Below are 144,179 nucleotides of genomic sequence, written 5' to 3'. Positions count from 1 at the left end.
CTTCTCAGCCTTTGAGTTTGTTTCAACATCTGCCCTCTGTCGATGGACCATGGCCTCCAGGAAACCTCAGCTTGCCTCTCATAGTCTGTAGCTGACTTTGAGCTGACAACGTTCACATTGAGCATAGTCTCCTTTGGAGCCAGTCGATTGTGTATGTCAATCACAGCAACATCTGGACTAGAGTTTGGCCAGACAACAGGGCACCACAGTACATGAGCCCCATACACTCGGATGAAACAGTGACTTCAAGCTGAGCTGAAAGGTTCTCTGTGTGTGTTGTTGGCGAACCCTGCACATCCACCCTGCGAAATATACTTGACCAGCCACCACTGATGTTTCTCCATCACCACTGCTGTCGGATTCCAACCTTTAAAATGTTTCTGTACCATTCACATTTGTTTTAGTTCTTTCATGACATTTCTCGTTCTTTCTGTGTTTTCCAGGGCCTACAGAGACATTTGTAGATCAGTTCTCCATTGTGCGCATGCAGCAAACGAGTGAAGGTACATGGCAGTAGTCTATACTTGCCATTTTTTATTGGAATCAACTAAGGCTTTCCAGGGTTCTGGGATTGGCGAGTAGTCACATAGCTGGAAAACAGAGGGACAGGACTGGTCTTTGGAATTCCACTTCAGTGCTGCGCATCAACTTTACCCTCTCTCGGAGAACGGCACTCAGGTAGTCTGTACAATTGTTTTCCAGGACAGTTTGGGTTTTGTCAAGCAGCCAGCGAACCCCTAGATCAGCAGTTCTTCACTGTGGTCCCTGGACCAGCAGTACCAGCACACATCCTGGGAACAGTTGGGCAATGCCGGTTCTCAGGCCCCACCCCAGACCTACTGAATCAGACCCTCGGGGGTGAGTGCAGTCTGTGTTCTGACAGGCCCTCCAGGTGACTCGGCTAGAGGCTCACACTCGGAAACCACTGGCTTCAGCAACAATGAGACCTGCTCCTTGCTGTTCTTCACTCCCTCTGACACATGTCGGGAAAGCAGGGGCACACATGACCACCTACGGCGAGGCTCTCTCGTGCAGCTAAATGGTAGCAAGCAAGGTCAGTTCGCCCAGGTGTTGCAACTTCACGTGCTGTACCTTGAATTAAGGTAATGAAACCTGTCTTTCAACATAGCATCAAAGACAGGAATGCCTTCTTATGTTCACCTTGAATTTCCCCCAATTAAATAGCCTTTACCTTCCCACAGGAAAATAGAGATTAGCTAGGATTTCATAATAGGCTTTTCTCACAGAGGACATGAATGAATGAATGAATCCATTTACACACCATCTATGCAGTGTTTAAAGAATTCCGGTGATGCTGTGGATTTGGCATTGGGCCGCTCATCACAAGGTTGGCGGTTCAGACCCCCCAATCTGATTCTCAGGAGAAAGATGAGGCTGTCTGCCCGGTAAAGATTTATAGTCTTGAAAAGCCTATGTAGAGTCCCAGCTGACTCGATGGCAGTGGGTTTGGATGTAGTGTCGACCACTGGCCCGGCACTGAAGTTGGGTTATAATAATGTAATACAGACAGGTAGAAATATTTTTATAAATAATGTGATGGTGACAATGAGAGAATTAAGCACATGATATGAGTGATATGGAGAAGGTAGAATTGTGTGTGTTGTTTAGGGAGAGCTGACAGCAATGCTGGAGAAGGGCCGGGATTGTCTTCCTAAGACGTTTGCGCTCAATTCCAGTGGCTAGTGTTTCCCCAAATGTACAAACCACAGAACTCTGGTAAAAGGGACATGGATAGATTTTTCCCTTTAAACAAGCAAACAAACAAAAGATTTCTCTAATCAAATAAATGTGGAAAAGCACTGAATGCATTTAACTGGGTTCCTTTTCTATGCGGAGCACTCTGGGCTGATGCATGTTGAGACTTTCCAAGGTAGAATTCATGGGGAACATTCTGATGAGCGCCTTCAGCATCTACACTCTCTCAGGAATGGACTTTGGACGGTGGCATTGTACACAAAGAGGCAAGGTTATGTCGTTCTCTTCCTCTGAAGTCAAACCCCATGTCCTAAAGCCTCTCAACCTTCCTCATGTCACAACCTTTTCATACAGTTCCTCAGGTGGTGGTGACCCCCAACCACAAAATTATTTCCATTGCTACTTCATCACTGTCATTTTGTGACTGTCATGAACCAGGAGACCCCTGTGAAAGGGTCATTTGACCCCCAAAGGGGTGGCAACCCCAGGTTGAGAACTGCTGCTCCAAGGCTTTCCACATCCACTGTGCCTGCCTTTCTGACCTTGCCTCCAATCACCTCTTTTTGGGTCCCAGGTGAGATAGTTTATTGTGCCAAACTGGCCAATACACACATGTGCGGTTAATTTAAGGGCGGAGGGATAAATGGCTCAGTGAGCCTCGCCTTTCTAGTTCTTGGGTCTCCTGCTTTTTGATGGTCAGACCAGAGTGCAGCTGCTTTAGCCAATTCCATGCTTCAGCTGGCAAGGTTCACTTCCTGCAAGACATCCCTGAGGAGAAGCTGCATGGACGTACCCCGATGCAGCTCTGGGTGCTGGAGCAGCTGTGTGGAGATCCCTGCCAGTGCTGAGATGCTTACACATTCATTGATTTGGCTTTCCTCCTGCAGTCGGCATCATTGCATGTGTTTTGTGAGATGGAGGAGAACTTTGTGGATTGGTGTCAGACAACATTAGCTAGGCTAATGTTGGACTTGTCACCTTGGGCAGCACTGGGTTGGGATGTTTTCTTGATGTGCACTTACCCTTTATATAAAACTCTCTCTTATACATGAGTTTCTGCGGAGTTGTTTCTCTAAAGTACCTAGACTAACACACCAGGCACACTCCTTCATTTACATGCTCTCAATGGCTGCCCTCAGACTACACTGGCAGAGTGGATTGGTTGCCAAAGAGAAGAGTATGTTCTGTAAAAGTAGATTTACTATATGATCCTTTCATAAAAAAGTCTCTCCAACCCTGCTTTGTGAGATTGCCAGTGTTTGCTAGTCTGTCTGCCCTTAGATGTAATGGTCCTAGATACAGGGCTTGTGCCTGGTCAATTTGACCCATTGATCTTCACATCTCCAGTATCCAGCACAGGAGACAGCCAACGGATGTTTAATGAACGATTGGATGGAATCATCCTTGTATAGGTAATAACAGGCATCTATATAGGGCTTTACAGAGTCTTGGGGGTTGTGGACATTGTGCCTTGGGCTGTTACCTGAAAGGTCAGCACCAGTTCTAAATCCCCAACTGTTCCAAGAGAGAAAGACAGGGCTTTCTACTCCTGTACGGAGTGAAAGTCTCAGAAACCCACAGGGGCAGTTCTACCCTGCCCTATCGCGTTACTATGAATTGGAATCGACTCAGTGGCAGTGAGTATATTTGTTTGTTTTTGCTTACACAGGACTTTGTTTCACATATACAATCTTATTTAGTCATCATTCTGACCCTCTGGGATAGAATGCCATGTCCTTGTTTTATGTAGGAGGAAGCAGAAACTCAGAGAAGCTAAGCAATTCTTCCAAATCAACACAGCCCAGAGCGAGGGTTAGGAATGGGTCTTCTGCAGCCAAATCCCATCTCTGTCCCACTGCCTGCAACTGTCTTCCACCACCGCTCTTGCTACCAGATGCCTGCGTCAGCGTGACTCATTTGTCCTTTGAGGGAGTCTCCCTGCCGAGGGTCTTTCTTATGTCACCTCCTCTTCCTGTTCCAGCTGCCTTCCTCACTCCCATTCTAGTCTCTTGTGTTTTCCTCCTCGCTCACTGCTGTCCCCAGGACAATTTGTGGTTCCATCACCGAGGGTACCTGTTTTCCAGGGAGCCAGGGCCCCGTGACTACACTAATGCTTAGTCATCCGTATTTGGGCGAGTTATTTTGCACAAACAGAAGAGGCTGAAGGTGCAGGAGAAGAGAGCTACCCTTTAGGCCACTTGCGAGCCACCAGGATGCACAGGCTCCTCCGTCAACAGACAGGGCTGAATGCCAGGAGACTGGGGCTCCTCAGACCCCCTCATAGCGCAGCGTAGCACGTGAGGCCCGCAGAGCAAGGCATGCTGGTCTCTCACCTGGGACTCTCGAGAGCTGGCTTAAGGCTACTATTTACAGGAAGAGTTATGCTGAGCATCCCGGAGAGAAAATGAAGTCATTGCTTGCTTGCAAGTGATTTATTCTTTCATTAATAACATATTTGCTATCTTTTCCAATGATAAATTAGGTCCTCATGGCAAATGCTTTTGTTAACCTGCTCAGAGGGGAGGCCCATGCTCCATGAGTGAGCTGTCAGTTTTCCTAGCACTCATGTTTGGTCAACTGACACATTCTCGCAAACTCATCACTAACTGAACTATCTTTGAACCTGATTTCTGGGCTGTCTAATTGTCATATGAAATGAGGCAAGCCTCCAGAAGGGGTTGTTTATAACTAGAAATTTGGCTTTTGAACGTGGTACAATATGCAAAAGAAATTTCGCGTGAGAAAAAAAATCCAACACCTTCTTTATTGAAGTTACTATACAAGGTCCAGATATGAGTCTTGTAGAATAAAATCTGAGGTCAGAAACAGACTTGCACATGTGGAGTTTTGCCTGTGGCTGATACTCTAAAATGTAGCACACTATATTGAAGCAAGGAAAAGGACCTTTATTAACTATCTACTGTTTGTTGTTGTTCCCCACTTTATCTTATTAACAAGAACCTTGTGACACAAGGTCATGGTCATCATCCGTTTACATGGTAATTAACTTGACTAAAGTTAGGGCTCCAATCCCCATTTTCTGCCGCAGCATCCAATCAGTTTCTGACTGCACATTACTTCCATTCTGAGACTAGAATAAATATATATTAAGAAAAATGATCAAGAACATCAAATTTACCAAAAATATAAAACCACTTAGAAAGAATACTTGGGACCTAGGCAAGATTCTGGGTCCTCAAAGGTCACCAGAACACAATGCCTTGCCCAGTGGAGTGAGCCGGGAAGGGGATCGGAAGCTGGAAGTGAGGAGGATGCTCTGCATCTAGCTGCCTCCTCTCAGTGAGGTCTTGACTCCTGCTTTGTTCACAGCTTTACAATAGCCATTCTTATTTCTGTGTTGAAAAGTGAAGAATCAGGATTTTTTTTGTCTTGCCATTTAGCTTAGAGAGGCAAGTTTTAAAAACCAGTTATTATTTGAAACCAAGAAACCATTTTCTTCTTCTTTTTAGATAAGCTCTTTATATTTCTGCCCATACCCAACTGTCAACTGCCTCGTTGGGGTACCCTGCTTCTTGAGCTCAGTGAGCTGTGACCCTTCCTGTTTCCAGTCAACAGATTGTCAGTGATGCTGGTGGTCTGGCCCTTTGCACGGTGTCTTTGTGACTCTCTAGCTTCCTACCCCCGTGTTTGGGCGGAGCTTTTGATTGGTCTGGCCAATGGGCAAGGGGTAGAAGTGATTATGTGTTGCTTCTGTTCTGGGGCATTCAGAAAAAATCATTTTATTGGTGGCTTGTACAACTCTTATCACAAACCATACATCCATCCATTGTGTCAAGCACATTTGTACATTTATTGCCATCGTCATTCTCAAAACATTTGCTTTCTACTTGAGTCCTTGATATCAGCTCTTCATTTCCCCCCTCCCTTCCTCCCTACAAACCCTTGATAATTTATAAATTATTATTATTTTTCCATGTCTTGCACTGTCCGATGTCTCCCTTTACCCCCTTATCTGTTGTCCATCCCCCTGGGTGGGGGGTTATGGGTAGGTGATTGTGATCAGTTCCCCCTCTCTCCCCCACCTTCCCCTTCCCCTCCTGGTACGGCTCATTATTGGTCCCCAATCCTACCTGACACATCTGGCTAGACCAGTGCATGTACATGGGTACGGATCAGAGCTGGAAACACAGGGAATCCAGGACAGAGAAACTCCCCGGGACCTCTATTGAGAGTATTGCAGGGCATTTAATGGTGAGTGTGAGACTTTAGAGCAACAGCTGCCAGTGTCCCAAGGGAAGCAGATTGCTTACCCTGCCTCTTTGAGCAGCGGTGGCAAACAGAGAGCATCCTGGGTAGCCTAGGACCCACTTGCATTGTAAGCCAGAAGGAAACACTTGTTGTTCGAAGACACCAAGATCATGGGAATTTTTTTCTGTTTTGTTATTACAATATAATTTAGACTATCCCGACAGACACTGTAAGATTTTATCCAATGGGTAAATCTGAGTTAGCTTCTAGTCTCATACTGGCTTCTAAGATCTAAATCCCAATAAAAGCTGCTTAGTTCCTATGCCTTTGTACCCTGCCTTTGACTCACTTACTCTTAAGTCCCGAATATACATTTCTCCCCCATCTTTTTAAGAAGCAAATTAATTTGCTTATGTGCTTTTAACTGTATTTCATATTTATAGTAGTAAACATTATGTAGGTGAAAGAATATTGGACTGTTAGTCAGGCTTGGGTTCCAGTCCTGACTGTACTGCGTTATAACAATTTGAGTAGCTTGCTGAAAATAATCTTCCTGGTCAGTGGGAATTTACCATTTGCCTATCTGTTTGTCATTCTGTAGTAGCTTGTGTGTTTCTGTGATGTTGGAAGCTATACTATTGGTATTTCAGATACCAGCAGGGTTAGCTATGGTGGCCAGGTTTCAGTAGAACTTCTAGAGTATGACGTACTAGGAAAAAGGATATGATATTCTATTCTTAATAAAGCAGCCAGTGAAAATCTTAGGAATAGCAGTGGGATATTGTTTAATAAGCATAGGAAGGTTGGAAGACACTCAGAAATATAACGGTTGAAGAGCTACATCCTCAAAATGCAGTCAACTTTAATGACAGGATGGAGCAAAGGTTGGGGGCCTTCATTTGCTGATGTGGCAAGTAAAGAAAAAGCAGCTATAAGTGTCCATTAAAAATAGTAATGTCCAATATATGAGGTAAGAATCTAGGAAAATTAGAAAGGAGTCAAAAAGCAAATGAAATACTTGAAGATAGACAGGCTAGACATTAGGGAAGTGAAATGGGTTGGTTTTGACTATTTTGAGTGAGAAAATCATCTAAATATGGTCCTAATATAAGGAACCCTGATGGTGGAGTGGGTTGCACATTGGGCTGTTCACGGTAAGGTCAGCAGTTCAAACCCACCAAGTGCTTTGAGGGAGAAAGATGAGGCTTTTTGCTCTCATAAAGATTTACAGACTCGGAAACCCAAAGGAGCAGTCCTCCTTTGTCCTATATGGTTGCTATGAATTGGGATTGACTTGATGGCCGTGAATTAAAAAAAAAAAAGTCTATGTTGAGAATGACAGACTGAAGAGGAATGACACCGCATTAATAATTATTAAGAACTTTTAAATATCTAGCCTGCAGTTCAATGCTAGAAAGACCAAGACCAGATCCCTGTACCCCACTCCCCCCAAATAAGAAAGACTAGTTAAGTTTATTTATAAACCACTAATATTAATGGTGAAGAAATTGAGTATTTTTACTAATTTCTGCAGTCTGAAACTGATAAGCCTGCAATAGAGATGCATTGACAATTACCGGCGATTAGAATTGAAAAGTTGTAAATAAAAAAGAAGGATCAGTAATTTGAAAATATGGCGTTGGTGGGAGCAATGACACTGGAAATCGCATGATAGAATTTTCTAAGGCTAAAAACCTAAGCCTTAGAAATACCTTTTGGGAATACCTTTTCTTCTCCCCCCCGCGAGCCCCCCCCCCTATAAATGGCTACTGTACATGAGTACCTCACCAGATAGAATCCACAGGCATCAAGTTGACTACATCTATGTAAAAAGACATGGGCCCATTGCCATTGATTCAATTCTGACACAAAGCAACTCTACAGGACAGAGTAGAACTGCCCTCTTGGTTTTGAGGCTGTGTATCTTTAGGGGGGCAGAAAGTCTCCTCTTCCTCAGGGAGTGACTGGTAGATTCCAACTTGTGACCTCATGGTAGAAGTCCAATGGGGAACCATACTACACCACCAGGGGTCCACAGAGAGGCTGAAGTTCAATATTATCAATCAGAACAAGAACAGGACTGACTGGAGAACAGACTGTGGATTGTTCATATGAAAGTTCAAGTTGAAGCAGAAGAAAATCAAAAGTAGTTCACGAGAGTCAGTTTGTTCTTGAGTACATTCCACTAGAATTTAGAGTGTAGACTTAACGTTGAATATTAATATCCAGATGAATTAGCAGACCACATCAAGGATATTGTACATGAAGAAACCAAGATCATTAATAAGACAGACAAGGGAGTAGGGGAAAGACCAAAGAGGATATTAGAGTAGACGCTGAGACTTGCTCTTGAATGTAGAGTAGCTAAAAGAAAAGGAAGAAAAGATGGAGTGAGAGACAGAAGGTGCCAAAGATTGGATCAAGAAGACCTGGAGAACCGGCATGAAGCAGGGAACCAGTAGAGGGGTCTGAGGGACTGGCCCCAATCCCAACTACATGGACAACCCCTCCTCCCCGCAGAAGAATTCACTTCAGAGGACAACACTGAAGCTACAGCTCAGAAGGACATGTCTGAGCAGAGTACACAGGAGCAAATATAGGGGGAGGAAGAGAGAGTGAAACACATACTAGCCCACCAAGCCTTGAGGATGATATCCCTGCTCAGAGCAGCCAATGTACAGAGAGGACCATAGTGCCAAACCCACTATGAGACACGGCGTCCCTCACTGACCCATAGAGCTACGTGGGACAACACTGGAGATGCCTGATCTGACCCCACCACACCAAGGCAAAACACTAAGGGCATGCAACAGAACAGCAAGGGGAGCAGAGCAACGAAGTCCCCAGGGAGTACCAAAAATAGACTTTGGGGGCCAGGGCATGGCACCCCATCAGACTCGACCAGAAAACACTCTTAAAGGTCAACAAACAGACCTTGAACTATTTACAGGCTTTTCTTTGTTGTTGCTTTTTTTTTTTGTTTCTTTTGTTGCTTTGCCATGTTTTGTGTGTGCATATTATTATCTCTGCAGGTCTATCTAGATAAGATAGGCAGGATAAACAATCTGGAGGAGAAAACACCAGGACTGAAGGTTCCAGGGGGACTCTCAATGCAAGACACATGGAATCCAGGACAGACAAACCCCTCAGGAACAGTTATGGGAGTAGCAATACCATGAGGGGGAAGATGTGGGGAGAAGGGGGAGAAAAGAGGAACCATCGCAATGATCTTGATATATTAATCCACTCCCCCTCCCCAGGGGGATGAATAACAGAAATGTGGGTGAAGAGAGATTGCGAATGGTGTAAGATATGAAAATAATAATAATTTATAATTAATCAAGAATTCACGAGGGTGGGAGGGTTGGGCAAGGAGGGTCAAAAGAGCTGATGCCAAGTGCTCAACTAGAAAGAGAATGTTTTGTAAATGACGTTGCTTGATACAATTGATGCATGGTTGTTATAAGAGCTGTCAAAGCCCCCAGTAAAATGATTAAAAAATTAAAGCAGACCCCTCTAACTAAGGCAGTTAGGTCAAGACCATGCAGACCCTAGTACCCCAAGTCCTATTTAGGGCACACTTAGGCAAGTCCCTAAGGACTAGGTGATCCCTTCCTGGGCTGGCTTGGAGGGTGGTAACAATCCACTCCCCCACGCACTCTGCCTGCCTGAAGACAAAGCGTTGGCTTTCCAAAGCTATTGTACTGCAAGTTGATGGCCGAAAAGAGTTTACCGAAGGCTGACTCTGTGTGGAGACGCAAAAGGCGATTTAGAGTTTTCACCACAGCCTACCGCAAACCTAGTACTCAGAATGTCAGTTCTAATAGAGAAGAGCAGAGGTCTGCCGGTGGACGCATCTCAGCCTGCCACATAGACCTACGGAAAATTTGCCCAAGGCCATTGGGGGAAATCCTCAGGTCAAAGTGATCCACAGTGGGAGAGAAGTCCTCGTCCAGGAGCTCTCCCAGGCTCAGTTTTCAGCTGCGAGCAGCCCATGGGACGCGTGGCTCTGTCACGCAAGGATCTGAGAGCAGCCCATGGGACGCATGTTCACCCTCTACAGTCAGAGCAGCACAGCCTCCTGGCCACCACAGTGGTTGTGTGGAGAGTGGTGTAAAACCTTTCCAACTAGAACTTTTCTAAAATATCTCAGCTGACTGGTCCGCAGCTTCTTGTCTAAACATAAATAACTTAACATCCAGCCTGTCACAAAAGACAAGGACTCAGCATGGAACCGGTCAGGCCTCCTACATGTGACAAAATTCTACTCTTACTAGAATACGGACTTCAGATAATAGCAGAGACCTGTAGGGAGTGGGGCTGTCCATTCTTGTCCTAACAAGCCAAATGAACCAGTTATGATTCCGGGGCACCTGAACAATCAGTTCATTGGATAAACTGCAAAAGGTCATTTACAGTGGACATACCCCATCACCTGGTGTTCACACCTGGGTGTGAGCAGAACCTGTCCCAGATTTCTACCAACAGAACATGGCAAAGGGGTGGTATGCCATTCTGCAAGTGTCTTATGTGACATGACTCTACGTCACGCTCCTGCAGACCACGAGGAAGTCAGCTGGTGTGCGTGTAACCTGCCCACAGCGAACCCCACCCTGAGACCAAGGTCCTCTGATCCCATGCGCCACAAGCAGATAATTTCTGTCAATATCCTGATGAGCATGGAAGCAAATTCTTTCCCAGCCAACCCTCCAGCTGAGGCTGCAACCCAGCAGGCAGCTGGCTGGGCTGTTAGTTTGGGAGACCCTGATCCGAGTCCTTAAGTCGGACCCTAACAACTGCCCACAGCAAGTGTGATGGGTTGTATGTGTATATTTTAAGCTCCAGGTTTTTCTAAGGTGCTGCATAATAGAATACAGCCAGTACAGTCATGCATATGCTTTCTGCTGGGCACTGTCCTGGGCACGGCTGTCATATTCGCTTGGTGAGGCCATGGGTCCATGCCCTGGACTTACAACTCCATGGCCAGGTCCATACAGCGGAAGAAGCAGTTATTTGTACCCCAGGGAGTTGAGGAACGTGTCACAGCCCCCACCAGGTGAACCCGGAATGTTTGAGCTCAAACGGCATGAGCTCACTTCACATTCCCAGCAATATCTACACGGTGCATTCAAATGAGAGCACCCTGCATATGAATAGCATTCACGTTTGAAATGTTCATTTAAAAATCTCATCAAGGAAAAAAATAGTTGCACCATCGCGGAAGAACGCCATATTAGGAATATTTTGACAAGGGATTTTCGGCTCAGCTTCCTCATCTTAGTGAAAGACACACCTGCGCTTCCCTCCCACGCAGGGTGGGAAAGAACTGCTTGCGTGCAAGAGCCCAGAGGAATTAAACAGCTGTTGGCAACGTCACCGAGGAGGGGTTCCCTCACCTAACTGCCAGTCTCCATGGTGACTGCCAGCCTCGGCCTACAAACAGTTACCTCGACTGCATTACACAGCCCTGCGGAACTCCCACGGAGGGAATCCTTGTTGATGCCTGGTTGCCATGGTTTCTCCTCCGTCACGATCCACTCGGTCATTGGCTCAGTGTGGGGTATGCAGGCATGCCCGTCTATGAACGTGTGCGCTGGTGCTGAGGACATGCTACCCTTTGTTCATGGGGGTAGCAAACCCCCCCCAAAACCAAAACAAAACAAGGGGAAACTGGTGGAGCCATTGTGATGAGAATAATATAGTAACCCCTTCCCCAGGGAAGGGTTTGTGGGTGCTCGCTGGTTCCTGATGGATGGGTGGGAAACGCACAGTGTGACGAGTCTCCGCAGAGAAGAGCACATCAGCAGACACGACGATGTAGAATTTTAAACGGGCTTGATAGAAAAGAGCTCAATGGTTGGGTCCGTTTTGCTCACTTTCCAAAGCCAGGCACCTTTGGACGGGAAAGTAGTGCATTTTCATAACAATTGCTCCAAAATGAATCGCTTCCACAGCCCCGAGGGTGTAGCCGTCTCATCCAGAATGTCAGGGGCATGGAACTTTGCGTTGGCGTCCATGTTGCTTCTCAAAGTTCTAGCTGTGTTTTTATTACAAACTGGCAGTGGTGTGATTTGGAAGCCTTAAGCTCCTCACACTCCAAAGTGAATGCACATCGTCCTGCAGACCTTGTGAAAACACAGATTCTGATTCTGAGGATGAGGTTGGAGTTCCATACGTGTAAAATCCCACCCCAACCCCAACCCCAACCCCAACCCCAACCCCAACCCCAACCCCAACCCCAACCCCAACCCCATCCCCATCCCCATCCCCATCTCCCTCCCAGCCAGGTGATGCAGATGCTGACGGTACTAAGCAGTATGTGAGCTCTAAGGGGTCCTCCCTAGACTATTGAAGCATGTGGAGAAGACGGAAGGTTTTCAGTAGTGACTGCATGGATGCACAATAAGACGCTCCTTGCATGGACCAGGGACTCGATAAATCGTGACTTCCTCCTCGGCAGTGTTTCCATCTTCATTCGTTCATGAAATGGTCACAATAAGCTCACAAGGTAGTTAGGGTAGAAACAGGACGTGATTCCTGTTTCAAAGCTAAGACGGCTAAAGTTTAAAAGGGTGAATACTTGCCCGACTCCTAGAGCTAATGGACACAAAGGCAGGAATGGGAACGTTCTTTCTACCACACCACGCTGCGAGCCTTTATGTCCACGTTCGGAACGTCACTTAATTGCTTCAAGATGAAAACCATCCCGTCTTACTTTAGAAAGGGGTGGGGTGGGGGGGGGGGGGAGGAGAGGATTGAAATAACCTGGCACAGATATTCCTCTTAAAAAAAACCCAAAAAAAGCTCTATAGGCCAATCTCCCAAAGGTAGATGCAAAAACCCTAAATAAAATATACGATATTATTAAATCAAATCCAGGCATGTATTTGAAGAATAATACAGAATGACTAAGTAGAGTTTATTCCAGGAATGTAGGATAGTTTAAAGAAATCTATTAGCATAATTCATCACATCAATAGGTCAAAGGAGAAAAACCATATGATCATTGCAGAAATGACAAAAAGACATTTGATAAAATTCAAGAGTCATTCAAGGTTTAAAAAAAAATGTTGGGAAGTGAAAGCCATATCTTCTAATGGGAGGAAGGATAACAAGAGTCTGTCCGCTACTTCATGAGGGAACATGAGGGATAAGACACAACTGCCAACCCACATTCCTGTTATTAACCTGGTTATAGAAATGTTAATGGATGCAATAAGATAGGAAAAATAAATCAGATAGAAATGGCCGAAAGGGGGAAATCATACTATAATTACTTTCAGCTGCTAAAATTTTCTTTAAAAAAATCCAAAGGACTTATTTTAGAATTAATACACAGATTCAATTGTAGCAATGACCAATCCTACAATCTGATTTTAAAAACTCATTCAGATTGTGTGACCAAAATGATGTAAATATCTACTGGTCAATTTAATAAAAAGCATTCACTCAACTCCACACTTTTACAGGACCAAAAAGTCACTGCTGGTTGACCCTAAGCAGCGCAGAACTGCCTACTGTGAGTTTCTGAGACTGTCGATCATGACGAGAACAGAAAGCCCCATCTTTCACCTTCAGAGAAGACTGGCGGAGTCACACTGCTGACCTGTGGTTCGCAGCTCTTCACATCACCCACTTGGAATAGGTGGAGAGAGATGCCATGCTCTTGTGTCTCAGTCAGACTCTATTAAGATGGAAGCCTCCCCCTATTTTACAGACTGAATACCTTTTCAAAACTTCACTGGTAATCTTGGAACTAGAGAAAATCATTCCTAAGTCCAGCTAGAAAAATAAATGCATGAGAAGATCAGGAAAAGATTGACAAAGAAGAATAATGTGGATCAACAGGCTCCACCAGACTTTTAAATGTGCTGTAAACTTACAAGAAGTAAAATACTGCTGTTCCGGTCCTAGGAGAGGGAGGTAGGGCAAAGAGGCAGAATAGAGAGCTCAGAAATGGCCCTAAGTGTATCTAAGTGTGTATATTTAAGAATTCACTAAGTGGCAAAGGCCATTTATTTTCTAAGAGAAATAGTGGTAAACTAACAGGTTAATTATGCAAAACCAATTAAGCTGAATTTCTGCTTTATGTTATAGACAACGGTTGTGTTCAAGAGTTAATGCTTCTAAAAAATTTTAATCGGAAATATATATGAGAAATCAGAAAATGCTAATACCTTAAACTAACTGAAAATAAACCATTCTTGTACTGAAAGAAGAGCGAACAAACTGGAAAATACATTAAAAACATATGATAGGCCAGGAATCAATATTTTAATACAGCAAAGAGATTTTATAATGCAATTAGAAAAAGATTAACTCAACATTATTTTTAAAAAGGAGGCCCAGTGACGAAGTTGGTTATGATTTGTCCCGCTATATTCAAGATCAGTAGTTCAAACTCACCATCTGCTATTTGCGAGAAAGAAGAGGCTTCCTGCTCTTGTAAAGATTTACAGCCTCGGAAACTCAGGGCTGGTTCTACCCTGATCTGTCGAGTTGCTGTGGGTTGAAGGTGACTTGGTGGCAGTGAGTTTGTGTGAGACATTATAAAAGTGGAAAACCAATGTGAAGTTTCTAAAACCAAATAGTAGATCAATGAACTCAAAGGTATATAAACATGTTCAGCTTTACGATTAATCAGAAGTTCTCAAATATGGGATATATATAGAGCGCATGAAGTTGGCAAATGCTCTAACTCCATTAGGCTGTTTGGGAAGTGACACTCTTGTATGCTAGTAGAAACACAGACTGGTCAAAGTTTTTGAAAAGTAACTGCCGATATATACCAGAAGTCTTAAAATATGATTTTTCTTCAGCCAAGAAGGAGCCATCTGTGTGCTGTGGGTTAGGTATTGTCTGCCAATCACAGGTCAGCTGTTTCAACCCACCAGCTGCTCCTCAGAAGACAGGTGAAGCTTTCTTCCGTAACAAATTACAGTCTCAGCAAGACCTGTTTAGGGTTGCTAGCCCTCACAACCCACTGATGGGTTTGAATCGGCTGTTTTGATGTTATTTGTTTGTTTGTTTGTTTTTGGTCTTTAACAGAGTAATTTCACCTCTACAGATGATTCCAGAATAAGTAAATAAATCACATAAAAATGTTCACAAGAAATATGCCATATATACATATGAATGTGTTTCATAGTGTTATTTATAATAGAAAATAATCAATATTCTTTCATAGGAAATTAAATAAATCAATTATGGTAAATCTATTTAATCATCTACCATGAGGCCACCTTGACACTTTTGCTATTTTGGTCCATAAAGCATGGAGAGCTTTTCATAACAACCCCAAACTGAGGTGCGTTGTCTTTTAAAGAGGCAGGTGAGAGTCAGCGTTTCATTCTTAGGAGTGGAGTGATACAGATGAAGTGAGGCTTCGGGGAAAGTTTTTCACCGCTGAGAGTGGGCTGGCCCAAACGAGCGCGGATTTGAAGAGAGGGAGGATCACATCGGAATCTGTGTAAGATTTCTAGGGCATGTTCTGGAGATGGTTTGGCAAAAGCACGTGAGGGCTGGCAAACCGGTCCAAGATGAATCATCAGGAAGAAGGGGTGGAGAAATCAAGAGAATGCCAGCCTTTCCGTATAGGGTGAGCCTTAGAGACAAAGGACTGATGATGCAAACCAGTCACAAAAAAGTGGATGAGCGCAGTTGTCAAGGTGAATCATCTTAATGAGCACATAACCACACAAGGTGAATCTTGAATGTTAGGGATATCAGTAGAGAAGCGAGGCTGGGATGGAGGCTTGAGTTTCCATTAACCATCTCCTAACCAGGTACCAGTCATTGTATCTGCTTCTCACGGTGATCAGTTGAAATAGACATGGTAGGCATCATTCCAACCCTGTTGGTTGATGCCAGTGAGTCAATTCCAACTCACACGGACACTAGGAAATGTTGCCCAGTCTTAGGGCATCTTTACATTCCTTGTCATATTTCAGCCCATTTTGGCAGTCACTGTTTCAACCCATCCCTCTGAGGGTCTTCCTTTTTCATTAAGGATGGTGTCATTCTCTAGGGACTGGTCCCTCTTGATAGGATGTCCATCTTCGCTTCCAAGGATTTGAGTCATATTCTGGCTGTACTTCTCTCCAAGACAGATTTTTTTTTTCATTTTTCTGGTAGTCCATGACATAGTATTCTTGACCAGCACCACAATTAAAATGCATCATTTCTTCTACAATCTTCCTTACCCACTGTCCAGCTCCCACATGTATGTAAGGAGACTGAAGATGCTCTTGCTTGCCTCAGGCACATCTTAGTCCTAAAAGTAACACGATTGCTTTCTAACACTTGGAACACGTCTTCTGCAGCATTTTTGCCCTATGCAGTACTTCATTTAATATCCTGACCTACTTCCATGGGCACTATGGATCCAAGGAAACTGAAATCTTTTATAACTTCACTATTTTTTGCTTTTATCATGATACTCCTTATTGGTCAATTTGTGAAGATTTTCATTTTCTTTTTGTGGGGCGTAATTCTTGCAGAAGGGTGTATTAGTAAAGTGAAAGGATTCAACCCTGACACATGTATTCCCTGATTGTAAACCATGCAGTATCTCTTTGTTCAGTACCAACAACTGTCTCTTGGTCTATGTACAGGTTCTGCATGTGCACAAATGAGGGTCGGAAATTCTCTTCCTTTGTATTCGCCACAATTTCTTGTTATCCACACAATATCTTTTTGTAGTCAATAAAACATTGGTAGACAGCTTTCAGGTAGTCTCTGTTTTCTGCCTCAATCCACCTGACATCAGCAGTAATATCTTTTATTCCACACCCCTTTTGAATCTGACTTGATTTCCTGGCAGTTTTATTGATGTAGTGTTTTAACCGTTTTAAAAATTATCTTCATAAATGTTTGACTTGTGTATGATTATTAATGATCTTCAGTAGGTTATGCATTCGGTTGTTTCACCTTTCTTTGGGATAGCCATGGATATGGATCTCTTCCAGTCACTTGGCCAGGTAGCTGTCTTCCCAATGTGTTAACACACACAAACAACTGCCTCCAACGTAACATCCCTTTGTTGAAACATCGCAGTGGGTGTTCCATCCAGTTTAGGAGCCTTTTGCTTTTTTCCCACCAAAACCAGTTTCAAACTAAGTGGTGGAAATTCTCACTGCAGTTTGGACTTCTGCCTTTAGGAGCATAGAGTCTTGATTATATGCTACCTCCTAAAAGTCTGCGCACAGACCAATTCTTTTCGGCACGGTGACTATGTATTCCTTGATCTTCTTTCGATTCTTCTTTGTTGTAAAATATATCGACGTTGTTGTGGTAAAGTGCCCTCCAGTCAGTTCCTACTCATAGCAACCCTATCTTTCAACAGTGTAACTTGAGGTTTCTTTCGTTCTTTCAGCTTGAGGAAAGTCGAGTATGTTCTTCCCTTTGATTGACTAACTCTAAGTCGTCTTCTTCTTCTTTAAATCATCTTATTGGGGGCTGGTACAACTCATCACAATCCATCCATCCATCCGTCCATCCATCCATCCATCCATCATGTCAAGCACATTTGTACATTTGTTGCCACCATCATTCTCAAAACATTTTCCTTCTACTTGAGTCCTTGATATCAGCTCCTCATTTTTCCCTTCCTCCCTCCTTCACGAGCTCTTGATAATTTATAAATTATTATTTTTTTTCATGTCTTACACTGTTCGATGTCTCCCTTTACCCACTCTTCTGTTGTCTTTCCCCCAGGGAGGGGGTTATATGTAGATCATTCTGATCGGTTCCCCCTCTTCCCCACCACCTGTCCCTTATCCTCCTGGTATTGCTACTCCTATTATTGGTCCTAAGGGGTTTGTCTGTCCTGAATTCCCTGTATTTCCAGTTCTTATCTGTACCAATGTACATGCTCTGGGCTAGCCAGATTTGTAAGGTAAAACTGGGGTCATGATAGTGGGGGGGGGAGGGGAATCATTAAAGAACTCAAGGAATGTTGTGTGCTTTGTTGGTGCTCTATGGCACATTGACTGACTTGTCCCTTCCTTGTGACCCTTCTGTGAGGGGATGTCCAATTTTCTACAGATGGATGTTGGGTCTTCACTCCAACCCCCGTTGATCACATCGATATAATTGTTTGTTTTGGGTATTCTGATGCCTGATACCAAATCCTGTTGATACCTCATGATCACACAGGCTGGTGTGCTTCTCCCATGTGGACATTGTTTCCCTGCTAGATGGCCACTTGTTTAAATTCAAGTCTTTAAGATCCCAGATGCTGTATCTTTTATTGTCTGACCACCATCAGCTTTCTTTACCACATTTGCTTATGCACGCGTTTTTTCTTTAGCGATTATGTCAGGGAGGTGAGCATCACTGAATACCAGGTTATTAGAGTAAAGTGTTCTTGCATTGAAGGAGGACTTGAGTAGAGGTCCAATGTCTTTCTACTACCTTAATACATAACATTTAAATATATGTACATAGACCTATATCCCTATGGTTATATATTAATATATTTACATGTGTACATGCCTGTATTTATACTTCTGTAATTGTCTTTTGCCTCCTAGTTCTTTCCTCTATTTTCTTTTACTTTCTCCCTGTCCCATTATCATATTTGACCATAATCCACTAAGGGCCCTGCTTTTATATCTGTAATAATGTATGTATCTGAATCATGGTCCCTTCCCTGCTTCTGTAATCCCACCTACAACTGTGGTGTATTGATCTGTGACTGACTGAATTCGTGACAGTTTTCTCTGCGCTCAGTAACTTATTTAAGTGGCCAAGTTTCTGTGAATCTTCAGACACTGTTATGACCCTGTGCTGATGGTCTCTCTTATGTGGATGCTGTGTTATTGTCCTGTTTGAGACTTAACAAACTTGTCTCCATAAGTTATATATGAATTTAGGGTTTCTTCTCTCATCTAGAATACATCCTCCCAGTGGTGGGATTCAAATAATTTAACAACTGGCTCGCTACCCTAATGACTGCTTTATATATAAAAAATGATATATGGGAAGGTAATTTCTCATTTCATAAGGTAACACTGAAGAACAATAAAAGAGATATAGACTACTAGACTATATTATAAGGAAACATTTTAAAATAGTAAAACAAATAATACTTGACAAAAACAATAAAACTTATTTAAGAAAATTCCATATTGCTTCTTGATTCACTTTCATCTGAGGGTCATCAACTGTCTGATTCATCCTTAACCATCTTTTCACGGCAGGAGTAGGATCCCATGCTTTTAGAGGTAGACCAATAGGACAATAGTCACTGTGTGCGACATATTAGCAACTGGTGAATTCTCTTTCCCGAATGTTCTTCTTTGAAAAACCCCTTTCTGCTTCTGCTGGATGTACGGGAATTGTTTTGACAATATTTTAACTCTTTGAACACTTTCAGGAATTACATAATTCACTCATAATATCTCATGGGAATTTGGGGTGTAACACAAAGCTGAAACACATGACAGCGGGCCGCCCCCTTGTTGTTAGGAACTTTTTCTCTTTATGTGATATGTTTGTTTACTGAAGTCATGAATGCAAGGGAATATCATTTCATCAGAAGTATAACAAGGTTTAAGAAATAAATAAATATCACAAGCATAATTCCGTTGATACCTTTTTATGCCTATGAATGGAATGAACATTAGTCTGAGTGTTCACACTACACTGTTGGGTAGATGAATGTTCAAGAAGAATAAGGATTATAAATTTGTGGTTTTCACATTTGGTGGCTGCATAGCTGCCCATTTTAGAGAGAACCCTGGTTATAAGGTCCATTTTAACAATGGGCTCGCTGAACTCAACAAAAAATTTGGTATTGATTTAGCTGAATCCCCATGAACGGGCTGAGTCCCACCACTGTTTCCCTCTCGCCTCAAGATCAGACCACTGACTCCCTTTCTATTCTTAAATCCCAGCTGTTTCCCTGATATGTTTATTGTTCATTTAATCCTCTCTTGAGATCTTGTTTTCAGATGACCAGAGTAACATACTCATGAATTCTCATGTACAAGTGTGTAACATTATTTACTGCTATGGATATGAATAAGCATCCTTCCTCTCAGATGACTGCAGGGATGACCCGGGTGGGAGACCAGGGAAGAACAAGAATGTCTTACTTGGATGGCTTGCAGTATATTACCTGGCTAACCTGGATGGCCTCCTGTAGGCAAGTCAGCTAATCTCTCTGAGGTTCATATGCGGCATCGGTGTTGTTGGTCCTTCATAATGAGTCCGTGCACAAAAGAACGAGACGTTTTCCAATCTGGCCCCATTCTCACAATCATTTCTCTGTTGAAGTGCTTGCCTGCGGCCACTGTGTGAATCCATTTTGTGGAGGGTTTTCTTCTTTCTTGTTGACTCTCCACTCTACCAAGCATGATGTCCTTCTCCAGGGACTGGTCCGCTAGATAACACGTGCAAGATATGAGTCAGAATAAAATTATACATTAAGCATAATTCCTGAAACAGAGTAGGTATTAAAGCACTATATTGTTTTTTATGTGAAGCATAGTAAAACAACGATCCTTTTATGATTTAAAAGGGTGCATGCCTATGAGAGGAACCGTGGTGGTGTACTGGTTACGAGTTAGGCTGCTAATTGCAAGGTCAGCGGTTTGAAACCACAAGCCACTCCATGGGAGACAGACGAGGCTCTCTACTCCTATAAAGAGTTATGGTATTGAAAACCCACAGGGGCAGTTCTACTCTGTCCTAGAGGGTCACCGTGAATCACAATCGACTTGACAACTGTGAATATTCTCATGAGATGTGACTTTCCATGAACTGATCATCGGAAGGGCAGGGTAGATAGCTCGCACAGGATGCTTTCCAGAGAGATCTCTCTGGAAGAGCATATTACGGAAAACCAACTAAGCTAACATCCACTCCTGACACATGCCCACAGGAAGACTGAGCAGGGAGGCAGTGGGCTTCGATATCGGATCTGTGCTCAGGCTGGGGCGGGCGAGCGGGGTCTTGCGAAGGCGAGAGGGGTAGGACCTGCTGGCCTCCCACTGTTTGCTCCCTCTGTTTGGAAACCACCATGAGCTGGGGTGGGGACTGGGTGGGCGGTGCTATCTCTGGGACCTTCACCTCCGTCCCTTTCTCACCTGGTTTAGCTTCTATTTCAGCTTCTAGTGGCATTAATGAGTCTAGTGAGAGCTTTGTTGTTTTCTTCATTAAATCTCCACTCTCCCTATGCATCAAGACCACCGCTGCCAGGGCACAATGGCCTTTGCGGCTAAAAGTTAGGATGCCCTTGGGGGGAAGCATGCACCTCTCTGGGTGTGTAACTAGTGGGCATACCCACATTGCAACGGAAAGCTTAGGTTTTCCACTCAAACAGATCTGGTTTCCAATTCTTTGATTCACTTTCTAAGTTCGTGACCCCGGACAAGTCCCTTCACTTTTTTGAGCCTGGGTTTCATCATATGCATCAGGGTCTCTCTGAGTCAGAATTGACTGGAGGGCAGCGAGTAAAACGGGATCATGTTCTTTATGCTTTGAAGACCATTGATCCTTCATAAGGGATGGGCTATCCCCCTTTCGTTCCTGGTATACAGCATATCACGCACAGCAATTTTGGTTCCTGATCATGAGGATTTAAAAATGCACATGGCTTTTATGCCGGGGCTACTGAGTTTTGGCAAGTGAGAGGTGTGGATGATCCTCTATCTGACAGTAAGTGTAAATGGCTCTGGGCCCATTTACAGTGTCAGGAGAAGCACACTACTCAAAAAAAACCAAGTGGGAAGCCAAAAAGCTTTCATATGTCTGTTCCGGCCCTCCTGGGATCGCAGGTGGGGAAGCTCTTTTCAGTGATGCCAGGAGGGAAAGATGGAAGGGGAGGAACACACAGAAACCTTTGGGCTGGAGCCGTGCCAGTTCGTTCTGTTTCTTACTTTTCCAGGCAAGGGGACAAAGTGTGAGCTTGTGCGGGATCCCTGACCTCAAAAAAGGATGACACCGGAAGCACAACGAGGGCAGATGTCTTTACACTCTGACCCTCTGGAGTATACCAGAGGCACAGTAGGGAAATGGCAGCTCTGGAATCTAAAAGCCTATGCTCCCACCTGTAATCCTTTACTTCTTGTCAAGCCTTGTGACTTGGGGTGGGTCACTTCACCTCTCTGATCTCCAGTCTCATTGTCTGTAAAATGGGAGCGACAAAAATAAATCATGTCACTGGGCTGCTAAGAGGCTCAAATGATATCACAAATGGTGGTGGGATGGTGCTGGTGTTTGTCACCTTGTGTTTAACCACAGTTCCACCACGGCTCTTTAATGCATGTACAAGGAAAGGTTAAGTTTGTGCAGCTGTTAAGAGCTCTGGTGATTTCGTGGGTCATGCACTGAGTTGCTAACTGCCAGGTCAATTGTTTGAATCCACCAGTTGCTTTTCAGGAGCAAGATGTGCTCCAGGAAAGATGATTGACTTGTGAAGGGAGAGGTTCTGCTTTGTTCAACAGGGTCTCCAAGTGGTGGAATTGACCCCATGACAATGGGCTGGTTTGTTTGTGTCTGGAGATGTTAGGTAGTTAGCATAATGCTATCCCTCCCTTCCCCTGGTTATCATTAAGGAGCCCTGTGGTACAGTGTGGTCTGCACTGTGCTGCTGACTGAGCAGTTCGAACCCACCGGACACTCTGATAGAGAAGGATGAGACTGTCTGTTCCTGTAAAGATTTATCATCTCGGAAATCCTTGGGATCGGGTCCACTCTGCCCTCTAGGGCCTCTCTGAGTTAGAAATGACTGTACCAATGGCTATGGTTAATATCGAAAGATGACACACAGGCATTCCGAGTAACTGGGTCCTCACACAGAGTGCATGGCAGTGAAAATGTCAATGTTTGCATGGTCCAAAGTGCTGACAGTTTTATTGGAGAGACTGCGGAGACTAATTTGGCTGGAGGCGATGTGAAGAGATTTATCTGGAAACTGAATTTATGCCTCCCATGTGCTGTTATTAACGAATGTTTGCTTAGGGCATCTGGGGAAATGCTGGTGAAGATAAAGCAGTGAGATCTGGGCTTGAAGACTCATACCAGGTTTTAAAAAGGAATTTGAGGCCCTTGTCTCCCTCCAGGCTGCCCTCACTCCCGTTCCAATCCCCAAGGAAATAGAAGTTTGGAGGTGCTCACAGCAGACCCAGCTTGATTGCCGTGAAACAGTAGTTGTGGTCGGGTTCTCAGGAACCCTGGTTGCTCAGCGGTTAAGCCATCAGTGGCCAACTGAAAAGTTGGTGGTTCGAACCCAATAGCTTCTCTTGGAGAGATCTATACGGCAATATGAACTTCCTATAGGGAAATTCTGTCCAACAGGGTCACTATGAGCCAGAATCAACTCCTCAGCCACAGGTTTGGTTTTGTGTTTGACCAAAACCAAAAAAGCAAACTCACTATCATTGAGTCAATTCCAACTGTCTGACAGAACAAGGTAGAACTGCCCCTGTGGGTTTCCAAGGCTGCAAATCTTTACGGGAGTAGACAGCCTCATCTTTCTCTTGTGGGGTGGCTGGTAGGCTCAAACTGCTGACCATGTGGTTAGCAGCCCATGAAGACATAAATCATCACTTCTGCTGCGTTTAAACAAAGGAGGCAACTGAAATCCCGAGAAGGTAATGATGTGGTGCAATGTCAAAATGCTTAGAAACAATAAGCTCTAAAACCAAACTCATTGTCATTGACTTGATGCCGACTCATAGCGGCCCTATAGAACAGTGGTTCTCAACCTGCGGGTCGTGACCCCTTTGGGAGTCGAAGGACCCTTTCACAGGGGTCACCCGATTCATAACAGTAGCAAAATGACAGTGATGAAGTAGCAATTGTGGTTGGAGTCACCACAACATGAGGAACGGTATGAAAGGGTCACGGCACCAGGAAGGTTTAGAACCACTGCTCTAGAAGATGGGAGAACTGGCCTGTGAATTTCTGAGTCTGTAATTCTTTATGGGGTAGAAAGCCTTGTCTTTCTCCTGTAGAGTGCCTGCTGCTTTTGAACTTCTGACTTTTCAGCAAGAAGTCCACTCAACCACTACACAACCCAGGCTCCTTAGAAACAATCGGAGGGCCTGGAATTGAGATCTCCCCCTCAGCCCCACCCCCCTTTCCAGAGCAGGGCCTGGTCCACCCTCAGCTGCCGCAGGACAGATCTCTAGCTCTGTCTCCTCCCTTCTTTCTTTAGGAAAGAAAAATATTAAAATAAAAGTCAAGCCATGGCTGACGGGCTCACAAGAGTTGAGGAAGCACACTTGTGCGGCAATCATGAGATTGCTTTCAGAGGACCATATGATGCTCGTAACAAAAGGATTACCGAAATGAATTTCTTTGAATGCTCTTCAACCTACTAGACCCCGATGCTGCTAAACTGTTCCTGACATTGCTGGTACCCTCTCCTTTAAAGCCCCAAGTAAAGCATAATGAAATAAGCTATAGACATTTGGGGCCATTTAACTCTCTGAAGTGCTCTAGGATGCAATTTGTAGGCAAGATGTTGGAAAATTAACACACACACACACACACACACACACACACACACACACACACCCGAGCCCAACCAGGCTGGTGCGCAGCCACACTACCAATTTCTCCACGGCCCTGCTGCCTGTCAGGGATGCATATGGTCCACACATTTTTCAAAAGCATACCCCCAGGTGTCAGGGCCTGTTCTTTAGAGCATATCAACTAAATGTAGAGAGACGGGTGTGCTGAGGAAATGAAAAATAAAACCCCAGCTGCTCCTCAGAACACGGCTGTAATTTGGAGGCATGGCCAAGCGGCAATGTTCTTGTCTAGAGCCCTGGAAATACAGCCCCTACAAGGGGCTCCCCTCCAGGGCAGGGCTGAGTGGATGGACTCTTTGTCCCTCGAGCCTAGCATGGAGCCTGGACAGGCTCTAAAAACTCAAGGTGAATAAACCAATTGTGATGAACCATGCTAGCCACTGAATGGGTACAATGAGAGAGGGAGGGAGGGAGGGAGAGAGAGAGAGAGAGAGAGAGAGAGAGAGAGAGAGAGAGAGAGAGAGAGAGAGAGAGAGAGAAACTGACTCTTGGGTAAAGCTAATGGAAAAAAAACCATTATCTGCCACCCACCCAATCTCTGCGTAATCCTCACCCTCTATTGTAAAGGCTCCCGATGTGAGGAGATTAGGAATAAGCAAGGGGTTTAGGAGGACTTGGGTCTGTGACCAGCAGCACTGCATTTAGGGTCCTTTCCTTTCTCCATGAGACGGGGTAGAGCACGTTGAGCCATGCTTGGCCCACGATACCATGCATTTCACTCAAGAGCTCACCCCCCCACCGTTCAGTACTCTGTCCAGACCTGATGCCAAGGCCAGTGGTGGAGAAGAAACCTTTCTCAGCAGCTCCCAATGGAGAGGGAAGGGAGAACGTCACGGTCACTATTGAATTCTCTACATGTCCCCTTGGAGGCAGAGATGCTTCTTTCTCTGCCCTTGGCAATAAGGAAACCGAGCTTCGTTCACCGGTGTTCAGTGCCCTGCCCTCAGTCCCCAGCTGAAGTGGAACTCAGCCTCCAAAGCTACCAACGGGTGGTTCCTGGCTCAGCTCTGCCTTAACCCATGTTGTGTTCTGTCTGCCTGTTGCTCATGGAGAGAGACACGGTGGGACTGCAAGGCATGGGCCTCCTGCTTGTCAGACTCCCTACACTCCCCGAGGTCTAGCCCTTGCTCTGGTTTGCACTTTTCCTTGAGGGGCCAAGCCTGTGGCCCCTGGGCTTGTAAGCCCAGGTCAGGTTTATGGTTTCTGCATCGAGTACTCATCCCAGTGGGCTCTAGGGAACATCTTCTGGCCTAAAGTGGCATTGCTGATGGCTGCCAGCCTCTCTGCTAAAAGCTGCGCCTCCAGGCTAATGGCCGCCATAGCACATTCCGTTTGTTGAACCCATGGGCTAGCCACCAGCTTTAGAGGGGGGAGATCCAACACCCCTGGCACACACGCACGCGCGCACACACACACACTCACACGCACACACACTCACACTCACACTCACACACACACACAGTCACATTCACACACTCACACTCGAGTAGACTTCCTGAACATTTTCAGGGTGGGGATATTGGCAGCGGTGCCCGTTTGGTTGTTCTGTAGCACCGATTTGACACTTACAAGAGACATTAAAAGAAATGGATTCGTGGTTGTTGGGTGATGGCAAGCTGGTTCTGAGGGGCCCTGGATACAACAGCCTGGCATACTGACCCATGTCTGAAGTTAGCCTTTTCCAAACACGCCAATTAAAATGTTAAAGAAATATGTTTCCCCCTTCCTTTTAATGCCAGAAGCACTCCTCAGGCCATATTCAGTTTCCCTTGCTGAGTTCTGTCACGGAAAGGGCGGGCAGCTGGTATTACATCCCCGAAAATGTTTCCATGCTGAAGTCATCACTGCTACTTAATGTAATGTGTGGAGCTTTGGGGTCTCCATCAATCACTGGGATGTGAGTTGGAGAAAATGCAAATCTTCCAGCACACAATCACACTGGCCCCCAGGTGCTCCTCTGGCCAGGCCTGACGTGGGCTTCCTCGGATGTGGGCAGGCACAGACTCTGGTCCAGGAAAGCCCTCGGAGCATGTAGGACCTCCCCGGGCGAATGTAGGGATGCTCATTGAGCGTAGCAGAGCTTACCAACCCCAAACCAACTCTGGTGATTTAAGAAGAAGCTGAATGACTTGCCGCCCCCTGCCCAGAGCACATTTAATATGCTCCATGGGCCTCTTTTTATCACATTGAAACACAAGTGCCTGGGGCTTAGGATGAAAATTCTGTCTTCACCTTTCCTGTTTGACTTGGGACAGGTTCATGCCCCTGTATCTCGGTTCCTATACTGGTAAAACAGGTATAAAATTATCTACCACATCGAGTAGTTCTGGGGATTGAATTAACTATTATATGGGGATAACTTAGAACAATACCTAGCACCAAATAAAAAAAGATCTAATTCTAACAGTTCTTCAAAATTCCTCCAATCTTACTCCTGGATTATTTGTGCTGCAAAAAGCAACTGATTTTTGCTGACCCAGGTGGGATGTAATTCTTCAGTCTATAGTGGTTGATGCAAGAATGTCGTCGTTGTTAGCTGCTCTTGACTTAGCCCCAGACTTATGATGACTCCAGACAAAATGGTCTGAAGCATTGTGCAGTAGGCACCATCACCATCACTGGTTTGTTGTGATCCATTTGGTTTCCATCGGCTGATTTTCATAAATAGGTCACCAGACCTTTCTTCCTGGTTTATTTTAGTCTGCAAACTCTGCTGAGACCCAATATGCATAGTAATGTGCATGCCTCCAGGCACAGACAAGTGGTGGCCGTGCTTGAAGTTCATTGACCAGGAATGGAACCTGAGCCTCTGGCACGTAAGGGCTAGAACTCGACCACGGAGCCACCAAAATACATTTGTTCCTAAATGGTAGTGAATACGACCTTGTGATTTCTGCAGTGAATTCTCAGAACAATACTGGTCTCTGTTCATGGATATGTTTGCTTTCTGTTGATAAACAAACAAGCAAACAACAAAAATGCTGCTCCTGTGTTTTCTTTTCTGCCTTACCTGCCAAGGAATTCAGAATATTATCTGCTGTTTATCTTGAGTCGTTACAAGCATCTATTTTTTCCCTTTCCCTCAAATGCAACATATATTCTAGGTCAGTGCTTATATACGTATCCCGCCTTCCTCCTCTTCCCACCCACCCCCACTCCTATGCCATGGAGCCACTGCACCTAGCAAAGTAGTGCCCGTATCTCAGGGAGTTTGAAGGGTGTAGTCTTAAGAATTCATAAGACCATGTTCTATATCCTACTTTAGTGGATAGTGACTGGGATCTTTTAAAAAAATTTAATCATTATATTTGGGGTTCTTACAACTCTTATTACAATCCATACATCCATCCATTGTGTCAAGCACATTTGTACATTTGTTGCCACCATCATTCTCAAAACATTTGCTTTCTACTTGAGCCCTTGATATCAGCTCCTCATTTTTTCCTCTCCTTCCCTGCTCCCCCTTCCCTTATGAACACTTCATAATTTATAAATTATTATTATTTGGTCATCTCTTACACTGTCCAAAGTTTCCCCTCACCCACTTTTCTGTTGTCCATCCCCCAGGGAGGAGGTTATATGCAGATACTTGTAATTGGTTCTCGTTTTCCAGTCCCCCCTCCAGGTATCACCACTCTCAGCACTGGTCCTGAAGGGATCATTTGTCCAGGATTCCCTGTGTTTCCAGTTTCTATCTGTACCAGTATATATCCTCTGGTCTAGCCAGATTTGTAAGGTAGAATTGGGATCATGATAGTGGTGGTGGGTGGTGGGAGGGCAGAGGAAGCATTTAGGAACTAGAGGAAAATTGTATGTTTCATTATTGCTACACTGCACCCTGGTTGGCTCGTCTCCTCCCCAAGACCCTTCTGTAAGGGGATTCCAGTTGCCTACAGATGGTTCTTTGGTCCCCAATGTGTATTCCCTCTCAGTCACAATGATTTGAGTTTTTGTTCTTTGGTGCCTGATACCGGATCCCTTTGACACCTTGTGATCACACGGGCTGGTGTGCTTCTTCCATGTGGGCTTTGTTGCTTCTGAGCTAGATGGCCGCTTGTTTATCTTCAAGCCTTTAAGACCCCAGACGCTATCTCTTTTGGTAGTCGGGCTAGTGACTGGGATCTTAAAAGCTCATGAACGGCCATCTAAAGTACAACTGTTGGTCTCTTCTTGTCCAGAGGAAAGAAGATCGATGAACATTGGAGGTGTATGAAGACCATTAGTCTCCATGACCCTGAAACCAGAAGAACTAGAAAGTGCCCAGGTTTCACTACCAACCACCCGGAAAGAGACCACATTAGGAAATCATGGAAAGGGTGGTAAAAATGTGGACCAGAACTCAAAATTATAAAAAAGGGCAGGCTTACTGGCTAGATAGAGACTGATGGAACCTCTGAGACCAAGACCCTTAGTTACTCTTTGAGACTGGAAATGATCTCACCCCCCCCCTCCTGCTTCAGTGTTCAGCCCCATAACACACAGATCCATAAGGGGAACAATACCATTAGCGAGGTGTGCACACCTTAGAATAATCAGCTATTTGAGATCCGTAAGGAATCATTTGCCCAAGGGCAAAGTTCAGAACAGGTAGGAAAGAAGGAGGAGCGCGGGACACACAGAGAGGAAATGGCCTTCGTGATGGGACACTGAGGGGATGAATGAGGGACAACCACATGTGTTCGAATGACTGAGTAGAAAATGAGTCTGTTCTACAAATTTCACCCACTTCACAATAAGAACTTTAGGGAAAAAAATCAGCCTAAAATGCCATCAAAATCTGAAAATGTATACATCATTTGTCATCCCGACCGTCACACCTTGGTGTTGATGGTGATATTATGCTTTGAATGATTTACCTTCACGTATAGGCACTCTGAGGTGCTTTTGGGTCAGCACTGACCTGCTGGCAGCAAGGTTGGTGATTCAAATGTACCTTTCCTTCAATGGAGAAACCCGAGGCTCTCTGCTCTGGTAAAAATTTACAGCTTTGAAACCCTGTACAGCAGAGGTTCTCAACCTGTGGGTCGTGGCCCCCTTGGGGGTCGCTCTGTGGAAACCTGGTCACCATGGCTGACCATGATGATTTGAGAAATATTGTTGGCTTAGCTTCTAGCATTATAGCAAGAGGCAAATTACCAAAGTGCCCAAATATGGCCTTCAGCATATCCCACCTCAATTGAGAGACATCTCAAGCATAGCTTTGATTTCCACCATTGCCATCAAGTTGATGATGCCCCAAAGAAACCCTACAAGACAGAGTAGAACTGCTCTGTGGGTTTCTATGTGGTAACTCTTTTGTTTATTTTAAATTTTTATCATTTTGGGGTCTCTTACAAGCTCTTATCACAATCCATACATATATCTGGTATGTCAAACACATCTGTACATATGTTGCCATCACCTTTTTCAAGACATTTTCTTTCTACTTGAGCCCTTGGTATCAGCTTCTCTTTTACCCCTTCCCTTCCCACCCTCCCTCTCCCATGAACCCTTGATAATTTAGAAATTATTCATTTGTGTGTGTGTGTGTGTGTGTGTCTTACACTGACTGCTGTCTCCCTTCACCCATATTTCTTTTGTCCATCCCACTGGATGGGGGGCCATACATTAATTATTGTGATCAGTTCCCCTTTGTTCCACCCCCCACCTTTTACCCTCCTAGTATCACTACTCCCCTTATTGGTCCTGAGGGGTCCGTCTGTCCTGGATTCCTTGTGTCGCGAGCTCTTATCTGTACCAGTATACATGTTCTGGTCTAGCCAGTTAGAATTGGGGGTCATGATATTGGGAGGGGGTAGGGAAGAAGCATTAAAGAACTAGAGCAGCAGTTCCCAACCTGTGAGTCACGATCCCGTTGGGGGTTGAACGACCTTTTCACAGGGATCACCTGATTCATAACAGTAGCAAACTTACAGTTATGAAGTAGCAATTAAAATAATTTTATGGTTTTTGGGGGTCACCACAACTTGAGGAACTGTATTAAAGGGTCGTGGCATTAGGGAGGTTGAGAACCACTGAACTAGAGGAAGGTTGTGTGTTTCATCAGTGCTATATGCACTCTGACTAGCTCGTCTCCTCCTTGTATCTCTTCTGACAGGGGGTGTCCAATTGACCACTGATGGGCTTTGGATCTCCACTCTGCCCTCCCCTTTGTTCGTGTTTTTGTTTTGTGTCTTTGATGCCTGATACCTGATTCCATTGACACCCATGATCACACAGGCTGGTGTGTTTCTTCCATGTGGGCTTTGGTGCTTCTCAGCTAGATGGACGCTTGTTAATCTTCAAGCCTTGAAGACCCTAGAGGCTATAACTTTTGATAGCCGGGCACCATCAGCTTTCTTCACCACATTTGCCTATGTACCCATTTTGTCTTCAGTGATCCTGTCAGGGAAGGTGAGCATCACAGAATGCCGTGTTAGTAGAACAAACGTTGAGAGAGTACTTGAGTGGAAACGCGATGTTCATGTGGTAACTCTTGATGGGAGAGGAAAGCCTCCTGCGTCTCCCATAGAGCAGCTGGTGCTTTTGAGCTGCTGACCTTGCAGCTACCAGCCCCAAACATAACCCATGGCATCACCAGTGTGCCTTGGACATTAATGACTGAAGAAGAGAGGAGTTTTGGGATGACATTAAGAAAAAGACAGGAAAGAAAAGATCAAAATAGTAGTCAAAAGAGATTCTGAAACTTGCTCTTGAATGTAGAGAAATTAAATTGACAGGAAGGAAATATGAAATAAAAGAACTGAATAGAAAATGCAAAAATTCAAAAAGAGAAAATTCAGCTTGAGAAAATAAAAGGAAACATGCTCAGAATTTCTCAAGCTGAAAAACTGAAGAAACATTAAAGCTTTGAGCTGAAGCACTGAAGGATTCCATGGGTAAAATATGGAATGATTCAGGAAGCACCAAAAGAAAATGGGAGGAATACACAAAGCCAATGTACCCCCAAATAATTGCTTATCATGAAAGCATTTAAAGAAGTAGCACTTGATCAAGAACTGACGGTACTTCAGGAAGAAATCCAAACTCCACTGGGGTCATTAGCAAAGAACAGGGCTTCAGGAATTGATGTAATACCAATTTGTAGCTATTTCAGCAAACTAGCATACCCCCTGGAAGCACTCACTCATCTATTTAAGATTTGGCAGACAACTATCTAGACAACTGACTGGAAGAGATTCAAATTTATATTCATCCCCAATAAATGTGATCTAACAAATATGCGAAATTTCAAATTCCATTAATATCATATGCAATTTTCCTGAAGACAATTCAACAAAGGTTGAAGTAGTTCATTGACAGGGATCTGGATTCAGAAGAATATGTGAGATGAATCTTGGCTGAAAACAGAGAATACCAGAAAGATGTGTACTTTTACTTGTGCTTTATTGTCTATAAAAATATTCTTGATTGTTTCGATCCTAGCAACCTATGAATAACATTGTTCCAAATGGTAATTCTAGAATACTTCATTATGCTCACAGGGTAATTGTATATACACCAACAGGGAGTCATTTAAGTAGAACAAGGGGATGCTGAGTTGTTTGAAATCAGGAAAGAGGTGCACAAGAATTGTATCCTTTCCACATTATTATTTAAATTGCATGCTGAGCAAATAATCCGAGAAGCTGGATGATATGAAGAAAACTGTCCCACGGGATTGGAGGGAGACTCATTAGCAACCTGTGATATGCTGATGACACAACTTTTATTGCTGAAAGTGACACAGACATGAAGCTCTTATGGATGAAGGTGAAAATGACAACCTTTACTGTGGATTACAACTCAGTGTAAAGAAAACAAAAGTTCCCTCAGCTAGACCAATAAATAACATCACGATAGAGAAAAGATTGAAGTTTTCAAAGATGTCATTTTATTTGGATCCACAATAAATGCTCAAGAAAGCAGCGGTCACCCGTTTTTAATTTGTTCTAATTTCTATTATCTTCTGTTTTCTCTTGGATTGAAGTTCTTGTGTTTAATTTTGTTGTCATCGCTGGTGTTTTGGGCATGATTTTCTTGATGTGAAATCTAGGATCAGTAACCCATAGAGACAGCAGCTAGATTAATTATTCCTTAGGGTTATGGCACAGAAGGTTGGGAGGTCATAGGGAGTCAATCATAATGGATACAGGAACGAAGAAAATACTTTGACAATTGTGCCTGTGGGGGCATGATGCTTTCTAATATACTCAAGCAATTGAACTGCAAGGTGCATGAATTATATGCTAGCTAACTTGTTTTAAAAAGAAAATAAAGTGGCAGGGCAGCAATGTAGCAAGAAGTCAAATGATGTGTTGCACTGGGCCAATCTGCTGCTAAAGAGCTCTTTAAATAGTGTGAAAGGGCAATGATGTCACCTGGAGGACTAAGGTGGGCCTGACTCAAACCATGGTATTCTCAAGCACCATGCCATTTCATATGCATGCCAACGATGGAAAATAAATGAGGAAGACCGGAGAAGAAATGATATTTCTGAAAATGGTGTTGGAGAAGAAGATTGAATAAATCATGAGTTACAAGAAAATGAAACTCATTTGTTTTGGAAGAAGACAGCCAAATTGCTCCTAGGAAGCCAGGGAGGTGGTAACACTCTGTCTCTCCTACTAGAAGGATGTGCTAGAAGGATGGGCCAATCCCAGGAGACAGACAGCATGCTGGATAAGTGAAGAGTTAACAGAAGAGAGGAAGACCCCGGGGCAGCTACGTTGGGCTCAAGCATCGAGTGTTGTCCTCTGTTGTCCATTTATTGCTATGAGTCTCGCCAAACTCGATGGCATTTAACAGCAACAAGCTTGGACTTCCTTCTGGTTGCTTCTATGAACATACTGCGAAGTTCTTACATGATATCTGACTTCCCCTTGAGCAGGGCTTTTTAACCTTAGAATTTTTGACCTTTGGGCTCAGTTTATTCTTTGGCATGTCTGACAATCCTGTGCATTGTGGGATATTGAGCAGCATCACCAACCTCTAGTTGATAACTGTTACTATCACATCTTTACCAGTTACGTTGTCTGAGAAGCAACATTGCTCCACGCTGAGAACCACCACCCTGATGCCAGTGGATCTTGCCAAGCGGCTTATGCCTGACCTCGCCAGTTCTGCCGGGGCACTGCCGCTGCATTCCGCTCTCCCAACACTGGCCCGGACTCCAGAGGGCATGGATACCAGGAAGTAGGTTTTACTGGAGGAGGGACCATCGTTGGAAACAGTGGTTTCTTTAATAAGGTCCTTTATGATGTTTTTATGCTTTTGATCGCAGCTCTCTGCTGAATGCCCCTTTTATCCTGATTTCTCTGTGTTAGACCGGGTTGACCAGAGAAACAAACAAATCCAGTGACACTCATATATGTGTAAGCAAGAGCTTTCTATCAAGAAGTAATTCTATATCCAGAAAACATCCAGCCCAGTCCATAAGTCTGATACTGGTCCATAAGTCCTTCTGCAGACTCCCGCAGCCATATGCAGCATTGCAGAATGTGGGAAGGTCCTGGCTATCAAAAGATATAGCATCTGGGGTCTTAAAGGCTTAAAGATAAACAAGCGGCCATCTAGCTCAGAAGCAACAAAGCCCACATGGAAGAAGCACACCAGCCCGTGTGATCACAAGGTATCAAAGGGATCAGGTATCAGGCATCAAAGAACAAAAACTCAAATCATTGTGACTGATGGGGAGTGTAGATTGGGGACCCAAGACCCTGATGTAACCAGACCTCTGGAGCTGGAGAAGCCACAAGAGACCCTGCCAGTGCTGAGATGTTTACAATGCCACTGGAGCCAGAAGACTTCCAACCCACTAGCCTGTGGTCATTCTGTATTTGGCATCATTGCATATGGTTTGTGAGTTTATAGATTGGTATCAGACATATGGGCCAATATCGGACTTATGGACTTGATCTGAACTGGGCTGGGATGTTTTCCTCAATATTTACGTGCTGTTGTATACAAAGCTCTTTCCAATACTTATATGCATTTACAAATTGGTTTCTCTAGTCAGCCCAGACTACACACAGGCATGGAGACATACAAAACCTGACAGTCCCAGGTGTGAGGTTGTATGGGGCATTTGATGGCAGAAAAGGGAGAAGGACAGTATGGGGACCCTGAGTTCCAAGTTAAGGAGTAGAGACTTGATTATGTATTTTTTTCTCTAGTTATTATGAAATGACCCACCACTATCTGGTAAAGCAAATAGCAAAACAGAGGAGATTTCCTTTGAAATGCTCTGCAAGGTTACAAGAAAGGGAAACTGAGTACTGCAAATCAAGAAGGACACGATTTTCTCCCAGGACATGTAAGACGCTTGAAGGAGCAGTGAGGTATGCAGTGTGCCTGGTAAGCACCAGGCCCTAGAGCAGAGGCTTTGGGGACCTCCTCCTCTTATAGCCCCTGTGACAGCTACGCAGGTGCATTTCTGTCATTTGCAGATGTGTGCTGTGGACATGGTGGTGTCCACCTGAAATTGCTGGGAGCTGGTCATCAGCAGCAGTATTTCTTCCATCTAAGTACTAACCAGGCCTGATCCTGCTTGGTTTCTGGGATCAGAAGGATCGGGCGCATTCAGGGTGGTATGGCCGTCGACAGCAGCGCATTTCTAATTCACTTGAAGGATATAAAGGAGGACTTTGGCTTTCAGTGCGAAGGAGGCCATGAATTGGAGGGATCAGATCTCTCTACAAACACTTGGCCGAACTTCAGTGGACCGCCTACATTTCACTCCTGGTAGAGGCCACATGCTATCAAGATGAACATTGACTGTTAAAAACAACGACAGTGACTCTGTGACTTTTTGAGGTCTAAGAGAAGAGACAATATTTCAATTTAGACAGTCTATACAGACCTTCCCGTGGGAAACCCTTACTGACAAATCTCCTCTTTATTCTTAGGTTACAGTTCCAACTGGTTAGCACAAAATACTGGGATTTTCCCAGTTTGAACCTAATTACGGTTTCCAATGTCATCTTCAGATGCGTCCAAAGCGGCATCCATTCTGAACTGCGACTCCTTCCTCCACAGCCCCACGCTCTGGAGCTTTTATGGTTCCACTTTCTCTTCTGGGATCTTGATCGCTTCTCATCCTGGCTCCTCCCATGACAAAAATGGCTGTGTCATACAGGGGGCACAGTGATGACTATCAATGAGAATGGAAAGAGTCACTTTATGGAAACATCTCGGATCCCTTTTGTCATTCCTAAAACACGTTCCTCCAAACCTCAAACTCGTTGAATTGATTCCCAATCACAGCAGCCCTGTGGCCAGGGTAGACCTACCCCTGTGGGTTTCTGAGACTAGCTCTTTACAGGTGGCGAAAGCCTCATTTTTCTCCCACAACCAGTGCTCCTGGGCGCTCTGTTTTACCACCTACCACAATGTGTTGAAGAAGCGACTATTCCAGGAGTCACAATAGCTAGCTCAAGTCTGGGTCACGGTCAATACATATTTTCAGATAAACGAATGAGTAAGTGAATTGATAAATGTAGCTGCTTGCTATTTGAGTGTATGGTCGCTTACCACACCAAGGGACCGTGGTTTCCTGATTCTATATGGGAGCACTTTGTGCAGATTTCTATATATGAAGTGCGTCACCACTGACATCTTCTAGTGGAAGAACAGGTTTTGGACACAGCCAGAAGACATGACCGAGTCAAGTTGCTTTCTTTGAGAAGATTAATGAACAAGGACTTAAGAGAAGGGATGGGTGAAGTGGTCGCTAACAAGTAAGAACTGGCCGTCAGCTCAACCCTATTTCGGGAACAAACCAAACCGGGATCTTTCAGGTTGAACTTGGCTTGGTTCAATGACTCCTTCGACTGCTCTTTGTGTCTTTGCTGCTCCCACACCCACCACAGCCTCTCACTCATCTCTGTTGCATCATGAGGCAGGAGCCAGCAGCACCTCCATGCTCTCTGCCCTCTGCTGGGCCTGGCGCTTTCCTCTGCTGTGAGGATGGAGGTGGAGGGAGCGTCTTAGATAAATAAACCATTTTGAGGCTTTCAGAGCGAAGGAAGTTCTGAGTGGGCCTCATGATTCATGGGGAAAGGAAGATGTGGAGGAGGGAGAAGGGCTGGGTTGGATGCAGATCAGAGGGGAAGGCAGGGAGGTTGGGCCATCCTATGGGGATGGGTGGGAAAGGTGAACCACCGATCCAGATAAGAAGAGGAAGGACGAGGCAGGTGGGCGAGGGACCGCGGGCAGACTCGGAACACAGAGGGAGTTTTAGATCTTTTCCACGGGCAAAGTCTTAGTCACCGTTCCAGATCCAGCTTGCGTGTCGCTTCCTTGTGAAACCTTCTCTACTGTTGCCGATGTCCTCTGCATGGCCACCATTGACCAGGGGGCTTCCCACACGCTTCCTCCTGGTCCGTGGTCCTCTTTTCTAGACTGCAAGCCCCTCCAGCGAGGAGCCCTGCTTCCTTCGCTCCCGTTTTTCCAAGCCGGGTCAGGCACACATGAACACCGGCCATGGGGCCTGGCATCGTGTCCACCACGTGGTTTGAGTGAGGCGCAGCGCTTCTGAAACGAGGACCACCTTGGAAAAACTGGGACACATGGCTGAAACGTGCCTGAGACGCCGTCTGCCCTAAAAGTCGGTGGAATGTAATAGGATTCATTTTATTCACTTTCCCTACAAATTCCTGGGTTTCTGGTTTCCCTCATATGAAGATCCATTTTGCTGAAATGATTCATTTTACAAAATTCCTGCAGGCCAAACAAGACAAGGCATGCACCTAGGTAACACATAGAAACTCATGCTCTAGGAACCCGGGGTTTCAGTTCCAATTTCGTAGGCACATTCGGTTAGTGGTTTCTCACATCCTTCACTAATTAGGATCTCAGAAAACTTAGGCGTGTCAACAGACCCATTTGGCAACTCCTGAGCACCGACTATGTGCTCCGCTCTGTTGTGTATGTGATTCCGTTTTGAGCCGTGCTAGGAGATGCATTAAGTAGCCAAGGAAACTTCTTGACCCCTTGAGGAGCGGAAGCAAGCAATCATAATTCTGACACGACCCACCCATCCTAGAGTCAAATCCTGGCTTGTGGAGCATGAGGGATGGCCACTGCTCCAGCGGCTTTTGGAGCTGGGCTGAGTGCCTCCCTTGGGACACTGGGGGGCAGTGTGGTACAGAGGATTGAGAGTCCATTTGCTGGAAAGGGATTTGGGTGTGGTCTTGGAAGCTGTGTGGTTTTGAACAAGTTAATCAACATCTCTGAATCTTAATTTCTTGCCCATAAATGGGAATGAACATTGTAATACTCATCTCACAGGCTGTAGTGGGGATCAGATAAGAAATGGGCACGGGCTCTTGTGAGAAATGGCACAGGAAGCTTTCCCCCAACACCAACCGCTGTGCTCCTTGTGAGCCGAGCTTGCTCCGTGACAAATGTCTTCTCTGGCCTTTCAAACACCGTTGGTGTTCTTGTCTTTCTTACCATTTGTTATCTTTATATTATTCGTTTCTTTGTTTCCTTTAGTTTTTCGCTGTTTCTGTTAGGTTTTCCAGTTTATGAAGCACAGGAAGAATGAATGTATACAGAAAATAACTGAGGCAATGGTTTGTCAGGGATGGGGGAGGGTGAAGGGAATTGGGGAGCAAACAGTGAATCTGGGAGAGGGGAGGGAACGCTAGAACTAATTGTGATGATGTATATACAACGCTTAAAATGTGATTTAACTATGAAAGTGTATGATACATGACTATTATAACAAGAAATCTAAAAAACCACCAAATTTGACCATTAGTTACCATGGGTAAAGGAGGAAGAGTGTTTGCCTGAGGGACATTGAGTTTCCCTTAATAGTGGTAGAAGAATTATAATCAAGGACACAGAATTTTACATGTGAAGTTTGTTGAATTGCATGTGTACATTTTTGCCATGATTAAAAAAATAATTATACAAATAGCAGTGAGTACAAGGAAGAGGAAAATGTTCTAAAATGGACTGTGGTAAGATTGTACAACTCTTCCTGATATGAATGTACTATTGAATTGTATGATGTGTGGATGATGTGCCAATTAAACCGTTAAAAAAAGGAATCAGAAAATAGAGATGGACATGGGACATGTTTGTAAATTGTGAAGAGCTGAAGACAAGATTCTAATATGATTGTGATTAATGATGTAGTATGTTATAGGCTGCATGTTGCAATACATAGTATATTATCTTTCTATCATTTTGGTCAAAATCAACTTGATGACAATGAGTCTGTGTATTTGTGTTTTTTTTTTCTAGTTCAGATCATTCCGGATTCAAACAATATTTCCTTAAAAAAAATCCTGCCTTAATGCCTAACTTCCTTGACCTTGATGTTCATTCCTGGGTTTAAACTATATTGGACAGAAGACTATTGCTTAAGTAAACATGCATTACTTGTAAAGTAGGTGGTGAGGGTCATCCAGGTGTAAATGAGGGTTTTCAGCCCGTGTTCAAATAGATTATTAAGGGTCCCTGATGAATGCATCAGGCTGAAGAGGACAGAGGACAAGATGCCAAGCGTGGCTCTTACCTGGGAAACTGAGTGGCACGGGGGATTCTGAGATATATGGGTTTGGGTCTTGTACTTGCTGGAGAAAGAAAGACAGAATTCAAAAATGATCTCAGGTTGCAGGTGAGAACTGAAGATCAGAGAATTTTGAAATCTTGGAGCAGCAAGGCGTTTTTTGGTGCTTCTAATTCTGTTCTTTCCTGTCTTGAGACATTCACGAGTCTTGCCATGCCCATGCTCTATTCTTAGGATCTTTTGTTGATGAGTTTCTTGATATCCTTTGACTTAGAAATAAATTTATCCTCCTCTGAATCAAGGTTACACGCATCACTCATAATACAATCAAAAGCATTCTTTCACGTGTCATCTAAGGTGGTCTGATGCCCCACCAGTTGTCCATGCAGCAATGTTGCTGGAAACGGTCCCAGATCAACCACTCATCTGCAAGCTGAGTCGGCTCGGAAACATCTTGGACAGGTAGTCAGCCTGCATCTGTTTGCTCACCTTCAGTCACAGGAAACTCATCTCCCCTCTTGAGTCAGCTCTAGCACAAAGTTATTCTGTTTATTGCTGTGCTCAGATTTCTTACCTGCCGTTTCACTCATTGCGCCTACCTCTTGGGTCACTTCACCCATGCACTGCCATTGAGTCAAGTTCAACTTCTAGTGACCCTGTTGCATGCTAGAACTGCCCCTTGGGTTTCTGAGACTCAAGGCTTTACCAGGGCAGGCAACCTCATCTTCTCCTGAAAAATGGCTGGTGGGCTTGAATTTCTGACCTTGAGGTTGGCCGTGCAACATCTAATCTGTGAAGTTACCGGAGTTCCTTTGGGTCACAGAGTATGTTTGTTTTCACTTTCCAAGGCACTTGCAAATGAAGCCAGATCTCACGGACCCCTACCACTGGCCAGGTTGAGCACCCCCGGCTCCACCACTCATTCCTCTGGCGATACGGCTTCAAGTCCCCTTGGCATCTGTTGTCATTGCCTTCTAAAATGATTCCAGGTTAGGGGGGCACCTCTTAGATGACAACTTCCAGAAAGGAATGAAGTCCTCCAGGTGTGGTCTGAACAAGTAAGGAAGAATGAGACCGTCCCTTCCCTCATTCGAGACTCATTATCCCTCACACGGCCACGTAAGCGGTGCCCGTTTCTCACGTATTCACCAATAATCATTAGTTCCTGGGCACAGCTCCTATTTTATAGTGGTGCTTATGCCTTGGGATGACCATTTGCGGTCTCACCTGACTTTGCCAACTGTGGGCAAAGGGACTGTCACCCAGAGTGGCCTTCTTGGAACCCTTTGGGTGAGGTGAGACTCTCAGTAAAAATGCTTCGAGCAGGTATCTCTAAGATGTGTGCATTTGCCTAGAAATGATATGATGGATTCATTTTGTATGTGCTTAAAATGTGAAGTTAAAAGCCTGAGAGAAGCCCATCAGAAGTACAAGTGCTGGGATTCTCTCCCTCACCCTGGACAGTCTTACTTAGCAAAGGGAAGTGGTCCCTTGGGCTTCCGAACACCTAGCGTCCTTTTACTACACGCAGCAAATATTGTCACGAGAGAATTGAGCCTCCTAGTAAACCCGCTTTGTGCAAACCTCTTGGAAAATGACCGTGACATGCCCGCATAGTCCCCGGGCACCGCCAGCGTGAAGGAAGTGACAATGGATTAATTGCCAACCTACTCTCATTAAAAAAAAAAAAATCCCTTACCTGTATTTCTAACACACACGCACACACACACACACACACACACACACACACACACACACACACACATACACACACCTCCTTTGCCCTTTTCTCCCCAACTGCTCCTATTTCTCACGCCACATCGCTTTCACATCTTACTGTCAAAGACCAGTGGTATCTTGGGAGGCAGAGGCACATTTCTGAGGGAATCATGTCTGGGTCTCTAAAGAGAGGAAAGCCTTTGAAGTGAGATGCCTTCCAACACAAAAGTCTCAAGAAGTGACCTCGACATGCTCTTAGCCTTGACAGGAGTGTCAGAGGAGCATACAGTATGTGCAGAGTTGTCAACGTTGAAGCAACTGAGGTGTAATCAGGAAAAGAGGCAGTGCGAGGCCGGAAGGGAGGCCAGCAGCAGGGGGGTGAAAGCTCTTTCTGGTGGCACTCAGGGAGAACAGAGAGGCGTTTTGGGGATCAATACAGAAGGTGTTGTTGATTTTGTGTTATCTAAAGGAACTCCGGTGCCCCAGTGGTTAAAGCACTTGACTGCTAACCAAAAAGTTGTAAGAAAGACCCAGTTTGCATCCCCAAACTTGCAACACTGTTGGAAGCCTTATGGGAAGACCTGCCTTATCCTGTAGATCTGCTCTGTGGAAAAGCCTTGAAAACCTCATGAGGTAGTTCTACTCTGACCTTCAGGCTTTCTGGATGTCACCATTGATTCCACAAGCGACGGGCTTGGTGTGATGTAGTTAGTATCTGTTTCCACAACCCAGCGGTGCGCTCACCAACGGAAGAGCTACAGACAGGCTTCATTTGACCCGATCATCTGCTCATCTCTAAAGACGCCAGATGTGAAGTTTACCATTAAATGTTGGCGAGAATAAAGGGTTTGGGGGGAGTGGGTACATCGGTGGTGGTGGTGGGGATAAAAGGGAGTTGATGCCAAGGAGTCTGTGTAGAGAAAGAATGTTTGAAAATGGATTCTGGTAGCAACTGCACATTCTACTTGACATGATTGAAATATGGGGCGATATCATATATGTATTAAATCCCAACTAATAAAAATAAACAGTTGGCTGGGATTGCCTCCCATTTTGTTCAAGCTCTTGGTGTGCAGGGACAGCGGTGTTTCAGTGGTAGAATTCTGCCTTCTTTGCAGGAGATCAGAGTCTGATCTCCAGCCCAAGCACCTCAAGTGCAGCCCCCTGTCCATGAGGGCTTGCATGTCACCGATGCGGGTTTCAATAGAGCCTCCCAGTCTTAGACTATAGGAAGAAAGGCCTGGCGGTCCATTTCTGAAAATCAGCCCATGAAAACTCTATGACTACAATAGCTTGATCTCCAATCAATCAATTATGGGGATGCACAGAGCCAGTCAGTGTTTCTTACCATTTTCCCTGGGATCCCCAAGGGTCAGAGCTAACTGCAGAATCTACAACACTGGGTGTGCGGGCAGAAAGAATGTCAAGTCTTGGGACTATTGCATTCTCTCTCTGAGCATCCCTTTCCACATCTGGGGAATATGGAAGAACTAGACGAGCAGGATAAACCCCAAGCTATGTCTTCTTATACTTTCTCTTCCACTTTGTAAAGTTCACAGGCAGTTTTCTTTGCATTCATTCGTTTCCCAAGTTTTGACTCAAGGGCCTAGGCTGTGCCAGCCACTTGGGATTGGTGCTCTAAGAGCAAAGCTCTCTTAAATGGTCCATGCCCTCCCTGCTGGATGAAGCTTGATGGGTATCCCTTGCATATCATCTGTAGATTTCAATGGAACCTTGTGTCATTCAATTGGGGATATGCTTTATCAGCCATTTGAACATTGGTTTCACAATCTGAAGAATAGACTTGGGGTTGCCAACTTTAAATCTGAGGCACAATCTGGTTGGGAAATCTGTTTGGAAACACCGTGACTGAGTTGCTTTGCTCAGTCCTCCTCCAATCCCATGTTTCTGGCTCCAGGAGGCCCCGGTACCAATTGTTTGTAAAAGAAGCAGTAGCACACACCTCCCAAGGACCTGTTTTGTTTGTTCAGAACGTGCTTCATTCTAAATGCCTTTACAGAGCCAGGTTTCCATGGGGTGAGGACTGGGCCTGGTACCCTTTCAGGTGGTATGTGTGCCAGTCACCCCCAGCCTCCTGCCCAGTCATCTTGAGGGCCTTCTGTCTTCATTGTGCCCACCAGGACGTGCTCATCCTTTAAAATGCTGCTAGGTTCGATGCTAAGCACTGTAACAGCTTTATCTCATGTCATCTTCACGACAACCTTATGAGGTAGGACTTACTATGCTAATTTTTCAGATAAGATTATTGAGTTGCTGAATTGTTAACCATCTTGCCAATACAACTCGTAAGGGGCCGAGCATGGTCTCAGTTACAAATGTGACTCTGTGTGGTACTTTTAGAGACTGTTCTGCTGCTGCTGCTGCTGTTATTAAATGCCATCAAGTTGTTTCGGACTCATAGTGACCCCAATGCACAACCGACAAAAACACCGCCTGGTCCTGTGCCTTTCTCACAGTGGTTCTGCTGCTTGAGGGACAATCCATCTTGTTGAGGGCCTTCCTCTTTTCCACGGCCCCTTCCTTCTATCAAGCAGGATGTCCTTCGCCTCTCCTGACACAAGGTCCCAAGTATCTAAGACAAAGTCTTGCCATCTTTGCTTCTAAGGAGCACTCTGGCCATTCTTCCACGACACACTTGCTTGTCCTTTTGTCAGGCATGAGACGTTCGATATCCTTCACCAGTACCCCACTTTGCTCTCTTTCTATCTCTTAATATATCATCAACTCATGCCATTCTTTGGCTGAAAACAAACGATCGCTCCCTGCTAACCAAGATCTGAGAACACCCTGACAGCAAATGTAAAATTTTGTATATATGTGTTCCTGATTTTTCTGGGGAGTGGGTTCAGCGCGTGGCCAAATTCTCAACGAATCCCTGACTTCAGGGTTTCCCATCGGTGTCATTTCTGACAATTCTTACCTGAGTAATTCTGTTGCTCTAAAATCTTAAAACTTTCTGGAAGGTTCCTGGCCCTTTTGTACCTCAAGACCTATGCTCATGTGGTTTCCCCTGCTTGGACTGCCTGCTACTACGTCTACTTCCTACCCAGAGACTCTAGCTCATCCAGTTCACATGGCACCATGAGAAGCCTTCTTCAGCCACCACCCTCATCCTCTGCTCCGGACATCATGGCTGGTTTCCCTGCTGTGTGCTCTTGTGGGCATTTCTCTAACCATGTACATGGGGCTTCCTGCATCAGTTCCGACCACGAAGGCTGCCGTCTGAGCCATCGGAGAGCCCACCATTCTCTTTATTCTTCTGGCAGGCTGGGTATAGGCCCTGGTGCAGGGCCAACAAGTAGCCACTATCTGTTGGGGGAAATTTGAAAAACACCAAGAATCGTTTAATTTTCTCCAAGTTCCATACTTTAAGGGGAATCATACTCAACTCTGGTTCTGGAGGGCAGGGTAAAATCCTTTTGGTAGGCGCTGTGTTCTTACCCTCTGACTTCCACAGTCCAGGGTTTGTGAAGAATACGTTTTGTTGCATAGTGTTTCGCTAGAGACCGTAGAAAGGAAGCCAGACAAAGCTGGGGGTGCCAGATAGTGAGGGTGAGTTGGGTAATTTTCAGAGTAAAGGTGGTCACAGTGACTGTGAGGCATTAGACCCGCTCCAATCCGTCTCTCCCTGTTAGTATCCATCCATCCACCCACCCACCCATCCACCCACCCACCCATCCATCCATCCATCCTTTGAAATGCCTTCTATATTAACAGGATTCTTGGGACCAAGTCCCTTGGGATCATCATGAGGGGAGATGAAATCATTGTGATAAAAATATTCTTCATTTTCCTTCTCCCTTTTCTTCCTCTCCCCCCACCATTCCCTTCTCGTTCCCCTCTTCTTCCTCCTGTGGAACCACACTTCTAGATTTGAATCTTGTTTCAGGTATTCCCTGGCTCTTGCTCTTAGTTTCCTCATCTGTAAAATGGGGGTTACTATGAGGGCTTCAAAAAAGTTTATGGAAAAATTCTAGTATCTTTTAAGTCCATTTCCCATCAACTTTTGGAGAGTCTTCTTGTAGTCGTCCCTGCATGATAAAATGTCCGGAAGCAAATGCAGAGCGGGATAGCTTTTACTTAAGTTGCCTCTCATTAATTCCATTATTTCTTAATTTACTCTTTCATTTGTTCAGTCAGTAGGACACAATACTTCCTCAATACTGACCTTAGTTTATTCTGCTCATGCTTATGTGGTAGTTTGGCTCCATGCGTGTGTTCAGCAGGGTCAAGAGTATGTTTCTAATTTTCTCATGGGTTCTCATCAAAAGCGACAACCAGTTCCCACTGCTGTCCAGAGAATGGATTTGCCTTTTACCCGAGCAAGCAATCATGTCCACTGTAGTCACTACTCTCTGCCCACTAGGGGGCCCTGGTGGCAGGGAGGTTATGCATTGGTCTGCAAACCACAAAAGTCAGGAGTTCAAAATGACCAGCTGTTCTGCAGGAGAACGCTGAGGTTTTCTCGTCCCATAAAGATGGCTAGTCTTTCAACTTCACAAGGGCCGTTCTAGTGTTTCCTATAGGGTTGCTTTGAGTCAGATTTGACTCAATGGCACTAAGTTTGGTTACTGAGTTTTTGGGACATTTACAGCTGAAACCAAATATCCTTATTAACAATAAGTACTCAGATGTTTTTGAATGAATTAATGAAAGGGAGGGAAGACGCTCTGTGGTAGGTCGTGGCTTTTAAACTGTAACATACCTAAGAATTATGTGAAGCGCTTTTCAAAAAATAACATTTATTAAGTATTAAACGAGACAAGGACAAGATCACTATAGTGATAATATCATACAAAAGAGGGAGACCATTAGCCTGAGGTCATAATGGAGCCTAAGGGATTTCAGAGGTGCACAGTTTTAAAAAGGAGATGGGAGGTCAAATTTCATAAAAAAACATGATTGAAGATAGATGAATACATCATAGTTATCAATGGGATTCCTAAAGTGGGACTCGGGCCATTTTTGGGACATGTACATTATGTTAAACAGAGGAGCTTAAAATATTGGTCCAACCCAGTCAGGGCATGGTTTTGTGACTATGCGATCCCGATATAGTGGTCTCCATCAAGGGCATACCCAGATAATCCCCTAAGGATGATTGCTGCTCCTTGGGCTGGTTAGGTAATCCACTTTACAACGCACTCTGCCTGCGAGTGAGATGATTCACATCTCCGGTCCATAGTCAGAGGGATTCAACAGAAACATCATCCATGTGGGAAGTCTGCAAATAGATTTTGGGCTTTCATTGTCATCCACAGTCTTCTGTAAATTGGGTGCTCAGAATTTAAGTCCTATTATATTTCCCTCCTCTGATCATGGATTTTATTATGAACAATTATTGGATCACACAGGCTGGTGTGCTCCTTCAATATGGATTTAGCTGATACCTCACATAGGTCGCTGCTTGTTTTTTAAGACAAACCTTTAAAACCTCAGTTATTCTTTCTGATAGCCAGGTATGATGTGACTTGTTTGCTGTGCTTTGGTATAGCACCCCATATAGCTTCAGTGATCACTTCATGAAAGCATTGAGCAAGACCACATCATAAGGGCAAGTTTTTCTTAGAGTAGGGCTTAAAATTAAGCACAAACTCAAAATCCATTCTTATATTTAAGGTTCATATATTGTTCTGGTCTACTCTAGAGGCAGTATGATCAGTTTGTCAAGAAATACTATAAGTAAACTCCATGGGACATTTGGCAATTCTAATAATAAAATATCATTAATCTAGACAATGGTATAGAATTAAAACTACTGAGAAAAGGAAATATATACACACACACACATATATGAAAGCTTTTTAGAATAAAATATGTAGAACATTGACTTGCACAGATAAAATCTTAAGTAACTAAACATTGCTAAGGAAAATCATAAAGGTTGGAGAAGACAAAAATTTTCAATAATGTGCATTCAGTAAGGTGAAACTATATCTGAAGAACTAAGATTTCTCACAGAAATCTCAAAGAAAGTATGGAAATAGCAATTATGTGTTGTTTTAAGCTGCCAATTATTAGGCAAGTGGAGTATTTGATGTAACTTAGATTGCCCCCCCTGAAGACTCTAATTCTGTTGGTCTGAGATGGGACCTATTAATTTACACTTCTTTCAGGCATTCTGGTGAGATTGTTGCTAAGCAATTCTGGCCTACAGAGTCTCCCTGACTGCCAGAGATGGATGCGACTCCAGGTAGTGTTGGATGATGTTCTCAAAGGACAACCATAAGATGTGGGCCCCCTCCCTCTTCATAGAGTGACCTACAGTGGTCCCGCAGAACAGGTCCATGATACTGGTGTCTGTACAGGTGCACGATGACACAGCTGTGAGACAGGTGTTTAACCCAACCGGTAGAAATATGAATATGTGCCTTCAGCAGTCAGCTCATTAAGTGAAATATGGGGCTGTTAAAATATCTCTGCTTGTGAAACTCCTTTGTCTCTTGTGTGATCATTGCCCCTTCTTATGCAATTAGTTTCTTCAAGGCAAAGGACCTGCTCCCAGTGGCAATTTGGGTTTTTACTTATTCATCCTGACTGCCTATTCATGCTGAGTCAGTCCCAATTGTCATTCAAGTTAAGCAAAGAGCCCAGTGCTGGTGAGCCAGTGTGCTAACTTCTCCCGCCAAACTGCCTAAGAGCACCCTGACTCCAGGCAGGGCCTGTGGTCACCAGCCATCCTTGAGTTTCTCAATGAACTCAGTCTGACTCAGTCGCAGTGAGGCACTGTGGTTTCTTCCCTTTCCACAAAAACTGGGAGGCTGGTGTCAGAGCCTAGATTTACTGCAGACCTTAGGCAACGGAGGCACATTTACAAAGTCACAGTCTGTTGCTGTCGGTTGTTGATTTGACTAAATATGCAGTGTTGTAATGTACAAAGAGCCTGGGGGTCTTTTAGGACCCTGTTTAGATGGCATCTCCCCTGGCACTGGGAGGGTCCCATGCAAAGGGCTTCTTCCCAGCAGAGCCTGCAGGGGCGCTCTTGAGCCCATCAGACCATGTGCCTGTCTCCATTGCTGGAGTTGGAGTTCTTCGAGTACAGTCATCCTGGCTATTCCCTTATTGGCCACCGAGCCCAGAACCGAGCCTGCACGGGGTAGGAGCTCCCTGAAAGACTACTGACCACAAGAGGAACTATACAACCTTATATCAAGATCCCCCCTGGTCTGCTGGCTAGTTATAGGGTCTCTCCCTTTATTTCCCCGAGCCTCATGTTTCTTATCCAGAAAATGGTACATATTCATAGGTACCGGAGGGCTGGCTCTGTACGTGCTAGCCCCGTCTCTGAGTGCTTCTCATGTGGTATCTTATTTAAACCGCATAACTACCCTGTGAGTGGGTAGCTCTATTTGATAGCTAAGCACACGAAGGAAGGGAGAAGTTCAGGCATTTTCTAAGGTTCCCTAATAAGTGAGGCGTCAGGATTTGAACCCTGGCAGTTGGATTCCAGAGCCTGAGCTCTTAATCATTCCAAATGCTGCTCTGTTGTGGGCAATTCTGTTCCCGCCGCTCCCCCAGGGACACCTGACAGTGTCACCGGACATCTTTCAATTGTCGTAACTGGCATCTACCAGTCAAGACCAGGGCTATGACTAAATATCCGACAGCGTACAGGACACAGAGATGAATGATCTCACGCAAACGGTCAATAGTGCTGTGGTTGAGAATGTTGGCACAAACTATACTCTTGGTCTCAGTGAAATAAAATATGCCAAGAGTTAGGCCCAGAGCCAGACAATAAGGAGGACATTGTTCTTAAAACGCACAGGTTGTAGCAACAGAGAAGACAGATCACCCAATGCCTAGTTTCCTTCCACAGCTCAGATTTTATTCTTAATGGTTCCCGGCTGCTTGGCATCTCCAACTCGGCAGTTCCTGTGTTTGTGAGACTTGCTGACAGTTATCAAGAGTTGGGGCAAAGCTCTCTGGGAGAAATCCAACATCACCATGATCTGGCCAGTCGAGACATTCTACACAGACACACGCCTTCCCTCACAGCCTCTGGCCTCTGACCTCCAGACATGCATGGTCCTGGCCGTGGCTGGGCTTTGTGCAATAGATTCTCTCCTCATAGGAATGGACATTTCTCCCCCTTTGCATGGAAGGTCTCGTAGGCTGCTTTTCACAGTGAGTGAAGTCTTGACATGAACGCTGTCATGGTTTTGGCCCTTGAAAAAGAATGAGCCCAGGAGAAACATGACAGATGACTTGTCAGCTGGTACGGTGGCCGCACCTGGCAGACTGAGCACTCTGGACAGAGAATTGCAGGACCACGACCTGTCCATTGACCCACCAGGTGGCCTTGGACACATGCCTGGAACTAACTTCTTTTACTGTCAGCCTGAGAGCTGTCCTCCGGATTAATAAAACTCTATGGCTTGACCTTCAAGCAAATGGGTATTTAGGATCTATCTATCTATCTATCTATCTATCTATCTATCTATCTATATCTTAAAAAGCTAGGAAAAAAGATGATAATGGCAAGTTGAAAGGGTGCTGCTATGTATATGAGGAGGTGCTGTGGTTAGTAGTTGGGGTTTTGCTTCCTTGTGAATTCCCGTTGCCTCACGCTTCAGCAATGTAAGATGGAGTTCAGTTAGACTAGTATTTCAGCAGTAAAAGACTGTTGGATTTTGATTGGAAGTTGGCCCCGGGCCTTATATCCAACACAATATCTTCCGTGAGCTCGAAGAGTTTTTACTTACAAAGCTGGCCAGCAGTAGGCAGCATGTAGCTGCCCTTGGGAATATGCCCTTGTGGCAGAGAGTGAACTGTCACATCCACTCTGCAATATGAGCAGAGCAATTCGTTTCTTTAAGACCTAAAGAGAAATCTGATTCAGGATGCGTGTGGATTTTTGGTCTTAGGATGGTAGGAATAGCTCAAGAACATGGTGCTGAACAGTCAGGGTGCTCTGCTCATTGAGTTCCCTCTGTGTTTTCAGGGAGGACAAAGGAATGGAAACTTTCAGTGTCACTCTCTACTGCCCGATATCAGGTATGGGAATCTTTATAATTTTCCAGAACCTGGAATCTCTTTTGGGATCCCATTGTAGGTACCCCAGGCACCCAAGGCTTGGGGGCACTAGATGGCATTCCTCCTTTTGTGCTTTTTGGGTACCCTTTTCTGCACCTACTTTACCCAAATGAAAGGTCTTTGGTACCAAGACATCTGAATACGTTTCAAACCCCTTTCGCCTCCCCAGGGCTATCTTTGCTGCTGTTCGTTTGGTGACCTGGTGTCAGTGCTGACCCACACTGACCCTCAGAACCACAGAATGAAACGCTGCCTGGTTCTTCACCATTCTTCCAAGACTTGAGCCCTTTCTTGGGCGTTTCTTAATCCCATTGCTTCTACTCTAGCTTCCATCTCTTTGTCTGCCTCTAACCAAACTTTGGAGCCCTGGTGGTGTGGTGGGTTACACACTGGGTTACGAACGGCAAGGTTAGCAGTTTGAAACCACCAGCCGCTTCCAGGACTAATTTCATAAAGCGTCACTGTCTGGGAAACACCCAAGGGCAGTTGGATCCAGTCTTATAGGAATGGACTTGATACCATTAATGGGAACCAGGTCTCTCATCTTTTCAATCTCCTCCTCTGGCATGCCCTCCTGGATTTATTCATGGTGTCTTGAGCCTTCGTGTTTCTGTCTTTGTAATGCAGTAGTTGAACATTCGAGTTGAGATCAGGGGGTTGTGCAAGTAACTCCCCCTTGTCAAATCTCAGTGACTCAGTCGTGGACCTGACAGAGGGCTCGACTGTGAGGTTCAAATGATGGATTGCTTGTAAATTGCGGAGTGTGGTGTTTGGCACGTGGGAAGCAGTCTGTAAACATTTGGCTGCCCTGCGCCTGAAGCCTGTCCTTCTATTTGGATTCCTTCAGGATGAATCTGCGAAGGAAGCCACACCAGCCTCCCACCATCAGAGCTGGAGAGGCCAGATGCGGGTTTCCCCAGGCCCTTGGCCCTGGCTCCTCAGATGCCCCTGCCTGAGAGGCATCTTCTCTCCCTTTACTGCCGAGAGCTCCTTTGGTTGCACTGGGCAGCTGTAAGCACAGCCTGTCTTCTAGAGCAGATGGAGACGCAAGACCTGACATGGCATCCAGACTGACAGGGCTGGCTTCGGTGTCCTCCTCAGCTCTTCCCTGTGGCGGGGTTTTGACTGTGTGGCCTTCCTTAGTTGCTTTCCCTTTTATGCATCTGCGCCCCCAGAAGCCTCACCAGTGCGGCACACGCCCCTCCTCACCCCATCTGCGCCCTCCCTCAATAAACTCAGATTTTGACTCTGATTGGCCAAGTTCGTATCCATTGCTTCTAACCAGGAACTTGACCAGTAGAGCTAACTTTTGTGATGCTTGCTACGTGGTTGTTATTGTTATTGCCCTCCTCACAGGCCACCACACTTACGCACTGGCTGTCTACCTTCTCTCTGGGACGTGAATCCAGCCCTCGAGCAGTTCGGCACCGTTCTGGTCTCATAACAGACATTCTCGATGGATTGATGGATAGTCAATCATGGGTGGACAATGGAGGAAGGAAGGAGCCTTCAGGGCACACGGGGGTAAGGGGAGCAGTTCCAACTCATCAGCCATGACACGAGAGACAGACAGAGCTCCCTGCTTCAGAGAGGAATTACTTCTTGGGAAACCCTAGACACGGTCGCTGTGAGTTGGAATTGACTAGCAGCGCGGGCTCAGGTTTGAATGGCGATGCACATGGCTGGATGAATGACAAGGTGAATGTACTATTTTCTCAGTGCTGAGGAAGGCTCTCGCAGCCCCGCACGTGGTGTGCAGATGCCCGGAGTGATGTTCGTTCAGACGACATGCTGCCCTTTCTGCGAGTCTTTTAGTCTAAGAAGGCCAAAATGACCCACTTTTCTCTGGATGGAAAAAAACAAACAAAAAAAGACAGTCCCGGAGGCTCTCAGATGGACATGTGTCCTCTCCTGGTTCCAGCAGGGTTGCCGCAGTAATCACATAGCCAGGTGGGTGGGGTTTGGCCCTGGTGATGTGTGGGAATGCCCATTACTTGATTTAATCCACACAAAAATGCTGCTTGATGGGTGTGATTATCTCCATTTTACAGACGAGGAAACCGTCTCAAAGGATAAGTAGCTTTGAGAGGGTGATTCACCTAGAACTTGACAGAGACCTCAACTCCAAACGCTATTCTTTTGCTACTTTACTTCTCCACCCAAGGCAGTAAACTGTCCAGCAGAGTTGTTTACGGAGTGCTTTCTTTAAAAGAGGAAGTTGAGGTAATGAATCATACCTGCTGAAGGCACTCATGCTATGCTGGGCTTTCGGTAGGGAACCTACCAGGAAGATTTATATGTGTCATTGCCTCGATAGATCTCGTGGTGTAGTGGTTAAACATTGGTCTGGGATCTGCATAGTGGGCAGTTCAAAACCACCAGCTGCTCCGAGGGAGAAAAACTTGGTATTCAACTCCTGGAAACAGTGACAGAAACCCACAGTGGGCGCTATGGGTCAGCATTGACTTGAAGGAAGTGAGAAACACCTCCTGGTGGCTTGGAACCACCAACCTTTCAGTAAGTAGTCAAATGCTACCCAGAGACTCCTTGGCACCTAGTAGGGACTCAAAATTATTGGTTGAATGAACTAATAAAACAAATGAATGAATGAAACTGTGATCTTGTTGCCCAAGCTCAATATTCTGCTAGAAATAGATGGGGGAAAAAACCACTTGGAAGAGATTCATGAAAAGATGAATATAGGAGCAAAACAAATTCTCACTCCACTGTCCTTTTTACCAGAGCCATCCTCTTTTACCTTTGACATGGGACTGAGGGTGCTGACAGGCAGAGTCTGAGGAGGAGTGAGGTGCACACGCCTGGTAGTCAGTGGTGGTGTGGAATTAACACTGGAGAGGAAGGAAGGTGAGTGGATTATCAATTCATAGATTGAACAGGCCATTTTTTCGGGAATTCTGCTTCGAAGGCTCAAGCCTGATTTTAATCGCCACTTGCATGTTCCTTCCCAGAGTGCACTCGTCTTTCTCCGTGGTTCATTTTATTTAATTCTCACACCTCACAATTCTGTGTTAAGAGTCCCTCTGCCATCGAGTCATGGTGACACAGCAGAATGTCTTCCCAGGGTTTTCCAGGCTGTAAGTCTCAGGAGCAAATAGCCTCATCTCTCTTCTGAGGAACAACCAGTGGGTTTGAACCACTGACCCTGCAGTTAGCAGCCCAACACGTCAATTCTATGTAGTGGATGTCATGAATCCTCCTTCACAGAGGAGAGTCAGGGCTCAGGGGCCCAGATTAAATTGGAGGGTTCTTGGACGTCGAGGGTTCTCTCACCTCCCAAGCAGTCCCTGAGTTTCTGCTTCTCTTCTGCTCATAGACACATCATCCTGCCTACTTGGCCAGGCTTGCCTGCTCAGCCCACTTTTGCATTGTTTGTCTGGAATTCAGACCAGGACTCCCTTGAGGGCAGGGACTGTCTCTATTGTATTTTGCAAATTTCGGTTGCAATCAGGTTGCTCATGTGTTTATTAGCAACAGGTTATGCAAAGGGATTGCGTGCCTGGTTGTTTACTCCCAATTTAAGCAAATGTAGGGGCAGATGCATCGCTCACTTTGTTCCCCTTTGTGTCTATCACCCCACTCTGCGCTCTGTTGCCCCTGGCTTCTGTGTCTGACCTGCCTCTGCTTCTGACAGGGGACTATGGGAAAGAAAGGAAAGCAGGCCCAGTGAGCTTAGGATAGGGATGTCTGCTTCTGCCAGTCTGTCTCCAGTCACTCCTGCGTATCCTGGTTACAAAACACCAGATCTAGACCGTGCCGCTACCTGTAGAATTATCAGAAAGACAATACTACTACATGGCAGACCAAAGGGCAAGTAGCAAGACCTAGAGACTGTTCAGATGGTGAAGAACCCGAGTCCAAAATTATTCGCAGTTTCACCGTATGCGGAACCCTGTCGTGTACTGGACACTTGTCCTGCTTTTTCCTCTCGAATGTGCTGGACTGATGGTGGTTCCTGTAATGTCTGGTGAGTTGCGGCTCACGCATGGAGAGAGTCAGGAGCAGGGATTAAGAGCGTGGGTTCTATGTGGAGTCTGCAAAAGGGATGACACTGCCTTCTCTGTGTTTCTAGCTAAATGACTGTAGATAAATCACATGATTTCTGTCAACCTATAAACCTCTGTTTCCTCATCTATGTCAAACAATGTCTTCTTCTTAGGTTCCACCGGGGATTAAAATAAAGTCTATTCTTGGAGCCCTCAGAGCAGAGTCGACACCTTGTAGTCCTTAAGTAAAGGACATTCTTAAAAAAAAAAATTACCTGACAAGAAGTAATTTCTTAAAAACAAATAAACAACAAAACAATTTTAAATGAGTATATATTTCAATGAATCCCTGCTCTCAAAAGACCAGAAGTGTGAAAGAGGAGATTAATGACATTATGAAAGCGTATATAAAGAAATAATAACTTTATATTAACATTAAGGACTTTGGGGTCAGGGCATGGCACCCCATCAGACTCGACCGGCAAACACTCCTAAAGGTCAACAAACAGACCTTGAACTATTAACAGGCTTTTCTTAAAAAATTTTTTTCTCTCTTCTTTTAGATTTTGTATGTCAGTGGCTTTTTGTTGGTTTGTCGGTGTTGCAGCCGTCATGGCCATGTTCCTGTGTGCAACTTTGTTTGGTGCTATTGAGGTCATCCACAATTTTATGTACATATTAGTATCTCTGCAGGTCTATCTTATCTCTGCAGATAAGATAGGCTGGATAAACAATGTGGAGAAGAAAACAATGGGACCAACGGCCCTGGGGGACATGGGAGAGTGGAAGGTGGGGGAAGGGAGGTGTTGGTCAACCCAGGGACAAGGGAACAAGGAGTGGTTCAAAGCCAGTGGAGGGAGGGGATGGGAGGACTGGTAGGGAGTGACCAAAGGCAAGGTAACAGAGAGGAATTACTGAAACCAGAATGAAGGCTGAACATGGTAGTGAGACAGGAGGAAAGCATAAGGAAATAGAGGAAAGGAGTAGGAGGCAAAGGGCATACATACAGGCCCAAATACAGACATGTACATATGTAAATATATTTATGATTATGGGGGAAATAGACCTATGTGCATATATTTATAGGTTTAATAGTAGAGTAGCAGGTGGACATTGGGCCTCCTCACATGCATTCCCTTAATACAAGAGCACTTTTGCTCAGCTAAATGTCATTCCATGATACCCAGCTTCCTGACACGATCACTGAGGACAAACGTGTGCATAAGCAAACATGGTGAAGAAAGCTGATGGTGCCCAGCTATCAAAAGATATAGCATCTGGGGTCTTAAACTCTTGAAGGTAAACAAGAGGCCATCTAGATCGGAAGCAACAAAGTGCACAGGGAAGAAGCACACAAGCCTGTGTGATCACAAGGTGTTGAAGGGATCAGGTAGCAGACAACAAAGAACAAAAACCATCATTGTGTGCTCACCTTGCCCATATAAACGCTGAAGATGAATGTGTGCATAAGTAAGTGTGGTGAAGAAGGCTGATGGTGCCCAGCTATCGAGAGATATAGCGTCTGGGGTCTTAAAAAATTGAAGGTAAACAAGCGGCCATGTATGCCAGAAGCAACAAAGCCCACATTGTAGAAGCACACCAGCATGTATGATAATGAAGCATTGAGGGGACCAGGTATCAAGCACCAAAGGGGGAAAAACCATATAATCATGAATGAGGGGAGCGTGTGATGGAACCCAATGCTCATCTGTAGACACCTGGACATCCCTTGCAGATGGGTAGTGGGGAGGAGATGAGTCACTCAGGGTGCAGGGTAGCATTGACGAAACTCACAAACTTCCTTTAGTTCTTAAATGCTTCCTTCCCCCCACTATCATGATCCCAATTCTACCTTGCAAACCTGGTAAGACCAGAGGATGCACAACGGTGCAGATGGGAACTGGAAACACGGAATCCAGGACAGATGAACCCCTCAGGACCAGTGGTGAGAGTGGCGATACCAGGAGGAAAGAGGGAAGGAGGAGTAGAAAGGGGGAACCAATTACAAGGATCTACATATAACCTTCTCCCTGGGGGATGGGTAACAGAAAAGTGGGTGAAGGGAGGGAGACATCGGACAGGGTAAGACATGACATAATAATAATTTATAAATTATCAAGGGTTCATGAGGGAGGGTGGAGTGGTGAGGGAGGGGGTGGGAAATAAAAGAAAAATGAGGAGCCCAAGAGGAAAGTGAGAGTTTTAAGAATGATGAGGACAACGAATGCATAAGTGTACTTTACACAATTGATGTATGTGTGGATTGTGATAAGAGTTGTATGCGCCACAATAAAATGATTTAAAAAATTAAGTATCTTTTTCCCCCTTAGAAATCTATCATTACTCACAAAAGAATGTAAAGTTAAAAAGTAAACATTTCCACACTTTGCTTAACATATGCTAATGATACCACCAAACCTTCCCAGTCCAAAGGGTCAAATGTTAATGTGGACACATAAATACCAAAGCAAAGAATTAAAAAAAGTAGACCAAGGCTAATATTTGATGTAATTGGTAATGGTAACATTATTTATTCTTTCAATAATTCCTAAATATAGTAATAATCAGGAGAGAGGGACAATGTTATTCTTTTTGAAAAGTGGACTATGTAATATGTTTCCCAAATTAAATTATTTTACTATATTTTATTGACATACAGAAAATCTCAGAAGCATCAGCTTCCATTGTCCTACTATGTAACAGAAGCAAAGTCAAAAGAATGAAATGTTACTGCAGAACTAAATGCAGAAATGTCTTCATTTCCATGAAAGTTGCTCATAACGAAACATTTATGCACATCATACAGTTTACTGGGAATGAATTCTCTCCTCAGAAGGCAAATCACTGTATTAAAAATGTTCAGTGTTAGACTATCTTTGAATCATAAAAATGTTTATCCTTCTTATCTCATCATTGAGCCCTTGGAACCTTATCTCAGGGAAATATTCCCACAGAACAAGGAAAACTGTAAGCATTAAGACATATGCAACACTCTGAAGAACATTTTGGAAATCACTTAAAAGCCTTGCCCCAGAGAATGAGTTCAGTACATTATTGTCTATTCTGTGGAGCACTGTACAGCCATGATCAGAATGGCAGTCAGTAAAGATTATTGAACGGGAAAGGCAAAAAGCATAGTGCAATGTCAGCTTTAAAATGCTAAATTCAAAATCACGCCTTTCCATGTGGGCAAGGAGTGAGGGAGAAGGAGCACACAGGACAGAATGGTGCGGAGTACCATTCAGCATAGCTTCTTTGCACTTTAATTTCCAGGAATAGCCTTGTCGTTGTTAGGTGCCATCTCACTCCTCCACACCACAGAAGGAAGAGTCGTCAGCTCTGGGGCCCCCTCCCCAACATCGCAGTGTTGGAGCCACTGCGCCAACCCGTCTCAGTGCGGGTCTTCTTATTTTGCGGACCCTCTACTTTACCAAGCACGTTGCTCTTCTCTGGGAAGCTGCTCCTCGATAGCATCGCAAGGATGCTTCTGAGGAACACCCCAGCCATACTTTTGCCAATACAGATTTTTCGTTCTTCTGGAACTTCACGATGCAATAAATAGTCCCGCAAATATTTTTGCTTTTAAAGAAGGGTGTCTTCTCTTCAGTAAGGCGGTGACCGTGAACTGCTCTTTAAGTCTTCGTAAGTGAAGAGCCACATCCTAATATTGTACGCTCGGCAGTGGTTGTTTTCGGGTGCCATCAGTGTGGGTCTGACGGAGCGTGACCCTGTGCCCACCAGAGCAAAGCCCTGCCTGGTCCTGTGTCAGCTCGCAGTGTTGTTATCCCTGAGCCAATCGTGGTCTCTTTGAAGGGGGGTTTTCTAAAGCAGCGGAGCAGCCTAAGCTGCCTTTGGGGGTTTGAAAGTGACTTGGAAGTTAGCAGGTCCGGGAAGACCCAGTGCAGGACTTCCCCGACACCATGTGGTGTCTCCCTTGTCGGGCAAATAAGTAGACGAAGGGAGTTTAAAGGACTTAGTGAAGTCTCACTTTAAGAAGATATGCCTTTCCTTACAAAAGCTTCCCACCTGTATGGACAAACTTTTACAAGGCAGACTTTTACAAGTAGGGTGGGGAGAGGACTGGAGACGACACCACATGAGGAAATATTGAAATAAATGAGTCAGTCAACTGGGAGTTGCTTACTGCTTTAATATTTGAAGGTAGGTCAGGTCCGAGAGACTTGACTGGTTCAGCCTAAGAAGGGCGAATAGAAGATCGCCAGAGATATAACTCAGTTTCCCACAAGGACGACCTTTTAAATAATCACAGCTGTTCACAAATAAGAAGGTCCAACTCAGGAGGTGGTGAGCTTGCTGCTGCGGGAGGTATTGTCAATGGAGAGGAAGGTGCTAGTGGGAGGTAGCTTTGGCGGAGGCTGGGGGTAGAGGATGGAGGAGGAGGTGGTCTTTGAGGCGCCTACCACCCCTCTGAGACGTCATAGCTCTTTGTTGAGCTCTGTTCTTGGTTGGTGACAGCAAGTCTCGTGTATACACCCTCACCTCTTTACTCGTCACCCACCCTGAGGCACTCAAGGGCATTACTCCCTATACATGTCCCAATATTGTCATTTTTAAAATTGGGATGTTAATTGCCTATTAACTATCTCAATTGACTGTAAGGATTAATGAGGATTAGTAAGGAAGCATTGTCAAGAGATAAAATTTCCCAGAGGATAAATATTATAATTTGGCTGTTATTTACGTGCATTGAATGGGAGAAAGATCTAGAAATGACAACATTTTTTCTTCTGACTCAGAATAAATAGCATTTACTTTATATGTTTATTCATTCATGGTTATATTTTTTGAGATCATTTGGGTACTTGTCATTTTCTCTAATACAGTCTATACATATTTATGGAGAAAAAAATTTTTTTAAACCCTTCCTGAATCTGAACTATTCTTTGTCTTATCTTATGAGTATCCTTTCTCTCCCACCTCCAAGTGCTAGTTTAGTTTAGGTAAGGCTTTATTTTAGACTATCTTCTCAGAGGAAGTCTGAGCTACTATTCAGAAATTGGAAATGGACATCAAAACTGAGAATTTTGTTTTTCATGATTGCAGGATAAGAAAGGATTCAATGCAGCGTTTCTAGCCATTGTCTTGGTTACTCCCACCACACGGCATTTTTCTTGATGGGCCTGGGTGAGAAGTCGGGAAAGGTGACTGATTATCGCCAGGGGCCATCCAGTCAGCTCCGACCCATGGCGACAAGACGCACAACAAAACGCCGCCTGGTCCTGCATCACCCTCACAATGGTCCGACGCCTGAGCCACAGTGTCCATCCGTGTCATGGGGGGCTTCTTCTTTTTCACTGTCCTTCCACTTTACCAAGCAGGATGCCCTTTTTCTAGGGTCTGGGCTCTCCTGAGGAATAGGAGGTTCCTGATAGGATTAGAGGACTCAGTGGTGAGTGACTGCTAACAGGGGTCAGGGTGATGGCCATCATGCGACCTAGAAAATGAGCTAGCCCAGAAACAGAACGGGGGAATTTCACTAGCAGCAGAAGAGTCAGGATTTGGGACCCTGCATGCCTCCTTAACCCGGGGGATGGCTCTGACACGAGAAGAGAAAAAGAGGAACAGCAGCAGCAGAACCAAGAGCCAGAGCCAGAGCCAGAGCCAGAGCCAGAGCCAGAGCCAGAGCCAGAGCCGGGCGGGAGACACAACCATGGACTTGCCAGTCCACAGAGCAAGTACAGCCGAGTGCCTTCAGGAGGAAGCTTGATGTGGAAGAGGATGCTTCCAAGTAATTAATTGGGGGAGCTAGCTCACGGAGTACTTTTGGATTGAGGCCTATGGCATAGTGGCACACCCTTTGGACATTTATTGGCAGCACCCCCCTCTGCCCCCCCCAAAAAGCTTTGCAGCATTGCTGAGCAGGGCCAGAGGCCAATAGGCTATGTGACTAAGAGGCCAAAGACCAGAGAGATGCAGCATGTCGGTACAGCTGATAAGGGGCTGTTCTGTTCAAATAATTTTGTATTTTGAGCTTCTGTAACCTGTTAACATCTGTAATAAACCCTCTAACGGTGAAGTTTTATCTGTGAGTTCTGTGTGTGGTCATTGCAATGAGTAATTGGACTCAGCTGAAAAGCAGAGCGTGCGGTGGGAGGGTCCATTGGTTTTAGAATTAGTAAGAAGGCTGGGTCTGAGCGCTGCCTCATAGACACTGGCCTTACTAGATGCTGATGGCCATTCTCCTCTTTCCCCTTGTGAAGCTGGAGGCGGTCAGATGACGTCCTGATGTAACACTTCTTTTTTTACAATTATATAAGTTGTGCATATAATGGCCTTGTCAAATTTCCAGATGATTCTTGTGAAAGCATTGAACTCACGGTTGACAGGAATAAAGCAACGAAGCAGTAAAACACCAAAGAAGACAAGAAGATAGATTTCTTCTCTAGTGCTACAATGAACCTTTTCTATATGGTACATTAGAAGCACCCGTAAAGGGAAGTTTAATGAAGAATGAGTGGGATTTCAAGATAGCTGAGGCTAGGAATGATGTTCTCCTTTTAAACGCATAAGAAGGCTTTATGTTGGTGGAGAACTGGTATTCCTCGCATTTGGGGATTTGCATGCTTTAGAAAGACAAGGACATTTCAATTTAAAATGGGCAATAGGACTTCTGAAAAGAAGGTACACACATGATCTCTTAGCACCTGAAAAGTGGCACATCGTAAGTCATTTGAGAAATGTAAACCGAAGTCACAAGGAGACACTTCAAAACCAATGGACTGGTGATTGTATATTTATACATATTACTCATGTACATATGTGAACATGTACACACCTTGGTGGTGCCATGGACTAGGTGTTGGTCCGATCAAATGATCTGTGAGAGACAGATGAGCTGTCTGCTCCAATAGATTGACCATCTCAGAAACCCTAGCAGACGTCCTCAAACTATGGCCCGCGGGCCACATGTGGCCCACAGAGGACATTTATCTGGCCCACTGGGTGTTTTTGCCCCATTTGTTTTTTTACTTCAAAATAAGATATGTGCAGTACGCATAGGAATTTGTTCATCATTTTTTTTTAAACTGTAGTCCGGCCCTCCAACGGGTCTGAGGGACAGTGAACTGGCCCCCTGTTTAAAAAGTTTGAGGACCTCTGCCCTAGAGTGACAAGGAGTTGGAATTGATGAAATGACAGCGGGTTTTCTCTTTTGTTGGTTTTATATAAGATATCCTGCTTTCAGGTACCATTGAGCCAATTGCAACTTATAGCAGCCCTGTGTACTATTGAACAACACACTACCTGGACCTGCAACATCCTCACACGCACGCCTACGTTTGAGCCCAATGCTGCAATCACTGGGCCAGTTCCTCTCATCGGCAGTCTTCTTTCTTTGCTGACCCTTTATTTTACCAAGCATGGTATCCTTCTCCAGGGACTGGTCCCTCCTGGAAACAAATCCAAAGACAGAGCCTCCCCATCCTCACTTCGCAGGAGCGATCTGGCTGTACTTCTAAGATACTCCCTCTGGCACTCCAGGGTATGGTCAACCTTCTTCGACAACACCATGATAAAATGCATACAATCTTCAATTTTCCCTAGAGATTGTTCAGTTTTCGCATGCGTATGGAGCAATTGAGCATCCCATGGCTTGGGTTGGGTGAACCTTATTCCTGAAAGCGACATCTTTAGTCTTTACCACTTTAAAGAGTTGTTTTTCCTTCCAACAGATTTGACCAGTGCAGTCTCATCATTTGATTTCACGACTGCTGCTTCTATGGGGAATGAGTCGGCATTGACTCTATGGCAGTGAGCTTTTGCGAGCTTCTGAGGGGAGGCGGGCTTTGGTTGTGAACCCAAGTAAAGTCAAAGGCTCGACAACTTCTCTAGACTAGGCAAATTCAATGAGCCCCAAGGGAGCCATGCTTCCCAGTGGCTGGAGTGGAAGCAACGCTGTTCATGATTGAGGGGCATATCTTCAGCAATGGAATTGCGGGGTTATCGAGTAGTTTTAAATTTTAACTTTTGGGGAACTGCCAGACTGGCTGTACTATATCCCTCCCAGCAATGTTCTAATGTCTCTACATCCTCACCAATACGCGTGGCTTTCTTCTTTATTGGGCATCCTAGTAGAGGTGGAGCGGTGTGATTGACTCTTCAGCGTTCACTCCACAGACGGGGTTTGTTTATGGGAGAAAAAGCCATGGCTCATAGGGGCCAATGCTTATGTCGAATCTAAACCTTAATTCCACTAGAGAAGTCTGCAGAGGTAGAAGCAGTGTCCTTCTCTGTGGCCAGTAGTGGACTGGTCTTTTATCCAGAGATAAATTCTGTTTTAAGCTGCTTGGCTTTTGTGAGCTAATGCCAATCCCTGGTGGCACATTTGTACAGTCGCCCTAGCAGTAATAAACCTCCTCCAGTTTTTAGGTGGACATCAGGCTTCTCAGGCTGAGAGCTCATTTCTTAGGCCTCCTTGCGGTTAGGGGCAGCCATGTCCTGAAGTTTTTAGTCTGTGGGATAGAAACCTATTGACACATAGAACTTTTAGACTACATTTTTATAAGAAATCAGTTGGCATTTCATTCTGATCATTTCTGTGGCTTTGGAATGGCAACCCAACTACCAGAGCAGCTTCCGTAGACACATGCCATTGCATGCTGAGGATAAGCAGAGGCACTGCCAGGTTGTCCATCTGTCCTGGGTGACAACAGGGAGGTTCTGTGAAAGAGAGATGAACTTTAGTTGCATCAAGGTTACTATGTTTTGGAGTGTCTTGGCTACATAGTCTAATGTACACTCTAGCTCACACACCTTTCTACTGGTTATCTGACTGATAAATCATATGGAGTACTTTATAGTTCCAAAATATTGACTGTGTCCTGGATGCTTGTCACTTTCAATTCACTATGAATTAGCATTTATTCGAAGTTTTGGTGTGAGAAGTAAAATTCACGGAGCCCAGAATGAAGAGTGCACTGTTAAGCGAGTCTTCCAGACTCTCCAGATGTTCTTTTTGGATAAAGATACACCATCAGAGAACGGCGCACCTGGCCTGTCTTGATTTGGCCCCTTGGAGAATTGCTCCCTGGATCTGAGCTTTGGCCTCATGCCATCAGCCCACATTAAGGAATGCTAGCAAGCAACCCTCTGAGCCCCACTGATGCATGTCCTGGAAGATGCACTTGAGGATGTGGTTTGCTACCCTTTGTGAGGACCCAAGGGAGTCATTTCCTTTAGACCATGTACCAGGGACAGTCAGCTTCTCCTGAGCAACTGGCTTGTTTTGTTTTTGTGGACACTCTACATTGTGTAACTGCCTGTGTCTTTCAAAGCTACCTCGAATCCTCTGGGAACGAGACAGAGGACACAACAAAGCTAGTCCAAGCCCAGACCATCCTTACTGTTTAACTCATTATACTGCTTTTGGACAAGTCACTTCACTTGGCTACTTTTTCTTTGCTTGCACATTAGGGACGCCCAGTTCTTCCCACAAATCCAGTGCGCATTACGGTTTATAATGCAATTTATAGTCCTCAGGGCAGTACACTGGGAATTAACAGTGATCTTTGGTCTTTGTACGTCTCTGCTATGTTGCAATGGTCTCTCATGCAATGTCTTTCCTGAACTTCATTTGTTCATTTGTCTAGCCCGTTCGAGGACATAGGGGTGCACCAAGCCATCTGGGGGAAGAGAGTTCGGTCCATTTGGATCATTGCTCTCCAGCAGCCTGAGGAGTTGAGGATGCTTTTATACCAGACCTGACCCTGGTCTTCTCCAACATCCAGCAGGCCAGTTGCTTGTTGGTCCCCATCTCACTCATTCTTGTATGCCCACCGAAATGATCAGTGAAAGGCCCCCCAACTTGTAGCTACGATGATCAGTTCCAGGTGCTAGGTTGAGGGCCACAGTACTGATCCTGGCTCTGCTCCTTACAAGTTGAATCACTTTGGACGTGTTCCTTAGCTTCTTGAAGCCGTTTCCCACAAATATAAAAAGGGAGCCCCATCTACCTTTCAGAGTCATGGCGAGGACTTAAAAAAACACGAAATATATATAAAACACTTATAGAAAAACCAATGTTATCAAATCAGCGCTGCGTCCTGACAGCCCTACCTGTGTCAGAAGAGAATTGTTCCATAGGCTGTCTTGGCTGTCTTACTGTTGGAGGCAGATTGATGTTGGGACGTTCCTTCATGACATTGCTGGAGGGCTTTAGACGACCAGCCATTGTCGCAGCCAGATGAGGAGAAGGGGCCCTTTGGCCCAGCCCTGCTCCTCCGAGTCTCTGTGCATCTGGTCTCGCTGGCCACCTCCACTTCAGACCGATCGTGAAAGTGCTCTTCTGAGCAATGTAGGACAGAGCGACGGAAAGTGTGGCTTCCCAACCCACAGAGGCAAAGGTCAAGGGACTAGGTGGTTGAGAGACTGAGGGCTGGAGGGAGACTTAGCTACCACCTGGCTGAGAGGCTGAGAAAAAGAGAAAAGACTTGGCTTCTGGCTGCGGAGACCTAAGACTGTGTTCTTATTGCTGTGTCCTGGCTGCTCCTAACTTTGGTAACCCATTGACTTCCCCAACAGACCCTCTTCCTGGGAGTGTTGTCCGTGAGTTCCATGTGACCACAGTGCAGATGCAGAGCAGTGGGAGGAAGGGCTGGTGGCAGAAGAGGTAACGGAGGGTGGAGCATGGAGGCCTGTCTGACGCTTGCTTCACGGCAGTAGGGAAGCCCAAGGACGTCAGATCGCCCCACCGCTATGCCGATTGTTTCGACGATTAGCAGTGTCATGATTTCTCCAACCAGCGCCCATTTAAAGAGCAGGGGATGTACTTACCTGGCAGGGGAGATGCCATGTTCTGGAAGGTGGTTTTCCCAGGGCGAGGCTCATCCATTGCACTGCGGATGCGCTGACCCCTGCGACTTCCCCAAATGTGGGACACTCGGCTGCATAATTTGTGGTAGTGGAGGACTGCATTCACCCTCTCCCGTTTAAAAAAAAGTGGAAGAGGAAAAAAAAGAACAGGGAAAAACCCTCTTAAATTTTTACTTAGACTTGAAAGCACTTCATATGCCATATCCGTATATGCCATTTATATGTTTTCCATGAAATTGTCACCAAAATCCGGGGGGAAAGGACGCCCCATTTTAAAGGTGAAAGAGAGAATCTAAAAGGTTTAACACCTTGTCCAAATCACACGGCTCCTCAGTGGCTGAGGACTTGACCCCAGGCCATCAGTTTTTACCGCTGCTCCCAGTTTGAAGGTCCTCATTTTATAAATAATGCGAAACAACTGGAGACGCTTCTGAGAAAAGTCTCCCCCAGTGTAGGTGGGAGTTGAAGTCCCTCATCTCGAAGGAGAGAAAGCTGAGAAATGACTTTCACGACTTACTTTACATCCATAAGGGGTGTAGAGCTGGACAAATCATTCTCTATCTCCAAGATCATCATCAGCAATGGGGTTTAGTTCAGATTTGGGGGAACTTTTGGAGTTCTCAGGTTATCAACAAATAAATTACCAAGACCACGGGGGAAGGTCTTGGAGAGCTTTACCAATACTAGTGACTAACTGACTGGGTGGTTTCCGGCTTGCTAACAGGGTGGAAAAGGCATCCTGGGGATGCAGTGCTTCAACACTCAGCTGCTGACCAAGAGGTTGAGGGTTTGAACCCCTCCCCACCCACTGCTCCAGAGAAGAAAGATGGGGTGTCGGCTTCTGTAAAGTGCATAGCTTTGGAAACTCCATGGGGTAATTCTACTCTGTTGTCCAGGGTCACAGTGTGAGTTAGCATCTACTCACCTGTGCAGGGCTTGGCTTTTAATGGGTAAGGAAGGGACTGGGAATCTCCTGCCTACTGGCACTGTGCCCACGTGGTCCTTTGAGAACCGCTGTGGTAGCTCCAGCAGAACTTGCCTAAATTCAGGTGGACACTGACGAGGATCAGCCGAAAGCTGATTCCTGTGAGACGAAATCAGCTCAGCGACACCTTCATGCTCCAACATTTCATCCTTCCTGACACCGCCTAGGCTATGTCATTCTCCATTCTGTGTTTGATAATCTATTTCGACGACTACACTTCGAGAGCTAATGTAGCAGGCGACTATTGGGTGAAGCTGCAAAGATAAGTTATCACTTTTCATCCAGTTCCCTAAAAAGGAAAGGGGAATTTCATATTTATGAAGACATAATTATGTCAGGTCCTGGCACGGAACCTGAGGAAGAGTTCCGTGGGGTAGGTATCATGATGGTCTCATGATAAAGCTGTGGAGGCAAGCACCAAAAGACCCCGAACTGAACCCATTGCCATAGACTTGATTCTGACTCTTGGCCACCTGTCTGTCGCAGGGCAGAACTCCCATCGGGATCTCTTGGGAACACAGAGGTTAGCGAATATTCCAATGTGCCCCAAACAAGGAAGTAGCCCCTGAATCCCAGAGCACTTCACCACCACACTGCAGCCCATCAGTAGGACCAGGCGAGGTGGATCAGATAGGGAATTTAATCCACCTGGACTAAAAGGATTATTTTCAGAAGACAGAACATGCATGTGTCTATCAGACTCCATTGATTTCTAACTCAGGGTGTTGGTACCCTTAGTCTTTTGTAATGAAGTACCACTAACTTGATGGCTGAGAGTAGCAGAGATCTATTCTCTCTCAGTTCTGGAAGCCAGCAATCTGAAATCAGGCTGTTGGCGGCGCTGATTGCTTCTGGAGGCCCTACCAGAGAATCCGTTCCTTGCCTCGCTTGTGGCTTCTGCTGGCTGCTGGCAGTCCTTGGTGTTTCTTGGCTTTGTAATGCATAACTTCAATCTTTGCCTCCAGGTGGTTTTCTTCTATTTCTGCCTTCAATCTCCCCCTGTCTTTCTCTACCAGTAAGAACATCTACCGTTGGATTTATAGCCCACTCTAAATCCTGAATAATCTCATTTCGAGACTCTGAATTACATTGGTAAAGACCTCTCTCCCAACTGTGGCCATATTTAATAGTTCTGAGTGTGTCTATCCTTTGGTAGAGGGACCTCGACCTCCTTCCCCCACCCCCTGCACCCAGCATGCTTTCTCTCATCCCTTTCCTTAGAGAATCCTATTGTGATTCATTGTCTGCTTCCTTGTGTCTGAAGCTTGGGGATGGCGTTGAAAATTATTCTGAGTATTGGCTGATCAACACAGGACATTTTATGGTTCTGGACAGTGTGTGTATCCTAAATTGGTCAACCCAGACAGACTGGAAATTTTACAGTCCCTGATTGGGAGACCAACTCTCTTTTTTTCTCTAGTTGGGCGCCAACAGAGCAGCTTGTTTCTCTGGGTGCTTCTAGGCAACCACCTTTCCATGCAAAGGTGCGGCCTGAGCGCAGACCTGGCACACTCAGGAAGCTGTGGGTAGATGGCAGGAACCTGGGTTTTTGAGATGGCTCTGTTACCAGTCAACAAATCCAGAAGGCATGCTTGATCTCTACACGTTGGCATGTGAAATGACCATTGTTTCCCTGTTTTAACAAACGGAAATCACACATTTCTGACAATAGGCTATTCATTGGAAAAGTGAAATAACTTAAAATTGAGAACTAGTTGAAAGAACATGACAGAAACATGAGATTAATCGAAATAAATGAATTATCCTTTATCTTTTACACAAGAAGGACAGAAATTTTAAGAAAAGAATTTCTAAACCATGGAAATTGCAGACCTTCCTTTTTGTATTGTTAAGATAAATTTTTGAGCAAATTCAAAGGAGTATCCACTCACATAAATATTGCTAACATTTGGTTTATATCCTGCTTGTTTTTGACTGTCGATAACATAATTTATGCATCTATAAATGAATTTTATTTATATTAGTGCTTTTAAAAACAAATACATATGTAATATATATGTAACTAGATTCATAACTTGGATAGTTGGAAATCATCATATAAGAATCCCAGAACACTTAATTGAGTTCATGCCAGACTTGCACATGGACCAAGAGAAAATCCTTAGAACAGAATGAGGGAATGCAAATCAGGAAAGTGTACATCTGAGTTTCAAATCAGGAAAGTGTACATCTGAGTTTTATCCTCTTGCCATACTTACTTTATCTGTATGCTTCGCAAATACTTCCCCAAACTAGACTCTAGGAAGAAGGATCTAGCATGAGGATTGGAGGAAAGCTGATTAATAAACTGTGATATGTAGATGACACAGCCTTGCTTGCTGAAACCAAGAAGGACTTGAAGCATTTGCTGATGAAAATCATAGACGGCAGCCTTCAGTATGAATTACACCTTAATGAAAGAAAACAATTGGATTAATAAATAATATCATGATGAATGGAGAAAAGATTGAAGTTGTCAGAGATTTCCATTTGCGTAGATCAACTAGATGCTGATGGAAGCAGCAGTCGAGAAATCAGAGACTGTGTTGCACTGGGCAAAGCTGCTGTACAGGGTCCACTAATGTGTTGAAGAGCAAGGATGCTACTTTGAGCTCTACAAGGTGCCACACCCAAGCCATGGTGTCTTCAGGCATCTCAGAAGTCTGTAAGAGTTGAGCAAGGAATTAGAAGGACAGAAAAAGAATTGAAGCACTAGAATTAGGAGGTTGGTGAAGAATATTGATATTACTATGGGCTGCCAGAAGAACAAACAAATATGCCGTGGGAGAAGTATAGCCGAATGCTCCTTAGAAGTGGGGACGGTGAGACTTCCCCTTACAGTTCTCAGGAGAGAGCAGTCCCTGCTACCAAGCAGGAGCCATCATGCTTGATAAGGCGGAGGGTCAATGAAAAAGAGGAAGATACCCAAGGAGATAGTTGGACGCGGGAGCGGTAACAATGGGCTCAAACACAACCACGGTTGTGAGAATGACAGGATCAGGCATTTATGGACATCTAACCAAAATGGACACATGCCATTTCAGTAGAAAGCAAAATGCTTGTAACTCACTATTGTTTCCTTAAGTGATCGGTGACCATGGTCATTGATGCAGTTCCAAAGTTTCCCTCTTAGAATCATGGTAAAAAAACGAACAGTTCTTGGAAATGGATTAGAAATGAATAAAATAGGAACATTTAAAAATGGGAAATATGCTGAGTTATATATAAAAGTGTTTAAAGACAACTAAATGGTTTGCTACATTTCTCTATTGTCCATTCAAATGATCAATAATTAGAGAAAGTAGTGCTTGAGAATATCTGTTTTTGACTGTGGTTACAATGAATTTTTCCTTGACCATCCTTTTTTTGGTTGTTGTTGCTGGAGATAATTGCTAGGCTGAACTAGATGTGATGTGGCATTTGACCAGGAAATGTTAGGGCGATCATCTTGTCCACATTGCCCTGGGGCTCTGCTCGTTTTAAGACAGAGAATCCTATGTCCTGGAAACTCCCTCAGTTCTGGATTAACCAGGGCAGTTGGGCACCCTGTGAAATCTCCTTCCTGTCAAAGCTGGAGAACAGTTTGAAACCCTCCTACTGGGGACAGTGGAGGCCATTAGAAGAGTTGTCTGGGGGCCAACAGGTGAAGACGGTGACTAACCCTAACTGCTGTTTCTCTTGTACTTGGCAAGGCTAGCGCTTGAGCCCATTTGCCCACTCTGGATTCCCGAGGGATCTTAGGAGCCTAGACACTCAGAAGTCAACCAGAGGGAGCGGCGAGCCAGTCGGTGGGGAGCGAACCAGATGACATCCCATAAGGAAAGGACAGGAAGCGGGTGATGCAGTGACGTAAACATCAGGCTATAAAGCGCAAGGTTGACCACAGACTCACCAGCTGGTCTGTGGGAGAAAGCTGAGACCTCTAAATTCCTTAAAATTGCGAGCATGGAAGTGCTCAGAAGTGGTTTGATTCTGTCCTATAGAGTTACTATGAGTTGGAATCATCTCGAAAGCACGGGGCAAGGAAGGAAAAGGCGGGAAAAAGAGAGTGGAGACAATGGGATTGGTGTCATTGCTAAGTGCTGTTGAATTGGTTCTAACTCAGAGCAGTGCCGGGCAAGGCAGAAGGAAACCCTGCCTGCCCTGCTCCAGCCTCGCACCGGTTATGTTGGAGCTGATTGCTGTACTGTGGCGTCAATCCAGCTCATAGGACAGTGGTTCTCAACCTGTGGGTCATAACCCCCTCGGAGGTCGAACAACCCTTTCACAGGGGTCGCCTGATTCATGACAGTAGCAAAATGACAGTGATGAAGTAGCAACGAAAATAATGTTATGGTTGAGGGTCACCACCACATGAGGAACTGTATTCAAGGGCCACGGCATGAGGAAGGTGGAGAACCAGTGTCATTGAAGACTCCCTTCTTTCTCATTGCCCAGCTACTTTACGAAGCGTGATTTTTTTTCCAGAAACTGGTCTCTCCTGATAACCTGTCCAAAGTATTCGCAACAGAGTCTTGCCATCCTCGATTCTAAGGAACTTCCTGGTTGTCGTTCTTCTAAGACAGATCTGTCTGCTTGTTCCCCTGGCAGTCCACGGTACTTTCAATATTCTTTGCCAGCACCATGATTCAAATCGGATCTCCAGATTACATGGCATTCCCTCACCATGGTGCAAATGAACGATTTTAGAAGATTCTGATGAAGAACATCTCACCTTGCTCACAGAAGCTGGAGCGTGAGCAAAAGGAGGGCAACGAAGAATGTTTTCCCCAAACAGAAACCAAACCAAACCAAAACAAGCCCAAGAAACCCAGGAGGAAAGCAAAACAAAACGGAAACAAAAATCAAAAGTCACAGAACTTACCTTTCCCAACAATCTTAGAGGGTGTTATTTTATTACCAAGGAAGCAGAACATTCGGAAACACACAAAGCAACCCTGAGAATGAGAAGGATGAAGAACAGGTCAGACAATTTTATCTTGGATTTGCTGAGGAGATGCGTGACTTTATTCCTTTGGAAAAGGTGGCTGAGTCTAAGTCGGAAGTGAGAAGAAAACACACATAAGGATGATTTCCTTTCTTCCAAACCACGGATGATTGGTCCTATTTGGAGAGAAAATTGATGCCAAGCAAAGAGGGACCTACCAATTATCTCCTCAAATGAATACTAAAATATTCCCTACCGGTACCTTGTTAAACTCATCAGAACTCCATTCTCTCTCCTCTGTGATCTGTCTCCATCTCTCATATATGGTTTGTTTTATATTATTTTGAGATTTAGTTTTAAAATGACCATGGCACTTATGTTTTCAGCCACAATGGAGTAAAGAGACTATATATATCCGGCTGTCCACAACAACAGCACAGATATAAGGTATGACACACGGTCTTCAGGACATTGGACATTAGGCAACATAGAACCGTTGATTCCCTAAGGAGATGAAAAACAACGGGGTGAGCTTTATGGATGTACTAACTTACTGTCTGTAGAAATTTTCCATCCTGCTGGTGTAGTGGGTTATGTGTCGGGCTGCTAACAGCAAGGCGAGGCTTTCTATTCTTGTAACAAGTGTCATGCTCAGAAGTCCACAGGGACAGTTCTACCCTGTCCTATAGGGTCCCTATGACTCACAATTGACTTGGTAACAGTGCTTATGTTGTGTTCAGAGGAGTTGGAATGGACTTCACGGTAATTAAAACAATTCTGCATCTCCCTAGGTATAGATTTATATATCGATTTCACAGTTCAGTTGTCTACTCGATAGTCTTTAAAAATATGTCTTGGTTTATTGTTTTGCTTTTTTATTATGATCTAGGTGGGGTTTTCTATATTCTTTTTTAAATGGAAGAATCTGATTATTCTAATGAATGGATTAATGAGTAGGAGCTGTGCTCTCTGTGAGGGCACTGGTGGACTGGGAGTGTGGGGTTGGGCTGAGGGGACTGGTGGCAGGGAGAAAGTTGTGGGAGGGAGGCCAGCAGAAGGCCCACATACATACCAGACAGAGTCTGGTAATTGAGTCAGAAATGTTCTTCCGAGGTCCTGTGAATGAGGCACAGTTTTCCGACTTTTAGGAAGCAAGGGAGACCTTATATGGATGATATTCAAGTGAAAAAGCATACCCACAAATGACAGGGGAATTCACAGGTATGTGAAATGCCCTGCCTGCAAAATGCCTTCTTAAATTCAAAACAAATAGCACTTCCATCTGAAACGGAGTAGAGCACTCCGATGTGGGACCGGCATTTTCTGAATTGTCATTTTGACATCTCACCATAAATAGCTGGAAACAGAATGAAATGATTTTGGTGATGTTAGTGATTAGGCTTGAGGAAAAAGTCACGTTCCAGGGGCTGGTATGTCAGGCCAACACCCCAAATTCTCATCAAGTTGGGTCCTGTGGCGGTGGAAGCTTGCTTTGGGGTTGGGGTTGGCTCACTGTCATGATGACTTCTCATCTAAGACTGTGGCATTTTGAGCCCCAGAATTGTATGCAAGTGCGAACTGGTATTTGTGAGATTTTTTTGAAATGGAAATTGTCATGGAGGTGGGTAAATAGAGGTGTGTGGGCGGGGGGGTAGACTGGGGGGTGGACTTGGACCTGAGATGGCACCTAGGTGGAATGACAAACATACACCAAAGCTCTGTTGGAAAGTGGAACAGCAGCCCTTGAATAGGGGTCAGCACAGGGCTAATGGGTAGGATTTGTTAGGGAAAGAGATTTCAGAAGCCATGAAAGTAGAAAGACAGCCTTGCAGAGAGCACCGGCTTTGTGATTAATGCATCAAGCTACTAATCATTCTGAGGAAGAGTGTCTGTCCAGACTTACATGTTAGCGGCTGCACTGTGACTCACTGGTAAATCCAGAAAAAAACAACAAAACCCAGAATGGGTTTATTTAGGAGCAGAATCCTTTAGGGCCAGCAGCGACCCTACTCCTTCAGAAACTGGTCCTGCCAGGGGTGTGAGGGGCGAGGCTGGGAGAGTGGAGGGCGAGTGGGTTGGAAAGGGGGAACTGATTAAAAGGATCCATCCATATGTGACCTCCTCCCAGGGAGATGGACGTCAGAGAAAGGGGGGAAGGGAGACTCCGGATAGGGCAAGATATGACAAAATAACAATCTGTGGATTATCAAGGGCTCATGAGGGAGCGGGGAGCAGGGAGGGAGGGGAAAAAAAAAAAGAGGACCTGATGCAGAGGGCTTAAGTGGAGAGCAAATGCTTTGAGAGTGATTGGGGCAAAGAATGTACGGATGTGCTTTATACAATTGATGTATGTATATGTGTGGATTGTGATAAGAGTTGTATGAGCCCCTAATAAAATGTAAAAAAAGAAAAGAAAAAAAAAGAAAATGATTAGGGCAAAGAATTTACAGATGTGCTTTATACAATTGATGTATGTATATGCATGGATTGTGATAAGATTTGTATGAGCCCCTAATGAAATGTTAAAAAAAAAAAAAAGAAACTGGTCCTGGATGTGCCCCACACTATTTCGATCCCAGTGGTCAACACTAGTCATACCTAGCTTTAAGGAAGCTGTGGAACAGGAGGGTAAAGGGGGTTCCAGATTATAGATGCATGACTTTATTCCAAAGAAAACCATATTTAAACATATCCCTTAGGTCGGCAGATGGCTGTAGACAAGCTGTCTCAGCAACGCGCTTGTCTTCATCCCCGTAGGATGCCTTCACACCGAAGTCCAACGAAAACTGTAGGTTCCAAGGGGATCAGCTGGCTTTGTGAAATTCAAAGCTGAGAGCCCCAGAACCTCTCAACTTCATCTGTAAGAATGAAAAGGCACGACTGGGAAATGCATAGGAAGCTGCTTTACTAAGGTAAGGACGCTCTGATGGAAATGTTGGATTGTCAAGATCCCAACTGTACCAGAGGCAGAATCATCCAGTGTATCTACTTCATCTTGGTTGGGCAGCGCACAGGGCCACATAGTCCTTTGAGGCAAATGGGTATAGTGTCCGGAGTTTGAACTCCTCACTGCAGGCACTGTTTCGATTTTAGAGCCAATTCACAGGGTGGCAGAGCACAGTGCTTAAGAGTAACTCCTGTCGGTGCAACCTTGCACAGTAAGTGACTCAACTTCTTTAAACCTTTGTGTCCTCTTCTTGAAGTGGGGGTTGCAAACGTACCTACTCTCGGCGAGTTGTTATGAAAGAGATCAGAGGGATTACTATCATGGAAGCACTCAGATCTATGACGGTTGCATATAAAATGTCATCTAATTGATTGTCTCAAAAAAAAACTTTATTAGAAGAGTAAATGACCCATGGGTCTGTGCTTTGGGAATTCCCTCCTTTTAGTTCCTTTTTGTCACTAAAAATAACATTTTATAGGGCTTGTATATTTTATAGCTTATCAAATAATTTTATGTGCAGAAGATCATGCAGAGAATCATGGGAGCTGAATCTTGTCATCTCTCTCTTTTTAAAAATCAAGATGCTGCGAGGCAGAGGGGCAGGTGATTTGTTTCCTCTCGCACCTCTATGAAGTGACGCAACTTCACTTACCTTTCTGCTTTGAAGTAAGACTTGCTACCATTTTTATAGCATGCACGGCGCGCCAAGGAGCAGGCTGGAGAATTGAATGATTGGAAGAGTCAAGTGGTATTTTAATAAGTGTTTATGCTATTCCTGTTAGCCATCCCGGAAGAAGATATTCTTTCCATTTTACAGAGGGAAAAACTGAGGTTCAGAGAGGTTAAAGCACTTGACTCTGACCTTATAATTAATCCCTCAAGTTATCAGAATTCAAAGCCATATTGGCTTGAGACCAAAACCCTGGCCCTTTTTTATTCCAAACACTAATTCAAGTCTCATTTTCCAGAAGAAAGGGGAGTACGGATTACAGGGGCGGTCTTTCCATGTTTTCATTCCCTCCATCCCCTTGCTGTCCACCAAGTCCACCACCTGGACCATGAATATGAGCTGATAGGAATGGAACTGCAGACCCCCTGTAGACAATCTCTCCTCAGAAGCCTGTGCTCCACCCTGTCTAGAGCTGGTTCTGGTCCTCTGCGGAAAGCATTGTCTGGAGTTTTATTTCTTCTCCATCACTGGATGTGTCATCAGATAGCGCTTCCTCCACAATTGTGGGGCTCTTCTTTGGGAAACTGCTCAATGTTTTCATTTCGCTCGTCCATAGCAGAACAAGAGCTCAGTAATTCAATGATAATTGAATTGTTAATGAAAACAGGGTTTGAGGAAATGGAAGGCTCTCTGCGTTGCCAGTTGGGAATCTCCAGACCTGGGGTTGTGGGGAGCAGGATAGAGGTATTCAGCTATGGTGTTGGAGATTAAAGCAAATTGCAGAAATAAGGTGGACAATGTTTGGGGAATAGGAGACTAAATTGTTAAAGAGTATCATCCTTGGGGCCAAGACATACTAGAATAGAGCCCGAAAGGCAAGTGACTTGGGTGGATTGTATCCAAGGGGAGGGCTTGACTTTTGACCAGGAAGTAAGTCTCTAATGACACACTATAGGCACCTGGCCCCGACTTTGGTACCTTTATAACCTCAGGTGAGGCTGAGGATAGCTTATGTTCTGCAGAGCAGACAGTAGGTGCTTTTGGGGTTCATTTCAGTCTGACTGTCCTTGGGGTTTCTATTTTACTGATAAGCATTTCAATGACAGCTCTGAGCCGAACAGAGGAAACATTGTGAAAGCATGGATTGATCTCTTATTATATCTACTCTGGAGATAAAATTTTAAATATTGTGCTAGTACAGGGTATGCATAATCCAATGATAGATTCCTCCTTTCTTGGAAAACTTCCAGAACAAGATGGGCTAGAAAGAAAGGACCAGTCTTTTACTTACCAAAATCAGCCAGTGGAAACTCTGATCTGCAAGTGAACATGAAGGCAATATACAATCAGGTCACACTTTGCTTCATGGGGTCCCTGAGGGGTGGAAGCTGATTTGAACTGCCTAAATTGCACCTAACAACAACAACAATAACAGCAGCAGTTTGTTTATTGGACAATGCATAAAGTGCTTGAGTTGTAGAAGGCAAACCGAGCCTGTGCTCTTGGAGTTTTCCTGAAATTTCTCTCTCTCTCTCTCTCTCTCTCTCTCTCTCTCTCTCTCTATATATATATATATATATATATATATATATATATATATATATATATAATGTCACTGCCTTCAACCACCAGTTGAGTCTTTGGAACAATGAGGAATCACCAGAGATATGACCAGGAACACCCTTCAAAGCTCAATCTGTCTCAATTGTATTAACAAGGGCAGTGGGACTTAGGCACAGACATGGCTGTAGTGGTTCTGAAAACATAAAGCAAGTGGAGGGCATGAGCTGGTCTGGGGTCTAGGACCGTCATCCTCTCTCGAAGGCTCTGCACAGACAGGATGTGGTGGCTGATTGCCGGGAGGAGGGGAGGTGAAGGCAATATTGTGGACCCCTCATCCCCTGAAGCTGGGGAGAGAAGGCAAAAACGTGAACTCGGGAACTAGGTATCTGTTTATTCAAAGCAACTATTAAGGTATTGAATTGAATCAGATTGTAAAAGGCCAGATGACCAAATGATTGGTGACTTTAGTAGTGACATTTCAATAGCTGTGCAGTGTTGTTGGAGTCGCCATGCTGTAATGGATGGAGGGAAAGTGGGCATCAAAATAATAGCGGGAGAGGTGTGTGTTACCCTAACATATGTGGGGTGAAGGGAAAGGCTGAGAGGCAAGGTGAGAATGAAGGGGAAAAAGAAGTTTAGTTTTTAGTTTCTAAAGGTTGCTGAGTCTTGAGCTTTTCTGCAAAATGAAGGAAGTAGCTGGAGTAGAAGTCATTGAAGGGAAATAAAACAAGGGATGGTTGATGGGTCGCAATCCTAGAGAAGATGGAAAGAATGAATTGGGTCCACAGGGTGATGCTGTCTCTAGAGGGAAAGGAATCAATTTCACTCTTCTTCCTTATGATAGAGGACAGAAGGGGAGAAAGCATAGATGTTGTTGGGCTTAATTCAGAAGAGCAGGGGTGCATTATACTGGTGTTGAAAACCTTTCATATTCACTGTAGAAATTAATTCATTGGGAAATTGGCTTGGACTTGAGTAAGTTTGCATCCGTCATAAGGGAGCCAAGAGCAACACGCTCACCTAAGAATGATCTGACAAAAGAATCATGCATGAGTTTGACAAATTATCGTTTCTCTTCTGGAGCTGGAGCATGAACAGAAGGGAGAATGCCTGGATTTGATAATTGTTTTGTCTCATTTGGGCACAGACCTGGGAAGTTGATCTTTAGGGATGGATGCTCAGGGATGTGTGCACATAACTGATATTTGTACATGTTTGTGAAACCTACCAGAAGACTGCCTTCTGCCAGATCATTACCATTCCCTGATCAATCTTTGGCTCTTACTCAGTCTAGGCCCCTATGGTGAATTCCAGCTCTCTTCCCACTCTCGGCTGAAATGCATCCACCTCTGAGACAGAACGTGAAACTGATTATGGCAGAGCCAGGAGCTTGTCTCCTCTTGTAAAGGATGAGGCTAGTGTAGCTGGTGTTTCCCAGGTAGGACTGCCGTCTTTCCTGAGACTAAGCAGAAGGTAGACTCCTGGTTGCCTTTCTTTAGCTTTCTCTCTGCCCATGATGCTAGCCTCATGTCACAAGATCAAATGGGAAATCAAGATCCTAAAACCTGGGTAGGACTGTGGGTTAGGCATTGGACTGATAACAGCAAGTTACTCAGTTCAAACCCACCAGCTTCTCCACAGGAGAAAGATGAGGCTGTCTGCTCCCATAAAGATAGTCTTAGAATCCTTTGGTAGGGTTGCTAGAAGTCAGAATTGGCTTTTTGGCAGTCGGTCTGGCTTGGAGGTACTACATTAGGAAGAAAGTTCAATTTGGAGATGATTATGTCTTGGACATGAGGTTATCAGGAGAGATGTCTCATGAGAGTCTCTGGAGAAGGCACCATGCTTGGTAAAGTGGAGGGGCATGGAAAAAGCTCTTAACAAGATGGACGGACACAGTGGTTACAGCAATGGGTTTGAGCATGAGGACAATTGTGAGGATGGCCTAGGAACAGGGAGCGTTTCATTTTCCTGGACTTAGTGTCACTGTGAGTTGGAATTGACTCGATAGTACCCGATCACAGCAGCATGTCGGGGTTTCAATCCTGTATCCACCACATGCGCAAGGACCTACGACTGGAACGGAGCCGCGTCCGTCTTTCCGCATGTTAGTATGTTTCTCAGTAAAAAGGAGGAGGTGATCATGTCCCCTTTGGTCACTTCAAAGGTTTCTGGAGAAAATTGGATAGGCTAATGAATCTCAAGACGGAGGTTTTTAGGAGCAAGGAGGCAAGGAAGCTGCTGCTTATGAAATATCATTTGTGTGTCAGACGTTGGACTAGGGATTTTCACTTTGATGACCCCCTTTCTTCTATGGAGATCCTCTGAGGTGAGCTATTACCTTCACCTTACAGATGACAAAACATCACCAAAATGGGATCTTGTTGTCTTTTCTCCGTGACACCGTTCTGGGTTACAGCTATGGACCTAGGATAATCATGATAATCCCACCCCTTGCCTCTCGGAGGTCTGGCATGCGAATTATACTGTCACTCACAGCACTGGTGAAGCCGCAGGTCTTTTTCTTAAGGGGTTAAGCATGATTGATAAATACATGGTAACAAAGATGGCCAGGTGGGCATAAATTTGATTCTGGCCAAGGAGGAGGTAACAAATAGGGTTACATGAACAGGGGATGGAAATTGACCATTGAAACGGTGGGAGAGAGAAAAAAGAAACTGCTATGAGAATTGCAGGGAAAACATTCAAAATTTATGTATCCACTGTCATAAGATACACACGTTAATACAGAAATTAGTCGCAAGAGATTAGTTGTCTTCCTTCAAACTCCTTTGTTGGGGGAAGGCCCTTTGGGTATAAACTCCCTTTCCCCTCATTTTGATAAAGCAGAACACAAGAGGCAAGGCAGGAACTCGGCGGGACCCTCTGACCCTCGAATGCAGTGCTCTTTCCGGTCCATCCCATGCAGGACTCACTCACACAGGTCCAGTGGACAGGGAAGGCTAGAGACTTCCAAGAGAGTATTGTTTAATTTTTTATTTTTAAGCATTGAAATGAAACAGATGAAGAATTTGTACTTAATTATTACCAGGCTGGTTTAAATCGCAAGTGGTAGGGGTGTGGGCTGGAGGAATTTCCTTGGTACTTTTTTGGCCCTCCATTTCTGCTGTGCAACCAGGCTGGATTTTTCTGCTTGAAAAGCAAGCGAGACTTCTGCTGTCTGCTTTGCTTTCTATAGGCTCTGCTTTCTGCTTTCTATAGGATCTGCTTTCTATAGGCTCTGCTGTCTGCTTTGCTTTAGCTTAGCAAGGCCGGTTTCCCTCTGGATAAAGGATGAGAAAGGAAGCCAGAAAGGACATGTTTTAGAAATGATGATGGCAACATATATACACATGTGCTCGATACAATTGATGTATAGATTGTTATAAGAGCCCCCAATAAAATGATTTATTAAACTTTAAAAAAGTAAGAAATGAAGTCACAGGAGAGGACCGTTCAATTATACTTGTAACAGATTCACTCATTCATCCAACTCATTAACATATTAATTTCATCAATCATTTACTGACCACACACTGCTTGCAAAGCATATTGGCAGGTATAAAAAAGAATGGGAGAATAAAAGATGAACATCAGACCAATTAATTTTCTTCAAGAATCATATCTAATGCAAGGGGGATGCAGTGAACTGATGCCAAGGCTAAGTGGGCAGATTGGAAGGAAGCAGTCACAACAGCCTGGGGATTGGCAGGAGGATCCTTTGGGAACTTTTCTTTTTTTTTTTTTTTAACAATTTATTGGAGCTCATACAACTCTTATCACAGTTCATACATATACATACATCAATTGTATAAAGCACATCTGTACAGTCTTTGCCCTAATCATTTTTTTCTCTTTTCTTTTTTTACATTTTATTAGGGACTCATACAACTCTTACCACAATCCATACATATACATACATCAATTGTATAAAGCACATCCATACATTCCCTGCCCCAATCATTCTCAAGGCATTTGCTCTCCACTTAAGCCCTTTGCATCAGGTCCTCTTTTTTTTCCCCTCCCTCCACTTTCCCCCCTCCCTCATGTGCCCTTGGTAATTTATACATCATTATTTTGTCATATCTTGCCCTATCCGGAGTCTCCCTTCTGGGGGGGGGGACTTTTCTTATTGGGGTACTTTTGTAGGCTTGGTAGGATGTGACACACCGACACACAGAAGAGGGTTTTCAAAAAAAAAAAAAAAAAGAACAACTATTTTAAAATTCAGCTCTAGGAGCAGTTAAACTTTATTAAGATAAAAGATACTGCCAAAGGAACTGGGAAGAAAATAAAGCATTTCCACCATGGATAGAATAAATACCAGACCGAAAAGGTTCTCTCTTAATCTGTTTGCAGTAGATAGACACCTAAGCTTAATAAGTTGGGTTATGTATCTCTCTGAGCTTTCTAATTTTTATTTATAGCAGGATGATGAAATGATCCAATTTGGTGGTGAGTGGAGATGGACCGTGGCCCAAAGGGCCAAGAGCATGAAGCAACGGAGACTGTGTAGGTTCCCTAAATAAAACATCCATCTCCACCAGCAAAATATCAAATTTAATTCCAGTTTGAATTCATATACTTTGCAGGGTATTATTATGATTTGTGGGCAATGTGTGTGTATACCACACACATTGTTGGTGAATCTATGCAGTATTGAGCAGAGTGTGATTAGGTATCTTGGCTGTTGGGGAGATGATTCATGGTATTACCCAGAAAAGACCATGGAACAGTAAGTAGAGATCCCTTTCCATCCAGAATCTGAGCAAGAAGTCACTATATGAGCCCAAAGGGGTTAAAATCCTGTCCTGTTTCCAGTTTATGTGGATGTTCCGGCAAAGCGTTTTTACTTTTTGTTAAATGTGGATCCTGCACCTGGCTCACTTGAGCTCACCGCTGGCAGTATTGTCTGGCGATCTTGGGAGTCGGAAGCAGCCTGCCATCGGACCTGCTGGTCTCAGACTTGTCTCCCTGGAGCCGTGTGATGCTGGAGAAGCCTCTGACCTGGCTTCTAACCCAGGGACTTGGAGTTTGCTCACCTTTGTAACGGTGCGAGTCAGTTTCTTGAAAAATTGTTTTTTCTCTGTAAATATGCATATTTTGGTTTCATTGGGTTTACTTTTCTATAGAAACTAACCTAAGACAACACCTAATGTAGTAATATTTTATTATTCCTGTACCAATGAATGGTTTTTAGTTATATGTGGAGATGAAAATCTATGGAATAGCTAAATATTGACCAAGTCGAAATGGTTCATTGCTCATTCGAGGCCACTTTGGAATGAAAGATGCTGTCAACATGTTTTAATTGCAAGTGGAGAGAAATGCTACTACCTCTTTAGAAATCAACTGATAGCAATTCAATCATTTGATCAAGAGTATATGCAAACAGCAATGCTTAGAAATGAGAGTCTTAAGTATATAAAATACACATTCCAAATTAGATAAAACGGCATGACAGACACAGGGTTGAATAGATCAAGGAGCTTTGGAGCTTGTTGGGCAGAGAGAAGCTCCCTGCAGTCAGTCTGGGTAGGGGGTCTTTTCCAGTCTTTTAGGGTGAGGGCTGAGAAAGTGAGACCAGAATTTATTATCTATCCTATAGTAGAGTATGGTAAATTGAAGACTAAATGTAGCTAATTTCTGAGCATGGGGCTGACTATGCTCAACAGATATTTTATTATCTTTACATAATCTGAAAAATTACAAAATAATGCTGATTTTTTTTTAGTACAGTAGAATTCTTTCAATCAGATGTTGTTGAGAGCAGGAGTTGGTTGGTGTTTTTGGTTAAAAAAATGTTGACGTGTATGGCAGAGGAAAGATACATACAAGCCATGAACATTTTATCTGAGTGTATAGTTCATGCATGTATGTACCCTTGGCAATCTTTTGATGTTGGGCCAAAGCTTTTCTTTGGATGTTAGCCACTGACCGCAATCATTCTTCCTTCATAAACCACAGCCATGGTGTAGTCTGCTCTTTCTACGTCTGCTTTCTTTAACATAGAATAAGAATGTGCAAACATTTATGAAGCAACTTGGGCATAAAAGCTTCCCAGCCTTGGATTCCCATCCCCCACCCCATTGTTTATAGACACGGCACCCACACATATTTCCAAAGCATATACTTAGTGACTCATTGCTATTGAGTCTTTTTAAAGGATACATGTTATTTTTCATGGAAGCATCTCTTGTTGCACTCACATTCCACCAGGTTCCATTATATTTAAGTTATGCCACTTTACTAGGAAACACATAGACAAACTTCTTTGGGAACAAATCGGGAAGATTTTTGATAAGTCCATAACTGAACCTAGCAGGCGGCAGTCAACTAGCTGTTCTGTGGCCCTTGGGTGGTGTCTGTTCATATCTTTTACAGAGCGGCTCAAGCATGTGGCTAGCTCAGCAACAATTTAGGTGAATGCTGCTCCAAACAGGTACATGTTGGTTTTGTTCCTCTCCTGAAAACCTTAGTGCTCCTAGTGCCTGGGGTGGACAGTCCAGGAGGCCACGCCTCACCGCCATACAGAATACCGAAGATCATGTCTGTCTGCGTGAACAGTATGAAGTAGAGTGTGATGTTTCTCTAGCTGCAAAGTAGATGTTTCCCAAGGTCTTACTATTCCCATTTATATACCCAGCTCCTCCCTGAGGACCCTGCACATCATGCAGGCTTGATATGTGTTGGTTTGATGACTGAGCAACTTCCAAAGACCTCTCACTTGAATAGTTCAAAGCTTTTCCGGCACATGCCAGGGTTTGGACTGAAGGTGTAATTATCCCCTCGTTATCGGTGCAATAACAGACAGAAGCATCATGGGATTTACTCAGGTTCACCAGGTAGGTTCTGGGGTGGAAGGGGGAATGTATTTTGTTTTAAAGGTCACACCATTGTCCTTCAAAAAACACTTCTCCCCGTAACACAAGACTGCTCACTCTGGGCTTGAAGCTGGCACTGGCAGTTACCTGCTGGGGAAGCGCCCCATTTCCTATTGTCTCTGAGCTTCACTTTATCGACCTGTGAGCGAGGGATAACAGGACCTTGCAAACTGAAAGAACAACCAAAAATTCAGGTAAAGTCCTTCGCTGCATTGCCTTGCCCCACAGTCCAAAAAATAGTTATTCTTTTGGGGTCAGGTGACTTTCAAGGAAGGGTGCTTTCTGAGAGACTTCAGGGCTTCAACGGGCCACAGAACCTTGTCCCTCTCCGTCCTTCTCCAAGGATGTTAGAGTTATGTTGTTTCCTGACTGAAACAGGCAGGCATTTCTCTCAAGTGGCACGTTGCCAAGCCCTGGGATTCATCTGTCTTCATTTCTGTGCGGCTGGCACGGAGGTCCTGAGCCAATCTTCCAGCACAGCGGTGCCTACCACAAAAAAAGGTCTCAAGCCTGGCCTGGAAAGATAGAGCTTCAAGTCATTGTTTGGACTGAGCAAAGCAAGACTGCGGTGGAATCAAACTGAACCCGGCTATTTATGTTTCTCTGGGGCAGTGGGAAAATAGAAACTAAGAATGTTGAGCAATGAAAAGCTATAAGCATGAAGCCAAAGCAGGAAGTTAGTTGAAAGGCAGTGAAAACACCAGCTCTTGTTTCTGTCTCTGGGAAAACAAACAAGCAACAAGCACATCACCACCACTTAAAAGCTTAAGAATGTACCCAAGAGAAAGGTTTTGCCAATGGAGAAAAGCCCAACCCCTCAGAGCTATACACCGGGTTCCCTATAATCTGGCTCCCACCTTGCTCCTGCTCCATTACCAGACTGCCCTCCCTACTCTGTCTTCCTGCCAAGAATCCAGAGCTTCCATGAAACCAAGCCACCCCAAACACCTACTGTTGCCTTTCAAGCTGTCACGGCATTGTAAAACCTGTGGCTTCTCCGCCCAAGTCTTTCCTTTCCCATTCTCCATCTGCCTATGCCCGATCTTCAAATACAATCCCCACTCGATATCCTTTCTTAAACATCTTCTCCCTGACCCTACATCAGTTCAATGAAACGTTAGTTACCACAGTTTTGTGAATCGACAGTTCTCTCTTTATATATACGTATCTTCATAATCAGTATGCTCTACTGTCCTCTTTTTAAATGTTAGTATGTGTCCTTTATGCTAGAATTGTCTTGTCCAATATGGTAGCCACTGGCCCCATGTGGCTCTGTAACTTTAAATCTAAATTATTTTAAACGAAATACGATGAAAAATTCTAATCGCCCATAACATTGAAAATATTGGCAGTACTGTCAACTGTCTAAAGAACAAACAAATCTGTCTTGGAAGAAGTATAGCCCGATGCTCCTTAGAGGCCAGTCCCTGGAGAGGGACCTCATGCTTGGCAAAGTAGAGGGGCAGCGAAAAGAGGAAGGCCCTCAACAAGACAGATTTACACAGGAGATGCTGCAACGGAATCCAGCAGGAACAATTGTAAGCATGACACAGGATCAGGTAGTGTTTCCATCTATTGTATGTTGGATCCATATGAGTCAGCATCATCTTGATGGCACCTTAACAACAACAACAACAACAAGAAAAACAACAGTGTAGCAACATTTCAAAATCTTCACACATTTTTAATGTTCAAGTGACCAGTGGCTGCTATGTGGAACAAATATATTTCCACAGGCAGTAAAGTCTATTGGATGTAAGCTCTTTGAGACCAGGCCAAGTTGACTTCACCTGCAGAACAGAGGAAGCTTCTGGAAGCCAGCAAAGGCTTCAGAGAATGAATGAATCCTCGCGGAGGCCGCAGGCTCTGATGAGTAGGTTGGAAATGGCTGGGCCCAGGCTTTTCAAGGAAGATGTGAACCCATGTCCCTTCTATCACCCCAAAGTGTATCAAATCTCCAAATTTCCAGAATGAAAAAAAAAAAAGTGATTTGCTTGAATGCTTCTTCTTGCATTCCTGCTTTAAAAGTGCTTCTTAACTGGGTCTTCCGAGGGTGATAGAATCTTGAACAAAATAAGAGTAAAAGGGGGTGGTGGTGGAATAATACAGGTTTTACCTTAGATGGATACTGTTTATAATCCCACATTCATTCTAAGGGGTTCATTTGTGGGAAGAAACTTTTGAAATCCTGAAATCTTGTTTTGACATTTCGTCATGGAGGTGGCTGGATTTATCCCTGCCAACATTCCCACCATTTCTGCGGGCAGTAAAATATGCCTCCATTGACTGCAAGGAGGCTGACCATGGAACAGATTCACTATAATCCGTAAGACAAGATGTTTAGAATCCTTGCGAACAGGTTTTAGAATCTTTATGGCAGTTGTAAGATTAGGGGAAACGCCGTTTATGCTATCATTAAAAAATAAGCTGTCAGGAGCCCTGTGGCATTTTGGATTAAACATTGGTCTGCTAAACACAAAAATAAGCTTCCATATGATTTCAGTTACTAGTTGCTGTCTAATTGACTTCAACGCAGGGCCACCCTGTGTATGTCGGAGTAGAACCGTGCTTAGTCAGGTTTCTAATGGCTTCCGGGTGAACTCAACCCTTCAGCCTCTGGTTAGCAGCCAAATTCATTAATCATTTGCACACCCTGGAAGTTCAGAGTAACATGAAAAGAAAACACAACCCACCGCCATAGAACCAATTTGGACTTGTAGTGATCGTATTTGGGGTTTTAGAGATTGTAATTCCTGGTGGTATAGTGGTTACTACTGGACCGAGATCCGCAAAGTCCTCCATGTGAAACTAGCAGGCGCTACTTGGGAGAAAGATGGGGCTTTCTTCTCCCATGAGCAGTCACGATCCCAGAAACCCCTGGTGGCAGTTCTACCCCACTCTATAGGCTCTCTATGAGTCAACATAGAGAACTCGGTGGCAGAAAGTAAATCGTTATGAATACAGACAGTCTCATTTTCTCTCATCAGAGTGGCTGGTAGGTTTGAAACGCTGACCTTGCTATTAGCAGCCCAATACTCAATGCACAGCACCCCAAAGCAAGAGCACACATGGTAATTTGAAAGTAATATGGCTTTCCTACAATGATGCCAAAGTCATGGAATTTGTAATGGTTGAGTCACTCAACAGAGCCCTGTAGATAGTTGAGGCTGGGAGAAAGTTGGGAGAAAGATAAAGCTTTCTACACCCATAAAGAGATACAGTCTCAGAAATGCCCCGGAGTCTGAATTTGACTTTATCCCAAGGGTCTCATGAGTTGGACCTGATCAATGGCAATGAGGAGAGCTCAGTTAGGAGCCGTGCTGGCACATCACTTAAGCATCCGACTGTTAATCACAAAGGTGGTCATGCAAACCCCACAGCTACTCCTTAGGAATCTGTCTGCTCCTGGAAAGAATTACAGTGTTAGAAATCCTATCAAGTGGTTCTGCTCTGTCTTACAGGACAACTTTCACTGGGAATTGATTTGACAGTGGTAGGCTTTGTTGTTGTTGTGTGTTTGTTTCTACGGCTCACTCATCAACTGAGGTTAGAACCCGGATCTTCTATCTCCAAGTTCAGAGCTTTAATCAGCTGAGATTTTTTGTTAAAAATAGCCCAGATTACTGGATTGGTATCTCCAAACAGGGATTCTGGGAATTGGCATTTTTACTGAATGCCCAAGGGGATTCATAAGATCCAACAATATTTGGAAAACATATGAGGGGGCTTTCAAAAAAATCATGGAAAAATGGAATTAATAGATCACGGAAATTTTCTATGTATTGTACACACGCTTTTCACCTGATTTAATATATAGTAAATATTACATGCTGATTCCTTTTGGGATTAAGCTTTCATTTCGATATAGATGTATCTTAATATATAAATTTACTATTTAACCAGCTGGTTGGAATTTAGACTGGGTTATTTCACACAAAAACTCATAGGATATTGTGAAGGAAGTGGAGGTCATCTGTTCTAATTCTCATCGGACACAGAAATTACTGCTCTAGCATCCTGGTGGTGGGTTCAGACTTGATTGACTCCACTGCTCTGTGGGGACATCACTTCCATTCTGGGTTGCTCACTTCCTTTACCTGAGATCAAACCTGCCTCTTTGCTGATCTGATCAGGTCTTCTTGGATAGCAGGGAATGATACTTCGTGGCCTTGAAGTGTTGATTGTAACGATTGGAGGGACTTTAGAGACGGCATTGTTGGATCTCCGCATTGCTCAGAATGTTGTACTTTCTTTCAACATCCGTTCAGCAAGTATTGATTGTGCCCTTCCTCGTTGCCAAGTCCTGGCCATGGGCTGGGAACACAGAGAGGAACAGAAGTGGGCTAGGAGACTGCTATCCTGGAGGTGAAGCCTGTGAAGAAGATGGACCGGTATTGGTTAAGGAGGATGCCATTTATTGAGCAGCGTGTCGATGCTGTTGAAAATAAGACTCATGGTCAATGAGCATATCTAAGGGGACCTGTCTGACCTGGGGGTCAGGGAAGACCTCCCCGAGGAGGTGATTCCTAAGATGACTTTAAGACTAAGGAGGAGAGAGCAGACTTTCCATCAGGGGGAAAATATCTCCAAAGGCCACGAGGAAGGAGGGAGTGGGGTAGGTGAGACAATGAAAGGCTCCCGCCCACTCAGGGAGGAGTGGGGATAGAGATGGGGACACAGGTGGAATGGGAGGTGGATAGAAGCCTTTTGTGGGACATTTAGGATGTGGCGACATGCTCCTTTTAAGGCTCAATCTGTCCGCAATGCAAACCTTGGCCTGAAGGGCAGAGGGGATGTGATGACACCTGTACAGAGTCAGGAGCTTCTTGAAGAAGTTCAGGTGGAAGGTGAAGGTGGCTTGAACCAGCGTCCTGGAGGATGGAGAGAAGTGGTCAGATCTGAGATATGTTTCAGAGATAGAATATGTAAGAGAATGTTTTAAGAAAGAAGTGGTTAGGCATTTCAAAGAAAGATGAGAAATGACTTTTCTACGACCACAACACCCCCCCCCCCAAAAAAAAAAAAACCCAAACAGAGCTCCAAACCCAAATCTACTGCCATCAAGTTTATTTTGCCTCATGGTGCCGCTATGGACAGAGTCGAATGCCCCCTGTGGGTCTCTGAGCCTGTTCATCTCTGTGGGAGCAGGACGCTTCATTTTTCTCCTGTGGAGCAGATTGGTGGGGGTTCAAACTGTTGACCTGTCGTTAGCAGCCCAACACATAACCCACTATGCCAACAGTGCTCTGGTTAATTCATTAGATAGCCCTGTAGCTCTGTTGGGAAAAATTAATTACATGGTTTCCCAAAGAAGACAAGACCAGTAATCCTAAAACTATTTTCTTTGTGGGTCAGAATGCGATCCTGTGAAGGAGCTGAAATTTGGAAGTAAGCAGATGGGCTTTGAACATTGGTTTTGAGCATGATTCACTCTGTAATTTTAGGTAACTTTCTGTGCCTCTCTGAGCTGGTGAGGGGATGGTAACCATGGAATTTGCACAGAAGAGTTGTTGGGAATTAAGTGAGAAATGTTTCTAAGGAGCCAGCATGATGCCCAACACATTCCAGACACCCAAATAGTGAGCTAGTTGTGGTGATTGTAAGAATGAGCATCTCTTCATGAGGCATCTTCAGGTCCGCTTTCGCTATTTGTCTTTTCATATGCCATCATTTCCAGGACCATTCCATTTTCCCAATTATTAATGGAGCATGGGCTTTTTATTAGGAATTTGGTTAGGCTTTTGTTACATAATATAAAAACCTGGCGGTATTTATAGCAAGTAGCACAGACACAATGCTGTTTTATAATAGCTACTGTCACCCTGCCATCACCTCTGCCTCCACGGACCAGAAAGGCCTTCTGGATCTTATGTTTTTCCTAGAAGTGAAAGATGAAGAGGTATTTTCCAGCGGAAGAAGAGGCAAGAGAATGTAGTGTTCGTAGTGATGGTTGTAGTGGGGCATTATATTAACGAGGGGCATCAACTAGAAAAGCATGGAAGCCTGAGAGAACTTCTCCTTCCTTTAGGGCCTGAAAGAAGTTTCTTCAGGTTGAACTTGCAATTTTATATGGCTCAACAGCAAGCTCTGTGATTGGAAAGGTAAGCAGGGGTTAGACGATGAAAGAACTTCTAGGCCAAGCTCAAGATCTCGGGAGCCTATCGGGAGTCACTGAAGTTTTGTACGTTTGGTGGCAGAATCAGAATTGTGAGGTGAGGTCTTTCAAGATATTACCTTTATATGATTGGTTTCTCAAGGTGGGTACAACAAGCCATCCTTCCAGGAGGGCCGATGGGAGTACTTTGGAATACTAGGGGGGTAAGGTTTAAGAGGAGTTGTCCTTCCTTATAAGGGTGTCGAAGAAAAGACCATACAATCTGATCCTCTGTGATTTGAGTGTTTCTATGAAAAGACTGACAAGTTCCTTAGGATTGATTTTGGGGGGTAAGGAAAAGGGTGCTGGGAATAGCTCCATATAACAACGGATGCTGGGGCTCGTACTGGTCAAAAGTGCATGGGCTCACTAAGTTGACTGGAAACATAGACATGTGACTACACATGTGTCCCAAGTGGGTGAACACATGTACACAGGTTAAAGTAATTTATCACGATCACGTGGTGCCTAGCTATATTTCTCAGAAATGCAGAGAGAATAAGGAGAGGGATGGGGATTTTCAAACGGTTTACTGCATTGCAAGAAGGCATGGTCGTCTGATCATATTTTTCTCTTTTGAAACAGAACACATTTTACCAATTTAAAAAGAAAGGTCTTCTTAAGAGAGTGTTCTATCATGAGTATTTATTGTTTGGTTTTGTTATTTCTGGGCACAAGACGTTTGTGGTCATTGCCAGGTGTGTCCTGTTCAAGTATCAGTATCTAATGATATTCAGAGGGACTCTTTATGAAGATGACAAAATGATTTGCTAACAATGCCGTAACCCACATTCTGAAATAAGGACAATTCATAAATCTGCAGTACAACCAATATACTTCAAAGAACACCCAGAGATTCCAATATTGATTTCTGACTATTCTGCATTGAATTTTCTTAAAGGATCCTTCTGATTTCCTTTCACACGTTCCACGTTGGTCAATTTTGCCCCTTCTGGGCCATCTACTTTCTTAGTCATTTTCTTGTTAGCCTTGGAATGCCTCCATGATACTTGTGTCTTCCTGTTCTCAAGGTTTATTCTTTTAAAAAATTTTTATTTCCTTCTTTTGAGGCTGGGTTCTCTGTGTGTTCTGATCACATGGAAGATTTAAAATTCCTTTGGTTGAAAATTGCTTCCCATCTGAATTTGGAACCAAGGATGAGTGCTCCCTTCGTGTCACACTTTGTCATACTCTGACTAGATTTTAGACCAGCAGTTCTCAACATCTGGGTCATGACCCCTCTGGGGGTCAAACAACCCTTTCACAGGGTTCGCCCTATTCATAACAGTAGCAAAATGACAGTTATGAAATAACAATGAAAATAATGTTTTTAAAATCATTTTATTGGGGACTTATACAACTCTTATCACAACCCATACATACATCAATTGTATAAAGCACATTTGTACATTCGTTCCCTTCATCATTCTCAAAACATTTGCTCTAATGATACTTCTTTAAAAAAATTTATTCTGCCACTTTGTGGCTTTTTTTTTTAAAGCACATTTGTGCGTTATTGCCCTCATCATTCTCAGAGCATTTGCTCTCCACTTAAGCCCCTGGCATCAACTCCTCATTTTCCCTCTCCTTCCCCGCTCCCCCCTCCCTACAAAAATAAATTTATGGTTGGGGGAGAGGTCACCACAACATGAGGCACTGTATTAAAGGGCTGCAGCATTAGGAAGGTTGAGAACCACTGCTCTAGACAATTTGAGCCTGGTAGCATTATTCTTAAATCACTTCATCCCAAGTATAGGGTGTGATAAACTTCTGCTCATACTTACAATAACAATAAGTATATTTAACCAGATGCCCTATTGGGAATTATTTTCATGAATTGGGTACCTCAGTCCACCACACCATCCAACTTGCAAGTATAGTCTAGCTGAAACGAATTCTGCTTCAGTATTTAGGAAATTTGAGTCTTAGTCTCTTGCCATATTCATCCTGATTATGACACGCAGTGTTCAAAAATATGAAGAAACAGATGATCTTGTTTGTCAGCACCACTTTTTCCACAATGTGAGGTTTGAAGTTTCCAAATAATGAGCTTATTTAAGAAAAATCAAAGAAAACAGAGGAAGTAGGTCCCAATTTGCCTTCTACTACATAAATACATGCATCTGACTTATGGATAGGAAATGTTTCTTTTATGAGTAACTTAACTTTCCTATTTAAACAACGGGAGTCCTGGTGGCATCATGGGCTATGTGTTGGGTTACCAACTTTGAAGCCAGTAGTTCAAAACCCCCAGCTGATTCTGGGGAGAAAGATGGCGCTTTCTACTCTCTTAAAGATTTTCAGTCACAGAATTTACAGGGGCAACTCTATTCTGTCTTACAGAATCACTAGGAGTCAGAAGCAACTTGATGGCAGTAAGTCTGGTTTTGGTATACAAACCACCACAAAGTTGGCATTTCCTAGACAAACACATGTGCCATGTCAAAGGGCATTGCTCAAATTTTGTGTACTTCCCAGTTTTGTTTCCTACAAGTTAAGGTTTCAGTTGGTTAGACATCCATCTGTGTTAGATACAATATTCTGGACTTCTCTTTGCTTACTTCTAATGGCTTCTCTATAAGTGTGCTCTGGCCTTAAGCTCTCATTATTTCTCCATTGATCCTACGCCTACACTTTTAGATTTGGTGCTTATGTCAGGAAAATGGTTATTAGTATTAGTTTCACCTCGTAGATTTGGGGGACACATTCTTTTAAAGATTCTTCCTTCTTTGCTTCCTTTGTAGAGATTACCTACCTCAGCCAGCCTCCCTGGGGCTTAACTTCTGGAAAGCCAATTCCAAGTATGGAGGTAGAAGAATCGGATTTCAGATCGAGCAAATTTTCTGAATGGGGGATGGAGGGTTCACTGAGCATACAGAAGAGACATTTGATGTGAGAGAAAATGAAATGACAAAAATCTAAAAATATCGATTGATGATAGCCCTCAGTTCAATGAAAGATCAATTAACCAGACTCCCCATCCCCCAAAGAGTTCCATTAAGTTAAAAAAAATTCTAAACAAAGCCATTTGAAAAAAAACAACAACCAGATGGATAAGGTCTGGGACTTCAAAAGAGGCAAAGTTTAATACAAGATTTTAATGGGACCCACCTGACAAAACAGACAGGACTTAGGCTTGTGCAGTTGGAAATAAAGAGACAAAGCCATAGAAGCGCACAGGACACTGTCTATCGGGCTGAACGAGCTTAAATTAACTTCTAATGCAATTTATAAAGCACCAAGGCAAGCCTAAGACCTAGAAGACCTGCTCAGAATTAACTTCTGATGTCACTGACTTCAAAGGCAATCAGGATATAGACCCCAGTGAGGCACATCTTCCCACAATAATATTGTAGACATAGTTCATGGCCAAAGACCCAGCAAAAGAGTTCATTGCTACAGATCAGACAAGGAAAATGAGGTATTTCTCTGCATTAGAGAAGACAATTTCCCAAATTACTTTCCGGATCTTCAGTAGAACCAAACCCATATGCTGGACCTGAGGGTCAGAGGTCCCAGGGAGGAGGTGATGTCATTGGCAAAAGGAAACAGTGGAACTACCAGTACTTCCGTTGCCTTCTCTCACAATCACTGGAGCCAAGAGTCAAATCAGTGGTTGTACAGACCTGATGCAACCTCAGCGGGATGGAGATAGAGGCTGTGTGGCCTGCAGTTCAGATCATCACCAGGCTGTGGGCTGACCCCGAGCCCTGCCTTCCAGTGACTTCGCTTTGTAAATAACCCCACCTCTGGCACGGTAGGACTTTATTTCATAGGGTTTTCACCGACGGGGCTTTTGTTTTTGAGTAGAGAGTGAGGCCTTTCTCCTCAGATGCCTTTGCGTGAAAGCCCACCTCCCCCTTTCAGTTAGTAGCCGAGGAGATGAACTCGACACCAACTATGGGGTCCCCCGAAGACTTGCTGGTGTGAACAATAGGATACCCGGGTACAATCGTGAAGAAGGACCGCAATTTGGGAGTCCGGATGAAACTTGGTCACATATGTTTTATAATTGTGATAGACGCCTTGTATGAATCATTGCATACATCATTGTAATTGGGTATAGGCATTGTATAAATAATTTAGCGAGCCGTCTTAACAGACCAGCTGCATCGCTCAGCTCTGGTACCGTGACCAGGCAGTGCAAGGCTCCCCCGTGACCATGACAGAATAAGGCTGGCGGAGGGATGACCAAGGCCTGGGGACTCAGCACAAGCACACGTGGACAAATTGGGCGGCTTTGCATCCACTGTGAGCTCAGACAGGGCTGCTCAGGACTGCTGGACACGCAGCACCCGGTAGAATCCTTCATGGGCTTCGCGGCTCTAAGCTAGCCTAACAAACCCGTACTATTAAACTGCTTAATGCAGGATAAGGCTCACATGTCCCGGAGAGCAGTGCGGGGAGCAGAACAGACACTGCCACGTACAGGATGGTGTAAAACACTCCCCTTAGAATATATTCATAGCAACTAGGGATCGCCAAAAAGAAAATACTGTCAAGTGTGAAAAGCTGGTTATTTCTGGAAGGGTGGAAGGTAAATTTTGTTTCTATTGTTTCCAAACATAATGTCACAAGCACATATGACTTCATAATCAGAAGAAGAAAAAGAAAGAAAGAAAAAAAGAAAGAAAAGCAAACTAAGGAGGGCTCCTTGTGACCAGAAGGGTATGTCACCACGTGGGGCAACCGTCTCATTGGAAGGATTCTCATGGAATAGCTGGTTCACATTCAGTGCTCATGTCTGCACTCTTTCTGGGAAGTTCAATGACCTAGAAAAGTCATGAACATGCCTATGATGGGAAGTTGGCCAGCACCTCATGACTGTGTCGAAGCCGTGCAATCCCCCGTAAAGCATATCTTCATCTCGCTACATTATTGTAAATCCCTTCATCTCTTTCTTTCTTAAGAGGCCCTGCAGGCATCTGAGCATGGGTGATATTGGTGTTTGTATTGGGGGAAGCTTCTTAATTGTGTTTTTTTTGTATGTGTGGGGGGCGTCTTTCTTCTCATCGGGGTTACTACTATCTCACCTTCCAGGAAATTACTGTTTTAAGGACTTCCTGAGGTCCCCATGAAAGCTCTTCTCGGTCCTACATTGGAATTCACACTTCGCTGCTGCTTTCCAAGTGAGGCTCATCTATAACATTTTAATGAGTGGGGCAATTACTCATATGCATGAGAAAATCTCTCATAATTCTTGCTTGAGACCTGTCCAAGTTTGAGGTAAGAGATAATTGTGCCTCTGGTTGGGAACTCCATACTCTGTTTATGGTATTTGGGCTTTGTTTGTCTTTCAGTAACTGAGCGATTTCCCTCCCTCCGCATCGGCTTTTATGGAAATGATCTTCCTGCTGCCTGAAGTGTGTCATTCTGCATCTTGCCAAGAAGTAAAGCTTTCCATCGAGAAAATGACCCATCTCTTTCCCTCTTCAGCCAGCTCACTTAATTATGCACTGTGCTGGGCCCCGGGAGAGCCCAGTGAAGAACACGAGGAAGTTCTGGTTTGATAGCCAAGCCCTAGGGTCTTTGTCAATTATCATCTGGCACCCACGAGTCTGGCCAAATTTACAGGCATGTCTGTCTCTCAAAACATGTCAGGCCTGAAGAGTGAATAAAATTTTTTTTGCCACTATATGAGTAGAACAATCTTTTCCATTTAAACACACTTTGCTCTCTTCCCAACCCCCCCCCCCCCCCGAGCCTTTGAGCACACCTTCTTCTCCACGCACGAGGCCTGAGAGACTGCGGCTGAATCACATGGTTCCTTTCCCAGGGCTTGTAGATGCATGGAAACATTGTGCTCTAACCAGAAGAACATGGGATCTGCAGGCAGCTAGATCTGGGCTTGGCCAGCAGTGAAACCTTGCAGGAACCACATACCTTTCTGAGTCTCCGTTTTCTCTTTGACACTGTGCAGGTAATAAATCCTCCCTCCTGACATTGATCTGAGGCAAATATTGGGTAATCCATGCAAAACCAACTTGAAAGAGGCAATACAATAAACGAGTAGGGAATTGGCGGAAGAAGGAAGGCTGCGACCTTCAACCATCTTCCATGACCCTCACTGCACTACGCTTTCAGGGAGAAAAGAAATCGCTTGGCTTTCATCTTTCCCTTTTATGAGCATTTGACACCATGGAATTCCAGGATCTGATGAAAGGCAGGGTTTCCTAACAAGCTTGGTGACCTGGTTTTGAGATGTTGAACAACAATCATCCCGTCTGAGATGACTCATTTTGATATCCGATCTTTCTGGTGGAGGAGGTGTCCCCACATCATTGTGAGTAGTCCCATCATTTTGAGTTGTGAAATGGCAAAGCCCTCTCCTTGTTGCGCTCCCTCCCGTGGGCCTGTTTGTTTGTGTCGCCTCCTAGACTCTAGGAGGAGATGAGGCCTGGGTCCATTTTCCTTGGTCTCCCCAAGTTCCATCCAGCCTAGGGACTGGTACCAAAAAGGAAGTCAAAATACAATTGTTGATGGAGGAAAGAAAAGATGAAGGGGAGGCATGGGAAAAGGCAAGAAGAAATCCAAATGTAATATTTTTAGAAATATAATCGAGGGACCCTATTTACTCCCTGTGAAAGCAACCATATTGGAGAAATCTATTATTCCACCCTGGCTTCGAGTCTTATTTTCCTACTGGAGAGGAAATCTATGATTTGTGTTTTGGATTATGTAATCCCAACAATTTAGTCTCTCCATCCTTGCCCCAGATTTCCCCTGGAGAGTGTGGGCAGAATCAGGAGGTCCTGATTTATATCACCAACTAGAAGCTAATGAGCACTCTCCCGCTCAGTGTCAGGGACTTCTAGGAGGAGGGGCGAAAGGCTGACCTCCAAGATGAATTTTTGGAGTCCTGCAGGTAGCTGACTGCATCATGGGATGGCTCTGTTTGAGGAGTCCCAGTGGCATAATGCTTAGACGCTTGGCTGCCATCCACAGTGTCGGGAGTTTGAAACCACCAGCAGCTCCATGGAAGAAAGACTGGGCTTTCTATTCCTGTAAACAGTTACACTCTTGAAAACCCACAGGGGTCGGTATGAGTCAGCATTGACTTGATGGCAGTTAATTCTGCTCTGTTCCGAGACTTGAAGATTACAGCCAAACTTTGCTCAAGTGGGTTGATGTGTGAGAGAAGTACAAGCCTTGCTAGAAAATCATAGAGACTTTTATTAAGCAAAAAATTAAAATGTGGAGCTGTTTCCCCCCAACATATTATCTATCTAGCTCTTTAACGTCTGAAAATGGTGTTCTGCATGAAGTAGAATATGCCATCAGGATCGATGGCAGGCTCATAGCAGTCCATGCTACATAGAAGACACACCTGCTTCTTGAAAGCCAAGAGACATTGAAGCACTTACTGATAAAGTTCAAATCCTGCGGCTTTCAGCATGGATCGCACTTCAGTATAAAGGAAGCAACCCCCTTACAACTAGACCAGTAAGCAACATCATGCTACATGGAGAAAAGATCAAAATGATCAAGAATTTCATTTTGCTTGACTCTGTAATCAACACTCATAGAAGCAGCAGTCAAGAAATCAAAGTGTATATTGCACTGGGCAAATTGCAAAAAAACAAAACAATACTCTTAAAAGTGTCAAACAGCAGAGATTTCGGTTTGAAGCTGTGCTTTCTGGAAGCCATCATATTTTCAGTCACTTAGACTGAATGTCTAAGCTGGACAATGCATAAGGAAGACTACAGAAAATGGATACATTTGAATTAGTTTCTGCGAATAATATTGAATGTACCATATACACTCATGTATAAGCCGAGTTTTTCAGCGCATTTTTTAATGCAGTTTTGTGGTAAATTAGGTGCCTCTGCTGATATTCGGGTCGGCTTATACTTGAGTATATGCAGTACCATGGATTGCCAGAAGAACACATCACTGTCTTGAAATAAGTGCAGCCAGAAAGCTCCGCAGAAGCATGAATGGTGAGACTCTGTCTTGTGTACTTTGGACAAGTTATCAGGAGATACCAGTCCCTAGAGAGCGCCATCATGTTTGGTAGAGAATCAGTGAAAATAGGGAAACCCTTAACAAGCTGAACTGACACAATGGCTGCAACACCTGTGTCCAACATGCAAGGTTGTGAGGATGGCACAGAAGACTTCAGTGATGTGATGTTTTGTATATAGGGTCACTGTGAATTAGAACTGTCTTGACACGGAAGAACAATTGTCACCCCTCCCCCCAAATTCTGTACTCTTTGACTTCTACTACATCAAAATGTCAGTTCTGACATTTTTGAGGGGCACAAATTGTGTCTCATTTAAATGATTTTTGAGTTTTGGAAACTAGATCAGGGACGAGAAAAAGATTGGGGTGATAGGGAGGATAGGGTGAAGTTCCCAAGAAAATTGTCTAGGACATTCTACCCCAAAAGAAGAGCAGGTCCCTTGTAGCAACAGGGGGGCAGGGGCGGCGGGGAATCTCAGTAAAACTTTCCTAGCCTCTTTTCCCCTCATTAATAAGGTTTCCAGTTATTTCAAAGCGTCTTCATAATAAGCCCCTCTGTCTGTCCTATGTCCTTTGGGAAAATCTAGCAAGAGAACCCCTTTGTGATCTGCAAACACAATCGTCAAACCTTGTGAACGGAGCTCTTGGCCTTGAATTTAACTGATGATCAGATTCCCTTGGAAGCTACTATTTTGATTAGACTTTTTTTGGGAAGGCAAACTGAGACCAACAGAATTAGTGACAGAGCTCCTCTGTAGCCGTCCACCGACCACAGAGGCATGCTTAAACACATATTTTCTTAAGAATAAACCTGTGTCGATAGAAACTGGAACACTGGTAGCAATACTTTCTGACCTATCCTTGTATATGTATTTTAAAACATTAAAGCCTTCTGTCAGCTATGATGGCTGGATGGCAAGGATTGGTTTTGCTGTTTTTCTCCATTGAGGTGACGGCATTGCATTGCGGGCCTTGTCTTCTGTAGATCCCACACTGATCACTTCTTTCTTGAATAGTCTTGGTTGAAATTTGACCAAGACACAGGACAGTGACAGGCAAAGAATACTCACCTTAGGAATTGGGTTGAAATGCCAGCTCTGCCACTTATTGGTTGCGTGACCCTAGAAGCTCCATGCTTTTCCATGTAACGCGGGCACTTCCGGCATGCTGGGAAGAGTGGGATGTGCATGAACGCACTTCTCCAGGCCCTCAGCAGACCTTCACTGTGTGTTTGGAGAAATGAGAGGATAGATCTCTTTTTTTGGTAGGGTTGCTTTTTTTAAATTTTTTTTATTTTAACAATTTATTGGGGCTGATACAATTCTTTTCACAGTTCATACATATACATACATCAATTGTATAAAGCACATCCATACATTCCCTGCCCCAATCATTCTCAAGGCATTTGCTCTCCACTTAAGCCCCTTGCATCAGGTCCTCTTTTTTTTCCCCCCCTTTCCCTTTCCCCCCTCTCTCATGTGCCCTTGGTAATTTATACCTCGTTATTTTGTCATATCTTGCCCTATCTGGAGTCTCCCTTCCCCCTTCTCTGCTGTCCCTCTCCCAGGGAAGAGGTCACATGTGGATCCTTGTAATCGTTGCTTTTAAGCAATATTTTCTTGGGTATTAAGGGGAAGTTTGCACAGCAAATTGGTTTCCTATTTACTAAAAAGTCTACGCAAATTGCTCCTTAACATTATTACAATTCTTGCAATGTGCTGACGTCGTCATTATTTTCATGCTGTTAGCTATTTATTTTTAATTGATCATTTTATTGGGAGCTCTTACAGATGTCATAACATTCCATAATTCAGATAGATCAAACATACATGTATAATTGCTACTACAATCAGTTTCAAAACATATTTTTTCTCCTTGAACTCTTTGATATTAGCTCCCCTTTATCCCCTCCCTGCCCCACCCTTCCCCCCAGGAACCCTTGTTATTATTGTTATATATTTATTATTATTCCATAATATACATAGGCCATTTCTTACTCCATCCAATATAGCCATTCACCTACAATTCTCTTATTCGCGCTGCTCGAGTGGGGTGATATGGTCCTCCTTGCTATCAGCTCCCCCTTATTCCCTCCCCCTCCCCCATGGCTTTTGTTTTTGTTTCCATTAATTTAACATCCTTGCCTCTTTACGGTGCTTGTTGAATGCTTGGTTTCATGTAGTTGATTGAGGATGCACGATACTCAGAGCTCATATTGCTTATTACATAAACCAATATATTATTGAGATAAAAGCTGACATCTGGGAGTGGCTTTAGTTTCAACCCAAAGGATGTCTTAAGGTGGTCATCTTGGGGGTTCCTCTGGTCTCTCTGTTGGCCCAATAAGTCTTGACCTTTTTTTTTTTTTTTTTTGGAATTTGAGTGTCATTCTCCATTTCTCTCCCATTCTTTCTGGGACCTTCTGTTGTGTTCCTGGTCGGCATGGTCCATAGTGATAGTCAGATACATCTAGTTCTCATCTCAGGCTGGGTGAAGGCAGGATTTGTGTGGCTTAGTAATCCTGTGGACTGATTTCTTCTTTCGCTGTTTGGTTTGCCTCTTTCTCTTCCTTTGAGAAAAATGCTCACTATTTCTTAGATAGCCGCTGATGAGCTTTCAAGACCCCAGATGCTACTTGCTCAACTAGGATGTAGGAGATTATCTCTGTGAACTGTATTATGACAACCAACTGCGTTGTCTCATCAGACTATGGTTCTCAGACTTTTAACCCAGTAAACCAATCAGGTGAGGAAGTCTGGCTATGTCAGGAAGTCTTTGTAGCTGTGCCCTCTTTCCTGTGTTTTAAGGCCTTCGCCTACCCTCTGGAATTGGCATAGGCTGAAGTTCTGTAATCATTTAGGGAGAATTAATAAGAATCCCAGCGATATGGGAAACACATGGAAGTCCTCTGAACGGCTCCTGATCCCAAGCAGCTTCAGATGGACAACATGGGAGCTGGCTGATGAACAAAATAGCACTGCTTTGTAAACACCTGCACAGAAATAGAAATGCTTTCTCTTCCTCCCTCTGATGGAAACAAAGAGGCACATATGCCTAAAATGCCCTCTATCTTGACCCATCGTCTCCTCCTCTCCAGATCCACATGCAGACATTTATTTTACACATGGTATCACCACCACGCAGAGCCTTTTAAACAGCCTTCTTCTAAAATCTAGCTGTTTGCAGAGGCGGGGTATCTGCCTACCGTGTGGGCTGGCCCCTTCGTTCCATGCTCGTGGAGTAAGAGGGAAATGGCCAATGCCTCTCCGAATTAGTGGTTCTCAGGTGGGAAATATTTTCCTCCAGGAGACATTTCAGATAGTTTTTGATCATAATGCGGGGTGAGAGTGACTGGCATCTAGTGGTTAGAGGCCTGGGATGTTGTAAAAACTGTAGACAGTGCACCAGGCACCTCTGCACAGGAAGGGCTTATCCAATGAATTAAACCCATGGCGCTGAGACTCAGAGAAGTCTGAGTCAAAGATACCCTAGGGGTCCATGGGGTCAAAGAGCCCCCGAGAGCATATGCAATTTTGTGTGTGTACAGGGATTTTGAAGAGAGTCGTGGTGTGGATGAGGATCTCAAGGGGCAGGCATGGGTCAGAAGGACTCCTGGCGTGTGAGCCAATGCCTCCCAGGCCTGTTGAACTTGACTGAGCTGAACTGATGGCATTGTAGGCATATGCCCATCAGAAGGGGCAATGTGTGGGACACAGAAAAGCCAAACCGGGGAGGCAACTTGAACTCTCTCCAGAGGAGGTTGTGCCCTGACAAGCAAACAGTATTTACAGTCTTCCTGCCAGGTCTCTATGGTACAGCCTGACACCTGGATCTGTCAGAGCCTGATGCTATTAAACATTCAAATCAGGTTAACTTGCCTCCCTGTGGCTCGGTGCTCACAAGGGCTATAATTTCTTCTTAATATAGATATGTCTTTCTACAGGATCACTGTAAATACATCATTAGGCCCCATAGGTGGCAGGGGCTGGGTGACCCTAACCCATGTATTCAACCACTTCAAAGCTTAGTGAAGATGCCCCTGTCTTGGGGAATGAATGCTTTCTGATTTCTGGGACCATTCTTATTTTTTTATCGTTTTATTAGAGGGTCATACAACTCTTATCATAATCCATACATATATCAATTGTGCAAAGCACATTTGTACATTCATTGCCCTCATCATTCTCAAAACATTTGCTCTCCACTTAAGCCCCTGGCATCAGGTCCTCATTTTTCCCTCCCTCCCTGCTCCCCTCTCTCTCATGATCCCTTGATAATTTATAAATTATTATTTTGTCATATTTTGCCCTGTCCAACGTCTCCCTCCACCCAATTTTCTGTTGTCTATCCCCCAGGGAGGAGGTCACCTGTAGATCCTTGTAATCTGTTCCCCCCTTCTAACCCACCCTCCCTCTATGTTCTCTGGGACCATTCTTAGCAAAAAAGTTTTTTCCTGTAGTGTGGGTAACTACTGCCGATTGTGGATCCCCTCACTCTGCACTCAGTGCTCTGCCAGGAGTCTGGCACGCCTCTTTCACTCACAGCTTCAGCAGCTCCACCTCATAGTCGGACCTGTCGCACAGGGGGATTTCCCAATAAGCAAGGCAAGCACAGGTTAATCTCTGTCTACTTACTAATCTGCAGTGGACAATTTTTTGATGAAACTGTTCAGAACACATCAGTAAGTACATTTGCTGGGTACTCCATTCCTGTTAGGGGATGTAGATTGGACAACAGGGTTGGATTCTGTAGGAGGGCCTGTGGGGTTGGGAGAGAGACAGGTGCTTCACAGATAGAGACAGGATCTTTGATGTGTTGATAGAGTCTACAGATGATGCAATAAGCACAAATAAATCCATGCTTGCTTTGTTGGGTGAGTGGACATTGTTGGCACAGGGTTAGCATGGACTATTTGCGTGCCATAATGAGTTTCTGCGTGGTGCACTTGGTTAAGATGCTTGGCTGCCAGTCGAAAGGTCAGAGGTTTGAGCCTATTTGAAGGCCTGGTGATGGTCTTTAGGAAAACCAGCCATGGAAACCTCTGGAAAGTACAGTTCTACTTTGATGCATCTGGGGTCTCCATTAGTTGGGGTCCACTTGATGGCAAATGGCTTTGGACAGGGAGCACGAGGATGGAATGGCTCATGTCAGCAGGAACAGGCCTCCATGCCACAGGACAGTTCTTTTAATAATTTAGTAAGTTGGCTGCCAGGCTTAGGCTCCAATGTATTACCAGCTACATCACAGTGGGTTGGCTTTCCCTAAATCTGACTTTTCTTTGGGACAACGACTAGATTGTGCATTGTAGGTAGACTGAAAGGTTGGGAGGCAAATATTGATACGCCCTGTGTTCTCTAGGATGATACTCCCTAGGGGGCCTCTTAAAAAAGAGCGAGCCAATCTGCCTTTGCCTAGAAACACCCTTATATCTCTGGACCTCGTCATTCAGCAACTATCGCCATGTCCCTGAGGGGGATTCAATAAGATGGATATGCTTGTCCTTGGCATATTTGCTTTCAGAGCAATTCCTTGTCTTTCCCTTGCTCTGTTTTTGCATTACTGGGGCTGACCCTACAGGCTGTTTTCCATACACTCCTGCCTCCGATTTCTGGGCTGCTGTAGGCTAATGCGAAGGACTGGCATGAGTTTGCAGAGTGGGCAGGAGGGAAAGGCCAGGAGCTTTCTACTCATCTTTCTCAGCCGTGGGCACCTTCTCTGGCAGTAGTAATGCTTTCCCTGAGCTTCAAAGCAGTTCAGATTTTCAGAGGCCGACAGCTAATGATTTGGTGGACTCTTTTGAGGAAAAAAAATCAGGCTTTGGCAGGAGCTCATAAAGATGAGACTCTCTCATGGCCAATATGCCACCGCCATTGACTCCAGCTCCCTCTAATGAATCTGCCACGTCCAGTGTCCACTGGGCGCCCTGGCCCCCTGGATTCCGGGAGAACCAGCTCTTCCTTTTGCCCCACCATCTCCTGCTGAAGGTTTCACACCTCTATAACCCATGTTACCAGCTCTTTTTATTGAATTCCCTCTGTATCAAGTAGTTAGAAAGATTCCAACATTCTTCTTGGTTTGGAATTTGACTGACAAAGCAAGTTGACATTAAATGTAAGTGTTTAGCTATGGCTGATGACCAGTGAGGAAGACGTTTTCCTTGTGTGGATAAAGAAACAGAAATCATTCCATGATGTGGAACATTAAGGTCGGGGGCTACTTCTGCATCTTGGGGTGCTTTTGTGGATTTGGTGTGACTGCTTTGAAGAAGCCCTTAATTCAAAGAAAATAAGAAAAGTATTTGAAGTTCCTAGACAACGTTGAATAAGCTGGGGAGGAGCAAGTTTCCGTTGTTGTGAACTGGGGAGAGTCATGAAGCCATTGAAGGAGCAACTTTCCAGAAGTGTGTGTGTGTGGGGGGGGGGGGGGTTGGGGGGAGTAGTCAAGGTGAGAAGAGCTGGGTGGGCCAAGTCAAGTGAGAGACACTGTTGGATTTGGAAAGTTCACCAGTGTCTTTCAGAGGACCTTTCAGCCGTGTGGGGAAACCAGAACGGGGTAGTTTATAGAAGCCGAGAGGTGACGACCAAGTGAGGGCACCAGGGGGTGTGGGGTCATCTGATCCAAGGTTGGGGACAGAGAAGGGGAGACCAGCAGTGCCTGGGCAGGGACAGGGCTCAGGGAAAGAGCTTTTCATTTGAAATATGAAATATCGTCGACTTTGTGAAGGGCGTGGGAGGGGGAAGACCGGAGAGGGGAAAGGAGTAGCCGGAGCTGAGAGAATCTCCTAATCTCCTCCTCTGCCAGGGCTGCCCCCTCCCTAGCAGATGTCTCCATCGGAATCTCTGCCTCTGTGGGCTCTAATTCCAGGGTCCACAGTGCCCCTGGGGGTACACTAAGGGCACTGGTGTGCGAGCTGTATTCAGAGGTTTGGGTCAGCCACAAGTGGTTAACCCTTTCGGGGGAGGTGAAGAGATGAAAAAGATGATGTTTAAGTGCTTGAGACATAGTTCAATGCCTATGTTCTGGGCCATAATTGCCCGCTGAGAAAGACACAGAGATTGTCAAGAACTCTCTAGGCCCTGTGGATTCTGATTGGAAGCTGGGCACAGGGCCAGCGCAGCTTGTCAAACCAGGCTACGTGGGAACGTGCCCGGGGCTGCAGCGAACAAAGCTCTGATCGGTGTGTATGGGCTTGTTTGACTGGGGCTCGGTTTTACTTTCCATCAAAGGGACACTGGTGCCTCCGTGAAGGTAATGGCTCTGGGTTCATCTTCATGGCTCTGTTTGCATTGGTGACTGACTGGTGCTTGGCAAGGGAAGCCTGTGTCTTCATGACTCCTTTCTGATTTCTGAGGACATTCTTGGCAAAGAGGGTTTTTCCACTGTCATGACAGCGACTACTGCTTAGTGGGGACCCACTCTGTACCCAGTGCTCTGCCAGGGACCTGAAATGCATCTCACCCGCAGCAAGCTAGCTGGGTTGGCGTTCCGATTGTGATGTATTACACCTCAGGAGACTGCGGCTCGTGGGATGGGGTGGGGGTTTGCCTAGTGTCAGACCAAGTCGGTCCTGTGTTCTGATTCTCCGGTGTACGTCCAGGAACCTGGTATTCAACAGCCCGTCACAACAGCCCACTTAGAAAGTTATTGGGCCACATGACTCAGTCCTCCATTGTTTCTTTCAGAACAGATGTTCCAAACAAAAATAGCAATAAAACGCCTCCAAACATGACTTCTTGCCTCCGGTCTCTCCCCCGCCTGTCTGACTTGATGATGCTCTAGGGAGCGCCCTTCAAGGCACCTCTGACCCATCACTGCCATGGCTCAAAGTGCTTGGTGGCAGCCCCCTTGGCTATTGGATAAAGGCCCAGCGCCTTACCTGGGGACATAGGGCGGGCCTTTATGATCCGACCCCTTCCCACCTCCCTAGGCTCATCCTACATGCTCCCTGCCTGTTTTTCAAGCAGGAAACTGAACACGTGAAACTGAACACGTTACATGTTCCTTTAAATTTCTGAGACTTTGCTTAAGAGGCTCCTTCCTTTTTTTAAATTGTCTTGTTAGGGGCTCATACTACTCTCATCACAGTCCATACACACATCAGCTGTGTCAAGCACATTTGTACATTCATTGCCCTCATCATTCTCAAAACATCCGCTCTCCACCCAAGCCCCTGGCATTAGGTCCTCATTTTTCCCCTCCCTCCCCTCTCCCCACTCCCTCATGAACCCTTGATAATTAACAAATTATTATTGTGTCATATCTTGCACTGTCCGACATCTCTCTTCACCCACTTCTTTGTTATCCATCCCCCAGGGAGGAGGTCACATGTAGATCCTTGTAATCGGTCCCCCCTTTCCAACCTACCCTCCCTCTACCCTCCCAGTATCTCCATTCATACCACTGGTCCTGAAGGGATCATCTGCCCTGGATTCCCTGTGTTTCCAGTTCCTATCTGTACCAGTGTACATCCTCTGGTCTAGCCAGGTTTGTAAAGTAGAATTGGGATCATGATAGGCTGGTGGGGGGGGGAGCGGGGAGGGGTAAGGAAGCATTTAGGAATTAGAGGAAAGTTGTACGTTTCAACGTTGCTACATTGCACCCTGACTGGCTCATCTCCTCCCCGAGACCCTTCTGTAAGGGGATGTCCAGTGGTCTAAAAATGGGCTTTGGGTCTCCACCCTGCACTCCCTTCCTCATTCACAATGATATGATTTCTTTTTGTTCTGATCAAGAGGTACCTTCTTGCCTGACATGTCCTCACTGCCTTTTCAGCTTGGTAAACCCACATGGCACCTCCTCAGTGACACTGTTTTCAATTAGCCAGCTGAGATTGGTTCTAGAACTTTCCATATTGGATGTTTCTTGTTCATTCTGACTTCCTCCTGGTTGGCAAGCTCTCCAAAAGACTATACGAGGTTCTGCAGACTGTGCTATAGTTGAGATCAGTTCTGGGCCTGACAGGCAGCTAAACTCACTGTCATATAGTCATTGCTGACTCACACTGAGCCCCTGTGGGTTTCCAAGAGCGTAACTATCTATAAGAGTAGAAATCTCAATCTTTCTCCTGAGGAGCTGCTGGTGTTTTCAAACTGCTGACCATGCGGGATTGCAGCCCAGTGTGTAACCACTACACCACCAGGGATTCTTGACACGCAGTTGGTCCTCAGTCAATGTAGTTCCATCAGGACTCAGCGGATGTGGAGATGCTATTGAGCTTGATTATCTAGGAGGCCTGCTGGGTGCCAGTGGGAGTACCAGCTTCATCATGATGTTGAGAGCTGGAACTGACTAAAGATGATGAGGATGGGGAGGTAGAGTCTATCTAAACTTTGATACACTAAAGCTACCCTACTTCCAAGGAGGTCCTCCGATCTATGCTTATCTTACTTTCTTTATTTTTAGAGAAAAATTTATTTTGTTATTTTTACTTATTTTTATAGGAGGCTCTTACATCTCTTATCACAACCATACATTCATCCAGTGTGTCAAGCACATTTGCCACCATCATCATTTTCAAAGCATTCTCTTCCCACTTGAGCCCCTAATATCAGTTCCCCATTTCTTCCCCTTCCCTCCCCCACCCACCCTTCCTCATGGACCCTTGATAAGTCATAGAAAATTATTTTCATATCTTACATCATCCTCCATCACCCCTCACCCATTTTTCTGTTATTCATCCCCCTGGGAGGGGATTATAGATTGATCCTTGTGATTTGATTTCCCCCCTTCTACCCTCCTGCCCTCCGTAATCTCCTTGGTATCTCTGCTCTCATTGTTGGCCCTGAGGGATTTATCTATCTTGAATTTCCTGTGTTGTGGGCTCTTATCTGTAGCCGTGTGCATGTTCTGGTCTAATCTGATTTGTAAGGCAGTATGGAGGTCATGATAGTGGAGGGAAGGAAGCACCAAAGAACTAGAGGAAAGTTGTATGTTTCATCGGTGCGATACTGCACCCTGACTGGCTCATCTCTTCTTTGTGACTCTTTTGTGAGGAGATGTCCAATTGTCTACAGATGGGCAGTGGGTCTCCACTCCATGCCACCCTCCCCCCATTCACATTGGGTATGATTTTGTTCTGGGTCTTAGATGCCTGATACCTGATCCCCTCAATACCTCAGGATCACATAGGCTGTGTGCTTCTTCCATGTGGGCTTTCTTGCTTCTCAGCTAGATGACTGCTTGTTTATCTTCAAGCCTTTAAGACCCCAGAAGCTCTCTCTTTTGATAGCCAGGCACCATCAGCTTTCTTCACCACATTTGCTTATGAACCCATTTTGTCTTCAGCGATTATGTTGGGAAGATGAGCATCACAGAATGTCGGATTATTAGAACAAATTGTTCTTGTGTTACGGGAGTACTTGAGTCGAGGCCCAATGTCCATCTGCAACCGTAATTCTTAACACATAGATATGAGTACATAGTTCTATTCCCCTCTCATTTTATATATATACATATATATTTACATATATATATATATATATATATATATATATATATATATATATATATATATATATATATATATACCTGTATTTAGACCTCTATAAATGTCCTTTGCTTCCTGGTTCTTTCCTCTATTTCCTTTTACTTTCCTCTTGTCCCACCAGTATGCTCGGCTTTCATTTGGGTTTATTAATCCCTCGCTTCTACATTGCCTTTGATTAAGCCCCACTAGGCATCCTACGCCCTTCTTTCCATTGCTTTTAGTTCACTTGTTGTTCCCTTCCCACCTCCTCTTTTCCCGTATCCCCTGAAACCATTGGTCCCATTATTTTCATCTCTGAATTATTTATCCAGCCTCTCTTATCTAGATAGACATACAGACTCATTAATAAGTGCAAAACCCAAGCAAAGCCAAATATACCAACAAAGGAAATCAAAACCAACAAAGACATAACAACAACAATTCCCCCCCACCACCACTACCAAAATTACAATAACAAAAAGAAAGCCACTGACAAAATGGAAAAGCCTATAAATGGTTCCAGGTCTGTTTGCTAGCCTTTATGAGTGTTTTCCAGTCGAGACTGATGGGGTGCCGCACTCTGTCTCCAAAGTCTATTCTTGGTATTCCCTGGGGATTTCATCACTTTGCTCCCCTTGCTGCTCTGGTGCATGCCCTTAGTGTTTTGCCCCCGTGTGATGGGGTCAGATTGGGCACTACTCCTGCACTGTCTCCAGGTTTTGTCCCCGCAGTGCTATGGCTTAGTCTCGTGTCTCGTGGTGGGGTTGGCCCTGTGTTCCTCTCTGCGGGTTGTCTGCTCTGAGCAGGAACATTGTCCTCAGGGCTTGGTGGGCCAGCATGTCCTCTCCCCCATTTCCATTCCTTTTTGTTTCTCCCGTGTGCTCTAATCTGATGCACCCCTCTCCCCAAGCTGTAGTCCCAGTACTGTCCCCTGAAGTGCATTCTTCTGAGAGGGTGGGGGGTGCCCACATAGTTAGGATTGAAGCCAGTCCTGTGGACCTCTCTACTGGTTCCCTGGTACATGCTGGTTTGCATTCATGTCTTGGCACATAGGGTTGTTGCATTCATGTCTTGGCACATAGGGTTGAAGTGTGGTTTCTCTCTCCCTCTCCTGTGGAGTGAAAAACAATACCCTTCCCTTGGGTGGGTTACTGCCCTGCTCCCCCCTTACTCATGTCTTTTAAAAAATCTTCCCCCCCCCACCTCTTATTTAGTTGGCTGCCGTATGTATCCCTTGATTGGGTTTGGCCCCTGCCATAGTTGCTGGATGTATTTTAATAGTACTTTTCGCCCTATGCTCCCCACTCCCTTTTTAAGCTTGCCTCAGTGGACTCATGTTGTACTTGTCCTTTTGTGCTTGGCTTATTTCACTTGGCATGCTTTCCTCCAGTTCTTCGCATGCGGCAACGTGCTTCATGCGTTAATTGCTGCTTTTTAGGGATGTGTAGTACTTCGTTGTATGTATGTACCACAGTGTTTTGTATCCATTCATCTGTTGATGGAAACTTGGAGTTTTCCAACTCCTTTAAATTGTGAACTGTGCTGTGACGAACATTGGAGCACAGATGTCTGGCTGTGGTTTGTTTCTTGCCTCTTCTGGGTATATGCTCAGTAGGGGGATTAATGGGGTGTTTGGTAGCTCAATCTCCATCTGTTTTAGATATCACCAAATGAATTTCCATAATGGCTGTACATACCTACAGGTCCACCAGCAGCTGATGAGAGTTCCTATCTCCCCACAGCCCCTCTAACACTTGTTGCTTTCTGATTTTTTGAATTGGGCTATCTTTGAGGTTGTTAGGTGGTATCTCGTTTTTGATTTGCATTTCTCTTATGGCTAACGCCGAACAAAACCTTAATACACTAAAGCTACACTACCTCCAAAGATGTCCAAAAGATCATTGAGAGAATTTTAATCAGCATTATTTGACCCTAATTGTCTGGAGTTTTAAGTTGATCACTATTCACGTGGAATTTGGCCCCTAATACCACACATTTCCCCTTTCCTCGGATCTTCACATGCTGCTACACATGTATTGCACCAAGTATCTGACTCTGTATTTCAAGTTGTGTTTCTAAGTCTCCATTAAACTGAAAAAGTCTATCCCTATAAGGCAGGTAGTTCATAGCAGTCTTCTCAGTTTAGGGACAAGGGAACTGAGGCTCACTGCAATTTTCAAATATCTTTCCCTTTGAAAATAAAGCATCAACTTTCATTTTTCCACTTGTAACACTGCTTTTCGACACATCTGGAAGTCTGTCTTGAGCTCCAGCATAAGTAACCCTCACTACAGCGAAACCTTTGACGTCCCCAGGAGGGACGGGGGACCTCCTCCCCATGCTCTTCTACCCTCTGGTCTTTCCCTCAGGGACTGTGTTCTTTCCAGGTATGAATTTATGGGGGCTGGTGGTGGTTTCTCATGTCTTTTTCCTCTTAATTTTAAAAAATGTTCGTTCATGGTATATACAAGCTGTTCAATGTTGTGTTTCTTTCTAAAACGGCTTCATCTATCGTCTTATTTTTGGGGGGTATGCAATACGTTTTTCTTCAGAAAGTTAGTTGTCAGGATCTTGAGTCTGTTCATGACGAGATTTAGGAAAGTGCCTTTAATTCAGGCATCTTAGTGATTCTCAAAGGAACCAGGGCAGGGGAGTGGGGAGGGAGCACATTCCACAGAGAGCAAAGCATGGCAGACCCTTCAGTGCCTCTGCTGTGCCTTCTGCTCTCCTGCCTCCTTTGTTTGCAAGTTGGGCAGGTGTCCTGGTACTTCTTGGCTCAGGCATCATCCCAAGAATCTCCATGTGGATGGCATCAGCATCCTCTGACAGGCTAGCATCGCCCAGCTCTCCGGAGTCCTGCCACGGACATCTTCACACCACCTTGGGTCTGCAAGGGCCTGTAGCGGCCATCTGAGTCTCAGGCTCCCACACTATCCAGGCACCGCTCTGAGAGGCTCGGTGGAGGAAGAGACTCCCTGCAGGCACCCAGAGAGTTGGGTGCAGAACTGTCATCTGTGGGCACTACTTCCTTCCACTCCTCGAATTCTCAGCCTGGGACCATCCGTCCTACATGTTGCCTGAATTTCAGTGAAATGTATCCATGTGCCCTGGTTAAGGTCAAAAACAACAGTTACAGCCACCATTCAGTTGCGTTTGAGTTGAGCGTGATCGTGGAGACCCCACATGGGTCCCATTTGAGCTGTCTTCCCCAGAGCTTGGAGGAGTAGATCATCAAGCTTCCTTTCCGGACACCACTGCTGCAGCCTTGGTGCCAGCAGTTGAGCTTCTTAACTGCACTCTCAGGGGACTCCTGGCTAATGTCTGTCTCTGGAGAGTCCTTAGAATGAGTGAGTGAGTGAGAGAGCCACCTGGCCAGGGTTTTGTCAGCCTCCCTTCTGGAGCAGAGTGGTGGCAGTCCCATCGGGCTCACTTCCTTCCATCTCTGCCTTATCTTATTCTGCCCAAAGGAAATGGGATTTTCTTTAGATGTGGCGCAGGGGAATGAGTTTGGTCTGGTGTGCTCCACTGGAAGAGGCCTAAAATAGTGACATACAATTTAAGTGAGCATGATTAAAGACTCACAATGGCTGTTTCTCTCACATCGGATTGACCCACCAGTAAGAAAGTGTTGTTTTCGCTCAGCTTTAGGATGACCTATGTGCACATCATATATCTGTCAAAAGAGCATGACCTGAGAATCAGTCACAAGTGGCTCTTAAACGCCCTTCAAGTCTGGAACTGAACCCACCCCTAGGGATCAGCTTTCAGCCAAACAATAGACAGTCCTATGAAGTGAGTGCGAACACCAGGAGGAGAGTCCTCCTGGTACAGTCAATGGAGGGTTCAAAGGGGCCGCCTTGGCACAAAACAAAACTCCGAAGGCAGAAGGGGCAGGGAAGCAGGTCAAAGGGAAACGGGGAAGCCGGGGAGGAAGCGGGAAGAGCGCTGCTGCAATGAGGGGAATGCAGTCCATACCCTGGAAAAGAGTGTGGATAAATCGTTGAATGGAAAATGAATTTGCTCTGTAACATTTCATCCGGGTGACAGTAAACAGTTAAAAAAAAGTCATTCAAGGGTCTTGATAAGACATTACTTGGAAAGGGAGCTCTTAGGTTTCACAACTCTGGCCAGTGTTGGCTAAGTGGTGCCCTACTGAATTACCGAATGGCAAAAAGGTTTGCAGAACTAAAAATTAATCCCAAGCTTTGAGTGAATGTTAAACAGATCTGCCTTTTTATTCCGCTAAAGAAAAAAGACAAAGGGAAAAAAAGAAGAGATTTGATTGACTTTTGTTTTTCATTATTTTTCCATTTCACTCCTTTCTGTACTTCTGGTTTCCAACTGTGACTAGGGACAGAGCCAAGATATCGCAGGAGATTGTCCCCTTGGAATTTAAGCATGACCCAAGGCTGAAAATATGAAAACTCCACCAAACAAAAGAATCCAAAGCCCACATCAGGCCACATTTCCCCCCCAAATTTTTAAGGTTATTACACTTTTATGTTTGGCCTAAGTAAGTGTTGGAACCTGTTCTGTTTTATTGATAACTTTCTTAAGGCAGAGGGACTGGTCATGATGAGGAGAAGGGCATGGGGAGGCACAAGTTCTGACCATCTTTTCAGGCCCTATTTTATTTTACAGAATCATCGTAAAAATTCTATGAGGATTCATTTTGTAAATGAGGAAGTTCAGGTTTATAGATAGTTAATTTCCTATGGTCAAGAGGCTGCGGTCAAGAGGCCGATCTGGGATTAGAAAGTAAACTTAGTTCAATTCCCTCTTCTATTTCCTGAAGACAGGCTCGTCTATCTGCTTTGGAAAGATCACGGTCTTGAAAAGGCTACAGAGAAGCTCCACTCTGCACACATGGGATCATCAGGAGTGTCCTTCACTTGACAGTAGCAGCATTTATTTTATGCTCCTGTGTTTTGGTGATAAATGTGAAAAGAACATAAAATATCGGCATTCTTTCTGTCTTTACTGGTCTTGATAATTTGGGTTTCTTAAGGTGATAGTAATTCACTTATTCTGAAAGTTATATCACTGGGAAAGACAGGAGATTCTCAAGTATGTGTTTGGTGCTAAATTGGGGTTAGGGCCATGGTATTTAGACCTCTGATTATGATTCAGTGATGATTTATGACATGTGACTTTCTTTTTTTAAAATCACTTGATTGGGGCCTCATACAACTCTTATCACAATCCACACATCCATCCATTGTGTCAAGCACATTTGTACATTTGTTGCCATCATCATTCTCAAAACATTTTCTTTCTACTTGAGCCCTTGGTATCAGTTCCTCGTTTTCCCCCTCCCTCTCCGCTCCCCCCTTCTTCATGAACCCTTGATAATTTATAAATTATTATTATTTTGTCATGTCTTAGACTGTTCAATGGCTCCCTTCACCCACTTTTCTGTTGTCTGTCCCCCAGGAAGGAGGTTGTAGGTAAATTGGTTCCCCCTTTCTGCTCCACCTTCCCTCCACCCTCCTGGTATCACCACTCTTACCACTGGTCTTGAAGGGGTCATCTGTACTCGATAACCTGAGTTTCCAGTCCTGTCTGTTCCAGAGTACATGCACTTGTCTAGCTGGATTTTTAAGGTAGAATTGGAATCATGATAGTGGGCTGGGGTGTGTAGTGGGTGGATGGGAGGGTGGAAACATTTAAGAACTAGAGGAAAATTGTATGTTTCATCGTTACTACACTGCACCCTGACTGGCTCACATCTCCTTGCTGCAAACTTTCAGTAAGGGGATGGCCAGTTGTTTACGGATGGGCTTTGGGTCCCCACTCTCTACTGCCCCTCATTCTTAATGATATGATTTTTTGTTCTTCTATGCTTGATATCTGATCTCTTTGACACCTCTTGATCACACAGGCTGGTTTGCTTCTTCCATGTGGGCTTTGTTGCTTCTCAGCTAGATGTATGCTTGTTTACCTTCAAGCTTTTAAGACTTAGACACTGTATCTTTTGATAGCCAGGCACCATTAGCTTTCTTCATCACATTTGCTTATGCACCTGCTTTCCGACTTTCTTTTAAGAACCTCAGTTGGTGCAGTGGGTTCTGTGTTGGGCTGCTGGCCACAAGGTCAGCAGTTCAATCATACCAGCTGACCGTCCAGAGAGAGATGCAGCATTCTGCTCTGGGACAGAAACCCACAGGCGCAGCTCTACTAAATCCTGTGGGATCTCTATGAGTCAGAATTGACTTAATAGCAGTGAGTCTGGAGTTTTTGAGTTGGCTTTCAATTCAGGTCATGATGTCAAGCATTCTGGAACCTCTGCTAACTAGGAGGGTTGGTGTGGATTGAAAGTTCCGAATTCATGACTTGGAGGTGGAGGTTAAATTGGAACTTTGCTACTAACTTCTTGGGAAACTTTGAAGATTTTTCACCCTTCTGGATCCAAATTTCTCCAGCTGAACAATGAGAGGCTTCAGTGACAGGATATGTATGATAATTTTAGATTTTAATATTCCATGAATTTGTCCCACCTGATTTCAATGGAAGCATCATGAAGATAAGAGACCTTGTTTTAATTACTGCTATATACTCAGCACTCAGCACATGTACTAGCACATAGTAGGATTTTATTTTATACTTATTGAACCCATGATTGAATCAGTCTCCTTTAATAATACAACACGGATTAATCAACTATTATTTGCTATGTACCAGGGCACCAGTAACCTTTGTATCTTTTGCTAAAATGTTCCACATCATCAGGAAGCATACATTTTTTTAACATATTCTCTTAAATGGTACTTTCCTTTTAGAATATAAAATGGTCTTTTAAAATTGTTAACGTTCAGATTCAGTATTGCTAAAACACCTACTAAAGATGATCCAGGAAGCCTAGTTCATTAATATGCTTCTGATGTTTGCTCCGCAAGAGTTCTCTAGAAATGTCTTGACTTCTAGTTGGACGAGCCATGAGTCATGCAAATGGTTGCCATCTCCAACATTAGCCCTCCTCTAGGGCTCAACCTGGTAGGAGGAGACAGTGAGCAGAAGTCAACTCCATCCTGTGAAGAGAATTCTAATGTTGTCACTTATTTTTCAAGGTCTTTTAGTGGCTTCTTTTGGGGAAATGAAGGAAAGCCAAGGGGCTCCCACCAACACCTCCTTTCACAGTCAACCTATCAAAACCTAAATATAATCCAAATCCTTCCTTGGGTCCAGTCTTCATGATCTCTTCACCAGTTTCTCTTTTACAAACTTGAATGGGTGAACTAGGCCACCTTTGACCCACCAATCCTCTACAGAATATTGTCTATTTGAGGTATATAGGTAAATATATACCTGTAGGTAAATAAGCTTGGGAAACATTGAGCTAACAGTAATTAAATGTTTTAAAATGTGGGTATTTAAAAATATTTTAAAAGAGTCTTGGCCGCAAGACTTCTCAAAGCCTCCAATGTACTAATATCTTTTATGATTCTTCAAGAGAAGGATATGGCATGAAGCTTCAGCTTCCTGTGAATTTATAAGTGTTTCAGGCAGTCAGTCAGGTGTTGCTTCATCTGCACATCCTGTAACATTTTTGTGAGCAGTAGACTTCTTTTTGTCAAATCTGAAACTGTTGGATTTAATAAACTACAGTGAATCTGCTAGATAATAAATCACATAATTGAACCTTAAATTTTATATGGTAGATAATTTGATACCTGGAAACTGGGTGGTGGCAATGGGAGGGTTGATGGAGTAGTACGTGGAGACTAAATGGAAGATTTATTTGTATTGCTTGTTAAAAAGTGCAAACAATTTGTCATATAGAACCATCTTTTTCTAGAGGGCAAATTACTTAATCACACAAACTCCTCGTCTGTAAAGTATGTTAGTGTGGAGCCCTAAATTATTTCCCAGTTCAGACAGTTGGCGATTTTTGTGATTTACTCTCTGGTTACTCATCAAGAGCAGGCCCAACTTGAATGCATATTAGAATTAATCATGTCATGGGGCACTGAACCAGTATTTGCTTTGATTATGCTACTGCTCGTTAAGTAAAGTTCAACATAACCCTGGCTGAGTGGTGTGGAGAGTCTTGTAATGTGAGAAATGGATCCTAATGAGAATATATGGCTTGAGCAGAGAGCAGGAAGCACTTACGTTCAGGCATTTTTGAATTGGGATGTGGTTGGGGCAGTTCCTAAAATGACATCATCCCTGGTGAAGAACTCATCTGCTGAGGAGATGCTTATATATTTTTATGTACATCGTGGCCTCCATTATTTAGTGTTGGTTCATATCACTGCAAAACTAATAAAACTGATTTAATTGCATTCACGTTTGCATGTTAGATAAGGAGGACTGGTGCAATGAGTTAAGGATTGGTCAGCTAATCCCAAGGTCTCTGTTTAAATCCGCCAGCCACGCCATGGGAAAAAGATGAAGCTATCTGCTGCCCTAAAGACTGACAGTCTGGGATTCCCTAAGGAGCAACGTTCTGTCCTATAGGGTCACTACGATTGGAATCCACTGAATAGCAGTGAGCTTTAAGCGCACTTTATAAGCCCTGTCTTATTTAACCTGCATACCACTTCATTAGTGAGCTGTTCTCATGGTTACAGATGTGAGGAACCCAAGGCCCAGAGAAGCTAGAAAACTTGTTTGAGGTCTCAATTTTGCTTTGTGGTCAAATGTCCAATTAGGTTCATGTCAAAGTCGAGAATTAATATTATTGTGGATGTCTTTACATCACTCGAGAACCCTTTAAATGGCACTTTAGCGAAGAGACCTCTTATGAATTATAGGGTGGACAGCAGTGCTGCTGGCATCATTGAAGATGGTCAGTTAGGATCAGCCCAGCACGAGCCCACTGTGAATGGCCAGCCCCCCCTCAGTGTCTTTCCAGGGGGACTCATTTCCCTTGTACAAGCACACTTTGTGTTACTGTGTTTGTTTTATTGCACTTCACGGTTACTATTCTTTATATGTTGAAAGTTTGTAGCAACCCTGCATCAACCAAGCCATGGGCTCAATTTTTCCTAACAGCATGTGCCTCCCTCATGTCATGCTGTCCCATTTTGATGATTCTAACAATATTCAAAACTTTTTCATAGTGGTAGGGCATACTTAATAGAGCATAGTGTATTCGTAACTTGTCTGCACTAGAAACTGCTCCCCAATAGTGTTTTATTGCAACATTCATTTGATCACCGCCTGAAGCCATACCTACAATATCACCGAGATTGTGTCTGTACAAGAAAGACGTCACAGGCTTTGCCCTGAAGAATGGTGAGGGGCTATGTCTAATTTTCACATGATTTACAAAGGGAGAGAGAAATTCAAACCATCGTCCACCCATGGAGGATTCCTACGAGGCAGAAGCCAGACATGCCTCTACCCTCCAACTTTCTTTATCCTGTTCTTACACTGACTGCCTCTTCCGGGGCACGCTACTTCTCTGCTCAGTTCAGTTGCTCATGGCAGTGGCCATACAGAATACACAGATGATTATGGAACTTATTAAGGAAGTTCACAGGTTACAAATCAGGATCAGAAATGTTAAGAATACAGCTCTTTGGTCTCCAGTGCCTTTTCTCAGTCATGCCAGCAGGCATGTCTCTTTCTGTTCCTTGGCCTCAGCCACACAGCCGCTTGGCTTCTGCCCTGCTTGCACACGGGTTGCAAGACTCTTTTCGCACGTTCACCAAGTTGATTCTGACTCCTAGTCACCTGTAGGACAGGATCAAATTGCCCCTGTGAGTTTCTGAGTCTGTAACTCTTTACGGGAGTAGAAAACCTCATCTTCCTCCCACAGCGCACCTGATGACTTGGAACTGTTGACCTTGGAATTAGCAGCCCGATGCATTACACACTTCTCCACAAAATCTTTCAGAAATCAATACATGCCCAAAAGGCACCCTCAACTATAATCTGGCCTCCTGGCTGAAGGCACTGATCTTTACTCGGTGGGCTGGAAATCTTGCCATCTCGTGCTCTCAGTGTTACTGCCTGTGCTGCTCCACTACTTCCCTGTGCAGGGATCTTGTATGTGCTCCATTCGAGACTATGGTTCTTCATTCCTTATGGTCACGAGATTTTCTCCCGCCTGCTCCTGAGATGAATCACTTTATAGCCAGCAGAGCAGCAAAACCGACCAATTCCCATGTAAAGTACCCTACCTCTGATCTGCATATCCCACCTAGTGATCTGGTTAGAGTTACAAAGACTTTGGGTAGAAGAGCCATTCTGCGTAATTTAACTGAGCCGCAAAGGCACTGCTAGTTCCAAGAATGAACAGATGCCAGGCAAGAGGATTTTAAGACTCTGTTAGTGTTCGTGGTGCTTGCTGGGAATGCACACGTTTCTCTCCTCTGGCATTCTGAGGAGCTCTTTCTCTTTGGCTCTTAACAATGCCTTGCAGTATTATTTCAGTATGGATTGGACAAGGAGAGGCTCAGGTTTCCATAAATAAGCAAACCTTGGATTCTGCTTCGAGAAGAAATGGAATGGCAGCTTCCTATGAGCCGAGGTTCAGTGTGCGACCACTTAGTGAAAACAGTGTGACAGTCAAGTGACACGATGCAAAATCTGCTAGTAGCTGCTGAATAATATGCATCACCTATTTCTGTTATGTGACTAAGAAGACGCAGTTCAGGGTTTGTCACCTCTGAGACCTCGCAGATTATGCTCCAGCCTCCCTAACTGGGTTTTGTATAGCCTTCACTGGGAGTTCTTAATGTTTCACGTCTCCCATAACCTTCACATAATATCGCATTGTGAAAACACCAACACACAAAGAACAAAGAACCAATAACCCAAAGACTTCATTACATGCAGACAAGTTGATAGATATTAGAGAGCCAGGGATGCTATATTTCCTATGCTGACTCTCATGGCCTAGTTGGCCTCAGGTGCTGTTGAGTTGGGTCCAACGTATAGAGACCTGTATACAACCGAGTGGACTACTGCCCCATCCTCACAGTTGCTGCTCTGTTTGAGCACATCAGTGAAGCCACTCTCAATCCATTACTGAGGTCCTCCTCTTGTTTGCTGACCCTCCACTATTATGGCCTACTAGGGGATACAACAGACTGTCATACAAAGGTAATGAATGACACAGTAATGTTACAAATAAAGTGCTAAAGGAACATTCATGAAAAAGCAATTCATTCCTCCTACAGCTCAGTAGCAGGGACTCAGACCTTCAAGATAGGTTTTAGAGGTGAGAACATTATTTTTATTTGTGTCCTCGCCTAGCACCTGCCTTATTTGGTGGTGAAGGTTGTGAATATTTCATTCTTGGAGTCCCAGGTCCAGCACAGTGACTAGCACTTGCAGGTGCTCACAAAATATATATTAAAAGAACTAATATGGGCACAGAATGCTTGACAGTTATTTCTGAGCAAGGTTATAGGAGTATCAACTGTGTTACAATGGAAAGAGCTTAGCATAAATTGTGTCAGACAGCTGTGGTTCATCGTTCAAATCCAGTCCACTCTATGTTTCTACATGCAAATTGTATTCCATCATACTCATGTTTATTTATTTATGTGTTGTCTATGGATGACTTCACTTGATGTGACCAAGTTGAATAGATATGTGTGAGACCAATCAGACTATAAAACTTAAACTATTTACTCTTTTCTCCTTCATGGAAAAAGTTTGCTGACCCCTGGTTTAGTAAGTCAAAGTTAAACTTCTTCTGCCATTTGCTGAGAAATCAGAGTGAGTTTCTTAAATTCCTTTAGACCCAGTATTTTAATCTGTGAGATGAGGGTAATCTAGTATCTTTCAGATCAAAGGAGATGTTACCATACAATTGAAAGTAACTTTTAAACTCAAAGTATCCTTATGAACATATCATATATGTTGTAGGGGAACTTAAACAAATAAGGAATGAATAAGGAAGTACTCTCTCAACACAAGAACATTTTGTTCTAATAATCCAGCATTCTGTGATGCTCACCTTCCCAACACTATAGCTGAAGACAAAATGGGTGCATAAGCAAATGTGGTGAAGAATGCTAATGGTGTCCGGCTATCAAAAGATAGAGCATCTGGGGTCTTAAAGGCTTGAAGATAAACAATTGTCCATCGAGCTGAGAAGTAAGAAAGCCCACATGGAAGAAGCACCCCAGCCTGTGTGATCATGAGGTGTCGATTAGATCAGGTATCAGGCATCTAAGACTCAGAACAAAATCATACCCAATGTGAATGGAGGTGAGATGGGGCATGGAGTGGAGACCAAATGCCCATCTGTAGACAATTGGACATCCCCTCACAGAAATGTCACAAGGAAGAGATGAGCCAATCAGGGTGCACTATAGCATCGACGAAACACACAACTTTCCTCTAGTTCTTTAATGCTTCCTTCCCCACCCCACCCAACTATCATGACCTCCATTTTACCTGACAAATCAGATTAGACAGGAACATGCACACTGCTACAGATAAGCGCCCACAATGGGGAATCCAGGATAGATTAACCCTCAGGGTCAATAATGAAAATAGAGATACCAGGAGGATAAGGGGAAGGTTGGGGGAGAAAGAGGGAATTGATAACAAGGATCAACATATAAGCCCTTCCAAGGGGGACAAACAGCAGAAAAGTGGGTGAAGGGTGACAGAAGACAATGTAAAATATGAAAATAACAATCTAAAACTTATCAACGGTTCATGAGGGAGGGAGGTGGGAAAGGTAGGGGGAAAATGAGGAGCTGATATCAAGGCTCAAGTAGAAAGAAACTGCTTTGAAAATGATGATGGCAGCATATGTACAAATGGGCTTGACACAATGGAGGAATGTATGGATTGTGGTGGGAGATGTAAGAGCCCCCAATAAAAATATTTAAAAAATAAATAAAAGGAACGAATAAGGAAGACCACAGATTACTTGATGTATGTAAGGTGTTCACAATGAGTCTTGAAGTACTGCTGGACGAACATGCAAACCTGTCTCCGAGGGAGCGAAGCCAGATCCCTCCTTATCACCCGTATCGCTCTCAGGATAGTGAGACTTTAGCACATGTGATTTAGACGGGTTGTCAGGAGAGACTGGTCCCTGCAAAGGGTTCTCTGGCCCGGTAAAGCAGATGGTCGGTGAAAAAGAAGCCCCTCCATGAGGTGGACCGGCCCGGTGATGCAGCAGGGCTCTCAGATTGGACAACATCGTGAGGATGGTGGACATCCAGGCGGCATTTCCTTTTCTGTTGTTGTGCATTGGGTCACTGTGAGGTTGAACAGACTCAGTGACACCTAGCAACAACAACAACAGCACAAACATGCAGCATCATTACACATGGGCTATAAAGTTTTAGAATTAATTTTTTGACTGTTCGTAGATTTGCCTTCTCTGTCACAGATTAAACATCTATTGAGACAGTGAAATGAAATCATCTGTATATATTTTTCTTACATAGCTGACATTCATTCAAAGAACATTATTGGCACCCGCTATCATTCTATCCTCACAGACTTCAGAACATAGTGAGGGAGATCAACATGGCCTTTTAGCTTGAATTGGGGGAATGTAAGTCTCCATATGTCTTCATTGCAGACTCTATAAGTAAATTGAGTATTTTGTGATAATGTAGCATGGTAAAACACAAAATTCACCCCCCTAGACATAAAAGATATGTATGATTAATTTTGATTCACATGGTTCTCAGAGTACATGGCATTTAGTTGTGAGTTTTTTAAACTGAGATCTACGGAACATGATTCATTGCTGACCTCAGAAGCCCTTTATATACAACTTAAAAGTTCCTGCTTCCAGAACTTCTCAAGTATGTTTCTGTTGACTTAGAGGTCTCCAGGAGGAGAAAATTTATTGTACTCTTCTCTGAATGTGGCAACCTACCCGATTATCTGCAATTGAATACCACATAACACATCCACACCTTTATCTCACTCTCCTACTCTCAGTGGAGATGCTGCAGAGATCCACAACGCTTTTCATCTGAGCCGGGAGCAACCTTAGCATCCTCCCAAGACAGTTTTTTAAAAAAATAATTTCATTGGGGACTTGTACAGCACTCATCACAATCCATCCATCCATCCATCCATCCATCCATCCATCCATCCATCCATCCATCCATTGTGTCAGGCACATTTGTGCATTTGCTGCCATCATCATTTAAAAATTTTTTTCTTTCTACATGAGTCCTTAGTATCAGTTCCTCATTTCCCCCCTCCCTCCCTCATGGACCCTTAATAATTTGTTTTTTATGTCTTACGCCGATCAATGTCTTCCTTCACCCACTTTTCTCAAGACAGTATGACAAGCATCCTTTACCATCAACTGAATGGGAAATGAGTGATGAAATCCATCTGTTCATTGCCATCAAGGGCATAATACATGATCTTCAACTTGGAATAGACTTGAGACAGCCTTATATATACGTTTTCACAGAACAATGATTACTACTGATGATCTACATGACTTAAAAGATTAAACTCTAAGGGATTCAAGATCAGCTGAAGAGTGAATAATTTGAAAGAACTTTCTTTTGAAGAATTATGTCAGATGTGTGTTTCCTATTTTGTGTCAAACTCAAAAACTAAACTCACTGCCATTGAATCAATGGTGACTCATCGCCATCCCTGTGGGTTTCTGGGGCTGTAACTGTTTGGGGGAATAGTAAGCCCAGTCTTTCTTGGAGCTGCTGTTGGTTTTGAACTGCCAACCCTGAGGATCACAGCTCAACATGTAACCACTACACCACTAGGGTAGTGACTGGGTTATTGTGACATATTAAAGTTCAAGGTATTTGAAGATTATTCAAGTGAAGATGCTAGGTAGTTGAGTTCATGGAAGACATTGGACTTGGAGATATAAATTAAGCATTATCCATAAATAACTACCATTTACATTAGAGGCTGGATAGTACTCCAGGATCTGAGTATAAATAAAGAAGAAAGTGGGTCTGAGGACAGAAGTCCTGGCATTGAATCCTTACAGGGTGGGAAGACGACATTCTAGTAAGACAGTAGCCAGAAAAGCGTGGGGCGTGAAGCCAAAAATGGTCAACTATTTCAACAAGAGAGTAATTTGCTGTGTTGAATGCCGCTGAGATTTGACTTTCTTTTTGCAACATGGCCTCAGAAATTATGTGATCTCAGCTCTGCATTTTTCTAGCTATGAAACCCCAAGAAGAGCCCTGGAGATAGAGGTGAAAGCACTGGCCTCCCAAGGTCCAGCATTTCAAACTCGGCCAGATACTTTTCGGGAGAAGGAGGTGGCAGTCTGCTTTGGTCAAGATTTCGTCTTGGAAACTTATGCAACAGCTTTGTTCTGTCCGGCTGGTGCATGCGTAGGACTCAACGGCAGTGGGCTTCCCGGCATCTGTGACCTCAGTCACAGAAATAATAAACGATCTTACCGCAGCACCTTCGTAGCTTTCTCTTCTGTGAACAGTCAGTGATAGACGAGTACCTACGAGGGGCTTTAAAAAGTTCATGAACAATGGGATCAAAAGGGAAAGGGGATTTCCCACAGGCATTTGGAAGCCCCTGGTATATTTCTTGTTCATGTGTAAATTCATCTCAACGTGGTTCCTGACAAGTGATCATACTCAGAAGAGCAATCACCTCTCCCTTTGACGAAATGCTCAAATGCTATTAGATTGAAGCGCAGGAAATTGTCAATTTTGAACCGATTTTGACCGAAGAAATGGTAATTTCACATGGTTCAATTTAGTAATTGAATTAGATTTCTTCTTACTAGGCTGTTCTCTCATTTGAAGATATCTACCATATCTCCTCATGCATAAACCGAGTTTTCCAGCACATTTTAAAAAAATTCAGTTTCTGTAGTAAAATTAGGTGCCTTGGCTGGTATTCGGGTCGGCTTATACTGGAGTCTATACGGTCATTCCACATTTCCTATTTACTGAATTCTCCGGGAGGAAACTCTGCTGGTAATAGTTTCTGAACCAGTCTCCAATTCTGCTTTTGTTGCATCTCCCTTTTTCATGTTGGCACCATGCCCAGTGCAAAGGCCCAGCCTCCTCCCTACGCACCCCGCAGTGCTGTGGGGATTCAGAGCTGCTTGGGGACGCTTCTGACTCCCTGCCTGTGTGGATGTGGAAAGTCTGATTCTGTCGGAGCAGCCCTGCAGAGTTGATTTTGTTGTTTTTTTTTTTCTTTCTACCAGCAACGTGTGAACTTGGGTCATTTGGGTGAACTGTCCCCAAGGGGACAGGAGAGTCAGTTCCAGGGGTGACCAATTTCATCAGCTTCCATTCTGCTAGAGACGTTTTCTCCTCTGCTGCAAGCTTTTCTTTTCTGTTTGCAAAACCCTTTGTGGTGTGTCCTGGTCACGAATGCTCAGGGGTCTGTCAGCTAGCTGCCCAGATCCTGCCTGTGCCTTTGCTCAGAAAAAACACAGGGATAGAGATGTATGTAACACAGCAAAATGATTTCCTACCCTCGAAAACTTGGCAGAAACTAGAGGAGAAAGTGGTTAAGGTCTATCAACAACATGATTTCCCCATGATGAGCTTTGGCCAGAGGCATTTAGCGCTACCTGGCTACCTTTCTTAATTTCAGCTCTTTGCTACGGAAACTTGAACCAACTAATTAGTTTACCCATGGAAGCGAACTCCTTAAAGATGGACTTGGGCACCTGCCTTCCCTCCCGGGCCCCCGGAAATGAGCTGCATTCCTTCCCTGTAAAAGAGCACTGTGGATGCATTTTGAAAACGAGCCCAAGGATTTTTCTTCCTTTTTTCAAAGATAATGATGTTATTTGTCTTTACCACTCCAGCAGTAGGAAAACCGTTTTGAAGACACCAATATGGAAGAGGGAACATTTAACAAAACAAAACAAAACAAAACCAGCTTATTTGGTAAATGGGTCACTTAGAATTCTGGTAAGGGGTACTCTTCGAAAGAGAAGGACTTTGAACAGGCTCTGAGCAGCCTGCTTTAAACGGGTGCAATCCCAGACACAGGAGGTGGACGGACGAAGAGGCACAGCATCACATAATGACGACACATTCTTTTTTCTGGATCAGGCTGTGTATCATCTTATTATGTCTCCGACAATCCTGAAGTTGGGTCCTATCTACTTTCCAGATACAAGTGAGGCTCAAAGGGTTAAAGAGCGTGTGAAAGGTCAAACAGCTGTTAAGTAGAAGAGTCAGGATTCAAACACAGGTCTGTGGGCACTCAACTCTGCTACTTTTGGGAAAGAATTTAAACAAGTGAACATTTCAGACGATGGTACTTTAGACTTTTTAATTTTTTAATCGAAGGTTAGAGTCTGATAGGAGATGGGTTTTCGGTTTTCAGAACCTGGTGGTTTTCTTCCAGGGGACCAAACAGAAGCAGAATTTTGTCACTGATCAACGAAAACAAAAAGGCCCAATGTCCAACATTGTAAAATGGAGCTGAATTCTAGTCCCAAGTCATCTTGGGCAAACCATTTAACTTTTCTGATTCCAAGTTTTCTCACCAGCTACATTGGAATGACAATTAGTTCCTACTTCATAGGATTTGTTGTGAGCATTTCTCTGTGTGGAAGTCATTTGACCTCAGTACTGACAAACAGAGGCAGCCGTTTAGAACTGGGGCACAAGCTGTGATCAAGACAGCACCACCACCCAGCTCTGATTTATGCAGTCTCAGGCGAGAGCCGTGTCTTCCACACAGTTGGGGCGTGAATTTGAACATGGGTGCTTGTCTTCTGGTTCCCTTTTGCTTTAGCTCAGCGATGCTCAACCTGTGGGTCGAGACCCCTTTGGGGTTGAATGACCCTTTCACAGGGATCTCCCGAATCATCACAGTAGCAAAATTACAGTGATGAAGTAGCAACGAAAATAATGTTATGGTCGGGGATTCACCACAACGTGAGGAACTGTATCAAAGGGTCGCGGCATTAGGAAGGTTGAGAACCTCTGCTTTAGATATTCAGAGCAATGCAGAGCTGTAAGAAGTAAACCTTTCAAGCCTGGGTTAGCCTACTCCATTTAGCACAGCTAATATGAGAACACCGCCCCCCTCCCAACACACACACACACACACACACACACACACACGCTCTTATATTAGGAAGCTGAGTTGACCATTCATTTCACTGCCTTATCTTCCTTACCATTGGGCAATTAATGGGAATGTCGGTTTGATTCTCTAGTAGTTACGTCCCATCTTTTCTTTCCAAGGATGCCTGATTGCTAGTTGGGTTTCATGCCTTGTTTTATAGGAGCCCCTTCCTCCCAGGCTCTAGGATAGAAGGGCTGACTCAGATAATACAATCAGCAGGTTCCACTTCTGGGCTCCTAGGATTGGTTTGGAATAGTAGCTGAAGACGTTCTTGTCAGAGGAAATGTTAGAACTTTTCAAGACGGTTGGGGAGAAGACCCAGCCATTCGTCTGTTGTGTGTAAATGAAGAAACATGAGACCCTGGAAAACCTTGACGATTGTCTTGTAACCACGATGGTGGGATGGTCTTAGGGTACAGTTGATCAGGAAGAAGGCATAATGGGGAGATGGGTGAAATGATTTTTGATTTGATCGTGTTTTCTTGAGTCTGGCACCAGGCTTGCAAGTGAAAATTTCCTAACTGATATAACTGAAGTCAGGGCAGCCTGTGTTGTTGAACTAGTTATGCAAGATTGGTAAAAGGTGGCATGCCATGTGTCCTCTCTGAGCCTCAATTTCTAAATCTGTAAATTGGGAATTAAATGAGATTATGTAGGTAAAAGCATTTCTTAAATTCTAAAATAATTATAAGTATGAGGCGTTGGCATGATAACTGTTATTATATGTTGACGCCATAATGGAAGATCGCATGTTTGTTTCATACCGAAACCTGTGTTGGCAGCTTGAGTTGTCCCCCAACCCACAGACAGGCTCCCGTGACTGGCACGTGTTGCAGCCATTGGTAGGCGACAATGACCTCTGGAATTCTGGGAACCTGACTGTTTTCCAAATCACTCTGAAGGTGTTTGATCTTGAAAATAGTTTCTCTGATAATCATCACGCAGGAAAGTTCCTACTCTTTAATTTTTCTTTGCCTGAATTTTGAGGTCTTATCAGAGGGTTAAAGAAATGTATTGATAGCAATGGTGAGGTGTCCAAACATCACAAATGACAGCGGAAAAGGAGATCAAATACCTACCATCCAAACAAGTAATCATTGCGTAGTACTCTTCAACAAGAGGGGTTTGTTGGCATGGGAGCAGGAGAGGAGAAAAGTTACATTTACTGACTAACTGCTCTATGCACACAGCACCATCTACGCGCTTTCTTCTGGCGTCTGAATGGCTCTCGTCCCACAGTCAGGCATTTGCCCCCAAGCCCAGATCACATTGACAAGAGAACAAACTGCCCAGGAAGGCTTTTGACCAGCTTCTTCCTGATCTTCTTTATGACCCGATGAGCCGGAGGGGGAAAACATATGAAGGTTCAGACTGAGAAGCCCAAGTAATCCCTTTTTTGGGTCCCCCATTCCCTAAATTTTTAGGAACTTCAGTTTTTCATTTGTTAAGTGACCATAATACATATGTTACTCCCACTTGATAGGTATCTGTGAGGCTTAAAAGAGCCCCTCTATATTTCCCACTGTGATAACCTGCAACATTACTATCAACTCTCTTAGTGGCAGGTAACAGTGAACTCAGGGAGCCTCTTAAACCAATTTTAATCCCAGTTACCATCTTAGGAGAACAGAAGACTATATGCAGGATTCATTCTTCCCAAATCTCCAATCATCTTTCATAAGGATGACTCACAATGTGAACATGCGGTATAATACAGGTGTAGGGAATTTGTGAAATATTATGACATTGTAACACATATTAGATGAAAACATATGCATACTTATGGACAGGAGAGTTGGATTTAATTCCTAGTCCATATTATACACAAACTTCTGGGAAATTGGGCCGACAAAATAAGATATAAAATAATGATAGACTACAGAAAGGCAAATCTTAGAAGCTCCGATACAATCACTGGTCAAGAACTTCTCGTTCCATCACATACCAGAATACTTCAGTGATAAATCCTTGATTTCCATGTTCTTAGACCAGAAAAATGATTGTCAGAGATTTGACGAAGTATAATAGATCAGTGCTGTCCATAAGAAATAGAATGTAAGACACAAACATGAATCATATTTATAATGTCAAATTTTTGAGGAGTTATGTCAAAGAAAAGTAAAAGGGAACCATTGAAATGAATTGTAATCACGTAAGTTGTTTAACCTCCTGTAACGGAGCCTGGCGACACAGTGGATTACCTTGCGGGCTGCTTCCTCCCAGGTCAGTGGCTCCAAGGTCAGTGGTTCTGAACTCTGAGCTTCTCTGCTTTGGAAACCCCACCTGGGTAGTGCTGCTCTGTCCTCTCTGGTCCTATGAGTCAGAATTGACAGATTCATTTGGTTTCTGGTTACTTACAATATTATCATCCCAATTGTAATCACAACAAAATTTATGAATGAGATACTTTGCATTATTTTATTTTTACCTGAGCTCGGTGTACAACACCTGGTGTATACTTTACCCTTGCGGCACCTCTCAATCAAGACAGCCACCTGTACTAGCCACCTGTAAGAGTGCGACTACATGGTAATGCACAGCTTTGGATTTCTGAGGGCGATGCTTGGATTCATGAAAACCTGGCTCAGACTGCCTGTTCATCACTCATTTTCCTTGTGACCTTGAACAAGGTCTTACCTTGCAGAGCTATCAGGAGACTTAGATGAGATGACTCACATGAAAGCATTTCTCTCCCAGCATCTGGCCCGTGGCAGGTGGTCAGTATGTGTTGGTTCTCTTCCCAGCTTTTCAGAATGAAGGTGCAGGCTGAGGTGGGAGGACAGTGACATTAGCAGCAGGAAAACCTGGATGAATCTCCCAAGTGGAAGCGCAGACACAGGGACCGGGGTTTAGAGACACGCTGGAGGGGCCGACGTGGTTGAGCAGATGGAGGCTTGATAGGTGTCTCCATCTCAGTGTTCCATGGTTGTTTTTTAGCGCTACCAGGTTACTTGAAAAATTTCCACGGATCTTCGCTGTGCAGATCTCGAGCCTATGTTCGATGTATCCCTGTGACCCTATGCAACCCCGATCAAAGAAGAGCTTTCAGGGGCAAGGCAGTGACCCCAAATCCTGCCCCTCAGAAGAAGGTTTGAAATAGGAGATTATATTTCCAGAGCGAGAGTGAGAGTGGGAGAGAGTGTGAGCGCGCGCGAGAGAACAGAAGAGCAGAGAGAGGAGGAAGAGGGAACACAATCTATCTTCACACAAGCCAGCGTTACGTGGCCTCAAGAGGCATAACTAATGTGGAAATTCTAGGACGTTAGAGACCAAGTCAACAACAAAGAAGGTTTTACCAGAGCCTTTCTGCAAATGGAGTGGGCTGCCTGGTGATGGAGTGAACATGTTATGAGAAGGCGATCTAACATTGACCAACTTGGCTAAGGGTACAGTGAGGAAGCGCAACACGAGGCACCGTTTTGTGATACACTGCGTGCCCTTATTATCAGTGTTCTGTATGGGTAAATACAAACATAATGGCACCAGATGAATTATAAGCCTTGTTCAATCTTTAGCGTCTCTAAATCACTACTCTTGGGGGGAGATTATTGACTAATTGGCCAAAATTAGACTCTAAACTCTTCAATGGTGTCTCTTCTTTGGCTCTCACTACACAAAGGTGGAGTTCTAAAGGATAAAGTGAATCCAGTCTTCCTTGTTCCAATGAATTTTCCAGTCCCAGCCACATTGGCATCAACATCTTTTTCGGTTTGGGGCCTGAGGAAAATGGAATGGTGTCCTCTCAGGGGTTCCCCATGCCCCACTTCAATCTCCATGAGGTTCTCTCACACCTTGGTTCCTGATTGCCTCCTGTTTCTAAGCCTAACTTCTCAGGGTCCTATTCTTTAGCTATAAGGTTTTTTGAGTAGTCTATCTAGGTGCTCCTCCTCTTCCTCTTCTTCTTTTTTTAGGAATCATTTTATTAGGGGCTCTTTACAGCTCTTATATCAATCCACATTTGTACATATGTTGCCATCACCATTTTCAAAGCATTTTCTTTCTACTTGAGACCTTGGTATCAACTTCTCTTTTTCCCCAACCTCCCCCATTCTCCCACCCTCGTGATCCCTTGATTAATTATAAATTATTATTATTTTCATATCTTACACTGTTCACTGTCTCCCTTTACCCACATTTCTGTGGTTCATGCACCTCGGTGGGAGGCAAATGTTACACATTGATCATTGTGATCAGTTCCCCCCTTCTCCCTCCATCTTCCCCCTACCTTCATGGTATTGCTACTCTCATTATTGTTCCTGGGGGGTTTATCTGTCCTGGATTCCTTGTGTCTAGAGCTCTTATCTGTACCAGTGTGCATGCTCTTAGTCTAGCGGGATTTGTAAGGCATAACTGGGGTCATGATGGGGGTGGGGGAGGAAGCATTAAAGAATGAGAGGGATGTTGTGTGTTTTGTCAGTGCTGTACTGGTTGCCTCGTCCCTTCCTTGTGACCCTTCTGTAGGGGGTGTGGAATTGTCTACAGATGAGCTTTGGATCTCCACTCCAACCCCCATTGTTGGCATTGATATAATTGCTTGTTTGGGGGTCTTCTGATCTAGGACTTCTTCTTTTCTTCCATTCTTTCACTGGAATCTTACTGATTCTCTAGGGCCTACTCTTGGTTCTCAAATATTTACCCTCCAGCTCAGATTTTTTTTCACCCCAAGTTGCCTTTCTGATGTCCTAATTGGGCATGTCCAAATCTCCTCTAACCCCAAATATCCTACCTGAACTCATTGCTCCCCACATTCGCTCACCTCTTGCAGCTTTTCCACTGGTAAAAGGTACCCTCATTCATCTCGTTGTCTCCATCGGGGAGGGACCTGTTAGCTACTCCTCGATTCTTCTCCTCTCCCCTCCTACAAAGTCCTCTGAGAAGAACTCTTCTTCATCGTCATGCTCCATTATTCTCCTGCATCTCTTCCCTGGGCTCGGCCTACTGTCTTCTTAAAACACCATTTCTCTCAGCGCCCTAACAGTTTAGAGAGGAGTCTCGGGCACTATTGTGGGACTGACTGCGAGTCCAGTATTCATGACCCCAGGTCCCTGTTTCACCCCTAGAAACTTGGAAGAAACTTTCTGATGCATAAAAAAAAGTTAGCTTGAAAAACACTCACTTAATAACTTTCAAACATCCAATCTTTTCTTGTCCAAGCCATATTGTAAACCTTACTGGAGAAATCTTCTTAAGTTAAAATGCCAATCATTTCATATTCAAGCTTAAAATATATCCTTGAATCTCCATAGTTTACATGTTAAAGTGTTCATACCATGAACATACCATGTGCACTCATGAAAACATATTCATGAAAATAGAGGTATTGACCTATGTGCATATATTTACATGGCAATACATTGTGAAAGTGGACAGACTTTGGGCCTCTGTTCAAGCCTTCCCTCAATGAAGAACACTTTGTTCTAACAACCTGGCATTCTGTGATGTTCACCTTCCCCACATGATTGCTGAAGACAAAATGGTTGCATAAGCAAATGTGGTGAAGAAAGCTGATGGTGCCTGACTATAAAAAAAATATAGCATCTGGGGTCCTAAAGGCTTGAAGATAAACAAACGGCCATCTAACTGAGATGCAACAAAGCCCACATGGACAAAGCACACCAGCCTGGGTGATCATGAAGTGTCAATGGGATCAGGTAACAGGTACCAGAAGACCTCAAACAAAAAATATATTGAATGAGGGGGGTCAGAGCATAAACCACAAAACTCATCTGTAGACAATCAGACATCCCCTCACAGAAGGCTCACAAGGCAGGGATGAGTCAACCAGGGCGCAGTATAGCACTGATGAAACACACAACATTCCTCCTGTTCTTCAAGTCTTCCTCAACCCCCACTATCACTACCCCAGCCCTACCTTTCAGTTCTGGCTAGACCGGAGCTAGAGCTCACGGCATACAGAATCCAGGTCACATAAACCCCTCATGAACAGAAATGGAAGGAGTGATATCAGGAGAGTAGGGGGAAGGTGGGGTGGGAGGGGAGAAAGGGGGATCTGAACGCAATGATCGCTGCATAACCACCCTTCCAGGGGATGAACAACAGAAATGTGAAGGGACGGTGATATGAAAACAATCATAATTTATAATTTATCAAGGAGTCATGAGGGCGGGGGAGGAACTGATAACAAAGGCTCAAATAGAAAGTAAATGTTTAGAAAATGATGATGGCAACCTATGTACATATATGCTTGATACAATTTATGTATGGAACGTGATAAGAGCTGTAAGAGCCCCCCCCCCAAATGGTTTAGAACAAACTAAAAAAATAAAGTGTTCAAAATCTGGTTCTCTTCCCTATACCTTGAACAAAATTAACCGAGTGCTCTGAAAAATTAACGTCCCTCTCTTTCCCATGTTCTGGGTGGGTCAGGAGGCATGGCTGTCTCAGTTGTGTTTGCATCTCCATTGATCTGCATTTGGCCTGAAGTAGGTGCCCAATAAATGTTGATTGAAGGAAAGTTTGAACCTAAGGCTTAAATGTCTGAGTGAAATCATGCAGCGAATTGATGTAACATCCTTTTGTGGAAGGCTATAAGACACACCTTTCTATCATATTTCCATGTGGGAAATGGAATATAGAGTGACCATCAGACATTTTGATGGTTCAACATGAGTTTGAAAATTCATCTGTTTGTGTGAAACTGATATTGTCAAATCAGCTTCTGTACGGTTTCTCTGGATTGGTGATGAGATCGCGGCACTTAGTTCCCTAAAGTAACGAGGATAACACAGAACCTTCAAGCCATGTTCACACTTACTGTCCTGTTTGATATATCCAACAGTCTTGTGGTGGCGGCAGGGCAGAGGCCACATGATTTGCTCAAAGTCACACAGCGGGTCATAGCAGAGCCATAGACTTAAATGTCCCAATTTCAAGACAGTTAATTATTTCTATCGGTGCAAAGGCCTCACTGCCGCTGTAAGAGGACCCTCCTACTTTTTGGGACATGGTACAAAAATAGGTCACTAGGGTCAGAAACAAATCCTGTTGCCCTACCTGTCTGATGCTTGGTCATGGGGAGAATGGAATTTTCCACCCCTTTGTTTGGTCCGGCCTTTGCTCTCTCCCCGCCCGCAGGCTCCCCTCTGTCAAGCCTCCAAGCCTCCTCAACCATCTTCCTCGACATTTGTTGACAAGCAACACAGATGCTCCTTGTCTTGCTGTCAGTTTTCCATCCCTGGGATTTGCCGAGTGAGGTGACATGCCAGGAAGGACTTTGTTGTGGTCTGTGACTCACTCTGCTCACTCCTCGGCTGCTCCCCGGGTGTACGTGTACAGCACCCTGCGGGTGACACCACCCCAGAACCACTCTGGATGAATCGGCAGAGCGCGGCAAAAAGGCGACCCACAAAAACAGCCACACGACAGCCACAGCCAACCAGAGCTCGGCTTCAGCCCTTCTGCACGAAGCAAAGGGAGTTTTACCCTCGGAGAGATGCTCTCATCCCATCTGCAATGGGCCTGGTACCGGCTAGCGCAGCGGTTCCCAACCTTCCTCATGCCCTGACCCTTTCATGCAGTTCCTCATGTGGTGACCCCCAACCATATTCTTCTTTTCATTGCTGCTTCATCACTGTCATTTTGCCACAGTGATGAATTGTTATGTAAATATCTGATATGCAGGATGTATTAGGTGACCCCTGTGAAAGGGTCGCTTGACCCCCAAAGGGGTCTTGACCCACGGGTTGAAAACCGCTGATCTAGAGCTTTTGTTTGTTTGTTTGAGGCAATCACTGCTGAAGGGAAACCCTTTCTGGTGGGAGGTTCGGTCGACAAGGTGTCGGGCTGTCCTCTGGAAGAAGGCATGTAAGTCAGAGAAAGGGCCCCTCTCCTTCGCGCTAGTACAAGTCCTGTTGGTAAGCGGTTCTGCTTACCCGGCCTCTTCAGAGACGATTTCATATGCTCCGTTGACGTCTTTCTGTTCAACAGCACCTGGGTAGAGTCGTTTATTTACTTTTTTTTGGAATAGGAGAGGGTAAGGGGGTGTTTTTACAGCAGTATAAGATTATGTGCTAACTGAAATCCCAGTATGAAACGAAGCACCTTCATTTTCCCAAAAGGTAATGTAGCTGCAGTACATGATGAATTGTATATAGAGGTGTGACTAGTGTCTATTGAAGTGGTTTCAATGTTGATCACCACGGTGTCTTCACCAAAGGTCACTGGTGAAACTTAGCCTGGAGAGGGAACAGGAGTGAGTGTGAGGATCTGGTCAGTAAGATCTTCATTCATCACAACCTGCTTCATGGACTCACCCTCAAACGAGGCCGAGGGACTGCGACGTGCCATACGTTGGGCCAGGGGCCGGGCATCCAGTGATGGGTAAAAGACAGCCTCTGCTGTCAAGGAGATTCTGGTATAGGGAAGACAACAGTAACAACAAACAAACAGAGCTAGGAGCAGGTCATTGTAACACAGGGGCTAAGTGCAGTTTCAAACCCAGAGAGAGGGCTGTGGGCGTAGTAGAGGAAGCCCTGGTGCTATCGTGGACTGAGCCTTTGGAACCCACCAGCCGTGGAGAGAGATGAGGCTGTTGCTCCCATCAAGGGTAAAAGTCTTAGAAACCCTAAGGTGTAATTGTACTCTCTCCTGGGGGTCACTAGGAGTCAGAATTACCTGCACGGCAACGGATGTTGAGATCGGAGGAGAGAAAGAAAGTGCTGGTGGCTTAGGGAACCAGAGGAAGCTTCTTAGAGGAAATGAGGATGCTTAAAATCAGTTTGAAGCAGAACTGCCCTTTGATTTGTTCAAGAAGGACCCTATCCTGAACTCTGAACCATATTCAAGAGATGAGCTCTGGCCTTCCCCCATCGCAACTCAGGCCCCAGCTTAAAGAAGCAATCAGTCCAAAAGAAAGTTCCTACTCATACTCAACCCTTGCCTTCAGTATTCTGAATTTTCTCAAAGTCTGCTTCTAGGTCCTATGTGGGCCTCTCTCCCTAGCCCATCTTCCTTCCACTGATGGCATCACTGTTAATGAGTGCATTCTTAGACTTGAAGAATGGTCCCAGCAGGTTGCCCAAGGAGAGTGCAGGCAACATTTGGGAATATAGGCTGGGAGGACCACGTATGCACATGAGCATCCCCTGAGAATGCACAACAGGGATGGCGCTGGGGTGAACAGGAGGCAGACAGGGAGCTGGAGCAAGGATCTGTTTTCCTTGTGTCTTTCAGTTCTAATGTGAATCCTTGAGGAGCAAGGAAAATCCAAAGTCGAACTTGATCTTTCAGATTATTGAAGGTCTATTTTTCAAGGTTGGAAGACAGAATTTTTCATTTATCAGGGGGCTTATTTGAACTGCATGAAGGCTTTTCAATAGTTGGTACGTCTGCTATCAGTTTACATTAGCACTCTTGCCTTCCAATGCCAGTGCATGAGACTGGTGGTGCAAGGCTGGGCACTGAGTTGGGTTCTTGGGGAGGAATAAAATCCTGAGACTCCCATGTCTCAGCTTAGTGGGAACACAGACAAGAGAACAACTGCAGTAATAGTATTACTGATGCTTAAGGAGTGGTTTGCCCCCAGACACAGAGGAGAGAGAACAGAAAGGGAGATGTTACACTGGAATGGTAAGAAGCAGGTTAGAACAGCTTTATGAAGGATGTTGTTTTGACCTGAGGCTTGAAAGAGGAGTAGGTGAATCTGGTTTACAAAACAAAAAAATTAGAACGAAGGAAGGGATTTCAGAAGAAGCAGAGACTTAACAAGGTATGACACCTGGGGCAAAATAAATCATCTGACACAGTACGAGTCTAGAACATGAGCAGGCTACACTGATGGGAAGGCAAGGGATGGATCACCGAAGTCTTACAGAACCAGGCTAAGGAGGGTCTTCTCCTTTAGGCCAGGGAGAGGAAGACCCTTCTATGATTCCAAAGGGGCCAAAGATGATGAGCTTTCCATCGCAGAAAGATTCCTTTGACACCTGTATAGAGAGCAGATCTGTGGGTCCAAGCTTGAGTCTCAGTCTCTGCACTCAACGTTGGTCCAAGGCTACATGCCTTTCAGGTACATGGGTGCCCTGCACTGGAATGCCAGCGCCCCAGCTCAGTGGTTTACATCCCAGTGATTCATTAGAATCACATGGAGATCCTTTAATAAATATCAGTGCCCAGACCAATTAAATGGAAATCTTTGGCATTTGGCTATCTGTAGTTTTTGGAAGCATCTGTAGGTAATTCTGATGCACACAGGAGACTGATAACCACAAAATATTTCTATTTTCCACCACACAGATTGGTATGAACTAATTATATTTAGGAGGTATGCACTACTCCCCACCCCACCCTGCTATGCAAATTCTTCCATCCCTGGTTTGTGTGTGTGTGTGTGTGTGTGTGTGTGTGCATGCTGGTGGTTGGTGGAATATTATACATATCTCTGCTTATTGGAGAAAAGCAAACAAACAAACAAACAAACAAACACACTTCTATTTTGAGGGTTGCCTGAGGAACCATCCCTCTCAGTCCAGATGTTCTTGCCTAGGTGGCGACATCCAACCCCACCAGCAAAGGTCTCTCCGGCCCACAGAAGGTGGGAGTGAAACTGGCTTACTCGGTACCCTTTGGGAATTGTGTAGTTTAACTGTCATGCCCTCCTACAGACAGGCTTCTCCTCAGAGGCAGTGGCCTCATTTCTCAAAGGAGTGTCTTGCCTTTGGGCTTAGTGAAACGTCCTTGCGTGCCAAAGCCCAATGGAAACACAGTGGCGGCAACCTCCCTTCCACCTACCAGTACCGGAGGGGAGTAATGTGGGAGACGGGCTACAGGGGAGCGTTCCAGTCCTACCTGAATTGAGCTGGAGCTGGAAGAAGTGGCTGTCTTCTTCCCTGTTGCCACCACCCCCCCACTCACAAGTAGGACACTTGGGGCCCTGGCTCCTCTGTCGGCACCCTGCCAGGGGCACTGTGGCGTGCTCTCTGAGGGATGCTAGGATCATCATTGCTTTGGAACCCTCATTTGGTAGATTCTCTCTCAGAAACAAACTAACAAAAAATGTTTCTGCTGTTCAACTTTTTAGGATAATTAAGAATTGTGGGGAGGAGGCCAAGGAGCTAGAGTTTGGGAGAACATGAAGGGCTGACTTCACCCTATCTGGCATTATGCATATAAGAAACACAACAACAAAAACAAACCTGTCACCATGCAGTTGATTCTGATTCCTGACAACCCACGTGTGTTAGTCTGGGTACTTTAGAGAAACAAATCCGCAGAAACTCATATGTATAAGAGTGAGTTTTATATAAAGGGCAAGTGCACATCAAGCAAACATCCCAACCCAGTGCTGCCCAAGCCCACAAGTCCAACATTAACCCATATGCCTGACACCAATCCACAAAGTCCTCCTCCATCTCACAAAACACACAGGAAGACGCCAACTGCAGGAGGAAGGCCACAGCAGTGAACGTTGTGTTTCAGCGCTGGCAGGGGTCTCCACATGGCTGCATCAGGGTAGGTCCATGTGGCTTCTCCTTGGGGATGTCTTGCAGGAAGTGAGCCTTGCCAGCTGAAGCAGGGAACTGGCTAAGGCAGTAGGACTCTGGTCTGATCATCACAAAGCAAGAGACCTGAGAACTCGAAAGGCTACACTCACCAAGGCATTTATCTTTCCACCTTTCAATTAACCCCACCTGTGTTTATCGGCCAGGTTGGCACAATAACCTTTAACTCTCTCACCCTGTGTTTCAGAGTGGTGCTGGGCTTCCTAGGGTTTCAGTGGCTTTACCTCTTGGAAGTAGATCACCAGGTCTTTCTTCCAAGATGTACCTGGATGGATTTGAACCAGGAACCTAGCACTTAATTATTGGGACACCCAGGGACTCCTTTGCGTCTATTAGAATGGTGCTAATATGTGAGGTGAGCAAATGATTGGAATACATAGCCAGGTACGGGGCTTCCCCCTACTTCCTGGTCCCCAAGGATGCTCACCAGTGAAGAGGTCGCTCAGCCACCCTCATGTAACAGAGACTAATTTCCTTCAGCAAGATCAGGCATCAAATGAAGGGCTTCATTAGGTAACCTAGAAAGTCTCCTTCCATTTCAATAGCCTAGAACCTTTAAGCTCCTTTCACCCAAGGGGGCTGTGCATTTCCTTTTGTCTAGTAATGGCAACTGTCCTCGTGTCCTCCCCCAACACTATTGGAGTTGCAGCTTCCAAATGTGATGCGTTGTGTCCTTGTTTTATCGCCTGAAAGCAGCATGCATTTTCTTGAGTATAACGCTGTTGGTGGTGGTTGGGGTGTCAATAAGTCAGCTCTGACGCCTAGCAGCGGCTTATGTACAACAGAACGAACACTGCCTGGCGCTGCCCAGCCTCACAACGGTTGCTATGAGACACAATGGCAGCCACGTGGTTAATTCAGCTCACCGATGGTTGTCTTCATTTTCTCTTTGGCCACCCTTCTTCTTTATCAAGCATCTTGAAATGATGTCCATTTCCAGGGACTGTTGGAAACAGAGTAGAAAGAAGACAAAAATTAAGTCCACTGTCACTGACGAATGACTCCTCAGTTAACAGTTTTCCAGACATTGTTCTTTCTTGATAGCTGCGGTTCTCAACCTGTGGGTAGCGACCCCTTTGGGGGTCGAATGCCCTTTCCCAGGGGTCATCCAATTCATAACAGTAGCAAAATGACCTGTATGAAGTAGCAAAAAAAATAATTTTTAAGGTTGGAGGGTCACCACAACATGAAGAACTGTATTAAAGGGCCATGGCACTGGGAAGGTTGAAAACCACTGCTCTATAGAGATATATATTAACATGAAACAAATTTTATGTACATTATCTGAAATGATGTATTTGCCTTTTAAATTTAGCATCTCATACTTTAAGAGCATCAAGGCTATAGTGGACTGCTAACACAAAGGTTAGTGGGTCAAACCCACCCACCGCTGTGTGGAGAAGGAAAGAGCCACCTGCTTCCCTACAGATGTACTGGCTCAGAACATAGGGAGCAGTCCTACTGGGTCCTGTAGGGTCACTATGAGTCGAGATTGACTTGATGGCAGTGGGCTTTTTAGCATTCTTTATCCCGTTTTATCAACTATTTGGGAAGTGATTAAAATGTACTTATTACCTAAAAAATGCATGTCCACTAGTAAAAAATAGAGAAAGAAAGAGAAACAAATGGAAGATAAAAATCACTTGCAATCTTACCAGCAGGTAAAATTCACCATTAATTCTTTGAGGTCTATTTTTATATAGCTAAAATAAAGGTGAGACTTTCTACTCCTGGAAAGAATTAGTCTCAGAAACCGACTAATTCTATCCTGTCCTGTAGGGCCACTCCGAGTCAGCATAGACTTGACAGCAGTGAGTTTGGTTGAATCATTTGTACATAGGAGTCCCTGGTGGACCGAATGGTTAATGCAGTTGTCTGCTAAGGGCATGGTTGGAGGTTTGAGTCTACCCGGAAGTGCATTGGAAGCAAGTCCTGGTGATCTACTTCTGAACCATCAGTCATTGAAACCCCCTGGAGCGCAGTTCTACACTGACACATGGAGTTATCATGACGCAGAGTTGATTCAATGCTAACCTTTTAAAAAATACTTAAATGTTATTTTCTATAAGCCACTGAACTGTATATATGTGTACGGAAGCACATTTTTTTATAAAAATAATACATACATGTGCTATACAACGATGAGTCTTCCTGTCCGCTACTCGGGCCCACGCTTCCATCTCTGTAATTAGCTGCTCTTTGGTTAATTACAGAGATGGTAACATGGACCAGGGGAGATTGCTCTGTGTCAGGCTCAACCCGATGACAGTGAGTTTAGTTTTTCAGTATAGTGTCTTTGGCAATCTTTGAAGATCTATTTTTCCAGGTTATACCTGTCAATTAATGTTTTTCATTTCCGCAAAGGATATAATATTTTCCATGCTATATTCTACCAGCTCCCCCCACCTCCACCACTGAAAAATAATGTATGTGCTGATCTCAGAGTCTGTTCTGTCCCAGCACATAAAGACAAGCCTTCTTCTTTTTAATACCTGAATCCTCTGGCTAAATCTGAATTAGGTCACTCAACCGGTCTACGTGGACTGAAATCTAGGTTGTTTCGGGTTGGGTTAGTTTTTACTGCTCCTACATTGCAAAACATGTGGTTCATGGATTCTTAAACATTTCACAGGTACAACACTAACTTAGGAAATGCTTTGTGAATTATGCCTTCCAGTTTTCCTGTTTAACCCATTCAGTCAGACAGCACACCCATTCTCCCTATAAATGTAGCCCCTGCTTTATTTTAAAAAGGACTGCACCCCATCCCCTTGGGCAGAAGTACGCAGTTACTCAATGGATTCCTCTCACTGAGCATTTCAATGTTCCTCTCCTTCACTCCCTCCCTCCGCTCTCCTCCCCTGGCCTCCCCCCTCTTTCATTCCCATGATTATCGGCAGTGAGAGAATAGTCATGCCGCCAATATGTACGGCACTCTTTAGTTAATTCGACAAACTAGGTTTCTGGAAGTAGAATCACCAGCTCAAAAATGGTTTTAAGCTTTAAAAGTATAAATCGTCAAATTTCACTTCTCAAAGCCATGTCATATTAAACTTCCATCATCAGTTTTTAGTCATACCCATTTCTTTAGACGCTCACACTTTGTACTTTGGAATATCTTCCAGTTTTCCTGTGTATAATCATAGTGTTTTTCTTTGCATTTCTTTAATAAGCGATGATACATTTTTTCATGTTTATTCAGTATTTGAATTTCCTCTTTTAGACTTGTTAGGATAGCCCCTCTGTCCATTCAAGGACACAGAGCATTTATTTTCTAATTGATTTGTGGGATCTGTAGTTTGAGAAGAGCTAATGCTATGTCACCTATATTGCAGATAGTTTATCTCTGGCATCAATTGCTTTTGACTTTTGTGGTGCTGTGACATGTACAAAGCTTTACAATTTAAACATGGGGCCCTTTGTTACTGTGTTTCCAAGGCCACAATAAGGATGCAATCCACCTCCAAGATGAGGTTGAACTTTATCAGTGCTCATATTTTTACTCTTTCTCAACTTATTATTAGGCAAAACCATTGTTTTTACATTTTAGGTTTGAAATGCTGCTTGATCGTGTTCTAAAATAAACTTGAATTTGTTTTTGGATTACTGCTTTCTATTGATCTGCTATTGTTCCTGCATGATTACCACACATTCATGGGAGAGAACATGTTATCAGTTCTTTTCAGTATATGGTATCAAGAATTAAAGTTTTAATCAGTGAGTAGAAGCTACTATTGTACACAATTCACCTTAAAGTTGAGCCTGACTCCTGGTGACCTCACGTGTGTGTCAGAGTTGAACTGTGCTTCACCATAGGATTTTCAATGTCCCTGACCTTTTGGAAGAAGATTGCCAGACCTCTCTTCTGAGTTACCTCGAGTTGGCCTCAAACTACCAACCTTGATTAATAGCCAAGTGCGTAAGCACATAGAACTGAGTTGTTGAAACAGGAAATTGCTCTGTCAATAATAAAGAATGTACAATCCTTATAGATTTCTAGACACTAAACAGTGACTTGCTTTTTGAATATTTAGAATTCAATTGAATTTTTGAAATTTTGAAAAAAGAAAATGGTCATGCATTTTAGATGTTCTGCCAAGAATTGTCTTTCGTACTTCCTGTCCTGATGATACCTCTCCGCTGCCTAGGACAACTCTGTACCTCACAGGGCCATTGTGAACATTAATGAAGATTAATTGCTTATGTAATCTTTTAGCTCATTCATGCTGCTCGCTATATGAGATTTACCAAGGTTGAATAGGTGAATTAATGAGGAGGTGATCTCTCCGGGCCTGGGGGTTTTCAAGCTGAGGATGGAAGGGAGTGTGACAGGAACTTTGACCGCTCCAAGGGGAGCGTTTCTTCTACTTTAATGTGATTATGGATCCCTAGGGAGCTGGTTAAAATGAACTATAATAAGTCTGGGATAGGGCCTGTGAGTCTGCCTTTCTAACAAGCTCTCTGGTGATGCTGAAGCTGCTGCTCTGTGGACCACGGTTTTACCAACATGATTGTAGGGGGCATCCAGGAGTTATATTTGAGGCTGGTCTAGATGATGTAAGACTCTTTTCAGTCTCCAGGTTCTTTGAATCTGTGCCTGGATATATCATTCACAATTCCATGAACTGGAATAGTACCCGGGGGGGGGGGGGGTAGTGGTGCTGCATATTAAAAAACAAACCCAAAAACATTTTGTAATAGTTTTAAAAATAGGTAATATGAATGCCCCCAAATGGAAAAGGTCAGACAAGGTATGCACCAAAAAACAACGTTTCCTCCCAACTTTATTCGAACCCTGGCGGCCTCGCTTCTTTCTTTAGAGACACTCACTGAACCAGGTTCTTATCCATCTTCCCAGAAGTAATCTATGCACGAACAAGCACACATTTTTCTTCTCTCTTTTTCCTATCTTTCTTGTCTCCAAGGGAAAATTGATGTTAGAAATCATTTTATGTTCGTACAAGCAGGGGTGCTACAACTTTTAAAGGGACTGTACGATTTCATCCAATAGTCCATGATGGTGAACCTCTGCATGGATCCCAAATGTTTGCTAATGTGAACAGTGCTTTCATAGCTGAGCGTAGCTCATTTCGCACGAGGTGAGTACACTCTTAGGAGAGGAATTGCTAGATCAAAGGACGCGTGTATTTTGACTTTTGATGGATTGTGCCATCAGCCTTTCGGCAAACTGCAGTTCCCCAACCCAACTCGGAGGGATGCCTCTCTCCCACACTCTGGCACCCACAGTGTTACTGCTGAGCATTTTGATCTGTGCCCAAATGATGGGTAATAAATGCTATTTCAGGCGGTTTTAATTTGTACTCCCCATGTTGATAGCTCATCAATGGTCTAAGCAGCATAATTGCTTTCCTTTCCAAGGACTCTCTGTTCTTTCTTATTGATTTGCAGGGGTTCTCGGTAATGGAAATGAATCATTTATCTGTGAGGTGAGTTGTCAGCATGTTCCATACATTGTTTTCCTTTGGACTTAAAAATGTTAGATTTGAATCTTTTTTTTAAAAATTAGGGGCTGATACAACTCTTATCACAATCCATACATACATCAATTGTGTAAAGCACATTTGTACATTCATTGCCCTCATCATTCTCAAAACATTTGCTCTCCTCTTAACCCCCTGGCACCAGCAACTCATTTTTCCCCTCCCTCCAAGCTCCCCACTCCCTCATGAAACCTTGATAATTTCTAAATTATTATCTTGTCATGTCTTGCCCTGTTGGACGTCTCCCTTCACCCACTTTTCTGTTGTCTGTACCCCAGGGAGGAGGTCACATGTAGATCCTTGTAATTGGTTCCCCCTTTCCAATCCACCCTCCCTCGACGTCCCCAGTATCACCACTCAGATCACTGGTCCTGAAGGGATCATCCACCCCGGATTCCCTGTGTTTCTGGTTCCTATCTGTACCAGCGTCCATCCCCTGGTCTAGCCAGATTTGCAAGGGAGAATGGGGATCATGATAGTCGGTGGGGAGGGGGCATTTAGGAACTAGAGGAAAGTTGTATGTTTCATCGTTGCTACATCGCACCCTGTGTGGCTTATCTCTTCCCTGAGATCCCTCTGCAAGGGGATCTCCAGTGGTCTACAAATGGGCTTTGGGTCTCCACTCCACACTCCCCCCCTTTAATGTAGACTCATGTATCAGGATTTTGTTGTGTTTGTTTGTTTATTTATTTATTTATTTTCGTGGGTTTTTTTTTTTCCCTTTTAAGAATGACACCTTCCCCACCTATTGAGATTGCAGACAATGCTCCTGTGTTCACCACTACAGTTGAATGAACTGCTGCCTGGTCCTACATGATCCTCACATTTGTTAGAATGTTTGAACCCAATGTTGTAGCCAATGTGCCCATCTGTTTGGTTGAAGAGCTACAGTTTTGTCCTGATCCTCTATTTTCCCAAGTGTCTTAGGTAGAGTTATCTAAAGCAAAACTAGTGGAGCTTATACATGTATACAGATGGAGAGAGATCTGGCTCAAGGAAGTTGTTCACACATAGTTGTAGAAGCTGCAAGGTTCCATGTGTATGGCTCAGATGCCAGGCTGGACACTTCTTCTGATTCAGGTAGCTTCAGGGGATGACAAACCTAAGATTGGCAGGTCAGATGGCAGGCTGCTAGCTCCAGAAGCGAATTAATCCAGGGCCAACAGATAAGATGGCAGACTGCTGATGATCCTCAGAATTGGCGGGCAATATGCTGGTATAAGTCCAAAGAACTGGAGGTGAGATGTTGAGCCAGATGTAGTATCTGGGCTGAGGCAAAAAAACCAAAACCAGTTTTCCAGAGCATCCACAGATACTTGAAGCTGCCTACAGCCTTGAGGGAACTCCACTTTGATGTCTGGCTACCCATAGCAGACCTCCTTTTGGATTACATCAGATCTCATCATAGGGGCTAATGAGCTCATAACTGCCAAACGCTGAGAAGTGTGGCTGAGTCAAGTTAACAAACAATTTACCATCACACCACGCATTAGGTCCTTCTCAGTGTTTATAGGGATGAGCATATAATTTTTCTTTTTTGATATATTAATGGTGAATTACACTGTGAGTTGATGATTGTTATGTGAAGAACTACCTCTATAAAATCTCATTTTTATGATATAAAGTAGAAGAAAAAGATAATGGCATTGGTCATAGTATGGATTAAATTATCCTCACAAAACATGTGTTGTAAATTTTAACCTCTGGTTTGTGGCTGTAATCCCATATGGGAATGAGCTTTCTGTTATGTTAATGGGGCAGGATTAGTATAAAGCATATGAGAAAGAGGATGAGAGAGAGAGAGAGAGAGAGAGAGAGAGAGAGAGAGAGAGAGAGAGAGAGAGAGAGACACACACACATCAAGATATATGGAGCTCTCCAAGGACCCAGCAGGAAGGAGACACTGAAGAGACAACATCCAGATCTGTCACAGAGAAAGATTCTTAGAGGGAGAATTCAAGTTGGCACTCAGAATTCAGGATTCTAGTTTTATAAACACGAGAAAATAAATGTCCATGT

General features: G+C 44.3%; 1 non-coding gene across 1 annotated transcript; it reads left to right on the top strand.

Annotated features, from left to right (window-relative positions):
- Nucleotides 1-64,536: 64,536 nt before the first annotated feature.
- Nucleotides 64,537-64,695, top strand: LOC142460276 (U1 spliceosomal RNA). The gene has a single exon (XR_012786519.1). It is a non-coding gene; the product is annotated as a U1 spliceosomal RNA (small nuclear RNA).
- The last annotated feature ends 79,484 nt before the right edge of the window (nucleotides 64,696-144,179 follow it).

The sequence above is a fragment of the Tenrec ecaudatus genome, chromosome 10, assembly GCF_050624435.1.
Source record: "Tenrec ecaudatus isolate mTenEca1 chromosome 10, mTenEca1.hap1, whole genome shotgun sequence".
Lineage (NCBI taxonomy): Eukaryota > Metazoa > Chordata > Mammalia > Afrosoricida > Tenrecidae > Tenrec > Tenrec ecaudatus.
Note: the sequence above shows the minus strand (reverse complement) of the source record. Positions and strands in the feature narration are given on the sequence as shown.